Below are 123,020 nucleotides of genomic sequence, written 5' to 3'. Positions count from 1 at the left end.
AAATGAAGACCATTTGGCCCTGGAGAGCAGCTGCTTTGATTCTTGAGTGCTTTCCAGTCTCTCGCGGGACTCCTGGGTAGGAAAGATCTTGCACAACTTGAAACCACAGGATCATGGAGCTCACAGTCTGGCAAAGTGTGGGAGCGGGTCCACACATACACACACACACACACACACACGTGCACACGCGGGAAGTGAGGGGAAAACAAGGAAACATGAAACGTAATGAGAAAGCTCGGGAGCCTATGGGAAGGGCACCAAACCATCTCACAGCCTCAGGGAAGGCTTCCTAAGGCAGTGATATCTGTGACATCTGGGTCATGAGGATGAAGAGGAAACGGCCAGGCAAAGAATAGTGCAGGGAAAAGTAAGAGCCAGAGCGTGAGCAGAGAGGTGGCGGTCTGCTGGCCTTAGGAATTGGGCAGAGGTCAGTTTGCTTCTCCTGAAAGAGAGGATTGAAGAAGCAGATGTGGCTAGAGGGGAAGGCGCTTGTGGTCTTGCAAAAGAGTGCAGACTTGATCTTGAGGCGGGGGGCGGGGGGGAGTCCTTTTGCATCCATTTTCCCTCGGCAATCCTCATTTTCACTTCTGGTCTTTGGTCTCATCTCATCCCACGACATGCAATGTGAATTCTCTACTGCCTGGAGCTCAGCCTCGAATCTTCAGAAGGTAGATTGTAGAGCAGTAGAAGAAACAGGGATTTTGACATTAGATAAACCTGGATTCTAATCCTGTCCCTGCCACTCTCTGGTGTAATTTTGGGCATCAGTAAACAGGAATAATAACACCTACTGAATCCAGCAAATATTTACTGCATGCCTACTATGGACCAGATGTGGGGACAATAGTTAACATTGCCAAATCCTTTCCATCCAGCACCTCATTTAATCATTTCTATAACATTATGAGGGAGATACCATTATTCCCCCATATTACAGATGAGGAAACTGAGGCCCACAGAGGTTAAACAATTTACCCAAGGTAGATAGCAAAGCCAGGATTCAAACCCAGGCAGTCTGGTTCCAAAGCCTGGGTACATAACCAAGCCCTAATAAGGAAAGGAAGTCCCTCCTTTCAGAGAACTTATATTCTAATGGAGGGAGCAAACAATAAACAAATAAGACAAATAAGAAAAGCAGCATGTTAAAAGGTGTAAATGCTAAATAGGAAAAAATAGAGCAGGGTAAGGGTGACGGAGAGTATGGCAAGAGACAGGTGGTTGCAGTTTTAGATGAGATGATCAGGATAAGCATCATCAAGGTGGTGACAGTTGAGCTAAGACTGGAAAAAAGTGAAGGAGTTGACCACGTGCATATCTGTGGAAAGAGCATTCTAGGCAGGGGGAGCAGCCAGTGCAAAGGTCCTGTGGCAAAAGTGTGCCTAGTATATTCAAAGAACAAGGAAGTCAGTGTGCCTGGAACAGAGGTGGAGAACAAGGGGAAGAGTAAGCGTAGATGGAGTCAGAGTGAGACAGGCTTATACAGGGACTTGCAGGCCATGTGGAAACTTGGCTTTTAGTCTGAGTGAAATGGGGAGCCATTAGAGGGTTTTAAGCAGTGAAATTACATGACATTTTGTATTCTGACATGATATTTTAAAGGATCACTTGTTTCTCTGTTGAGAGTAGACTATAGAGGAGCAAGGGTGGAAGCTGAGAGACCAATCAGAAGGTTCCTGAAGTAATCCAGGCATGAGATGATATGGCTTAAATCAGGCTGGTAGCAGTGAAGTGATGAGGAGTGGTGGATTTGGAATCGATTTTGGGTATAGATCCAACAGATGTCTCGATGTGGGGAAGGAGGTTTGGGGAGGGAAATCTAAAGTTCAGCTTTAGATACGTTAAGTTCAAGATGCCCCATCTGACTTCCAGGATCCTCAAGGAGGCAGATGGACAGAAGAGGCTGAAGTTCAGGAGAGAGGCCCAGGCTGGCGTTACAAGTTTGGGAATCATCAGCTAAATGGTATTTAAAGTCATGGGACGAGGTGGGATCATCAAGGGCCTAAGCACACATAGGAGAGGAGGTGACCAAGGACCAGGGTCCTCAGTGTTAAGAAACCAGAAAGAACAGGAAGAACTGACATACATAGGAGATCAAGAAGAAGTCACCAGTGAGGGAGGAAGAAAATCAAGACAGTTGTGGTGTCCTGAAGGCCAAAGGAAGAAAGTAGCATAAGAAGGCACAAGGAAGCTGCTGGAGGCCACGCAGGGTGAGAACTGAGCATTGACCACTGGGCTCAGCAATATAAGGGGTGTAGCAGTGACCTTAATGAGAGCAGCTGCAGTGGCTGGTGGGGGCAAGATTCTGATCAGAGGGAACGTAAGAGAATATTGAAGTTCAGGCCTCTTTCCAGAACTCCTACCTCTGTCCCCTGTGGCTCCGCGGCGCATGCTTCTGGGCCTCCCTGAGCTCGTCTCTCACCCTCCCCACCACTCAATCCCAGCAATATCCTGGGTTCTCCCGTTGATAGATGCAGTTTGCCTGCGACCCGAAATCGATCGAAGTTATTTTACCGGAAAGAAAAATATTGGAGGAGAGGAATTGGATACGGTGAATACAGCAGTGACTTTCAATGACTTCAGCTGCAAAGGGGAGCAGAGAAATGGGGCAGTGGCTGGAGGGAGAAGTCAAGAGGAAACGTTTTATCATGTGAGCTGTTGAGGCAAGTGTCTGTGCTGATGGGAGTGGATTTTCTGTATTGTCTTCCTTCCCTGTCTTTGCTCATTCTGTCCCCAGCTCCCTCAGATCCTTCGGGGCTCAGCTCAGGTGCCCTTTCTTCTCTGAAGCCTCCCCAGCTTCCCTGAGCCACACGTGGAAAGTCTCTCTTTTCCCCTCCCCCACCCCTAATTCTCAGAGCACCTCTTCAAGGGCCTTTACAAGGTGCATCTTCTGATTATTTGAGTACAAGTTCCTTGAGAACTGCTCCATATCTTGCCCATCATTGTAGCCACAGCTTCGCCATTCCTCATTTTCCACTCAGGAATACACCTAGAATTGCTTGATGAATGTTGAATGAACGAGTACATTCCGGAGAGTCAGATTTGCACAGGCTGGTCCAGGAACCTTGAGACAGCTATTTCATAAGGAGTGTGCCTCAAACGCTTCCCTTGAATAGTCCTAGTAAAGTGAGTGTTTATGTAGGGTGGTCTGGTAAACAACTTGAAGCAACTGGAAATTTCCTTGAAGGCACGTGTTTTCTCTGGAAATTCCCCCAAATTGTGTAATTTATGCTGACACGGCCCTGGGTTTGTCTTATTTCCCCCCAAATGCTGTAATTTACTTAATGTTTGCTATTTCGTTTTCTCCCCAAAGTCTTGAAATAAAACTTATGCTTCAGAAAGGGGGCCACCATAGTAGCACGTGTCTCTCAGTTTGAGTATCTGACAGAGGGTTTGACATTTGAAGTAGTTGCTTCACAAAACAGGAAGGAATTTGTTAGCCTGAAAGATATTACGACAGTATTCCGTCGTATATTTTTAAGTTTTATTTATTTATTTTGAGATAGCGCGAGAGAGCGCATGAGCATGGGAGGGACAGAGAGAGAGGGAGAGAGAGCAACCCAAGCAGGCTCCATGCTGTCGGCATGGAGCCCCATGTAGGGCTCCATCTCACCAACCATGAGATCATGACCTGAGTCAAAACCAAGAGTTGGGCGCTTAATCGACTGAGCCACCCAAGCACCCCCAAGAGGCAATGTTTTCAAGTGAGGTAACATAGTTTGGTGATTAATAATAAAACAAAACAAAAAACAAACTCATGCAGACCTGGGTTGGGTTGGAATCTTGGTTACATTACTTGTTCATTCTGATTTTATACCAATTAACCTCTCTAAGCTTTAGCTTTCCCACCTGTAACACAGAGACAGCAAGAATAATGTTACCTGCCTCACTGGGTTGTTGGGAGTATTGAGTTAACTATTACTTGTATAGTCCTTGGCATTGTGACCGGTACATAGGAAGTTCTGGATAAATAAATAGGTAGGCCAGAGGCCCAGATCAGCAAACAGGTGGTTACAGTCCACAGTGGGAACCGCTGTAGCAGGGGATACCAGGGTCTGTAGGAGTGCCTAGAAGGACATTGGGGAAGGCTTCCTGAAGGAAGTGACATTGAATTTGGGCTGTTGAAAGGAGGTCAGGGGGTGTTATGGGTCAGCAGGAAGAATATCAAGAGGGCTCAGCTCATATCAGGGATGGGGTGGTGAGAGATAAGGCAGGAGCAGCTAGCCATGCAAAAAAAAAGCTGGACTTCATCCAGACAGCAATGGGACCATTGAAGAGCTCTAAGCAGGGCAGTATCACATCAGACCTGTAAGACTGGGGGCAGGCAGACCCGTGAGGAGATAAGAGGTGGTATGGACTGGACTGGGGTTAGCCCAGAGAAGGTGGCCACATGTGTGAGACATTACGAGGCAGTGATAAGACTTGATTGAGTGGAAATTGGTGGAAGGAGACAGGGAGGATGACCCCGAGGGGATGCATAGTGGTACCTTCCACTAAGACAGGGACAGAGAAGAAGCCAGATCTGAGGGCAGGTTACAAGATGGCAAGTTCAGTTTTAGACATGTAGAGTTTGAGAGGTCTGCCTGTGATATAAGCATGTGAAACCATCCCATAGGCAGTTGGATGCATAGATCTTAAGCCAGAAAAGGGTCCAACATGGAGAGAGAGCCTTGGAAGATGTGGTGGGCTCAATAATAGCCCCCAAAGATATCCAGGTCCTAATTCCTGGAACCTGTAAATGTTATCTCCTATGCCGGAAGGAATTTTGCAGACGTGATTAATTTAACGATCCTGAGCTGGAGAAATCATCCTGGATTATCTGGACGGGCCCTAAATATAATCACAAATGTGCTTATGAAATGGAGACTGAGGGAGATCTGACCATAGAAAAGAAAGCAATAGGATATGACACAGAGACAAGATGCCCTTGAAGATGGAGGAAGTCCGCTAGAGGCCAAAGGATATGAGAAACGCAGTTCTAGAAACTGGGAAACACAAAGAAATGGATGCCCACCTAGAGCCTCCGGAGGGAGAGCGGCCTTGCTGTACTTTGGTTTCAGCGCAACGAAACTCATTTCAGAGTTTTGACCTCCTGAACTGTAAGAGAATAAATGTGTGTTGTTTGCAGCGATTTGTTACAGCAGCAGCAATAGGAAACTAACACAGAAGGCGTCAACATTAATGGTGTGAAGGAAGCTGGTAGGGATGGACAAAAGTGTCCAGGAAGCCTGGGTAGAGTGAGAAGAACAAAGGGTCTAGCAGAGAGCTCCCAAAGATCCCAGCAGTTAAGATACATGCAGAGGAAGACCATCTTAGAAAGGGCCCTGAGATGGAACAGCCAGAGAGGGAGAAAGACCACCATGGAAAATAATTGTCTCAGAATTCAAAAGAAAAAAGTGTTTCAAGAAGGACAGCGTGGCTAACGGTACAAAATGCTCCTAGAAGTTAAGAAAAGGGCCTGTTGCATTTTAAGAGAGAGATCCTAGTTGACCTTGAAATAACTCTGTAGGAGTTCTGGCTGAAAACTGACTGGAGTGAGTTGAAAGGTGACTGGGGGTGAATAAGAGTTGTATTTCACAGCATATTTGTCCTATCTCCTCCACCAGACTGTACACATTGTTTCAACTTTAAATTCTATTACGCAAGTAGCATATGCTTCTTACAGAAAAGTTAGGATATACAGATTAGCCAAAGAAGAAAAATTACTCATAATGTCCTCAGCAGGTAATATCTTAGTGTATATCTTTGTAGTCCCCCCTCCCCCCAGGTAAAGCATGTAATACTTTCACTCGCCTTGTGGAGTAAAATATTATTAGACCATTTGAAGAGTAGAAAATTCAGGTTTAGAGAAGCAAGCCATTTGCTCAGCTGCACACAGCTGGTCAACAGCAGCACCAGGATTGGAACTTAGATCTATCACATTCCAAAGCCAATATTGCTTCCCCGATTTTTTACCTGAAGAAATCTTTCCCGTGGGACTTCAGGCTCCAGAACGAAACCTAAGTAGATTTCTGAACCTCATCTCTCATCCACCCAAGGACATAGATGGTTTCTAACAGGCAAGGGTTAATAGTGGGGGAGGAGTGGCAGTCTTCAGCCTGGTCAGGACAGTGAGCTGGGTTCCGGAGTGGAAGGCACCATACTGAGCCCAGGAAGAATGAGGGTGCAGCGAGAGGATCGGGAAAGGGGGAGCGGGTTGCAGAGCGCTTACTGGGTACACGCAAGGGTTGGGCTCTTTCCTCGCAACATCACCGTTAAGTGGGCAGCAGGCTTCTCCCTTGCAGACAAGGAAACTGAGGTTCCAAGAAGGAATGTACTTTCCCCCAAATCACACAGCTACCCAAAGGCACCGAGCCACACAGACTCCGCAGGGGCCAAAAGCCAAGGCGGGAGGGGGGGAAGGGGGGGAGGGAGGTGCGGCCTCAGAGCCGAGGCTGAGAGCTGAGTGTACGAAGCAAGGGAGGGATGGTGCAATTGGGAGCGGAAGGGGGGCGCCGAGACCGGGTGGGCCTGGGGGGAGAGATGGGGGCCTGAGTCGGGGTAAGGCTGAAGGGGCGAGGTCAAGGGGGCTGGGAACGAACCCATAGGAGAGGAGAGGTAGATGAAAGGCTCACGAAGGGGGGGGCGCGGAGGGGGTGGGAGGGAGGCAACTTGGGAGGCCCAAGAGAGGGATGAAAGGGGGAGTAGCTGCAGAGGGGCCGGGAGACAGATGCGGCTGAGCTTCCAGGGAGGCTGGGGCGGGGTTAGTGAGTTAGGGGCGGAGCTATAGGCCTGGGTGGCCTGGGGGCGGGGCCGAGGAGCCGGGCGAGGGGCGGAGCTCCTGGGCCAGGCGGCCTGGAGGCGGGGCTGGGGAGCCCGGCTGGGGGCCGGGGGCGGGGCAGTGAGTCAGGAACCGAGCTCTCAGGGGCTGTGAGGCCTGGGGGAGGGGCTAGGGAGGCCGGCAAGAGGCGGAGCTCTAGGGCTAATAGGTCTGGAGGCGGGGCTGTGGAGCCCGGCCAGGGGCCGGGGGCGGGGCAGTGAGCCAGGGGCGGAGCTCTGGATCTAGGAGGCCTGGGAGAGGGATTGGGGAGGCTAGTGAGGGGCCGGGGTAGGGGCTGGGGAGCCCAGCGAGGGGCTAGGGCCGCGCTGTCCTGGTTAAGGTCGGTGGGGAGAGGCTGGAAGGCCGGGGGCGGAGCCGAAAGGCGGGAGGGGTGGGGAAGCTCCGGGCTCCCAGGACGCGAGGCGAACCGGCGGTGCCGGTCAGAGGCAGTCGGGGGCGGGGCGGTGCGGGGCGGTGCGGAGGGGGCGGGGCGTGCGGAGGCCCCGACGGTGCTCGCGGCTGGCTGTGAGGTCGGCCCAGCGCGGTGCAGCGAGCGCCCCCCGCGCCCCGCTCCGGCAGTCCCGGCGCCCCCACCCCGCGCCCGCCATGCCCGAGCAGCTCAGCGTCGCGGAGTTCTTGGCCGTCACCGCGGAGGACCTCAGCTCCCCGGCCGGGGCCGCCGCCTTTACCGCCAAGATGCTCCGGTGCCGGGGGGCTGCACTGGCGCGGGAGGAGGTGAGGGGGCCCTGGGCGGGCGGAGTCGGGGGTCCTGGCAGGGCCTCTGCTTGACCTTAACCGGCGTGACCGGCGCTTCGATGGCCCTTACCCCTCCCCGGAAACCTGACCCCTCTCTAGATCTGTGAGAATCGAGTGCATCTCAAACATCTGCGCCCTCCCCGTTGAGTCCGCGGGAGGGCCCGAGGGACCGTTTGGGGGGGGGGGGGGGCTTGAGTTCAACTCGATGAAGGACTTCACAGGTCAGGGTCATAACCCCAGTGCTCTTGTTGGTCGGTCCCGTCTCGTGTTTGCTCAGCGCCTCACTGCATCTGTTTGCGTTTTCATCTTTGGAGCCCCACAGATTTGTTCCCCCAGTCACTCCCCTTCTGGGAAAGAGGCCTTCCCGCCTCAGTCCTGAACTTCTCCCCGGCTGCACGGAGGCCACCTCCTCCTGGCTGCTGGTTCTGAGATTTGGCCGGCGCTTGTGGAATGAATGCGAATGAGAAGGCGCCAGGAGCCGGGGTTCACCTTGGCCAGGCTGTTGGCAAGTTTGTAGTCTCCCCTCCCCTCCCCTTTCCTCTTTGTCTTTCCCAGCAATGCGTCCCAGGCCTTTTCTTTCGCCCTTGCAGGCTGCCCCACCCCATTCCCGTCCTTCTGGAGTTCCTTCCTCTTTCTGGACCTGCTTGCTGCACTTTCCTGGGCCTCCTCTGCAGGGACTATTCTAGGGCAGACACCCTGTGGCTTTGGGCCAAGGGAGAATAATGTAGTTTTGCAGTTCCCTTTCAGAGGATGCCCCAAACTGGATGGCATTTTGGACCTCAGCAGGGGCTCTCATCTCCCATCCTTCACATTAAGAGTATTGAGCACCTACTGTGTGGCAGATACAAAGCTCAATAGTTCATAATACCCTGGGCCAATGTCTTGAGGAGTATCTCCTTCTCCTCCTCTCACTGGCAGGCTGAACTCCTATCCCAGAATCTGCGTGCATCTCTTTGCAGGGGTGATAGAGGATTGTGGAAAGGGCATTGATTTTGCAGGAGGCAGACCTGCAAATTCTGGCCCTGCAGTTTGCCAGTTGTGCGAGCTTGGGTATGTGACCTGATCTCTTTGAGTCTCACTTTTGGCATCTATAAAATGGGATAATAATGTTTACCTCACAGGGCTCTGGTATTACATGAGTCAGTGTGTATAAAGCATGCGTCTCGATGAATGGAATGGCTATCAGGTTAATTGATGGACCTTTTTAGACAGTGACTGGGTCCCTTTTGTCCTCATTTCTCTCGCAGAGCCTCACCTAGTGCTCTGTACCTAGTAGGGTCACAGGCTTTAATTAAAATAAGAAGAAGCCAGTGACTTTTTGGCTTCTTTCCTTGGGCAGAACCAGTAACTTAGAATCCACTGCCTATGAATGTGGATTCTGTTTTTCTGGGAAGTTCACAGGGAAACTGTCATCTCGAGGGGAGAGACCTTCCTGAAGTTTGTCTTCACAGCCTCCCGTGTCAAGACTTGGAAGACTTAAGTGCCATTGGTACCCTTAGGTCTTTCACAGCTCTCCCTCCTCTCTGGGTTCTTCATTAAAATGTTAAATCTGAGCTGGAGCAGGAGAAGGGGCTGTACTATGAACCTTTCTCCAGGGACAGAAATGCCCATTTATCCCTGTGCATCTGGCCTTGCCTGGCTCGGTGTGTGTCAGCACTTGTGTGTGCTGGGCCGGAGGTCGTGAGGGGTTGGGGGGAAACTCTTGGAAGGGGTCTGGAGGCTGTAATGGGCTCTGGTCAGAGCTCAGCTTTGCCCCGGTTCAGGCCGGACAAAAATCTGGCCTCCTTTGCCTTCAGGACTTTGGTTTGATGCATGCAAGCATTTTTGTTTTGTTTGTTTTTATTATTTATTTATTTATTATTATTTTTTAACTATATAATTTATTGTCAAATTGGTTTCCTGCAAGCATTTGTTTTTGCAGCAGGGAGGCTGGGGCACCCAAACACAGCTTTTCTCTTCAGCATTTCGGTGTCCAAAAAGGTTAGAATCTGACCTTTGGATTGGACTCTGCTGAGGTTTCCTGTTTGATTTTGCATTCATGTTTATAGTTACATGCAGTTTGATGCGGGCATCTGCCCACCTCCACCCTCCACTCCATCCCCCCCCCCCCATTCCACCCCTACCCCCATCCTGGGCATGACTAACCCACACCCAGGCTTGAGGTTCCCTTTGGCTGAATTAAAATGCAACAGATTCTTAAAGCAAGGCTTCCAGTCCCCGCTGGTTTCCTGAGAGTAACTGGAGACTCTTTCCTGAGACTTGCAGCCCCTTTTTTTGCAGTCCAACTAGGAAGGACCCTGGGCAGGCCACTGAAAACTGGAATGTCAGCATTGAGCAACCCTTTAAGATAGAAATCGCCTAGGAACTCTCATTGAAGTTGGGGAAACTGATGTCCAGAGGGTACAAGAGACTCGTCTAAGCTCCCATATCTAGGTAATGAAAGAATTGGCATTGGCACCCAAATATTCTAACCCCTGCTCCGATTCTATTTCCTTCTAAAGCCCAACTGCCTGTCCTCCCTATGTAACTTCTCTGAGCCTCAGTTATCCCACCCTTAAAATGGGTTAATAATCCCTCCTTGTTTACCTCTCTAGGTTGTTAAAGTTTTGTTTTGTTTTTTAACGTTCATTTCTTTTTGAGAGCGAGAGCTCGAGCAGGAGCAGGGCAGAGAGAGAGGGGGACAGAGGATCCAAAGTGAGCTCTGCGCTGACCGTAGTGAGCCCAATACAGGGCTTGAACTCATGAACCGTTAGATCATGACCTGAGCTGAAGTCAGATGTTCAACCGACTGAGCCACCCCGGCGCCCCAAAAGTTTTTTGTTTTTAATTGTGAAACACTATACAAATGTGAGGGAGTGTTAAGACAGATGATCATTCTGTCAACCACTTTCCTGTTCTGGGCCCCTTTACAGCCATCATCTTATTGGTGGTCACAATACCACAGGTGAAAGTGGGCCCGAGAAGGTTAAGGCAGTTGTCTCGTGTCACATGGTGGGTCTGTCTGACTCTGAGTCTGTTCTCTGTCCGGTTCCCCGTGCCATCTCTGGGCTAGGCACCCAGGGACATAAAGATGCTACCCTGGTTTGCTGGCTGATTGGGGAGATGTAGCCTATCTTAGGGAGATCAGTAGGAATCCCAGGAGTCTATCCTGAATGCCCAGAGAAAGGTACAGAGGCCAGTGGGGTGGGGAGCTAGAGAACAGTGAGGTGTCGTCAGGGAGAGCTTCCTGGAGGAGGTGACTTCCAGATGGGTCTTGAAGGATGGAAGAACTCCATCATTCAGTGGAGAGCATAAATGAGTGAATTTGGAGACTGGTGGAAAGAAAGCATATTCAGGAACCAAGTAAACTGTTTTGACCAGTGCTGAGAACTCATGCTATATTGTGCATCTCAAACTACTAGTGAACTTATTTTTCCTATTAGATCTTAGATAAAGCACTCTTCCACAAATAGATCTGCCAAGACTTGTGTTTCATGTGTTTATTTGAAGGTTAAGGGAGTTTCAGTTACACAAAGGACATCATTTTTATGAAGTTAAAATTTTTAATTCCAGTATAGTTAACATATAGTGTTATAAGAACATAATCATTTTTAATTAAAAAATTTAAAAAGATAACAGAAAAGGCAAAAGTCACCTCTGCCCACGCCTCACAATCCTTATACCCTCCCCGGAGGTAATTGCTGTGGAAATGTGTGTGCTTCCCAACGTACGTCCTCAGAGAAAACACATTATTGTAAGGGGATGGTGGTTACGAGGAATGTTTACCTCAATTAGTATCATGTCTTTTGTTTTGTTTTTTTTTTTTTTTTTTTTTGAGAGAGAGAGAGAGAGAGAGAGAGAGAGAGGCAGAGCGTGAGTGGGGGAGAGAGAGGGAGACACAGAATCCGAAGCAGGTTCCAAGTATCATGTCTTATATTACATAGTTTTCAGTTTTATTGGAGTCAGATCTGTCTTTTCCTTTGTGACTTTTGCTTTTTTGGAATCTTGTTCTAGAAAGAGCATTGCTGATTTCTTTTTTTTTTCTTTTAATTTTTTTTTTCATTTTATTTATTTGAGAGAGAGAGAGGATGGGGCGGGGGGGGGGAGAGAGAGAGAGACAGACAGACAGACAGACAAAGAGAAAGAGAGTCTTAAGCAGGCTCCATGATCAGTGCAGAGCCCGAAGCAGGGCTCGATCCCACAACCCTGGGATCATGACCTGAGCTGAAACCAAGTTGTACACTCAACCGACTGAGCCACCCAGGAGCCCCCTCATTGCTGATTCTTAATACCCTTGTGACTTTTACATGGTGCTCCATCGCGTGTCTTTATTTGTTTGACAAAAAATAATTAAAATTATGCAATCTTAGCGATTGTTTGCAGGAAACATAAGGCCTCTCAAGCTGTTTCTGTTGAAGGGAAATTTGTTTTAAGGACTCAGAGGTGCCTCATGGGACTGAAGAGGTATAAGTAAACATGGACCTCGCCAGGGCCTCACTGGAGGCCGGGAAGCTGTCAGAACATCATTTTGGTTCTCTTGCCTCTCTTTCTTTCTGCACATCTGAACACTGCTTTTGCTCACATGTCATCACACAGACCCCGAAGGGTATCACACAATCTTCTGGGGAAGACAGGTGGCTTCGGCCCCCACACCCATGTGACCTCAGTGGTCTAGCCTCTGAAGGTGACCAAGCCAGTCTTGTGTCCCACTTCCCCGTTCCTGGTGGAGAGCTTGACGGCCCAGCTCAGCTTCTGGATTGGTTCTAGAAGTGGGTTTCCACCCCTGGTTTCATCAGCAGAGGTCATGGGAGGATAGACTCAGGCCGTGTATGCGTGTCTACAGAGACTTGTACTGTGGAAGGAACACTTCTCAGAGAAGAGGGGCAGAGCCTGGAGAGTCCCCACCGCCCATGTATCCATGGCAATGGTGCTTCGTTTGGCACAATCGAAGATCCAGGGAGAGGCACTGTGCTCATCTTGTTTTCTGCCTACTTGGTTATCCAGGGGCAGATGAACCCCAGTTTGGAAAGCTCAGGGTTAGTGGACTTAAAAAGACAGAGGGCTAAAGGGTGTAGTATGACTCAGAAGGCCGTGAAGGCCAGTTCGTCACTTGGGCTTTTTGTTGGACAGTGGCGACCAATGGACCCAATCATGTTGTCCAGGGAATGGATGAGGCCAGCCCTGCTGAGGGACACAGCGGCCAGTGAAGTACCTGGGGACTGCTCCATCGCGGGCCCCGTATTAGGCACTGGGTAGACACGTTGCTTATGAAAAGAGATGTAGGTCTTTGCCCTGTTGAGCTTACGGTCTTCTGGGGAAGACAGGTAGTCAACGGATTAACAAACAAATAAATAATTGCACATTGTGATAAGTGGCATGACAGCTCAGGTCCGAGGTCCTAGCCCCTCCCTAGCCCATCTCATCCACATCCATGGCTTCAGCCCTCTCTCATCTTTAGGTGACTCACACATCTGTATATCCAGCCCAGACCCTCATGTTCAGGTGCCCACTTGGCTGTTTCACTTAGACATCTCAGTATGTCCAAAACCACACTCGTGACTTTCCCCACAGGCTGGCCCTTCCGGTATCCCCTCCTCTGTGAGTGGTACCTCCCTCTATTCTGTTATGCCGGCCAGAAACCTTGTACCTCCACATACATCCTTCATCACCAAGGATCACAAGTTCCATAAGCATCTCTGGAGCCCACCCACTTCCCTACATCCCCACCCTAGTCCAGACCACCGCCTCCTCTCCCCTGGCGTGCTGCAGTGGCCTCCTAATTTGTTTCTCTGCTTTTACTCAAGCTCAATTCTCCTGATAGCACTGGATCTCTCTCCTTTGCAGCACACCTCATAGGTATATTTTGTATTTATTTGTATAATCATTTATTAAAATTTGGTTTCTTGGGGCACCTGGGTGGCTCAGTTGGTTAAGTGTCCAACTCTGATCTTGGCTCAGGTCATGATCTCACGGTTTCATGAGTTCAAGCCCCACATCAGGCTCTGTGCTGACAGCGTGGAGCCTGCTTGGGATTCTCTCTCTCCCTCTCCCTGCCCCTCCTACCCCTCTCTCTCTCTCTCAAAATAAACAAATAAACATTAAACTTTTTTAATAAAAAAATAAAATCTGGTTTCTCACTGGATTTTGACTTCCATGAGAATAGAATTTAATCTCACCACTATACCCCTAGTATTTACCATAACACCATAGTAGGTGCTCAGAAAATATTGGTTGGCTAACAAATAAGTCAAAGAAGAAAACTAAAAAGGAGCATTAATAGAGAATAGTGGTGTGAGGGTGCTCCAGATGGAGGGAAGAGCTTAAGCAAAGGCCCTGAGGCAGGAAGGAACCTAAAGTATCTGTGACACTGAAGGAGGTCAGAGGGTAGAAGCATAGCGATGGGCAGATGGGAAGGGCAAGACCAGATGGGTCTGGGAAGGCAGGCAGGGGCTAGATCATACTCAAGCTTGTAGGCCCTGATAGCAGGTGTGGATTTTATCTCTTTTGCAGGCCAGCAGCATGATCCAATTTCTGTTCTACAAAGATCATATCAGCTGCTGTGTAGAGTCTAGACTGGAGGGAGCAGGGGAAGACCCAAGGAGGCTGTTGCGGCTGTTTGGGGAAGAGATGACGGCGGTGTGGATAGTGTCACGATTGGTGGAGGAAAAAAGTGGATAGATTTTAGAAGTATTTTATAAGTAGTAACACCAAGATTTGCTGATAGAGTGCATGTAGGGGGTGGTCAAGAAAGGTTCCCGGGGTGCCTGGGTGGCTCAGTCAGTTGAGCGTCTGGCTTCGGCTCAGGGCATGATCTCATGGTTCGTGAGTTCGAGCTCCACAATGGGCTCTGTGCTGACAGCTCAGAGCCTGGAACCTGCTTCAGATTCTGTGTCTTTCTCTCTCTCTGACCCTCCCCTGCTCGCGCGCTCTCTCTCTCTCTCAAAAAATGAATAAACATTAAGAAAAATAGAAAAAAAATAATAAAAAAAGAAAGGTTCCCAGATTCCCAATGGAAGAGTGCCATTTACTTTTTCCTAGGAAGGGGAGCTCTGGGAGAGAAACTGTTTTGGGGGGAAAGTCAGGAATTCTGTTTGTACATCTTACAGGTCTTTGAGACATCCAAGTGGAGATGTCAAGAAGGCGTTTTAGATATACGAGTTTGGAGATGAAAGGAGTGGGCTGGAGATACACACTGGAGATTGTCAGGGTTGAGAGAGCGAGTTTCAAGCTTGCATCTATGTGAGAATCACCCGATACCATTCCCAGAGGGTCCAATTCAGTAGCTGTGTCTTTCTTAGGCTTCTTATTGCAAGTAACAGAAACCAACCTGAGCTGATTCACATAAAAAAGTTGTTCCCTGAAAGGGAATGCTCAGTAGTTCGCAGAATTTCTGGGAAGCTGGGGTGAGGCAGCAGGCAGGATCTCCGCCAAAATCATTCCAATGAGCCAGTTTGGCGAGGACACTGTTGCCATGTGCTAAGTGCCACAGCTTGTTACTGCCACTGTCCCTGGAGACGGGGCTCCTTTGTTGCTGTTGCCACCAGCATAAGCGCGGATCTTCCACTCTCTCCTCCTGACTGGGATCCCAGTGCCTGCTTGGCCAAGACTAACTCATACACCTGTACCCTAGCTGCAAGGGAGTCTGGAAAAGCAAGAATTTCATCCGGTCAGCTTTTGTAGGACACAAGCTCTACCAAGACTTGCACAGCAAGTCGTTTTTTAGGTGGAGGAAGGAAATTCAGATGCCTTACTGGCAAAAACATGGCAAATGCCCTCAGCAGGTTTGCCAAGCATGCAGGAGGGTGCCTGGGAATCTGCATTTTAACCAGCACCCCAGGAGATGCTCGCACAGGCAGTCCACGGATGCTTACGTTACATTCGCTGGTGTTTAAAGCTGAGCAGTGGATAAAGTCACCCACGGAGAGGGATGAAGAGGGCCCAGGTCCAAGCTCTGGGGAGCTCTACGGCCCTAGTTAACGAAGGGGGCTGAAAAGGAACTGCCAGTGGGGAAGCAGGGAACTCAGGGCCCCAGAAGCCAGGAAAGGAAGATTTCAAGGAGGGACCAATGCTCAGCTCAGTCAGACGCTGCCTAGATGTCCAGAGGCAAAATAAGAAAATGCAGATGCAACCCAAGGTTAGCAACACCGAGGTTGTTGATGAACAGGTTCCAAACAGGATTAGTGCTGTTTTCACCTCGACGCTGGCGTGGACTGATTTGAGGAGGGGGCAGATGAGAAGTTCTCCTGAGCTGGGGAACAGAGACATGGGATGATGGCTAGGGACCTGCATCAAGAGGGTCTTTCAGGATGGGCTTGGAACCCAACCTCTTGGTTGAACCCCACCTGAACCCAACCTCTTTCTGTATCTGCCTCTGCACAAGAGCAGAAGGTCTTTCTCGGGGTGTCAGCCTCACGCCCAGCTTTGTGGAGTCTCCTCCCCTCTCTAAATTTCCGTCTTCAGTGTTCACTCCCTTGCCTGGTGTTCAGCTGTTTTTGGCCACTGAGGTGACACAAGTAGGTTTGAGGACAGAAACTGGAACCGCAGATCATGGCAGAAGGAAAATTCTTTCCCTGGAGGCAACTTGGTAGTCTAGACCTCAGACAGGCATTGTTGCTAGAAGATCCTTTTTTTTCCCCTCAACTTTTTAAACGCTTATTTATTTTTGAGAGAGAGAGAGCATGTGTGTGCGAGCGGGGGAAGGGCAGAGAAGGAGACAGAGGATTCGAAATGGGCTCCACGCCAGCAGCAGAGAGCCCAATGTAGGGCTCGAACACATGGGACCACAAGATCATGACCTGAGCTGGAGTCGGACGCATAACCAACTAAGCCACTCAGGTGCCTGGCTAGAAAATCCTTTTGATGGGCCTAGTGCCTGGGCTCAGAGCACCTGAGGCAGTGAGGCCCGTGGAGGCACAGTGAATGCCCCAGACTCAGAGGCAGGGCCCTGGGCTCCCTCTACCATGGGAACACTGTGCCTGGGCCTCGCTGGGGTCAGGGACGGGGCCTCACGGTGGAGGGTATAGGAGGCTGAGCTGGGAACAGCCGCTAAAGGTTCTCTAACTCAGCTGGCTTTTGACCTTAACTGAGCTTTTAAGAAATTTGGATGCTGTAGCCTCTACCCAGATGTATTTTTTTTAATTTTTTTTAACGTTTATTTATTTTTGAGACAGAGACAGAGCATGAACGGGGGAGGGTCAGAGAGAGGGAGACACAGAATCTGAAACAGGCTCCAGGCTCTGAGCGGTCAGCCCAGAGCCCGACGCGGGGCTCGAACTCACGGACCGTGAAATCATGACCTGAGCCGAAGTCGGCCGCTTAACCGACTGAGCCACCCAGGCGCCCCTCTATCCAGATGTACTTTATGAAAATCTCCTCCCGGGGGGTGGGGCCTGGGCAAGTGAGCCGTTCAGAAATTCCCCGGGAGACTGATGAGCACTGGGCAAAAACTGTTGTGGTAAGCTGTGACCTGCCCACTTAAGGTTATTGAACTTATCCAACACCTCCTGTGAGCATAGGTGGGATGGCAGGTTCTAGGGGCATGGAGATGACAAGACAAGGGCCCTGTCTGGAAAGGAGAAGGACTTACACCCATAAAAGGATGACTGACAACCCACGGCATACAGAGATGTGGCTGAGGTCTATGGAGAGAGTCCAGTGACTGAGGTCAGACAATCCTGGGTTTGAATTCCTGTTGGTTGTGTGACCTCAGGCAAATGAATTAACCTTTCTGAATCTCAGTTTCCCCCTCTGTAAATCATGCATGATAATAACTATCTTGTGGGGTTCTTTGAGGAGATTACATATAAAGCATCTAGCATATCCCGGGTACATAACAGATACTTAACCTTTGAAAATTCTCTTTTACTAAAAACACAATATCACCTGCACATGGGATAGCTAAGGAGATCAGGAACCACATGGAGAAAATGGGATCATAGCAACAGGGGTGAAGCCATTACTATGAGTGAGTGTTAAAATTGTGCTGTCCTGACACCAGGATAAAAAGAGGAATCTCACGTCCCCTGCAGGTGTCCAGGAGTAAAGAGCTGAGCCCAGTTCTGGACAAGGCAGGTTCTCCCCTTAGCTCTGCCCTTTGCTGTCTCCCATCCGTTCATTTCATCATGAAATGTTTATCAAGAGCCTACCTGAGTCTCAGTCCTAACTGTACATTACAACCTGGGTTGCTTTTAGGTAGATTTCTTTTTTTTTTTAATCTTTTGTTTTTATTTTTTTTTAACATTTATTTATTTTTGAGAGAGAGAGGCAGAGCATGAGCAGTGGAGGGGGAGAGAGAGACACACACAGAATCCGAAGCAGGCTCCAGGCTCCGAGCTGTTTGTCAGCACGGAGCCCGACGCGGGGCTCGAACCCACGAACCGCGAGACCATGACCTGAGCCGAAGTCGGACGCTCAACCGACTGAGCCACCCAGGCGCCCCTAGGTAGATCTCTTGAAGTCGAGATGAAATTCACCATATGAACCATTTTAAAGCACTCAGGTTGGGACACCTGGGTGGCTCGGTTGGTTAAGTATCTGACTTCGGCTCAGGTCATGATCTCGAGGTTTGTTGAGTTCAGGCTCTGTGCTGTCAGCACGGAGCCCGCTTCGGATCCTCTCTCGCTCTCTGCTCCTCCCTTACTCGTGCTCTCTCTCTCTATATCAGTGGAATCCTACAACATATGGCCCCGTGTCTGGCTTCTTTCAGCGTAATGTTTGCAAGGTTCTTCTGTGTCATCTGGGTTGCTTTAAAAGTTATGGAAATAGAAACAGACACCAGGCAGTGCTATAAGCATTTCCCGTGTATAATTTGTGTAATCCCCATAAGGAAACAAAGGCACAGGGAGGAAATAGCTTAGTAAACAGGATTGCCAAATAACATACAGGATCCCCGCGCAATATCTGGGACACACTTGTGCTAAAAAGTTATTCACTGATTATCTGAAATTCAAATATAACTGCATGTCCTGTATGTTTGCTGAGTCTGTTAACTCTACTAGCAGTAAGTGGCAAAGCCAGGATTTGGGCTCGGCACTTGGGAGTGCTTGACCTCTTACTCCACGGGTCATGCCTGACTCTGATTTAACTGTTCTGAAGTGAGGCTCTGGGAGCCTTCTTTTTTTTTTAGGTTTATTTATTTTGAGAGAGAGAGAGAGAGAGAGAGAGAGAGAGAGAGAGCGAGCAGGGGAGGGGTAAAGAGAGAGAGAGGGGGAAGAGAATCCCAAGCAGGCTTCTGCTGTCAGCACAGAGCCTGATGCGGGGCTCGAACCTACCAACCGTGAGATCGAGACCTGAGCTGAAATCAGAAGCCGGATGCTTAATGGACTGAGCTGCCCAGGTGCCCCTGGTACCCTTATTTTTTAAGTGCTGCAGAAGACTCCCCTGGCCAGCCTGGGGATTTGGGTCACAGGGCCCAGGAGCACAGAGAAGGTGTTCGCTGGGTCAGGATAGCTACCCTGCAGCCCTCCCTATATGCAGGGTGCTGGGCTAGGTGCTGGAATGCCTGACTGCATTCAATCCTGTGGAATAGATGCTGTTCTTATCCCATTTGACAGATGGAGAAATAGAGGCTCTGAGAAACTAAGTCACTTGCTCTAGGTCACACAGCTAAGACTATTGGAAACAGAATTTGGACCTCAGAACAGTGTGCTGTAAAAGCTGGAGTCCTTAACCCCTGCTGCTTTTTCTGCATTCCCATAGGGCCTTGCTAATAGTCACTCATTCACTCATTCATTCTTTCCACAAACGTTTGTTGCTACTCCTGTGCCGGGTCCTGTGCTGGGTGCTGTGGATGCAAAGGCAGATGAGCCAGTCCCTGCCCTTTTATAGAGTTTTGAGCCCCACAGGGAAGTCAGATGTGCGTGGTACATAAGGGCCATGAATGTCCTGATAAACACATGTAGTGGGCATAGCGTGGCATAAAGGCAGGAGGGATGCGTTCTGGAAGGGCCGGTTCTGTTGAGGTAGGGAGGTGGTGAACTGTAAGTGGAGTCAGGAAGGACTAAGTGTTTACTCGATAGAATGGATTGGGGGTGGGGGACTCTCCAGGCGGCTGGAACAGCATGAGCAGAGGCCTGGGGGCTGGGAACAGCCTGGCGTGTTGAGGACGGCGCAGAGCTGGGTAGGACTGGGGTTTACGGGATTAGTGATGGACATCCAGTCGGGCACAGGGAGGGATTCATCCAGGCCAGTAAGGGAACCCAGAGAATGGGAGGCAGGGGACCCTCTCCTCCTCTATCCAGGAGGGCAGGCCAGGCTGTCCGCAGAGTTGGGTGGAATTCAGGGCTTGGAGCCAGGAGCCAGACGGGAATCTAAGGCGGTCGGTCCGGCCGAGTTCTTGATCTCTTAGCTCATCACTGCCGAGCAGTCTCCCGAGGAAAATCCCAGCCAGGAAACTTGGGGTTTTCAGGGGCCTCGGCTTACATCGAGGGTGCGGCTCCCTTCCTGCAACCCCCCCTCCCCACTTCCCAACACCCTGCAAGGGGCAGCCAGTGAGGCCTAGCAGCTTCCCTGGCTGGGGAGACATCTGCAGGGGCCCAATTGAGGGGGCCCACGGCTGGTCATGGGCTCCAGCAGCGCAGGAAGGAAAGCAGTAAGAGGCCGAGGGACCCTGAAATAATAAATGTCAGAGCTGGCAGGAGCCTTACGCATCCCGCCCAACCCCTTCATTCCAGACTCCAGATGACAGTTGAGGAGTCAGCCTGGGAGGAAAGGAGACTGAACAAGGTCACACCAGGGGCAGGGGTAGACCGGGGGCTGGCCCCAGACTTTGCAGCTTAGCCAGTGCAGGAGCGCAGGCAGGCAGGGCTGGGGCCCCTCCACATGGGTGTTGCAGGGGGAAGCTGGGAAGAGCCCTGCCCTGCTCTCTGGCACCTCCTTCTGACTGCCCCCCCCCCCCCCCCGCCCCACCGACTCTTGGGCCCTGGGGGGCGGCGGCCTTGCCTATCCAGATGAAAACCATTTGGAGATGTGCTCTTGCTGGTGGCTGAGGTTGGAGCGGCCTCTTGAGGTATGATTAGCAGGACTCTGAGTCCCAGAGCACTGACCTGGAAGGGGATTTAGCAGCCGAATCCGCCAGCTGTAAGGTGTACAGATGGGGAGACTGAGGCACAAGAGGAAGAAACTTGCTCAGAGGGGCTAGTGGCAGAGGCACACCTAAAATTCAGTCCCTCTGCCTTCCCTCAGCATGTTTCTGTATCGCCTCTCAAGATGCCTGGCATCCACCATTAGACAAAATATGGCCGCAGTACTCCTTACAGAGAGAACAGGTTCCGCCAGCTGGGACTTCCCTCGTGGTTGGCTGTAGTGTGGGATAGTGGGAGAAGATTCTGGAAGCTAAAGGCTCTACGCTTCCTAGAGCTACCTACGTGAACTTGAGCCAGCTGACCAACCTACCCCAGCCTCTGTTGCCTCATCTGTAAAATGGGAAGGATAATAGCTACCTCACAGTGTTGCTGGGAGGGATACATGAGGTAAAAATAAAGTGTGTGCCCTGAAGTGCTCGCTCAGTAAGCAGGGGGGTGGTTGGATTCATGTTAATAAGTAGACTCATTCTGGGACCTTGGAATCCAAGTCCTTCCCGTTGTGTGATCTGCTTTGCGCTGGGTCAGGCCGTGTTCCCCATCACCATGTCGTGCCTGGGGGATGCGTCTGTACCCCTTTCTTGCGCTTGGGCACTGGTCTGCAGCCAAGTCCTAGAGCTGATCTTTCTACCGTGAGAATTTACCAAGTCCCTCCTCTCTTGTCCAGAGCCCTGCAGGCGCTCCCCATTACTTGTGGGATAAAACCGAGGGCTTTGGTTAAAAGTTCGGACTCTGGAGGCTCCTGGGTGGCTCATTCGGTTGAGCGTCCGACTTCGGCTCAGGTCATGATCTCGCGGTTTGTGAGTTCGAGCCCCAGGTCGGGCTCTGTGCCGACAGCTCAGAGCCTGGAGCCCGCTTCGGATTCCGTGTCTCCCTCTCTCTCTGCTCCTCCCCGGCTCGCACTGTGTCTCTCTCTCAAAAATGAATAAATGTTAAAAAAAAAAGTTTGGACTCTGGAGCCTGACGCCCTTGGTGTACGTCTAGGTTCCTCTACTCACTAGTTGCGCGAGCCTGGGCAAAAGCCAGAACTTCCCGGGGCCTCACTTTTTCCTCATCCGTAAAACCTCCTGGGTTGTTGAGAGGATTACGTGAACTGGTACAAAGTATGTCATGGAGTAGATCGTGCAACACGTGAGCTCGGGGTCGTGAGTTTGAACCCCACGCTGGGGGTAGAGATTACTTAGTAAATAAAGTTAAAAAAAAACCCAAAGTCTGTCACAACAAGCCTGGCGTGCAGTAGTGATAGGAGCATCTGCTCCACTCTCACTGCAAGCGTGGCCTCCCAGTGGGTCACTCTGGGCCCTGCCCGGCCGTGGGCCTCACTGCTCACCCCATCCCGGCCTGGTAAGTGCTGCTTCGGGAAGCTCCTGGCTGGTCCCCAAATGTGGGAAGCGTGCCTTCCAGGGACTTTGCCAGGTACCTCCCGTCTGTTAGAATCGTCTTCCCCCCGCCTCTCTGTTCCACTGACGTCTCCTTGTTTTCGAGGCCCTGGTGAAGCATCACTTCATCTCAGTGTAGGGTGGCTGTGGCTGCTCCGTTCTGTGTCCCCACACGGACTCCTCTTCTGCTCTGCGTTCGCCAAGCGCCTCTTCAGCTGTTAGCGATCGTGGCGTATCTCCCACACCGGGGACCTCGAGGGCAGGGCCTGAGCTGATGTCCCTCTCTCCCCAGCACCCACACAGGGCTTTGGGTACAGGCAGGTAGGTGCTCGGTGTGTGCGAACGAGCTCCTTCTATGTGCCAGTGACCGTGAGAGACCTCATCGCAGCTGCTCCCTCTGCCCCGCTGGGTGGAGAGGGCGGGTTTGTAGATTTGAGCGTCCAGAGCGTGGAGCTGAGCGGGGCTTGCCCCTGAGGTGGGGACGCTGCAAATACTTCTCAACCCCACCCTTTCCCTTCCTTGCAGACCACCCAGGAAGGGCCCAGTGGGGCTCCCCTCCTTTCTCTGGATCTGGTGGTTGGGCAGGTGGATGAGAAAAAGCAAACCATCGGAGCCTGACATGAAGAGGACCGCTCCCGTTTGCATGGGCTATAAACTTCCCCAGTCTTTACGACTCCATTCTCAGTGGGAGGGGACTGGAGCAGCAGTGACTGTCACTCCCGCTTTGCAGGTGGAGAGCCTACTCCCGAAGACGCTGGGGACTTGCTCAGGGTCTCGGAGCGGGTGAGAAATTGGGTCTGGAATAGAACCCAGGCCTCCTCCCTTCACATCATGTGCTTTTTCCACTGTGTGCCCTTTTGTAATCAGGCCATGAAGTGTGGAGGCTGCCTCGAGCCAGAAGGTCAGCCTTTACCCCTTCCTGCCTGCCTCTCAAAGACCCTTCTGCCTGATCCTTGCCCTCCATTGGCCCTGGGCCCCAGGCCCCTGGCCTCCCTCAGGCCAACGTCTCCAAACCCACTCTCACATCCCATCCCCCTTGTCGAAAGCTGTGCCCAGACAGCTGTCCATTGAAAGGGGTCAGTTCTGCGCACCTAGGGTGTCAAAGGCTAGTTTCAGTAACTTAGTGCAGTGGTCCCCTACCTTTCTGAATATAAGAACCCCTTGTCTTTTTTTTTTTTTAATGGTTATTTATTTTGAGAGAGAGAGGGAGAGAGAGTGCGTGTGCACGCTCAGGAGAGCACGGGAGGGGCAGAGAAAGATGGAGAGAGAGAATCCCAAGCAGGCTCAGTGCTGTCTGTGCAGAGTCTGATGTGGGGCTTGAACTCACGAACCCTAAGATCATAGACTGAGCCATTCAGGCGCCTCGAACCCCTTGTCTTCTTGTATTAACTCAGTACTGTAGAAATCTTCAAACATAACCCAAAAGTAGACTCGCCCAGTTTCAACAACTATGAATATTTTGCCGATCTTGTTTTTTCATCTACTAGCTCTCACTTTTTCCTGATTATGGAGAACTTAGAATTGTCACGGAGGCAGAACACGATGGTGAACGGCCTCCATTTACCTGTGACCCGGTCCTGCCCCGACCTCATCCCCACCTGCTTCCCCGACTCTCAGTTTTGAAGCAAATGCCAAGCATTTGCTGAAATTCTAAAAAAGTTTAAAAAGCAAAGTAAGGTCCAAGTATTGCCTTTGGTCAGTGTGTGTTTTGCATCTCTTATGATTTGTCCTCCATCATTTGTGGTTTCGTTTTCTACGATCCCCTTGTTAGAGAAACCAGCGGCTTGTTCTGTAGTTTCATGCGCTCTGTGCTCACTGCTGCATTCCCCAGGTGTGGGGTCATGTATGTCTCCATCTGTGTTTCCTGTACATTGGTAGTTGGATGTAGAAATGAGAAGCCCTAAGGCCTTTTCTGGGTTTTTTGGTGGCTTTTGTTTTTTTGCATCTTATTTATCATTTCATAAATATTATAAGTGTAACTTGGCTTGCTCATTAAAACATAGTATTTTCATTTTCACGTTTAATATGTAGCACATATAATTTAATCTTATTTGTGGACATCAAGGCTTAAAGGAGCCAAGATTCTGCCCCCTCACAGGGGGACCCCTTTTTTAAGACATTTTTTTTTATTAAGTTTATTTATTTACTTAGAACAAGCAGAGTAGGGCAGAGAGAGAGGGAGAGAGAGAATCCCAAGCGGGCTCCACACTGTCAGCGCAGAGCCTGACATGGGGCTCAATCCCGCCAGCCGTGAGATCATGACCTGAGCTGAAACCAAGAGTCGGATGCTTAACTGTTGATTTGAGTGATCCCTTTTTAATGTCAAAGTTTCATTGACCTTCCCACAAAGTCATACTTTTAGTATTGCTTGAGAAATTTGGAAAAGGACTGAAAGTTACCATGAATTCAAGAATGCTGTTATGTTATGTTATGTTATGTTATGTTATGTTATGTTAATGTTTTATTTATTTATTTAGAGAGAGAGAGCAGGGATGGGGCAGAGAGAGAGGGAGAGAGAGAATCCCAAGCAGGCTCTGTGCTGCCAGTGCGGCCCAATGCAGGGCTCCGACTCACCAACTGTGAGATCGCGACCTGAGTTGAAATCAAGAGTTGGACCCTTAACCAACTGAGCTGTCCAGCTGACCCTCAAGAGTGCTTTTAAAGCTTTTTTGTGTCCTATTGATCATAACAGCTGCATGCAGGTGTGGAATGTGGTCGCGCTAATCTGTGAGACTGTTTTTATTGGTCTAGGGTGCTTCTTGGACGTGTGGCTTCGTAGGGCCCCGGTACTGACTCTGTGGATGTCACGGGTCTGGGGTTCAGAGACTAGACATGAACAAGGGGGTTAGAGTCTAATGATTTGGGTGCCAGCTTCATTTCTTCCACTTTGTGGCTGTGTGAGCCCAGGCCACTTCCTTCACCTCCCTGAGCTTCACTGACTCTTCAGCCAGATGGGAACAATGCAACAACTGCCCCGCTGGGAAGCTGGGAATCGTAGAGGATGGATGTCAAACTGCTTTATAAACTGTAAAGCCCCGTGAAAGTGTTGGTTTGCGTGCTTTCCTTAGTTTGTTTGCATTTCTGGTGAGACCCGGGGCAAGAAACTCATCCGAGTCTTCGCTGTGCAGTCTGTAAGATGAGAAGGTAATGTTAGATTATCTCTAATATTCCACGACTTAGTCCTCTGGGGGACAAGGTCATGGCCCAAAGCAAAGATGGAAAATGGTTTTCATCTCCTGTGCTAACTCTAGTTTCATTGTTACCTAAAGAGCCGTCTTAAAACAAAGCAAAACAAACAAACAAAAAAAAGAGCAGTCTTAACAGAATGATAAACTGAATCCAGGTTTTCCAGTGGGAAAAACACTGTGATTGATTAATGGTGCCACAAAAGTGGTGCCTATGTCCCATATTATAATAGTCCAAAAGAGTGAATGTCTAATGGTGAAATTTAATCGGCAGCTCCCAAGGCCTGAGCTTTTGCTGCTCTGCTCCCTTGGCTGAGTTGTCATGGTTACCACAGCTGGCTCTGGGAAATCACAGGAATGAAGAATGGGTCCTATTGATGAATCCTGACCCAGGAGGGGGGCAAGCAGAAGGCCCTTCCAAGCAGGGCAGCTGGGCATGGCCCTAGTGCTGCCATCTGTGGTCTTTTGCCTGCAGAGAACACGGATCAGCGAGCCAGAGCACTGTGTGCGTGTGTGTGTGTGTGTGTGTGTGTGTGTGCGCACGCGCATGGTGGGGGCAGTGGCACTGGGGAAAGTAGGGGCACAAAGGGCAGGGCCACCAGCTGGAATTCAGGCTTTGTCTCGGGCCAGCCAGGCAAGGCTGACCAAAGGACTCTAGTCGGTTTTCCAAGTTTAGTCACGTCCCTGATGGTCTTGTGTCTCGTCTCCCCTGCCCCTGCCCGATGCCTGCCCAGGCTTTGGAGCCATTTCAGAGAAATCTAAATAGCCATCACTACTGATCCCAAATCCAGTGCCCGAGTCATGCTCTGCCACCTGAAGTCCTTGAATACTTCAAGTGGTGGGGAGCTCACCGCTTAGTCTTCCTTAGGAACGCCTTCCTCTGTTTGAGCTGAAATTTGTTTCTGTCTCCTTAAATTCCACCGCTCAGTCCTGGGAACCCTCAGGTCCAATTTGAACAAGTCTATATTCTCTTCAGTAGGATAGCCCTTGGGATATTTGTAGTTGGAGCACCACCGTCAACCTTATTTTCTTGGCACAGGTCTCTCCTGCCCCATCCCTGTTTGGGGAATGGTGAGAGGATATGGCAGAGGTTCTTGAGTTGGGGTTCAGATTCAGAGGCAGATCCGGTCTTGATATCAAAGGAGCCATGTCCCTTAACCTCTGCGGGGCAGCTTGGTGGTATGGAAGGAACATGAGCCCTGGATTTGGCCAGACCCGGTTTTAAATTACAGCTCTACCACTGTTCAGAATTATGGGACCAGAACATACCTGGACTTGTTCCTTCCTCCAGCAGCTTCATCTATAAAATGCCAGTGGCGATGCCTACCTCAAAGGGTGGCTGGGAAGGTGACAAGAAATGTGTATTCAGAACATGTGGCATCTTGTATATGACTGCCTCGTGGCAGAGGCTCCACTGTGGCCCCTCTGCACCTGTCATTCCCACATCTTGTTGAGCAGGATCATGGCAGGGTGGGGAGAAGACCTTTAATTAGCTCGAGGAAGATTGAGAAATTCCAAACCAATTCAGGTTCATTTTGGAATAAGTAACATTATTAGCTATGAAGTAATAGGTTCTGAGCACTTTACTATGCGGATTCATTTCATCTCTCCAACTACCTTATGCAGGAGAAACTATTATCAACCTCATTTCATGAATGGGGACACGGAGGCATGGAGAAGTCACACAGCAGGTGCCTAGTGGAGCTGGAATTCAAAGCTAGATAGTTTGGGGCCAGCCTCATACTTTTAGCAGTGATGATTTACTGTGTCTCTGATAGAATCTGATTCCCAAACTTTAGCATGCGTCAGATTCACCTGGAGGGCTTGTTAAAGCATAAATCGCTGAGCCCCTCCCCTAGATTTCCTGATTCAGCCGAAGAATTTGCATCTCTACCAAGGTCCCAGGTGGTGCTGATGCTGCTGGTTCAGAGACCCCACTTTGAGGATTAAATGGACCCACCTGAATCCAGAGGCTGATTTTTGTTTTTTCTAACCTAGCCAGTCTTTGACACGGAGAAGGAGGGCTGATCTCATACAGAGGCAGAAAGCAAACCACAGTATTTTCCAGATGCCTCAGGGCTTGGCACGTGCTGCCATGTCTGCGATCTCATACAAGCCTCACCAGAGACTCTGTGAGTGAAGGAGAGGATGGATTTTCTCCCCGTATGATGTCATTTTCCTACTTTAAAGAAGAGGACGTTTGGCGCCCTGTGGTTCTAGTATTGCCCAGGGAGATAGCTTTAAGGAGAATGGGGTTAGAATCTCAGCTTGCGACTCATTGTGCTATGGTAGGGTCATTACAGGAGGTCTGCAAACCTCTGTGCCTTTCCCCAGATATCTTCCCATCCCCAGGCTATGATCAGAATTTCCTCCTTAAAACTATAGTTCTAGGGGTGCCTGAGTGGCCCAGTCGGTTAAGTGTCCAACTCTTGATTTAGGCTTAGGTCATGATCTCAGGAGCAAGAGACTGAGCCCCGTGTTGGGCTCTGTGCTGAGTGTGGAGCACGCTTGGGATACTCTCTCTCTCTCTCTCTCTCTGCCTCTCCACCCGTTCTCCCTCTCAAAAAAATAAACACAACTGTATTTCTTTAGCTTAAGTCTTTGCCCCATTATATCATAGAAGGTAGTTGTTAATCAGCCGTTGATACCCTAGTATGAGTGGTGTGCCAATATTTTCTTGGGAAAAGGGTGATCAGAACTCTCCCGTCTTTGTGCCCATTTCAGGCACTTGTGTAGTTATGTGTCTGGGAGCCTCTTGAAGGAAAGGGCCATGCCTGGCTAAAATAGGCACCAGTAGGTGCTTGTTGGAATGAACGAATGAATGAATGAACAATGTTCCTCTCCTTTCCCATTCTTCCCAGGGCAAGCCTTCCTCCTCCAATAATCCTACCATTTGTATCACGCACTCCCCACAGCACCTCACCGTGCAGTCTTAGTCTCTTTCCTGCCTGTCCCGGGCCCATAGTCAAGCATCACCGAATAAGACTTTCTCTGTTCTTCCTAAGCAGACACGGCTGTCCTTCTCCTGGGCTCCCGAGTGCCTTGTCCACCTTACATTATAGCCATAGTCACATTGCAGGTGTCTGTTTCCTTGGCTCTTTGCCCCTTAGATGGTGATGTCCCTGAGAGCTGAGTCTGTCTTTTTTTTTTTTTAATGTTGATTTATTTTTGAGAGAGAGACAGAGCATGACAGGTGGAGGGGCAGAGAGAGAAGGAGTCACAGAATCCGAAGCAGGCTCCAGGCTCTGAGCTGTGAGCACGGAGCCCGACACAGGGCTTGAACTCACGGACTGTGAGATCATGACCTGAGCTGAAGTCGGACGCTTAACCAACTGACCCACCCAGGTGCCCCAAAGTCTGTGTCTTTTACACAGAGTGTGAATGCAGGCACACAGTAACTAGTGAGTGAGTGAGTGAATGAATGAATGAATGAATGAATAGCTATGTGAACCTGCGTTGCTAAGAGCAGTAGGGGCAGAAATGGTATCTTGCCAGGAAGCCATTTCCTGAGATATGTCTGACAAGGGCATCAAGTGATAGTTTATTGGTCATTAGGGTGGCTTGCCTACCCGTAGGCAAGTGGGAGCTAGCTTCAGTCGCAAATGACAACATACCCCGCATAACGTGGCTAAAATAAGATAGACATTTATTTCTTTTATAAATGTTTACAAATAAGTGGCCCAGGGCTGATAGGGTGGTTCCTCAATCACCAGGACAAGGTTACCACTTTCTTGCTCCACCGTCCATAACAGGTGGCTTCTACGTCATGGTCCAAGATGGCTGCCTGAGCTCTAGACATCACAAATGCATTCCAGCCAAGAGAAAGTTATGACAGAGGGTACCCCTCCCTCTCTTCCTTTTATCCTTTTCTTTTTTTCCCCCTCTTTGTTTAAAAAAACACTTTATTTTTTAGAGCACTGTTAGCTTCCCAGCAAAATTGAGTGGAAAGTACAGAGTTCCTATAAACCTTCTACTCCACAAATAACCTCCCACACTATCACTATCCCACACCAGAGTGGCATATTTGTTATAATCAGTGAGCCTACACTGACACGTCGTTATCACCCCAAATCCATAGTTTATGTTAAGGTTCACTCTCAGTATTGTACATTTTATGAGTTTTGACAAATGCATAGTGACCGTATCCATGAGCAGGCCCATGCAGAATCGTTTCACTGCTCCAAAAGTCCCTTGTGCTCCACCTGTTTATCCCTTCTTCCCCTGGCAACGACTGATCTTTTGATCGTTTCCACACTTTGGCCTATTCCAGAACGTCCCATAGTTGGAATCACTATGCAATTTTTTCAGATTAGCTTTTTTCACTCAGTAATATATATATATACATCTTTTAAAAAAAATTTAGTTTTAAGTCATCTCTACACCCATCATGGGACTCGAACTCACAACCCTGAGATCCATAGTCACGTGCTCCACCAACTGAGCCAGCCAGAAATATATATTTAAGGTTCTTTTGTGTCCTTTGTGACTTGGGAGCTCCTTTTTAGTGCTAAACAATATGCCATTGTCTGCAAGTTTTAGCAGTTATGGATAAAGCTGCTGTAAACATCCATGTGCAAGTTTTTATGTGGCAATAGACTTTCAGTTCATTTGGGTAAATACCAAGGAGTGCAGTTGCTGGGTTGTATGGTAAGAATATGTTTAGTTTGGTAACAAACTGCCAAGCTGTCTACCAAAGTAGCTGTAACGTTTTGCCTTCCCACCAGCAGTGAAAGAGAGTTCTGTTTCTCCACATCCTCATCAGCATTTGGTGTTGTCATTGTTTTGGGTTTGGGCCATTTTAATAGGTGTGTAGTCCTTCCCTTCCTTTTTTTAATCTATTCGTTTTGAGGGGGCGAGGCGCAGAGAGAGGGGGAGAGAGAGAATCATAAGTAGGCGCTGTGCTGTCACCACAGAGTCCGATGTGGGACTCGATCCCACAACCCTGGGATCATGACCTGAGCCGAAATCAAGAGTCAGACACTCAACCAACTGAGCCACCCAGGGGCTCCCCCTTCCTTTTAAGAATACTTTCTGAAAGCTAACAAATGAAATCTCCGTTGTATTACATAGGTCAGCACTTCGTCATATGACCATATTCACCTGCAAGGTAGGCTGGGAAATGTCTCTATTGCGAGTGGCCGAGTGGCCGTCGGAAAAGTCAGGGTTCTTTTTGCTAAGGAAGATGAGAGAATGGACGCTGGGAGCCAACCAGCAGTCTCTGTAGGGAAGAGAGATCCTCTCAAACCAGCTTAAGCACTTAGGGGAATTTGTTGGATGGATTCGGGGATATTTCATGAAGACCCAAGGACAGGAAGTGTAGAGGAGCCTCTCAGGGTGCGGGATCGGGAGAGGTGCCAGAAACCAGAGCAGCATTTTTCTAGTGCTTTTCTGTGGCCGCATGGGTCTCGTTTGCTTCTTTTGTACGTCTGCTTTGTTCTTTTCTCTTTGCACACGGTGGGAAAGATGTCCCAGCTTCAGTACTTCAGATCAGTTAGCTAACTTCCCAGAGCCTGATTCCGAATTCCTTGGAGAGAGAAGCTGGTTGGGCCAGCTTGGGTCAAGTGTCCACCCTAGTCCAGTCAACTGTGGCTAAAACAAACAAGGTGACAAGGGCCCACCGCTAGAGGGGAGGAGGGCAGTTTTCAGAGAATCTGTGTCGCGGGATGGGGAGACTCTCTGAAAAGTATCACGGACACAGACTTCTCAGGTGCATGTCCCAGGACTTTGCAAAACGTCATTCATTTAGGTAAACAGTTATTGGGTATTTTCTGTATGCTAAGCACACGGATCTGCCTTCTAGGGAGTTTTCTAAATCTCTTTGGAACTTGTTCATATCTTTAACCTATGCTGTCTTTTGGAGTAAAGTCACAGCTCCTTAAATTAATCATCTCTTAGCTTTCCCTTTCAGGTCTCGAGGTGGGGATCGAGGGCTTTGGCGAATGCATATTCCCTCACCTAGGTCTTTGGGAACTGTAGTGATGTCCCTGTCCTCCCCCTCGTCTTTGTTTCTCCAGTAGAATGTCTTAGTTCTTTAGCTGATTCAAATATGGCCTCCTCTGGGGCGCCTGGGTGGCGCAGTCGGTGAAGCGTCCGACTTCAGCCAGGTCACGATCTCGCGGTTCGTGAGTTCGAGCCCCGCGTCGGGCTCTGGGCTGACGGCTCGGAGCCTGGAGCCTGTTTCCGATTCTGTGTCTCCCTCTCTCCCTGCCCCTCCCCCGTTCATGCTCGGTCTCTCTCTGTCCCAAAAATAAATAATAAACGTTGAAAAAAAATTAAAAAAAAAAAAAACAAATATGGCCTCCTCTCCCCCCATCTCCCTAAATCCTTGACTCTTTTCTTCATCCCTGGGATGAGCCTCCATTGGTCCCACACATGATGTTCATACTCAGGATTTCCTCCATTTCCCAGATAGTTAATCAGGAAGCTCAGAGCAAATAGGCAACTTGCTCGAGGTCACACAGCACCTGGGCAGGGGAGCTGAGCTTCAAACCCAGACCCCCCTCCCTCTAGAGGCTCCCTACATGCCAGAGGCTTCGGGGAACACCCCACATTGCCCCTGAGGTCGGCCCTGTGCATGTCCTCCTGTGAGTATCACTTAGAATCTTTGGAGATACTATGCCAAATGTGTTTGCTAACCCTGGTCACGTTGAAGGTAACTCTTTGAAAATAAACTCTGATCCCTTTTTTGGTCACGGGACAAAAGAGGTGGGGCTGGGGTCAGGGTGGGGCTGCGGCGTGTGGTTGCGTGTGTGGGTGAACCATGGTGCTGGAGCAGCCCCTGGAAACCCAGCTCTGCTCCTGTCCCACTGCTTGACTCCAGGCAAGGCGCTCCCCTCTCTTGGCCTCAGTTTCCTCATCTGTGGTTCTATCAGCCCTTCTCAGCCCTAACATTCTATAATTTCCAGCTTAACGAAGCATTTCATAAGGGCTCCATGGGGTTGGGGCTTCTGTACCCCAACTGAAAGAGGAGTGTGTCTGGGAGGTTTTGATCTGAGCTGAGCCGAGCCCCCCCTGCCCAAGGCACGCGAGTCCTGCTTCTCACCATCACATCTCCTGGCCTTCCCCACAGTCTGCTGTCTGTTCTGCAACCCACAGAGATGGTTGTCCCACCAGTTCTTTCCAGTTGGGGTCGAGTGCGGCCCCTTCTGCTTCCTGAGCCTGGGATTTGTCTTCGAGAATACAGAGATGTCCACATTCTCTCCTCTGGTCTTTTGCTAAGCGTTTTGCGTGTACAACACAGAGCCCGATGTGGGACTCCATCCCACGAACCACGAGATCCTGACCTGAGCCGAAATCAAGAGTCAGATGCTAAGCCAACTGAGCCACCCAGGCGCCCCAAGCGTTTTGTATATATCTGTAAAACCAATCCATTTGCCCAGCACCTCCAGGAGTCTATAGTATCATCTCCATTTTGCAGACAAGGTACCCAAGGCTCAGAGAAGTTAACAGGTTTGTTTAGATTGACGCAGTAGGTAGTGCCAGAGTCAGGGTTCCAATCCAGGTCTGGCTGTCCCCACTGTGCCACATGCCTTGCAATCGCTGTGTTTAGCTGGCCTGCACTGGAGTTGGGGAGAAGAGTCTGTGGTCTTCTGGAGTGGTGTGACCGATCTCTGTTTCCCATGTGGTCTGGGTGGAAGAGGGTGGTCTATTTATGTTTGGTGGGGGGCGCAGGGGGACCCCGGGGAAGAAACGTTATACGTGTGTTTCGAGGGTAGGATCATGGAGTCTGGCACTCCTCCCAGCTGGGCATCCCTGAGCTCTATCCACATTTGCTTCCAGATCCTAGAAGGAGACCAGGCCATCCTGCAGAGAATAAAGAAAGCTGTGCGGGCGATCCACAGCTCCGGCCTTGGTGAGTGAGCCTGCTTGACGCCCAGCCTGGCCAAGGAGCCCCTTCCCCAGCCCCAGCCCTAGCATGGAACGAACTCTGCCTTTCTCTCTACCTCCACAGGCCACGTGGAGAATGAGGAGCAGTACCGAGAGGCTGTAGAGTCCTTGGGCAACAGCCACTTGTCCCAAAACAGTCATGAGCTGTCCACCGGCTTCCTGAACTTGGCCGTGTTCACCCGCGAGGTGGCTGCACTTTTCAAGAACCTGGTGAGGCCCTGTTCCTTTCTCACCCAGCCCTTAGCCTAGGCTCAGGGTACATCAAGTGGGCTTAAGAACCTGACTGAGAAAGGTTCCACCCTTCTCTGGGGTTGCCCTTGACCTCCAGTCTCCCCTGACCTTGACCAGAGACCCAGTTCCCTTTCCGGTTCTGACCTACCATTTGCGTTCCTCTTCTCCTCTGACTTTCCCCCCATGTCTTCTCTTTCCCGCCTTCCCTCTGACCCTGCCCTCCTCTTTCTCTTCTGTGCGAGTACCCAGCAGCAGATGGGCCTCACAGAGGGGAAGAGCCCCACGAAGAGAGGGCTTCCTGGAGGAGGTTCGGGAGAAGGGAGGGTAGAGCCTGGGGTTCCTGCCTTTGTACCACTGCCTCCCCTTAACCCTCTTTGCCCTCTGCTTTCCCAACTGCATCTGCTGTGTCCACAAAGCCTGGGAACGACCTCCCCTCAACAAGCCTCTCGGCTCCTGCACGTGGTCCAAGATAGAAACTGTTCCCCTGAAAGGCACTGTTCTCGGTGCCTCACGTGGGTTAACTCATCCAATCCTGGAGCACAGCTCCGTGGGTTTGGTTTTACTGTCTTCCCCGCTTTACGGGCTAGGAAACTAGGGCACAAGGTTAAGCACCTGGCCCGAGTTCACGCTGCCGGAGTTGAACCCAGGTTGTCCGGCTCCAGTGTCTGAACTCAAGCCTGGCTGTAGCACCTCAGGAAAGCCCGTCGCTCCCCAGGCCCCATGGCTTTGGGACTGGCTGTCATGGCTCCAGTCCCTCCCTTGCCCAGGCCCTGGCTGCATCATCTCTGAGACGCAGTTTGCTCGGTGGTTGAGCCCCCAGACCTCAGGCTTAGACTCGGACCCTGCTCTGCGGCTCTCTGGGTGGGTGTCCCTGGCCAAGTCACTCACTCTGCCTGGGCCCCGTCTGTAAAATTGTGCTCATAATGGTACCCACCTCACAGAGTTATAATGAGGTTACGCAAGTTAAGTGCCTACCCCAGAGTAAGCGCGCAGTTAGTGATAGATAATATTGCCACCTGTCATGATTGTACCTCTCTGCGTAGCACTGCCTCACACACTGTCCCGTATGTAGGGCTTCAGTGTTTGAGTTCAACTGAATTAGTGACCTCTTTTGTCTTGACCTCTCCTCCTGCTGTTTTCAGTCAAACTAAGCTTTGCTGAGGGTCTACTCTGTGCTGGGCATCGTACGAGGGGCTGGTGACACAGGGAAGAGGCTAATGCCTTAGAGAGCCATAGTCTAGTGGGAGAGACAGGAGCTGAGATGTGGGACGACACCAAGCATTACCAGTAGCTTGGCACAAACTCGAGGACCCAGCGAGTTGGGTCAGAGGCTGCCATGGTTCAGAAAGGGGAAGGTCAGCGTAGACCATGAGGAGGAGCAATCAGGAAGGCTTCCTGGAGGAGGGGAGACCCAAGCTATACTTTGAAAGGTGAACTAAAATATCAGACAGGCAATTTGGGTTGCCAAATGATAGAAACTCAATTCAAACCAGGATTTTTTAGGGGCGCCTGGGTGGCTCAGTCGGCTAAGTGTCTGACTTCGGCTCAGGTCATGATCTCGCAGTTCGTGAGTTCGAGTCCCGTGTCGGGCTCTGTGCTGACAGTTCAGAGCCTGGAGCCTGCTTCAGAGTCTGTGTCTCCCTCTCTTTCTGCCCCTCCCCTGCTCATACTTTGTCTTTCCCTCTCTCTCTCAAAAATAAAAAATAAAAAAATAAACATTAAAAAATGTTTTTCAAACTAGGATTTGTTATAAAGAGAATTCATTGGCTCCTGTAATGGGAAATCCAGGTATGCAACTGGCTTTAGGCTTCTTCTCTTTCTCTTAGATAGTTTCTCTCTGTGTCTGCTCAGTGGGCAGGATGGCCCAGCAGACCCAGATTCACAGTCTCACCAGAAGAAAGACCCAGTGTTTCTCCCAGGACTCTGGCAGAAAGTTCCAGGAAGGATCCTGATTGGCCAGCTCAAATTGCGCACCTGAGCCAATCCCTATTGCCCAAGGATGGGGTGCTCTGGTCAGCTCTGACTCCTGTGTTTACCTCACGTGACCACAGGGGAAAGGGTTCCCCACATGATAGGGGGAGAGGAGCTGGCCAGACACAAACAGCAGATGGCCATTTCAGAGTCAGAGGGGCGAGGGGAGGGTGCTCGTGGCAAAGGAATGGAGATGGGCTGACCGTGGATATTCCTGGAGCTGTGAGGCGATGAGGCCGGGGTTAGTCAGGAGAAGGGGAAACAGCGCTTTCAGGGGCTGGCTCTGCCACCCCTTCTGCCCCCCACCCTCACCCCAGGGCCCTCCTTTGCCCTCTGACCCTTCCTTGTGCCCTGTAGCCCCTTGGAGCTCGACAGATGGTCACCCAAGATGGGGGATGGGGGTCTCTGCTTTTTCCAGGTTCAGAATCTGAACAACATTGTCTCATTCCCCCTGGACAGTCTATTGAAGGGGCAACTGAGGGACGGGCGACAGGTGAGTTTCCATTCGGGGAGTGGAGGTGCCCAGAGGTGATGGGATGGAGTAAGAAAGAGGTGGGCAGGGGACCGAAGGGCAGACAGGGCTGGGCTGAAGCCGGAGGTCAGGTGAGGCTGTCACAGTGGGAGTGCTGACCCTCAGAGGGGCAGGAAGACCTGGCTTTGGGGTCAGTCTGGGATGGCTGAACTGTTGTCTGCCGGGGCCCTTACGGGAAACTGGTCAGGCAATTCTTACAACAACCCTACAAGGTGGGTTCTGTGGGTACTGCCGTCCCTGTTCTGCAGTTGAGGAGATCGAGGCCCAGGGAGTTTGGTAACCTGTTGACAGGTCACCTGGCTCGTCCGAGGAGCCAGGGTGGGATCTGGGGCTGCTGACTCCAGAGTTGGCTGCTCTCTGCACCTGGCAGCGCTAGCCTCCAGGCAGAGCAGAACTCAAAGAAAGCGACAGAATAATCTCCCTGAGAAGTCTGCCCCAGAAGGCCCGGGGGAGAAACTGTCCTCCTTCCAGAGACTTCCCTCTTGCCTTAGGCCGGCCACCAGCCTGGGAACCGCCCAAACCAGCCAGGCAGCTTTTTTACTTGGCTGACGGGGACAGTTCTGGAGGGTGTGAGCACTCCAGCTGGATGAGGCCCAGGCAAAACAGGCCAGAGATCAGCCAGGTCTCACGGGCTTGCTGTGTGGCCCTGAGTAGACTCCTCAGCCTCTCTGTGCGTGTGTCCCTCTACGTGTACCCTTCCTGTGGAGAGGATGATCTGGTTCCAGGCACAAGAAAGGGTGGGATAAAGTTAGGGGAGGAGTCTGACTTCCAACTTCCTCATTCTCATGGCGATCTCTGCCTTCTGAGAAAGAGGACTCAAAATTCTTCCCGTACCTCAGACCAAGGCCCGCCAAACCCAACTGATTCTTAGCAGCTATAGGAAAAGGTCAGGTGGGAGAAGGGGCTCAGTCCTGACAAATGGTGCTAGTCGGGTCTCGTTTTGGGGGGTGAGGTTTACAGTAAGGGCTATGGGGGCAAGGGTTGGTTGGAGTATGGCTCTGAGCAGCATAGGGGAGCATGAAAGCACAGGGTCCTCCTAAAGGTAGCAAAGCGTACTGTTGATTCCAGCCCCCAAGTGCCCCTTTGGGCAAATTGTTCTTTTTTTTTTTTTTTTTTAGTTTAGTTTTTTATTTTGAGAGAGAGAGAGTGTGTGTGTGTGTGTGTGTGTGTGTGCGTGCACGCACACTCCCATGTGTAAGTGGGGGAGGGTCAGTGAGAGAGCATTCCAAGCAGGCTCCCCCACACGGGGCTCCAAACTCACAAACCGTGAGATTGTGACCTGAGCTGAAATCGAGAAGAGTCAGTCGCCTAACTGACTGCGCCACCCAGGCGCCCCTGGGCAAATTGTTCTTTTTAAACCACAGGATTCCAAAAAGCAGCTGGAGAAGGCGTGGAAGGACTACGAAGCCAAAATGTAAGTGGCTGCGGTCAGGGTGGTTTGCCCAGGGGAGCGAATCTTGTGTTGCAGAAGGAGGCTGGACAGGGGGAGAACCTCAGTGCTGCCAGGACATGTCACCCAAAAGCGCATGGCATCTCACTCTCTAACATTTTTTTTTTTTAATGTTTATTTATTTTTGAGATAGAGGGAGTGTGAGCCAGGGAGGGTCAGAGAGAGAGGGAGACACAGAATCTGCAGCAGGCCCCAGGCTCTGAGCCTGGACACACGAGGCCCGACGCGGGGTTCGAACTCACGAACTGTGAGATCGTGACCTGAACCGAAGTTGGTTCAGCTTAACTGACTGAGCCACCCAGGCACCCGCCATCTCACTCTCTGGAGGCATTTACAGGAGGTGATCTATGCCCAGGCCTGACAGGAGTCTGGGGGCTGGACTGCAGGACCACCAAAGGGGGGCAGTTGTGAAGGGTCCTCGAGATCCTGCTCTCAGAGACCCATCTGCTCAGTGGTGCCAGAAGTGGGCAGAGAGAGGGAAAGGCTGCATGCCAGTAAGTCTCCACAACCACCCAGCCTGTGCGGGAGGTGTTAGCATCCCAAGCGTCAGGAGGAATTGGAAGCTCAGACAGGTTAAGTCGCCTGCCTAAGGCCACACGGTGAGGCGGAGGCGGAGCTGGGGTTCCCGCCCCTTCATCCTCTTTCTGCAACACCAGGTGGTTATTTGTAAGCATTTAGTCGGACATAGAGGAGGAAAGGGAGTCAGTGTCAGACCCACGCCTCTTGTGCGCACCTCACGATGCTCCAGACCTCTCACTGGCTACTGGCCCATCATGGGGACAGAAGGAGCCAATCCCCCCAGAGCAGAGACTCCTCGGGCCCTGTCTATAGGACTCTGCCAGGGCCCGGCCAGGCCCACCGTACCTCAGAGCTCTGTTTACTATTTGTAAACTGTTGTCTTCTCTTGCATTTTGCAAAAGCAGTATGTGTCCATTGTGAATAACTCAGGAAATGAGGAGGAAAGAAGAAAAAACTTTAATTATCCTTAGGAGAGGATGAGGGCCCTGTGGGGAACAGCTAGTACTTCTGTTATTTGAGTGTTGGGTTTTTTTTAAATTTTTTTTTAACGTTTATTTATTTTTGAGACAGAGAGACAGAGCATGAATGGGGGAGGGTCAGAGAGAGGGAGACACAGAATCTGAAACAGGCTCCAGGCTCTGAGCTGTCAGCACAGAGCCCGACGCGGGGCTCAAACTCACGGACCGCGAGATCATGACCTGAGCCGAAGTCGGTCGCCCAACAGACTGAGCCACCCAGGCGCCCCTGTTATTTGAGTGTTTTTACATAGTATGGGCGGATGCTCTGGTTTTGTCACTTAAAAAAGTGGGAGGAGGGGAAACTACCAAAGACCAAGAGGAAAATTCTTTAAAAAAAAAAAAGCTTATTTATTTTGAGAGAGAGAGAGAAAGAGAAAGAGGGAGAGAGAATCCTAAGCAGGTTCTGTGCTGTCAGCACAGAGCCAGACAAGGGGGTCAGACTCACAAACCATGAGATCATGACCTGACGGAAATCAGGAGTTGGATGCTTAACGGACTGAGCCACCAGGAGCCCCGGAAAAGCTTAATTTCCAAGACCAGAGTATTAACAACTTTCTAGTCATTTTCCTATATATAAAGAAATATTTTTTTACAAGACTGAGAACATAATAATCATATTGAGTTTTCTTTACTTAAAAATACATTGTGACCCGGGCGCCTGGGTAGCTCAGTCGTTAAGCCTCTGACTTCCGCTCAGATCATGATCTCACGGCCTATGAGTTCGGTCCCGCATCAGGCTCTGTCTGCACCGACGGTGCGGAGCCTGCTTGGGATTCTCTCTCGCTTCCTCTCTCTTTGCCCCACCCCTACTCATGCTTTCTCTCTCTCTCTCTCTCTCAAAATAAATAAGAAAATAAAAATAAAACTTAAAATACATCATGACTGTCTTTCCACATCATTGCATATTCATATACATCGTCACTTAAATGGGCACACTGTGTTTCAACATACGCATGATCCGTAATGTATTTCTTCCGCCCCTGTCTTTGGGGAAGCATCCTTGGAACTAAATGTTTGCTCTCTCCCAGAATCATTACTTCTGTAGGTTCAATTCTAATAAGGAGATCCTGGAGCTTTATTGTTCCTCCAGCCCCAGAGAGGCGGAAGGAAGGCCAGGACTCCCCACTCCAGCAGCGCTCAGGTCTCTACTGCTGTTGTGCCTGTAGACCCTCCCCCCCCACCGCCACCCCGTGGGGGGGGGGTGGGGGGGGTGGGAGCTGTGGTGGGCGTGGCCATCTGCTCTCTTTAGAGGCCCAGAGAGGGGTGTGGCCACGCAGGCAGTCTTCCTAGCAATTTGGTGTGGGGCCACCACATGGTCTGCGTCTTCCTGAGTTCCCTTGACTAAGCCCTCAGCCTTGCAGGGCATCACCTACCAAGTGGAAGGAATAAGCCCCACCCTGCTGACCATCTCCAACCAGCTCTGCTTTTACCAGATTTACATATACATACATATACATATGTTTTTGTATATGATTTTGTTTGTAAGTAATGTCTACACCTCACATGGGGCTCAAACTCACAACCCTGAGATCAAGAGTCGCATGCTCCACTGACTGAGCCACAGTCAGGCGCCCCGTACCAGATTTACGTATTGGTCTTGCCTGCAAGGTTTCGTTTAAAGAAAAGACTGTGTAATTGATAGGGAGAGGGGCTTGGTGAGGGTTGTTCAGTGAGTAATCAACAGGGCCTGGACTAGAACCCAGTGCTCCTTCTGCCCTGCTCCGCGGTCTCCTGGCTGAGCTACCTGTCCTGGCACAGGCGTCTGTGACGCTCCTTTTTATGAGGGCTTCAGGTATAGCTAGATATCGGTGCGCTGTGAGTTACTGTAATTTCCACCTCATGCTTACCAAACCAGTCTGGGCAGCAGCTGGAAGGGCCCAGAATGGTGCCTGTTGGATACCACCAGGAGCCTCACTTCCTGGTTGTTCATATAGGAGGAGGGCTCCCCTGTCCACCTGGAGCTGTGAAGAAAGGCATCCCTTGGGCAGGAACCTAGTTTTTCTAGGGTGTTCCCTGTGCAAGTCTCTTTCCTCATCTGAGAAATGGGGCCAGTGACACCCTTGCAGGGTTGGTGTGGAGATGAAATAAACACAGTGCATATGAAGCACCTGGTGCTGTGGTTCCACATGTATGTATCTGAGCCAGATAAATCTTTCTGAGCCAGAACTGCGATCAGAGTGACACAGCAAGGGGCTGACAGGCAGGATCCCAGGCCTCTGCTCCTAGCATTTCCCCTGGCCAGCTTGGGCTCTTGGACAGTCCCTTCCCTCCTCTGGGTCTCAGCTTCATCTTCTGCGAAACAGTCTCTGACTGTGGCCTATCAGAAAAGACACCGTGGGCGTGGGTGAACTAGGTGATGGGGCTTAATGAGTGCATTTACCGTGATGAGCAGAGAGTAATGTCTAGAACTGTCGAACACTGTATTACACACCTGAAACTAATAGAACACCATGCGTTAACCATACTGGAATTAAAATTTTAAAATTAATAAAATAAATACAATTTTTTTTAAAGAAGAAAAAAAAAAAGAGAGAGACACTGTGCCTGTCACCAGCAGAGGGAACCAGACAGGGAAGGAGGGATGGGGCAAATCTGGGACACAGCATTGGTTACCAGTGCCGTCCCCAAGCCTCGAGCATCCGACAGACTGGATGGTGGCTTGAATCCAGATGCTGCATTCAAATCCTAGCTCCAGCAGTTACTAGCTGAGAGATTTGGACATGTGACTTGTCTCGGCCTCAGGCTCCTCACCTATAAAATGGGGTGATGATTCCTGCCTCCTGGGGTTATCACTTTAGCATGTGAAGAGTCTAGCAGAGTGCCCAACACAATATCAGTGCTTAAAAATAATAATTAGTAGTAATAGAAGCTGGTACTTATACTTACTTATAAGCTTCTTTTACCTTAGGTACCATGATAAGCTCTTTACATCTGTTATCTGATGTATTTATTCCCCTTGGCAGGGAAAGGGGCTGTTATTATCCCCAATTTATAGGTAAGAAATAAGGAAGAGAGTGCCACCCCAATCCCTGCCCTAGTGGATCCCACTGGTTCGTAAGTGAGAGGTGGGTGGATAAATAATGAAGATACAAAGCGACGGTGCCACAAGAATAGTGTCGGCATTGAGGCGGCCGACGAGACAGGTGGTTTCGATCGGGTGGAGGGAAGGGTGGTAGGGGGAGGCATCACAGGAGAGGCGATTCCAAGGCATCAGGTCAGCGGGTGCATGGTTCGTTTTGATTCCTTTCCTCTCCTCCATCCTCCTCACTGACCCCCTCACTCCACCGGGAGTGCCTGCTCCCCGTCTGAATGCTACACTGCTCCCCGAAGTCCCCTTCTCCAGTTCCCTTGGTCTTCTCAGTAACTAGCATTTCGCTGCTTTTCACTCAATATTCATTTCACTCCTTCCGCTGCAACTCCATTCAAAGGAAATAAAATATTCCCAGCATGGGAAATGTTTCTACAACATTGGTGATCCTTTGAGGACAGGGAGGGAATAGGAGTTGCTCTTTTCTGGGAAGGGTGTGGTGGAAGTCCACCAGCAAGTCCACCAGCAAGTAGTCCACCAGCAAGTCCCCAGCTAGTAGTCTGAGGTCATCTCAGACCTGGTAGGGTATGGCTCTGTAGATTACCTTAGCTGAGGCAGGGACAGAGCTGTGGTAATTCATGAAGCCATTTACACTTTACAGCTTGTCTCTATCCTGAGCTAACTAGCCTCTGTCCTTTAATCTCCACTAGAGCCTGTACGAAAAATATTAAATAAATAAGGAAGTACCCCATGCTAAAAACAAACAAATAAAGCTTAGATTTATAAAGGTTAAGTGAGAGAGCTGCTATTCAAATCTAGAACACACATTTCTAGCCACTGTCCCATGTTGTGCTTCCTTTTCGCCCATTTACCCTTGAGCAGACGTCTTTCCATGCCAGTACGAATAGATCTTCCTTATCCTTTTTAACGGCCGCATAGTATTCCTACAGATGGCCAGAGCGTAATGTATCTATTTCCCACTGATAGCCATCTAGCTTATTTTTCACTTTTACTAGTGAAAGATGAGGTTAGCAGTGTGCATGGGAGATGCCCCCCCCCCCTCCCAGCCGCTCTGCCTGCTTTGTCTCCTGCTCTCTTAGCAAGCTGCCAGGCTCACTGCGGGCACACCACAGCCTTAGCCATTGCCCCTCCCTGCTGCTCATCTTCTGATCCCCTGAAATAGCATCTGCCATGACCGCCCCCCCTCCCCGGCCCAGTTCACAGGGTCAGTCCCCACCCTAACTCCACCAGCCTGCCACAGACTCCCTCTCGGGGTATCATAAAGCTTTAGGGGAGGGAAAAATAACCACTCCCGAGAAAAAAAATTTTTAAACCTACAGACCCCCACTCTGGAGTAGTGGGGCTCACTCAGGGGCACCCCCCCCAGTAGACATTTCTGGCTGTCACAACTGGGAGGTGCTACTGGCATCTAGTGGGTAGAGGTCAGGGGTGCCGCTAAACATCCTGCATCTACGGAATGGCTCCATATCAAGGAATTATCTGGTCAGAACATCCGTAGTTCCACGGTTGAGGAATGGCTCAACAGGTCTCCAGGGACAGATCCTGCATGTAAACACTGACCTCAGTAGGGCCTGGAACTTTAAGGCCAGAATGGACCTGAGGACTCTGCCTAGGCCTTTGCTTCCCTAGTTTACAGACAGGAAAACCGAGGCCTGGAGGGACCTATGATAATAATAGCTGTAGGGTCGTCTGTGTGCTAAGTCTTCTGCATACTTTGTCTCCTCTGGGTACAGATAAGGATCCCCATTTCCCAGCTGAGGAGACTGAGGCTTGGGGAGGGGTAGTGATACTTGTAATGTATCCCACAGTTGTCATCTTTGCTCAGGGCTGGTACCTACTTGGAAGCAAAACTGATAAGCAAGACATCTCCTTTACAGAGGATTTGTGGTTACATGTGCCCAGCCCCAGATGTGGAAACACTCTCCCGGCTGAGAGTGGGTGGTCTGATGGGCGTGGGATTTCCAGGAAATCATTTACAAACAGATCCAGCCACCCCCAAAGAGGGAAAACAGCCAACCCTTGAGATCTGTAGGGGGAAGGCCCAGGTTACTCTTAGCTACAAGCTGTCTTTGCTCACAAAGAAAAGGACAAAGGTTTTCTAAGCTTTAGATGGGAAGCTCCATGGTTCAGAAGTATGAAGGTACCTACTGATCCTCTGAGCACTGATCCTTCCAGCAAAATCAGACTGGTCACCCCAAACCCCACCTGGCCCTAATCTAAGCCTGTCGCCTTCCTGCATAAAAGCCTTCAGCTCCTTCCCATCGCTCTTGGGAGCAATGATCTGAATTAGGCCCCGCGTGATCTGGCCCCTCTGTGCCTCACCTGGAGCCCCTTCCTCTCCATCTCCGTCCCTGAGCCCTGATGCCCCCTGCCTCCGGCTACCACGTGGTCTGATGCTCCTAGCTTCCTCCAAGGCAACCTCTCAGCCTTTCAGATCTCACCTCAAACAGCACTCCCTGAGCAGCCGGGCGAGGTCGGATCCCCCATTTTAGTCTTCGCGGCTGCGATTTGATTCACGTCTTTCTCCCCCACCTGGATCCTCCTTGTTCACCATTGTACCCCAGCCCTACCACACAGCTGGCACCCAGGAGGGCCCCCTCACTCTCGTGTGCCCGTGGCAGAGAGGGGCATGTGGAGGTGGTGGGTCGTGAAAGGGGCTATGGCAAGAGTTGTTCGGGCCTCTCTTTCCTTGGGGCCTAGGGCCAGGCTGGAGAAGGAAAGGGACCGGGCCAGAGTGACAGGAGGGAGCCCTGGGGAGGTGGCCCAGGACACACAGAGAGAACGGCGCGTCTTCCAGCTGCACATGTGTGAGGTAAGGGGCGCTGCAGGGGTGAGGGGAGGTTGGGATGTGTGTCTCTTCGCCTCCTGAACCCCCGGGGTCCTATCAGATGGCACTTGAGATATCACCGAGGTTCAGTCATGGCCAAGGTTAGCCCGGGGTGGGGACAGCAGCCCCTTGCCCCCAGGATTCAGCTTCTGCACACGCTGCACACTTAGCCCTGCTCTTTCCCCAGTATCTGCTGAGAGCCGGGGAGAGCCAGATGAAGCAGGGTCCTGATTTCCTGCAGAGCCTCATCAAGTTCTTCCACGCCCAGCACAAGTAGGTTTCTTCTCCCTTGTCCCCACCCCCACTCCCACCCCGTGGCCCTCACCATTAACCCTTCAGACAGCACAAAACAAGGCCCATCCCCAGGATCTGGCAGGCCCTCGAGGACTCCGCCTGTGCCTTTCTAGGGAATGCTTTCTAGGGCTCCTCTTTACTGGGGGCTCCCCATGTATCAGGCACTAGGTACTTTTACACGTTTGCGCTCACTCAGTCCCCCAACAGCCCCGTGAGCCAGGAGAAACCCCCATTCGTCCTCAGAAAACTGCAGCTCAGATTTACTAACGTCACGCAGCTGGGACGCGGGATCTGGACCCAGACAACTTTGACTCCAGAGAGCTTGCTCCTGACAGGCAGGCTGTACTGCCCCCAGGGGCCCTGTGATCCTTGGAGCACCTTCTCTCACCCTTCCTGCCTCCCTCATTCTCCCCCCCCTTTCTTGTCCCCCATTTGGCCTCACGCCTCTTAGCTTTTTCCAAGATGGCTGGAAGGCCGCTCAGAGCCTGTCCCCCTTCATCGAGAAGCTGGCAGCCTCTGTACATGCAGTAAGTCGGGCCTCACCCTTGGGCACACGGTCAAGTCCTCTGTCTTCCCGGGAGAATCTGGGGGTGTGGAAGAGCTGGCCCCTGCCCAGAGAGCAAGGCTGCTGCCCTGCAAGTCTTGGTCCGGGCTGTGCACCCGGCACATCTGTGGGCTGACAGCGGGGTCCTGCCTTCTGTCCCATAGCTGCGTCAAGCCCAGGAGGAGGAGCTACAGAAGCTGACCCAGCTCCGGGACTCCCTCCGAGGGACACTGCAGCTTGAGAGCAGAGAGGTCAGCCCCTCAGTCATGCCCACATGAATGCCTTCTCCCAAGGCCGGCTGTGGAGGGAGGGAGAGAAGGAAGACCCCACTTCAAGGGGCCCTTGAGAAGTCTCCCTGAGTGAGACCCCTGCGCAGTGAGGCTCTTCCCAGACGCCCTAAGGTGTCCTTTGCGTGTCCGAGGGACAGGAGAATCTGAGCCGGAAGAACTCAGGAGGTGGCTACAGCATCCATCAGCACCAAGGCAACAAGCAGTTTGGGACGGAGAAGGTGGGCTTTCTGTACAAGAAAAGTGACGGGTAAGTCACTCAGAGAGCTCAAGTAACTTGCCCAAAGCCACACGGCCAGTAAACAATGGTTGGGGGAGCCGCCCCGGGGGACTGTTCTCATCATTTGCATAGACTCTGAGGGTTCCAGCACCCTCCGCTCTAGCAGTGCAATATCTTCAGAATCCTAGGCACATGAACTCCTGCTGGAACTTACTGGTTGTTCTTAACTTGAAAAAGAATAATAGTAGCAGCTAGCCCTTACTGAACACTTATTAGGCCCTATGCTGTCCCCGTGCCTTCACCCTTAACCTCTCTAATATACGGAATATGCCTGGAAATGAAAGCGTTGACTGTGCCTTGCTCCCTGGTGTAAAAAAAAAAAAAAAAAAAAAAAATCAGTCTGTGAAAGGCAAAGGCTCCGGGGGATGTATTCATGTTTCTGTTTACTAATCAGCTTTTATCAGAGAAGAATAGCTTTGTTATACCAATTAATATTCACCTCTTAAAGAAGTACTAAGTAGCTTTGGATTGTGGGTTTGCTAATTTCTGTTTTGGGGGTCTCAATATCTATCTTGCTTTATCCTTAATCATAATGCATCGGTGTGGTCAAGGGCCTGATGCTCCTGTCAGACTAGGAGCTCCCTAAGGGTTGGGAGCAGTGTCTCCTTCATCAGACTAGAAGCTCTCAGAGGGCCAGGGTCACATATTCCCCTTTAGAATAAGGATTCCCAGAGAATGGGGGCTGTGTTTCCCCCATCAGACTGGGAGCTTCCTCAGGGCAGGACTAGGTCTCCTCCATCAGAAGGGAGCCCCAGAAAGTGAGGGGTGTAGGAGTCAGGGGATGGAAGAGGTGAAGAGGTGTGGCTGGAGGTCATACAGGTGGGGCTGGAGACCTGGTCCAGGGCTGTGTTTTCTGATACGGGGGAGTTGGGCGTGAGCCTTGGGTCAGTGTCTCTCTGTCCCTCTGGGCTCTAGAATTCGAAGAGTCTGGCAGAAAAGGAAGTGTGGAGTCAAGTACGGCTGCCTGACCATCTCACACAGCACGGTGAGGCCTGGAGGAGAGGGGGTCTCAGGGCTCAATAGGTCCTCTCTTCACTGGTCAGAACAAGCCCTCCCTCTAGCACTGGCCCCCAAACCTGGATCCAGGTGGCTGGAGACCCCCTGTGGGAGGAAGGATGGGATTGAAAGCTCCCAACGTAGTCTTGGCCCACACTCCACAATCCATGAGGTGCTGGGAGAGAGGAGATGTGAACTGGAACAGGACTATTATAGCCATTTAACAGATTGGGAAATAGAGGCCTAAGGATTTGGGAGGCCCAGAGGGTAACATGTAAAGCCTCTGTCCCCCAATTCCCACAGATAAACAGGCCCCCCGTGAAGCTGACCCTGCTGACGTGCCAAGTGAGGCCAAATGCTGAGGAGAAAAAGTGCTTTGACCTGGTGACTCGTGAGTAGTCCCTGTCTCCTCTCCAACAACTGCCTAGGGCTTCTCGAAGAGACCTGTCAGCTCCCAGGAGGCTTCAGTTTGGGGTCTCTGTCCAATCCCACGTGTGTTTATCAAATAGCTGCTGCTGCGGCCATCAGACTCCTTAGGCCCTGGATGCTCTTTTTAGAGGGTACACCCCACATCCCATTAAACATTAAAATGTACCCATATCCCACATTAAATACGATTATTTCTGTAAAGTATATTTGAATGGATTGGGGTAATTGGGCTTTCAAAATTATCATTTCTTTAGAAGTTTCAGTCTCCATCCTTTGGAGGCTTTGATGCCAGGCTTTACATGGGGACAGTGCAGGCTGAGAAAGACCCAGATCTCATCCTAGGGAGCTCTCTCTGGCAGGGATGTATCCAGAAGAGAGGTGCAGATACAGCACTGTCAAAGATTAGGGAGTGGAAGCCCTGCCCTGCTGTGAGGAATCAGGAAAGGCTGTTTGGGCCAGAGAGCATTTGAGTGCAGCCTTGAAGAACACACAACGCAGAGTTTGGGGGCAGACATTTCAGGGGACGGGACTGGCATGATGAAAGACATGGGGGCAGGACAATGGGTCTGACCAGTCTGGCCAGAGTGTAGGGTTCGCAGAGGAGAGCGATGGGAGATGAGACCCGGGAAATGCCTCTTAAAGGTTTTGGCCTGATTTCCTGGTAATAGGGAGCCACGGGGTATCCTGGAGCAGGGGGTGTCATGATTAGATTGGAACCTTGGGCACAACAATCTGGCAGCCGGTACAGGTTGGGGGAAGGGGGAGTTGGGGAGCAAGGAGACCAGACAGGAGGAGGCTGAGGGCCCAAGTGGGGTGATGGCAGTAGGTTCGGAGGATACTCTGCCTCTGAGCTGGGTGGGGTCCTGTTCTCTGGACCCTGTAACTGGGGTTTCACACAGAGGCTTCTTATTGGGCTCCTCCTTTGGAGGTGACTTCTGAGAAACTGCCTGTGCTACTGGCCACTGTCATTACCCTCCCCACCCCAGCTCTGCAGAGCCTGGCTCCTCAGGGACAAAAGCGCCCCCCCCCCGTCCCCCCACCCGGGCCCAGCTGTTTGGTTGAGGGCTCCCTGGGCCCAGGGAAGGTCCACAGGATTTCTGTGGACCAGACACACGTCGGTCTCCCCACAGACAACAGGACATACCACTTCCAGGCAGAGGATGAACATGAGTGTGAGGCGTGAGTGACTCCCCACGGCCAGCCTGGGGGTGGGGTCAGGGGAGCCCTAGCTACCTCCCAGCCTCTGGGGATCCCACCCCCGCGGGTGTCACTCCCGGGCCCCCCGGCATGCTCTCCGCAGGTGGGTGTCAGTGCTACAGAACAGCAAGGACGAGGCCTTGAGCAGTGCCTTCCTCGGGGAGCCCAGCGGCGGCCCGGGGCCCTGGGGGGGCGCTGGGCTGGATGGGGAGCCCCAGGACCTCACGAAGCTGCTCATCGCGGAGGTGAAGAGCAGGCCCGGAAATGGCCAGTGCTGCGACTGCGGAGCTGCAGGTCAGCCAGTGGACGGGGCGGGGAGGGAGGTGGCAGGGGAGGGGAGGGGGGAGAGGGGGAAGGGGGGAGGGGCCCCCATCCCCCCACCCCCAGGCTCAAGCTTCTCCACCTTGCAGACCCCACGTGGCTCAGCACCAACCTGGGCGTGCTCACCTGCATCCAGTGCTCCGGCGTCCACCGCGAGCTGGGTGTGCGCTTCTCGCGCATGCAGTCCCTCACCTTGGACCTGCTGGGCCCCTCCGAGCTGCTGGTGAGGGTGGGGCGGGGCCAGCGGTGACATTGGGGGCGGGGCCTGGTCGGAGGCTGGACTGGGTCCACTGGCTCAACCTGACATTGTGGGCCCTGGAGAGGTGGGGCAGGATCCTGACGGGCTGGGAAGGGGGTGATGTGGGGCGGGGCTTCCGGAGGCTCAGTCCTCCAGGCGGCGCTGTCCTAACCACCGGTCTTACCCCCACCACTTTCCTGCGACCCCAGCTGGCCTTGAACATCGGAAACACTCGCTTCAATGAGGTTATGGAGGCCCAGCTGCCCTCACATGGAGGCCCTAAGCCCTCCGCTGAGAGTGACATGTAAGGGGATTATCCGGTGGAGGGGGGACGTCCTGGCTGGGGATTCTGCTTTTCCAGCTCCCGTGGTCTCAGGAGGATCTTGGACCAGAAGTCTGGGGAGAAGGGAGCCTCAGATCTGGAAGGTCTAGGACGTGGTTCTGGGGAAAAGGAGATCCGTATCTCCTGTGGGAGGGTTCCAGGGGTCAGCTGGGTGGAAACGGCCCTTGCTCTGAGATTGTGGTTGACTTCGGCAGGAGCTCGCGCAGGGACTATATTGTGGCCAAGTACGTGGAACACAGGTTTGCCCGCCGGTCCGCACCCGAGCCTCAGAGACTGCGGACGGCCATTTGCAACCGGGACCTCCTGTCAGTACTGGAGGCCTTCGCTAACGGGCAGGACTTTGGACAGCTGCTGCCTGGGCCTGAGAGCCAGGTGAGAACCACCTCCAAGGGCCACTTAGACCCCACCCGCTCTCTCATACTCCCCAGCCTTTCTCCAGGATCAGCTATTCCCCTCACCCCCTGCCCAGCCTCTGACATCTGCTCAAATCCCACCCGGCAGAGGGGTAAATGGGACCGAGCACTTCAGTCGAGCAGACCTGGGCCAGACTCCTGGCTGTCTGGCTTTTCCAAGCTGTGTGATCTAGATCAGGTTACTTAACTTCTCTGAGTCTCGTTTTCTCATTTGTAAAATGAGTTGATGATAGCACCCACAGGGTAGAAGTGAGAATTAAGTTATGTGTATATAAAGGGCCAGGCATATAATATGTGTGCAGTGAATATTAGTATCTTTCTGTTTCCTCGACTAGCCTTGGAAATGGGTAAGGGTGCGTCAGAGTAGATCAGGGAAGGCTATTGCATTGGCGACTCCAGTGAGCCGGGAGGGGGTGAGTCAGAGGGGAAGGGTATCAGAGACATGTGAATGGATAAATTGACAGGAGTTGCTGACTGTACAGGAAAAAAATCGAATGTCATGTCTTTGTGGGCGGGGCTTCCCAGTGGGCATCGAGGGTGCAGCACTTAGGTGAGGTAAGAATTTGGAACAGCCTACACATGAGTGATATGGCTGAAAGTATGAGGTTAGCTGAGGTCTCAAGGGGCCAGTGAGAGAGGAGCAGAGAGAGCCCAGGGCTAAGAACCAAGGCTGGGAAGCACCTGCTATTGGGGGTAAGAGGAGGCAGAGACAATGAAGGAAGCAGTGAACGAATGGTCTCTCACCTCCCTCCCAAGCACGTTCCATCCCTGTGGTCTCCTCTCTCAGGGTCCTGGCAGCTTTATGTCGGGAGGTGTCCAGGGCAGCGAGAGTTCAGGAGGGTGATACTGGATTGGGGGCAGGTGAACTGGGGGAAACTCAGAGGTGTGGCTGTGTACCCAGGCACCTGGAGAACTTGCCCTGCACTTGGCTATCAGAGTCGCCACCCAGGCCTCCCTGCCCCTGGTGGATTTCATCATCCAAAATGGGTGAGAACCTCCCTGCCCATCTGCCCACCTCCTCATACTCCCCCTTGTTCCTTTCTCTTCTCCGTTCCCCTTCCCCCTTCCCTCTTTTTCCCCCCTGACTTTGACCCCTTTGCCTGTCTGTTCCCCTTCCTTCCTCCCTGGCCCCCCACCCCCAGAGGTCACCTGGACACCAAGGCTGCTGACGGGAACAGTCCCCTGCACTGCGCTGCTCTCTACAATCAGCCCGACTGCCTCAAGCTGCTGCTGAAAGGGAGAGCTTCGGTTGGCACAGGTGGGGCCCCGACGCCTCCTCTACCAGACTCCCGGTTCCTTACTAACCCTCGTGTGGCACTTCCTGCCTTCTTCCCAGATGGAGAGCACTGGTAACAAGCATGGGCTTTGCAGACAGACTTGGGTCCTAATCCCAGCTTGCCTCTGACCACCTCTGTGACCTTGGGATCTGTCTGTTCATCTGTTGAACCTCAGCTTCCTCATGTGCAAAATGGGTATAATACCACAGACCAAGTAGAACTGCTAAGAAGATAAAGAGAATGTGTCTGAAAGTATTTAAGCAAATGAATATTAGCTGAGTTCAAATAATAGTGATTATAGTAGTCACTATTTACTGTTTAACATGTGCCTGGTAAGGTGCCAAGTGCTCTTGGCACAAGAGCCTCACAACAACCTCATCAGAAAGGTATGAGTATTATACTCATTTTGTAGATGAGCAAATCAAGGCCCAGAGAGGCTAAGTGACTTGCCCAAGATCACACAGCCAGGAAGTAGCAGAGCCGAGATTCAAACGCAGTCTGATTCCAGAGGCCCATCTTAACCTCTAATCTATAATGTCTTTTGACCCTGACCCCTAACTTTACCCCTCACAGTGAACGAGGCAGGAGAGACAGCTCTGGACATAGCCAGGAAGAAGCAGCACAAGGAGTGTGAGGAGCTGGTGAGGTCTAGGAAAGGAGGGGAAGCCCCTGACCCTTCCTCTTTCTCTGCTGAGCCCCTGACCCTCTGAACTGCCAAGGCTTTGTTTTTGGCAGCTGGAGAAGGCCCAGGCGGGGACTCTCGCCTTCCCTCTGCACGTGGACTACTCCTGGGGACTCTCCACAGAGCCTGGCTCCGACAGTGACGAGGAGGAAGAAGAGAAGGTGGGTCCTCCCCCCATCTCTCGGGCCTTCGTGAGAGAGCAGATGGAAAGAGCCAGATCGGACCTGCTGTGGGGAGGGGCAGGGCTGAACTGGAGGAACCACACCATCCTTTCTCCCATACCTTTGCCCCTGCAGCGCTGCCCTCTGAAGCCCCCAGCCCAGACCCGCTGGGCCAGTGGGAGGGTCGACCTCAGCAACAAGACGTACGAGGCCATCGCCACCCTGGGACCAGCTGCCCCTCAGAGCGAGAGTGAGGCCTGCCCCCCGCCCTTGCCGGTCAAAAACCCTTCTCGGACCATGGTCCAAGGGCGTGTGGGGCATACCAGTGGAGGTATGACTGGCTGCCCAGGAAAATGCTCATCATACCATTCACTGTCACCAGCGCATTGAGTTAAGGGTGCGTGTGTGAGCTCATATCACCCTCACAGTCTCTCGTCAGGCAGAGGTCATCACGTCCCCCTTACAGGTAAAGGGGCAGAGATGTGGAGTAGCATCCCCCAAATCCCACAGCTAATACGTCCCCGATGTGGGATTCAAACCCAGGTCTGTCTTATTCCAAATTCTTCAATGCTTTCCTTAAATAAAAAGAGAGAGAAGCATTTATTGACCATCCACTGTGTCTCCAGTATTTGGGGAGCTACTGAGACACAGTCTAGTGGGGGAGATAGAAGCTGGAATGCAGTTCATTACAATAATAGACACAATGGTATAGAACGTAAATCCCCGCCCCCCCCCACCCCCCACAAAGAATGTAAATCTCAAGACGACAGGAGTGTTCCGTTGACTAGTATTTCTCCTGCGCCTAGCACAGCACCTGGCTCTTCTCAAGAACTGTTTGTTGAAAGAACGAACAGCCTTGTTCTGGGAGCTCAGGGGAGGGAGGCAGCGTGTCCTGTTGGGACTGGGGAGTGGTTGAGGAAGGCATCCTGTCTGGGTAGCATCTGCGTTGAGCCTGGGGAATGAGCAGAAGAGTCCAGACTGAGGGGCAGGAGGGGTAGAAGCCAAAACTGCATCAGTGTGGCCTGGCCATCATAGCAAATGAGACTGGGCATGGGGGGGAGGAGCTGAAGGGGACCACCGGGGAGGTGGGTGGCATCCGGGAGTGGGGACAGCCATAGATCCTTGAGGCCAAGGACTGCTTTGAATTGAGAACAGAGTAAGTGATAAAGAAAGGCTTTATCATTTCTGATTCTAGATCGTTCTGAAGTCCCCAGCCTGAGCTTAGAGCCTTCTGGGGCCCCTGAGAGCCTGGGCAGTCCAGCCTCCACCCCTTCCAGCCTCACAAGCCCTGGGGAAGCTGGAGGTCCCAGCCAAACCCCCCCACCGAGCTCTGAGGAGGGCCTCTGGGAGCCCCTGGGCCCCTCCCGCCCCAGCCTGACATCTGGAACCACCCCCACGGAGATGTATCCCCCGGTCAAGTTCAGGTGAGGGCCCCGCTGGGCAAGTCTCCCCCATCCCTCTGCACATCATGTATTTCCCCACCTGTCAGTGGTGCCTACCTAAGGCCTGGGATACCTCCCTGCTCTGAGGCCCATGACTGACACAGAATGCTAGCCCTTGAGTGGAGGGTGAGTGGGCCCCCTGCCCCTCACACACCTGCTCCTGAGTCTGGGAAGGAGCCTGAGACCCAGACTGCTGGAGGCCAAGTGAAGGCTTAGTCCCTCCTGTCTAGAGGCCGGAGTCTAGAGGCTCTCAGTGGGATCTCTGCTGTGTTCCCACCTCCAGCGCAGGATCCAGTCCTCCCTTCCCTGGAAACAAGCCCTTTCAGTTTGCAGTCTGGGGGGTAGGTACGGGGAAATCTCCAGAGCCCTCGGGAGTCAGTTCTAAGCCTGGGGGCCTCGAGGGGTTCTCTACCCACCTGCTTAGGCCCCAGCCTATACCTGAGCTCTTTTCCCCCACACAAAGGGGCTCTCAGTGTGAGGTCACATTGGCCTTTCCCTGCCTTCCAGCTCCGAGAGCACCCGCTCCTACCGGCGGGGTGGGCCGGAGCCTGGAAGACTGTCCCTCAGCCAGACAGCCTCTGTGCAGAAGGAACACGCTGGTATGAGCTCTGGGACCATGGTTTGAGGGGCGGTGGCAGGACACGTGGGAGGCCAAGGGGGTCAACGGGAGGTGGTTGGGGTGGGGGACCTCTCCCCATGACTGGGGTACATATGAGAGCAGGTGGCCGCAGTTTGGTCAGTGCCTGCCCTTCCCACCACAGCCCAGGACACATGCAGCTGGGGAGAGCCCAGGCCTTGAGGGATGGCAGAGGTGGTGATGCCCAAGCCCTGGCTTCTCTCCGGGGAGGCTGAGCGAACCCCTGTCACCCAGGCTGGAGGCTCAGAGAAGGTCTCACCTCCCTGCAGATGAGGCAGGATTAGGGTGGCTGTGTACCAGTCTTTAGTGTGCCCGACTGTCCCCTTGTAGGAATCTGCTGAGACTGCCAACTCCCAGGCACAGAGGCATGTGACAGGGACCAGGCAAGGGCTCTCATCCTTAATCCGACTTCTCTCTGCTGGATCACGAAGCCTCTCACAGCTACCCATAGTTAGTTGAGGAACTGGGAGTGGGCACAGGACAGAGCCAGTTGGGCTGAGAATAAAACTGCTTGTTCCTTGTTCCCCTGGGGATTCCTCAGGGGTGGTCGTGGGTGTCAGTGCTGGGAGCGGGAGGCAGCAGGGGCAGGAACCGGGTCTCTCTGAGGAATTGCCACCCTCACTGTATCAAAGTCAGGCACCAGACACAAATCTGTGTCCACAACCAGGTATCTGTCACCCAGCATTTAGCCGATACTTGTCGTTGAAACATGCATGCTAAGAAGAGGCCAGGCTTCAGAGTGTGGAGGCCTTGGAAAAGTGGCTTCACTTCTTTAAGCCTCAGTTTCATTGTCTGTTAAATGGGGATAATTTCATCTATCCATGACAGGACGGTGGTGAAACTGAGTGAGATAAACAGCTGGTATATAATAAAAGTACTTAGATGGGGCGCCTGGGCGACTCAGTTGGTTAAGTGTCCAACTTCAGCAAAGGTCATGATCTTGCGGTTCATGAGTTCGAGCCCTGCGTCAGGCTCTGTGCTGATACTCAGAGCCCGGAGCCTGCCTAGGATTCTGTGTCTCCCTCTGCCCCTGCCGCTGCCCCACTTGCACGCTCTCTCGCTCTCTGTCTCTCAAAAATAAATAAACATTAAAAATTTTTAAAAATATATAGGTACTTAGAAACTATCAATTTTCATTCTTCTATCCCCAGGTTGGCTTCACTGAAGGAGAGGGCTCAAGAAGGGGGGTTCTCCTGGAAACTCTGCGCAGCTTTTGCAAGACTAGCTCCTTGCTGGCCTTTGCATGCCTGAACTACCCCTATGTTTGGGCCCCAATGTTCAGAGCTAGGACTTGAACCCGCAAGACTGGGGAACTGAGGCGTCCATTCCCTTGGGTCTTGCTGTCTCTGTCCCTTGTGCCTCCGTGGCTGGCCTTCCTCCCTGCCGTGGACCCATACCCCTTGCCCAGGACACTGGGCCCTTCCATGTTAGGGCTAATGGTGGCTCCTTCCCCTCTATCCCACCACTGCCCAGAGGCCAGGGAGCCAGAGGGCTGGGTCTGAGATTCTTGAGCTACTCTCCATCTTGAGAATTCTCAGTCTCTCATCAGACCAGAACTCTGCTTCTTCTATCAGTCTGGGGGTTCCGTAAGAGTAAGACTGGCCTACCCTCATGCTTCATGTCCAGACCAGGGATTCTGCCAGACAAAGGGCTGCCTTCTTGGACATTCATTAGTCTAGGACTCCTTTCCTGAGTTTCTCTCTATGTCCAGATGTCACACAAGTAAGACAAGGGTCTTGCAGATGTGGTCCCTTGCTAGGAAGCTGGTCCCCAAGGCTGGGCTTGGGAATGGGCAGGGCTAGATCCCAGGGGATGGTCCTCGGCCCAGGGGCAGACAGTCGGCTGGCTTACACCGATGAGACCCTGCAGTTGTCTATAGCTTGTGTGCCTTCTGCTTGGCCAGTGCTCATGCTGAACTGGCTGTTAAGTAAATACTCTGAAGAGTACTCCTTTCAAGGGACAGCGCAGCCTTCCCGGGCACCTCTGTTATATTCCCCAGCCAGGAGGTAGACTAGGAGTAACCCCCATTTGCCTACTCTCCTTGATTTAGCAGGAAGAAAAGGAATGGTCGGAGATGATCGATCTTCACTTCTCTCCTTTTTCTTCGGTCAACTCAGGAGCCTTCCAGTCTTGGGGGAGGAAAGAGCTAAGAAAGGAGGAAGGAAAATAATAGGAAGGGAGAGCAGGAAATAAAGTTTCTCCTTCCCCTTGCCAGAAATTCCACCATGACTTTCAGCCCCATGTTAGAAAACAGGTACACTTAAGCCATCATCAATCTCTAACAGCTTTATGGGCACTGGGCATGAGGCCCTGGCAAGGATGGGCCAGGCCAAACAGAAGAGGCTGGAGGGTGCCAATGGCCAACGAAGCAGTCTGGCCCAGGAGGCTGAACTGTTTACCCTGGATGGAGACCTGACTGGTCTGGGATCCCACAGGAACAGGGTTGTCTTCTGAGCCTCCAGTGTCTGGTTTTGTTCATCTCAGACTTGTTATTTCACTCATCTCTAATAAAAGATTTTTGTTTTATTAAATTCCGGTGGTTTCATTTATGTGATCTGAAGAGCATTAGGGAAGGGGGTGGGAATTCTAGGGCCTGGAACTCTTTCTCTGGACCTGCTAAGGGAGCTGGCCCTGGTGTAGAACAGGGATGATTTTGCCCCAAGGGACGTTTGGCAATGCAGAGGCTTTTTTTTTTTTTTTTTTGACTGTTCCCAACTGGAAGGCGCTGCTGGCATCTAGTGGCTAGAGGTCAGAGATACTGGTCACCATCCTGCAATATACAGGTCAGCCCCACAACAATGCATTATCCCATCCAGAATGCTAGTGGTGCCCAGGTTAAGAAACACTTGTGCAGAGAAAGCCTGTTGGACGGGGAGTCAGGAGACTCGTAGTTGAGGTCTGCCACAGCCCTTGTCTCAATCTGACCTTCCCTGAGACAAAAGCTTTGGGGACCAATAGTTTATTGTAAGGTGACCCTAGGAAACATAATAAGGAAGTAGGGAGTAGAACCGTAGGTCAAATGCAGTAGAAGTTGTATTAATGAGGGGCTACCACCGGGAACAACTAGGACTTATCTTGGGGACTGTATTGATTAGAACATATCTTCAGGCGCCTGGCTGGCTCGATCAGTGGAGTGTGTGACTCTTGATCTCAGGGCCGAGAGTTCGAGGCCCGTGTTGGGCATAGAGATTCCTTAAAAAGTAAATAAATATATAAGAACATGTCTTCAAGTTGTCCCACTGAAAGTGAAAAAATTGGTGTGTTCACCACCAAGTCTGGTCTCTCACTGGTTGCGGGGTCCTTCCTGGGGGGTGTCCATTCCCAAGCCTGCTCTGAACCCTCATTCAGGGCACGTGGGAAAGTGTTGGATGTGCGTCCAGGAATTGCCTGCTGCGACCTCCAAGTGAGGATAGGTAGACAGAGGGAATATGGTGGGTACTGACAGTGTCTAATATGGCTGAGCAGTGCAACCCTGGGCTCCTCTAAGCCTCAGGCTTCCCACCCATACAATGAAAAGGTTGCACTTGATGTTTTCTTAGGGTCCTTTGAGTCCCGATGATGTAGGAATCTTGGCTTCTTTTGATGTCATACAACTCAGGGTGGGAACTGTGTGGAAGTTTGAGGAAAATCAAATGTTGTTTTTAGAAAGGCAATCCTGGGGCGCCTGGGTGGCGCAGTTGGTTAAGCGTCCGACTTCAGCCAGGTCACGATCTCGTGGTCCGTGAGTTCGAGCCCCGCGTCAGGCTCTGGGCTGATGGCTCGGAGCCTGGAGCCTGTTTCCGATTCTGTGTCTCCCTCTCTCTCTGCCCCTCCCCCGTTCATGCTCTGTCTCTCTCTGTCCCAAAAATAAATAAAAAACGTTGAAAAAAAAAGTTTTAAAAAGGCAATCCTGGGGCGCCTGGGTGGCTCAGTCCGTTAAGCGTCAGACTTGGGCTCAGGTCATGACCTCGCGGTTCATGAGGTCAAGCCCTGCATAGGGCTCTGTGCTGGCTCTCTGCTGTCATCACGGAACCCGCTTCCGATCCTCTGTCTGCCCTTCTGCTTGTTCTCTCTCTCGATAAATAAATAAACTTAAAAAAAAAAAAAGGGTAATCCTAAATAACTAGATGGCTGTCCCTTCAACCCAGAGGTTGGTTGAGAATTGGCCAAGAGACTGTCCCACATACCAAACTGATAAAAGTCTAACCTCAAAGTGGTCCACATTGCTAATGTAGTCAGACCCCACCCACCTCTGGCTTCCTGCCCCGTTTGCCCCCACCCTACCTCTGTGCTACAGCCCCAGCAATTTTTCAGTTCCTCCAACCCTGACATGCCAAGCACACCCCCATCGCTAAGCTTTGCACGTTCAGAACTCCAGGAGGACTGTTTTGTTCCTCTCTGGATGCTCAGGGCTAGAACTGCCTGGCACATAGCAGGTGCTCAATAAATACACGTTGAATGAATGAATGTCTCTCCATCTCTTACACAAACACTCCCTTCCTCCTCCCCTCAACTCCCACCCTGCACTTCTGCCCAAAGTTTAAACTTCACTGCTTCAGAGCAGATGACACCTCAACTGGTGCAGGTACCCTCAAATGTGTTCTTCAAGTATCCTCCCCTTCTTCCTGACCCTCGCCCCAGTTGTGATCATATGGAATTGATTGTGTCCAAATGTGCTTAGGCTTTCTCTTGCCCATAGACTCAATCTCAAACTTGCTGGGACTAGTCTGTCTTGTTTGTTGCTTGGACACTCAAAAAGCATTTGTTGAATGAAAGAAAAACCTGCCCGTTCCTACCGAAGTCCCAGGCCACACAGCAGCAGTCAGAAGCCCATGAGTTGTGACCGAGGCTGGGTCAGGGTTCTCTAGAGTTTTCTCAAGAAAGTCTGGAGATGTCACTGAACACCCCATGCCACAGTGCCCTACTCTGTACACACTATGAACCACTTTTCATGCTTCCCTCTCAGGTCCCTTAAAGCCTCTCTCCCGCACAGGGATCACTTTGTGTCAACTAAGCTCACTAGTTTAGGACTTTTCCTGGGTCTGCTGGGGATACTTGGAAGGTCCTTCCACTGGAATCCAGATGTGTGCACAGCTGTGGGGGCACAATTCTGCTTCCTTCCCTTCACCGGAGATGACCCTTCCAGACCCAATCCCAGTAGGGAGGCAGTGGCCTGACCCTGAATAAAGGGCACCCACGCCCCTGGGTCAGGATTTCTCAAAGCCGGGTGTATCTTAAGTATCTCCCAAACCCTCGCTACTCAGAGAGCAGTCCTGGAGGCCGCTCCGCCCGTTGCGCTCCAGGGAGCTTGTTAGAAATGCAAAAACCTCACTGCAACAAACAAAATAGAAACAGAGGGCCTGGATACACGCGTGTCCCCAGGCCATGTGCACGAATGAGTGAGCAGGGGGTACAGCAGAGTTGGATTTAACGATCGTGCACGAAATATAATCCGAGGACACCAAGATGCTTGCACCTGGGCATAGGCGCGGAGCTAGGTCCCGCTTTGAGCTGCGATTGTGCACCGACGCGGGAGCCAGGACTCCTCCTAGAGCGCCCGGGGCACCCTCAGGCGCCCTCCGCGCCGCGACTGCCTCCTGGGTCCGGGGACCACGGCCTCCCCACTTGCCAGAGAGCACTCCTTCCCAAATCTCCCTTCGGCAGAAGGGCCCAGGTGGCGGGCGCTCTCTCGAAGCCTCGTCCCTCTCCGCAGGCCAGGCCCGCCGGCGCGGGCAAACTTTGCCCGGGCGAGTCCTTGAAGTCTATATTTAGTGCACGTCACCCCTCCCCCTGCGGTCGAGAGGCGGGCGGGCCGAGAGGGGTGTGGGGGAGAGCCCCGCCCCCGCAGGCGTGTGTGTTGTGTGGGTTTGGGGCCCCGCGCGGTTGCGCGCGCCCTCGGCCTTTGCGCCTCCCGCAGCCCCGGGCGCCCCTCGCCCCGCCGGGCGTCGTGCGCCAGCATGGGCCAGGAAGAGGAGCTGCTGAGGATCGCCAGAAAGCTGGAGAAGATGGTGGCCAGGAAGAACACGGTGAGGCTGCAGAGTTTGGGCCACAGCCCCCGCCCCCAGGAGGCGCGGCGCGTGCGAGCCTGGTGTCCCGGGGGCGCGTGTTGGCTGCGCGCCCGGGAGGCGCGTGCGGGACTCGAGGGAGGCGCGGCTGACGCAGGGCTCAGCGCCCCTTGGGGACTGCTGGGGACCCCAGGGTGGGTGTGTGCACGGCCCAGGGAGCTGGGCAGGATCTTGCGGGACCGCAAAGACGAGACTTGTGCATGCCCCTCTGGACAAGTGGGGTTCGGGGGCGCTGGGTAGCTTCTGCAGGGCCCGGGAAAGCGAGCGAAGAGACCAGGACCTGGAAAAGGACTTTCAGAGTCCGGGGACTCACGGCGGGCGGCGTGTGCAAAGCCAGGGGAGCGGCGGCGACAGCGGGGCGGGGGAGAAAGGGGAACGGGGGAGGGAGGATGGTTTACAAAATCCTGGATGGCCCGAGAAGGGGCAAAGAAACTTGAGCTGATGTGGGGTGCTGAGCCGCCTCTATCCCTCACCCCGGTAGCGGATCTGGAGGAGAGCAGTAAGGGACCTCCGATCCCACAACCTCACAGCTTGGGGCGCCAGGAGCGGTTCTATTTGCAACTTTCCCTTAACTTGGCCGCAGGGTGGGGCCCCGGGCAGGCGGGGGCCGAACAGGTGCTGGGCAGCCGCTGTGCCCTGGGGGGGGGGGGGGGGAAGGGGGGACGGGCTGGAGGCCTGGGCTGTCGGGGCCGGGGGAGGGGGAGCCGGACCCAGAGGGGAATCAGGACTGAGGGCCCTACCTGCGGGTACCTGGACTCTCAGGCCGACTTGAAGTTAATGTTTGATCCTCTCCCTGATCTTTGCCTCAAGCTGGAGGCCACCGGGTTGCCTGGCCAGAGCAAACTTGGCCTTGGGTCTGCGAGGGTCTGGGCACACCCAGAGAGGGAAGAGAGGAGAGGGTAGCCCATGGGACTGTCCCCCCACCTCACCCTGTACCAGGGCCCTCCCAGTCCCATCTTCCATAGCCAGGTGCTGGAACAGGACCTGCCTTTCCAGCCCATTCTAGATGTGACTCTAGGAGCTTGGGGGAAGGGATGGACCTAAGAGAAGTTTTAGAGCAGGGAAGATGGAAGAGTCCCATGGAGCGTCAAGCTACCCTGGTGTAGACAATGAGTTGGTGTCCATACAAAGGCCAGAGTTACCAGTTTCCTCATCTGTAAGAAAGATATGAGATTATCTGTCTCCTGGGCAGGAGTGCCTCTGCTGGCAGTGGTGAGGGTGGAGAGATGTAAAACCTCCTGGAGTACTTGAACTAGTGCTGGGTAAGAGTTAGAGAATGACGCCTGCTTTTGCACAGCCAGGACGGACACAGAAACCTGCCGGAACCCCCTCACCCACACATTCCCAGCCTCCACCCGCCCCCCCCATGCCGGGATCCTCCAAAACCAGTGCAACTGAGCCTCAAGTCAGAGGGCACTTTCCCAACTGGGGGTGACGGAGCTCAGCCCGAGTCTTCTGAGCTCAATTCCACATCACAGTCCTGTCCCTTGCTGACTCCAGACTTGAGCCATGAGATTCTGGGCTCCGGGGCGGGGTGGGGGAGGCCGGGACACCTGAGGAAAGGCAGTTTTGGGGAGTAGAGCTCTGGCTGAGGAGGAAGCCAACCTGCCCTGAGTTCCCTCTCGCTCCTTCTATGGACCTATGCTCACCACTCTTGCTTCCCTCTCTGGGCCTCGATTCCCTCTTCTGTGAAATGGGAAGAGGAAACTGTGTCCCTGGGGGATGGATTCCTGAGGAAGTACCCAGAGCTGTCTCCCGGAAAGAGGCAAGCCTGGCCACAGGGTCTCTGTAGCACAGAGCTCGTCTGCAGCCACGTCTGCGCCTGGGCTCTTGGCAGCATCTGGGTGGGCACAGAGCTCTGGGCCTGTGGCCGACGGAGGTGGAGACTGCTCTGGGAGCAAAAGTGGGCCCGCCCAGCAGTGGTTAGGGAGAGGAGGACACACTTCCTGTAAGAAGACGGATCCTCCACGTTGCAGCTCAGGCCTGGGGTTCACTGCCAATTACTGAAGTCCCAGCAACTTTCTCAGGGCTTTTGTCAGACGCTGTGCGTGTGCACCAACTGGAGCAGCTTCAGACATACACCAAACAGTCACAGCTACGCATAGACATAATTACACGCAACAAACATAGCCACACACACGCACAGCCACACACAGCAATAGCTAGACAAGCATCTATACACATAACTGCATGTGAGTCGCGGCACTGGTACTGACATGATAGATACACGGACCCGTATGTTTACAGAAAGACACGCACGCGTGCACAGCACAGCTACCCCCATACTTGCAAAGTTACGGACTTAGCAAACAGCCACAGTTTCACACCACAGGCATCTCCCACAGAGACAAACAGACACACGGTGCTTCGAGCTGCATTTACACAGCTCCACACACGGACTAAAGATACTGCTGGCTGCACGTCCCATCCCTGTACACAGACAGACACCCAAGTCAGCTCTTGCACACGGCTTCGCAAGCCCGGCTGCACTGAGGCTCCTGGCTATTCTCCAACAGGACCCAGTTGTACAGCGTGACATTCAGAGATGCACACCCCATGGTGAGCTGGAATCCGCTTAATGTCCATTGTTGATTTTTTCAGGAATTTTGCAAGCTGGTTGTTAAATACGGCCATTATTTTATTTTATTTTTTTAGTTGACTAGCGTTGATGCGCATTGCCACTTTGGTTTCAGGTGTACAACATAGTGATTCATCAACTCTATACGCTATGCTGTGCTTACCACGGGTGTGGCTACCTACCATCTGTCACCATACAAATGCTGTTAAAATACCATTGACTAGGGGCACCTGGTGGCTTAGGCGTCAGGCACCTTAGGCAAAGGTGATCCAACTTTGGCTCACGTCATGATCTCACTGCTCGTGAGTTTGAGCCCCACGTCGGGCTCTGTGCTGATAGCTTGGAGCCTGGAGCCTGCTTCAGATTCTGTCTTTGTCTCTGTCTCTCTGTCTCTGCCCCTCCCCTGCTCATGCTCTGTCTCTCTCTCTCTCTCAAATAGAAAATAAAACATAAAAAAATTTAAAAATACCATTGACTATGTTCCCTGTGTAGAGCCATTATTTTAAAAATTAAATGATATGCTTCCAATTAAATAAATCGTATTAAAAACAAAGGACATTTAAAAATTAAAAAAATAAAAACAAAGGTAATACACACTCCAAAGTCATCACTTCTAATTATTTTACTACATTTCACTAATTATTTTACTACATTTCACTCTCCATGGTCTAGAGGTTCTGTTATATCAATATGGTGGAAATCCTAGTATAACGGCATGATAGTGTACATTTCTTCCCAGTGCCTCCTTTTAGTTCAGTGACAGCATATTGGTAACTTGAAATTGACCTACAAATCAGGCGGGTTTTTTTTTTTTTTTTTCCTTTGAGAGCTGGGTGTTGAATGTTGACCAACATGGCACCACACTTACGTTGATATTCCATAACTACACACGTCTAGACAGCTTTTCGTCCATACCTACACAGGTTAGAGCTGAAAGGCCTGAGTTTGAATCCCAGCTCGATGCCTTGTAACTTTGGGCAAATTATTTAATCTCCCTGTTTCTTGGGTGGCTCCTCTGTGAAAATGGGGTAATAATTCAGTAAGAATGAGAGTAGTAACAGTACCTACCTCGCAGGGCCAGTGTGAGAGTTAAAGGAACTAATGCAGGTGAGATACTTGGAGCGGTGCCCAGCACAGAGCAAGCCTTTCATTGGTGGTCCATGCCTGCAGGGTTACACGCAGGCGTGCACATCCACAGGTCACGCCTCCAGAAACATACTGCTAACCCACGTTCCAAGGGAGGCTGAGGGCTGACAGAGGGCACCCCTTGGGATGTGGTCCTGGCAAGGAAGCCTGGCAGGGCGGGCGTTGGCTGCTGGAACCACACAGTGAGACCAGGGCAAGGGGCATACAGGACACAGTCAGCTGGTGCTCCCCAGGGAACCCATCTCAGGCCAGGGGGCGGGGCTGGCCTCTAGGAAGGGGGTGCAGGAAAGAGAAGGCTGAAATGGGGCATGGGTGGCCCAGGGCCTGGCAGCCAGCAGATTTTCAGATCTGAGGCTCCTTTCCTCCTGTCACCCCCTCCCTTCCCACCTTCCGCTCTCTGCTTTATTCATTCACTCAGGAAACACTGGGCTGTGTGCTAAACCCTGACGTTTCAGAGATTAAAACAGTCCTCCTTACCCAAGAGAAATGAAATGAGAGCGTATGTCCACACAAGGACTTGTACATGAATGTTCCTGGCAGCTTTATTTGTGGTAGGCCCAACTGGAGGCTAGCCCAAGTCCCATCAACAGGTGGATGGATGGCGGAGCCTGGCTGACTCAGTCGAAGGAGTGTGCGATTCTTGATCTCAGGGCTGTGAGTTCGAGCCCCATGTTGGGTGTAGAGATCACTTAGATAAATAAACTTTAAAAAATCGTTTTAAGTTAAAACAAACAGGTGAATGGATAAGCAAATTGTGGTGCGTCTCTCTACAATGGAAAACAACTCAGTAATAAAAAGAACTATCGATCTACACAGCAACGTGGGTAAATCTCAGTTACCCTGAGTGGAGGAAGCCAGATGGGAAGGCCCATTGCAGTACTCTTTATATGAAATTCTTTAAAATGCAAGTGCTTCTAGGTGACAGAAAACAGAATCATGGTGGCCTGGGCCTGGGTTGGGGTACAGGGAGGGTAGGTTACAAGGGGGCACAAGGAAACTGGGGGGTGATGGTTATGTTCTTATCTTGATTGTGGTGGTGGTTCCCTGGGCATACACAAACGGCAAACGTGCGGTTCGTTGCATGTCACTTACACCTCAATAAAGCTGTAAAAAAAAAAAAAAAAAAAAAAAAAAAAGCCATGGCCCTCACTGTACAGAAGCTCCCAGTTAGGAAGCGGGAGGATGAGGAGGCAGACACAGAAGCAGTAACAAGTAGCCACAAAGTGATTAATCTTAGAGGCGAGATGGGCATGCATGGCCAGTAGGAGGAACAGCAGAACGAGTGGCAGGGGTCAGGGTGAGCGCTTAGGGCTGGGCCCCATTCCGAAGGGCGAGAGGCCAGCTGGGTGGTGGGAGGTGACGTTAGAGAGCTGGTCTGGGGCAGAATCTTTTGCCTCTGTCTCTCTGTCTCTTTCTGTCCCTTGCCTGGCCTTCAGCCACTTGTCTCCCTATATCCTGTTGCTGGGGCAATCTCCCCCTACCTCCTGCACCCCTCTTTCCCACCGACACCACACAATGTCAGAAAGGGGCCCGGCGCAGAACCTATGTCCTCCGTCCTCACCTTGTGGCCTCCCACAGGAAGGGGCCCTCGACCTTCTGAAGAAGCTGAACAGCTGTCAGATGTCCATCCAGCTACTCCAGGTGGGGCGGGGGTGGGAAGCCTCCGGGGCAGTGCCTGGGGATGGGGAAGTAAAAGACGGGGCGGGGGGAAGACCTCCAAGGTGGAGTCTGGGAGGAATTTCTAAGGAGAGGACCAGGGGCAGCGGAGGTCTTGAGCTCTGAGGGTGGAGACTCTGGCATTTAGATGGGGGCAGGGCACCTTTCACGCAGAGGGGGTCCTCTGGGTCTGTGAGAAAGATCGGTTTGCTTTCCTTGAATACCCCAATTCCTCAGGCCCTGGGGCTGTGGGATCCAAGGGGCCAGTGATGCAGGGAGAAGGAAAAGTCACCCAGTTTTAGATCCTCCCCGTGTCACCCCCACAGCCCCCAAGCATTACCAGAAGCTCTTGGCCCTGAAAAAAATCAACACAGATCCAAGCTGTAGTAGCCAGAGCTGTGTCTTAAGTTGAAGCTTAAACTCAAAGACACCAGGAGGTGGAAATGGTGAGGGGTCATCAGCAGCAGCCCAAACCACCACCGCCGCAGCTTTTCACCGAAGCTGCAGTCATCCGTCAGTGCACAGGGCTGGTCCTTGGGCACCGGACCTCACGGAGGGCCACAGGTCAGGGCCTCAGGTACAGGACCAGGGCTGTGACCTCAGCCACGGGTTAGGGCTGAGGCCCCGGAGAGGCTGGGGCTGGGGCTGGGGAAAGAGGGTGCGGAGCCAGGGCAGGACTTGCCAGCTAGGGCAGCCCATCCTGTGTGTCCGTGCCAAGACCAGCCCCTGACCCTCTCGCTTTGCAGACAACCAGGATTGGAGTCGCCGTTAACGGGGTCCGCAAGCACTGCTCAGACAAGGAGGTGGTGTCTTTGGCCAAAGTCCTCATCAAAAACTGGAAGCGGCTGCTGGGTGAGAGGGGACAAGTTTGACTCTGGCTGTGTTTTGCTCCCAGTCCCTGGGAGGGGACCATGCCTGGCGTATAGCAGGCACTCTATGTTTGTTGAATGACTTGACAAATGACAGGTGACCTTGTAAGTGGGGAATGCCCGTGTTTGTCTACACAAATGCAACATTTGTAGACGTGTGAGTTTTTGTGTACATGTGCCTATCTGTGTATGTATTTCTGTGTGCTTGGGTGTGGATGTATACAGCACATATCTACATACACACATTTGTGTGCAGACCTCTTTCTGTCTCACTGTGTGAGCGTGGATTTGCACACAGATGGAATGTGGTATAAATGTATTCTTGCGTGTGTGCATGTGTGTTGGAGGCATGAGCGACTGTTCCTGTCCCTGCCCTTTGCTCCTCCCTCCCCCAAATCCCGCGGGGATCTGCTGAGGCAGAGGTGACTTTGAGAACAATGTCGTGCTTTCATTTCCAGACTCCCCTGGAACCCCCAAAGGAGAAAAAAGAGAGGAGAGAGACAAAGCGAAGAAAAAAAAAGGGCTTAACTGTTCTGATTGGAAGCCAGAGGCAGGCCTTTCTCCACCAAGGAAAAAACGGGAAGATCCCAAAGACAGGTATTTTTTCCTGGGGTGGAGAGAAGGGGGCCGGCATGTGTCACGTTCTCTGCCAGCATCTCTGTGTATATAACTCATTTAATCCTCACGCTCCTGGGAGGTGGCTGTTGTTCTCATCTCCTGCAGTGCCCCTCCGTGGGTCTTGTTTGGCTCGATCAGACAGACTCAGAAGACCCAAACGGGCCATCCCTGGCACTGGCCTCACCTAGAGGGCTGCAGGGGCAGGAGACGCAGTGTGCCAGCAGGGTCGGCCCAGGCGTTTCTCGTCTACTAGGGAACCAACCACACAGTGTCCAGACCTAGACTCGCCTCCCCAGGTACAGGGTGATGACGCACACCACAATGTTGGGGGGTCTTTGTTAGAAGACAAAGCTGCCAGGATCCCAGCAAGGGCAATGACCAGCTCCAAGATTCACCGTACTTGGGGCAGCCCAAAAGCTATGCTTTTCTACCTATTATTTATATTTCATTCAGAGCCCTTCCTGTCTAGATGCCACTTACCAACCAGGGCTCACTTGCTAGAAACAGTGTTGCCTAGAAACACAGCTGCCATCCCACCCTTGTCAGAGTTCCAGGGAAATGGGGCTAGGAGCTTACTTAACCATAGAGAAAGAAAGGTGTTTTGTTGGCTCTTTGTTCAACATTTCCATCTCGGGACAAGGAAGCTGAAGGTTGGGGAGCAGAGACTTCCCCAAGTTCACACAGCTGTTATGTGGCTCAGTGGGAGTCCGGTCTTTGTCAGACCTCCCCAGACCTCTGCTGAGAGGAATAGCTGTTTTTCTCCACTCTGTGCCCCTTCCCCCTTGCCCACCTAGCCAGGGTCCCCCAAACTGCATGACTTTCAGATAGACCCAGATGCCTTACCCGTGACAGTAGATAAAAGCCTTCATCAATGTAGAAATAAATCCTACCTGTTCCCTGTCTGACCGGACCACTTAATTCCTTGGGTGGGGTGGGGGGTCTACCTGTGTTCACCTAAGAGATGAGAAGGCAATATTAGATGATACTGAACAGTCTCTGGTAGTACTAGATAATAGTAGGTAATATGGATAACACCATCTGTGATTTATCAACATCTTTAATGAACACACCTTTGACCCAGGCTAGCCACTATAAGGAATCATTTTAAGGAATTAACCAGATTAGGGGCTCCTAGCTGGCTCAGTCGAAGAGCATGCAATTCTTGATCTTGGGTGGTGAGTTCAAGCCCCACACTGGGTGTAGACATTACTAAAAAAAAAAAAGGAACCAGATCAAAGCATAAACACTATATATATGTAATATTTTTTACTGTCCTTTCTGAAACATCTTTAATCTCTGAACCCCTTTTAAATGAATGTTTATTATAATCCTATAAAACAAGTGTTTTACAGAAAACACTTTAGGGAATGATGCTATGGAAGGAAGATCTCACCCAGAGGGAGACATACCACCTCCAGGTTACGCCCAGTTTGGGTTGCGAAAATAGCTGTGGGGCAAGATGTCCTTCCGTGCACAGAAGAATCCCACAGACTGAAAAACCACCTACTATGTTCAAAAAGCCCATGGAGAGGCAGTGCTGGATAGAAAAATATTTAATGACGTGGGAAAATGTTCACTAAGTATTACGAGAATCTGTGTGTATGACATAGTATATATAGTATGATCCCATTTTTATAAAAATTAAGAAAGTGAGAGGCACCTGGCTGGCTCAGTCAGAAGAGCATGTGACTCTTGATCTTGGGGTCGTGACTTTGAGCCCTACGTTGGGTGTAGAGTTTACTTAAAAAAAAAAGTTAAAAAAATTAAGTGAATTTTGTGTGCATGTATAGGAACAAAGACGGGAAGGATATATACTAGGATGCTAATAGTGATTATATCTGGGTGGTAGGATTGAGAGGTTTTTTTTCCTTCTTGTTAATTGCTGTCTTTCTCATTTTTTCCAATAAATACGTACTAATTTTTACAGAAGAAAAAAAATGAAACTTAAAAAAATTTTTTAAGATTTTTTTATTTACTTTTGAAAGAGAGAGACAGAACAAGCGAGAGAGAAGCTGAGAGAGAGAGACAGAGAATCCCAAGCACACTCCATGGCGCCAGTGCAGAGCCCGATGTGGACCTCGGCCTCACGAGTTGTGAGGTTATGACCTGAGCCGAAACCAAGAGTCAGACGCTTAACCGACTGAGCCACTCAGGTACCCGAAACTATTTTTTAAACAACAAAAATATATCAGGGTGCCTGGGTGGCTCAGTCGGCTAAGTGTCTGACTCATGATTTTGGCTCAGGTCATGATCTCACAGTTTGTGGGTTCAAGGCCCGCAATGGGTGCTGCGGACATTGCAGAACCTGCCTACGATACTTTATCTCCCTCTGTCTCTGCCCCTCCCCTGCTTGTGTGCACTCTTTATCTCCTCTCCCTCTCTCAAATAAGTAAGCATTTAAAAAAAAATTTTTAGGGGTGCCGGGGTGGCTCAGTCGGTTGAGCATCCGACTTTGGCTCAGGTCATGATCTCACAGTCCGTGAGTTTGAGCCCCGCGTCGGGCTCTGTGTTGACAGCTCAGAGCCTGGAGCCTGCTTTGGAATTTGTGACTCCTTCTCTCTCTGCCCCTCCCCCGCTCATGCTCTGTCTCTCTCTGTCTCAAAAATAAATAAAAACATTAAAAAAAATTTTTAAACACAAAAATATATCTGTGATTATAATTAAGAAGAGCCTCATAGTCTACTTTGTACAATAAAATTGTAAAATCTGTATTGTTGGGTTTCTTTTCACAATGATCCCATATCGCTTTTGAGATCAAAACAGATAATAGCATTTAAAAAAGTAAACAAGTAAGAGTGATAAAAATCTGTCGTGGAAATAATGGAAAATATAGAGAAGTAAGGGAAAAATCACCCACATTCCCCCCACCTAAAGATAATTGCTCGATATTTTGGTGTATGGGTTTAAAAAAATTTTTTTGTGTGTGTTTTTATTTTTGAGAGACAGAGAGACAGAGCAAGTGGGGGAGGGGCAGAGACACACACACACACACACACACACACACACAGAATCCGAAGCAGGCTCCAGGCTCTGAGCCGTCAGCGCAGAGCCTGACAGGGGGCTTAAACTCCTGAGCTGTGAGATCATGACCTGAGCCGAAGTCGGATGCTTAACCAACTAGGCCACCCAAGCGCCCCTCTGGTCTTTCTAAAGTGAAATACTTGTCAGATGTTTCTGTAAACTTTTTTATGTTTGTTACTTTCATTTTGCTCATTTTGCAATTTTGTGCCACTTGGAGAAATCCTGACATTTAACTTTTCATATGGCGTGTTCTGTTTTTGCAAAGGGGCTACAAGTTTGGCTGGCAGGGACCCCCTGAGCCCCACAGTGCCCAGTGCGGAGTTAACGCTGACTGCATATTGCTAGGCCAACTGTATCAGCACTTCCTGTGTTCATGCTCGGGCTGGTCTGGTCACATGTGGTTCTTAGCACCTTAGCTAATGAAGGACCAGGATGGAGAGGGGTCTTATGGGATGAAATTGAACGACTAGGGGCTGGACCATTGGGAAAGGATACCAAATGGGATATGGGACTAACCTGTAGAATAGGCCATGAAAACATCTGGGTAAAGATAGCAGCCTGAGCACATGTGTTTCCTTTGCTCTATCCCTGAATCCCACTAAAGATCATTACATCGATCTTTTTTAAAGACCAAGTGGACTTGGTCACTTACACCCCTCCCCCCCACCCAGTCTCTGAGACGGAGTAGTGTGACCTGAAAAATAGGCATTATTTTCTCAGGTCTTTTTTCTTCTTAACAATAAAATGTTTTATTTGTAATACATTCTAATTATATTTAATGTTTTAATTTAACTATTTTGTATTATGTTTATTTTATTATACAGGTTTTTACTTGCTCACTGTAGAAAGTTTTAAAAATACAAGTAAGAAAGTAAAAAATCCATCGTCTAGAGACAAGCACATATAATTATGTATAATCATCATGTGTTAAAATACAAATATCATTTATGTAATCATTTGTATCCTTCCAGACTTAAAAAGTTTTTTTTTAATGTTTATTTTTTTTTGACAGCGAGAGAGAGAGAGAGAGAGAGAGAGAGAGCGAGCATGAGCGGGGCAGGGGCAGAGAGAGAGGGAGACACAGAATCCGAAGCAGGCTCCAGGCTCTGAGCTGTCAGCACAAGAGCCTGACGTGGGGCCCAAACTCACGGACCGTGAGATCATGACCTGAGCCGAAGTTGGACGCTCAACCGACTGAGCCACCAGACTTTTTTGTATGGGTCATCACTACCCATAAAAGACTTATTATATCAATAACATGGAAGTATGCTCTGTATATTATTTTGTAACCTTTCTGCCTACATATATTTATTTCAACAGGAAGGCATGTGTACTGTAAAAAGTTTAGAAACTAGGGTGGCTCAGTTGGTTGAACATCTGACTTCAGCTCAGGTCATGATCTCATGGCTTGTGAGTTCAAGCTTCGCGTCAGGCTCTGTGGGGACAGCTCAGAGCCTGAACCTGCTTTGGATTCTGTGTCTCCCTCTCTCTCTGCCCCTTCCCCACTTGCTCTCTCTTTCTCTCTCAAAAATAAACAGTAAAAAAAAAAAAAAAGTTTAGAAACTCAAACACAAAAGAACAGAAATAAACACCATTAACATTTTGATGTGTATCTTTCTCATCTTTTGAACCTATAAATGTACATTGGAAGGGCACTACATAGACAGTTTTGTAACCAGCATTTTCCATTTGACAACATCTTGACCACTTTCCTGGGACGTTAAGCTGTTAATGCTGGTTCACTTTTCGCTGTGAATGAAGCCGCCGCTGAGGCTGAGCGGGAAATGGGGAGGTGGTCTCCCCACCTTGTGGGGAAAATTAAGTCGGCAGGGGTCCAATTTCAACTCTATTGGTGAACTTTTTTGTTTTAGTTTCCTTAATGAGGATTCATTCTGATTATTATGTAAACACTAACCACATTGGTGACGTTTAAAAGAAAAATGGAAAATATTTGTCCACAGTGGGCCTCTTCCATCAACCAAAACATCTTCTCTCCCGGTCCCGAGCTATTTGCACGCATTGTTTTTCCGTTCCTGTAGGGAAAGTGTACAAACTATGACCTCCCTGTTTATTTCCCTTCCTATTGTATCCTAAGCATTTTTCTTGTTCCTGAATACTTTTCATAACGCTCATTTGCCATAACTGCAGAATGTTTCTCTAAAAAAGAAGCAATTTCGAGCATTTGCTCTCAAAATGAAGCGATGAAGAAGGGCCAGAATGGGAGGAGTCTTGGAGGTTGAGGCTCATGGCTTCCCTTCTTTCGAATTCCAGCTTCCCGGTCTGGCCTGCACCTGTCCATCCCCGTGGGCATTCGGGGAGGAACGCCAGAGAGGAACTTCCGGGGCTCAGTGAGGGACCGGAGGGGCGTGTGAAGAAGGGTCTCTCCTCTCTCTCTCTACCTCTTCCCCCCATGTTTAAGCAGGGGTGAAGGTCTGGAGCTGGATGGGTCTTGTCCACGGGATAATCAGACCCAGCCCCTGAAGCTGCCTCATACACTGTCTCCCACACCACCTGGAGGACGAGGAGGAAGCTGTAAATCCATGCAGGAACATTGCACCCTCTGGAAAACGAGAAATCAGACAGCCTAGGACTATGGAGCATGGAGGGCTTCTTTGTTCCTCTTCTTCTTTATGTTTATTTATTTCTTTTGAGAGAGAGAGAGAGAGACGGTGCAAGCAAGGGGAGGGGCAGAGAGAGAGAGGGAGGGAGAGAGAGAATCCCAAGCAGGCTCCATGCTGTCAGCACGGAGCCCAGTGCAGGGCTCGAACTCATAAACCATGAGATCATGACCTGAACCAAAACCAAGAGTCGTGCACTTAACCAACTGAGCCACTCAGGTGCCCCAGGACTTCTTTGTTCTGGAAGCTGCTGTCGGGACATAAATGTCCTCTTCCCAGCCAGCCCCGGGGCGCAGATGCTTTCCTCCCCGTTTGACAGGGGAGGGAACCTATACTCAGAGAAGATTGGGATTGCAACTCATGTCATTGCCTCCCTTTTCAGAACGATAACTGTTGTATAGGCTTTATGCACATGGAAAATGAACTGCAAGGAATGACGCTAAACTTAATACTTGTTACCTCGGGGGAGCTTTCTTTTCCCACTTTTAGTTTTTATATTTCTGTATTGTTTGACTTCACGTTATCTGGCAACAAATATTGATAGAGCACCCACTCTGTGCTAGGCACTCTCTTATTCGCTTGGGATAACCCAGTGAATAGATGAGATTGGATTCCCCAGGAGCAGAGCCTGAGACAGATTCAAGTGCAAGGGGCTTACTTGGGAAGTGATTTCAGGAAATGCAGACCAAGGAATGAGGGAGTGAGACAAGGAAGGGAAGGACACTGGCCCAGGGTCTGTTGGTGGGCAGGTTACTGCTGTGGGCAGCCAGGGCTTGAATCCTGCTGGGAGCTCTGGGTGATGGTGGGCAACAGACCCAATGGAGGGCTGAGGTTGCTAGGGCTTTTATCCACCAGTTCCTACGTGTCTGGTTGAAGGTTGCTCCTGGCACTGGCTGGCACAGAGAACTCCCTCGGCAGACACCCAGCAGGAAGCTCTGGGGTCCCAGTGCACTGGGAGAGTGAGTGCCTGAGGGGACGTGGGCTGGGCACCAACAGTGTCCCCCACAGTGAACAAACTCCCCTGCCAACTTTGTGCTTGCAGAACTTACATGGGAGCTGGTGAGATACTCTACGTGATAAGCAAGCCAATTACATAGTATGTTAGAAGGGGATGTGTGCATTGGACCTACAAGGAAGAGGCTGGAGAGGGGTCACCTGGCTGGCTCAGTCAGAAGAGCATGTGACTCTTGATCTGTGGGTGGAGAGTTGCAGCCCCACGTTGGGTGTAGATATTACTTTTAAAAAAAAAAAAGGAAGTGTGGGTAAGTGAAATGGGCAGTGGGAGTTCCAATTTCAGACAGATTAATTTTATAAAACCAATAAAAGCAGGGCACCTGGGTGGCTCAGTTGGTTAAGCAGCCAACTTCGTCTCAGGGCATGATCTCGCAGTTCGTGAGTTCAAGCCCCACATCGGGCCCTGTGCTGACAGCTCGGAGGCCCGGAACCTGCTTTGGGTTCTGTGTCTCCCTCTCTCTCTGCCCCTCCCCCACTCACTCTCTGTCTCTCTCTCTCTCTCTCAAAAATAAATAAATGTTAAAATTTTTTATATGAAACCAATATAAGGGGGAAATATATTAGACATCATAAAAAGAATGTAGCTACATGCATTTTGGAAAATAGGAACAAATTTTCACCTCTGGTCCCATCAGCCTAACATAACCCTGGTTGTATTTTCTTTCTTTTTTTAAAGACGTGTTTTTATCTTTATTTATTTTTGAGAGAAAGGGAGAAAGAGGATGCGAGCGGGGGGGAGGAACAGAGAGAAGAGACACAGAATCCGAAGCAGGCTCCAGGCTCCGAGCTGTCAGCACAGAGCCCGATGCAGGGCTCGAACGCACAAACCGTGAGATCGTGACCTGAGCGGAAGTTAACCCCTTAACCGACTGAGCCACCCAGGCACCCTGATATTTATTTATTTTTTAAGTAATCTCTACACCCAACGAGGGGCTTGAACTCACAGCCCCGAGGTCGAGTCGCATGCTGTACCCACTGGGCCAGCCAAAGTTGTATTTTCTTTTAATTTTTTTTTTCTCCTAGGCATTGGTTTTCCTGTGTGACTTTAGAAACAGTATACACCTAATTTTGTGCCCTTTTTCACTTGCCATTTTAACACAGCTCTTCTGTCTCCAAGGCCCATGTGCCCCTCCTCTCCTTCTCCTAAGTAAGGTGCCCACAGGGGAGTCTGAAGCTGATCCAGCTCCTCGTGAGAATAGGCAATCCCGGGAATTCCAGTGTCCGTGGACTGCAGCCAGCCAAGGCCTGCCTGCCTGATAGCAAGAAGGAAGGGAGCCTGCTGAGAATTACTTATTAATAATTAGTAATACCAAAAAAGGGGGGTGGGGCACCTGGGCGGCTCAGTCTGTAGAACATGGGACTGTAGACCTCGGGGTTGTGAGTTCAGACTCCACTTTGGATATAGAGATTGCTTAAAACTAAAAAGTGTTTACTTATTTATTTTTTTAGAGAGAGCGCGCACGCGAATGGGGGGGAGGGGAAGAGGGAGAGAGAATCTCAAGCGGGGCTTGATCCCGTGGCCCTGGGATCACAACTTGAGCCAAAACCAAGAGTCAGACGCTCAACCGACTAAGCCACCCAGACACCCCTAAAATCTTTTTAATTATTAGTAATACATGGCATAACACAGTAACGTATCTGGTACATACTAGGCTTCCTTCGCTTCGTTTGATGGAGGGTAGGTGCAGGTCACCAACCCACACCACCTGGAGCTTCCTCTCCAGGCAGCTGGGGTCCAGGTGTGTTCCATCATCCTCATCCCAGCAGGCCTGGCTTCCGGAAGCTTTCTCCCCAGCCTCTGAGCTCTCTAGCTCAGTAGTGGGGCTAGCCTTCAAGAGAATCTCATCTCCAATTTCTGTTCTTTCAGGAGAGACTCTGTGGACTCCAAGTCATCAGCCACCTCCTCTCCAAAGAGGCCATCGATGGAAAGGTAAAGGAAGCCATGGGTTTCTCCATCCCAGAGGTTCTGTTCAGCATGTGTCCCTCTCTCTGCTTCCATGGAGGAAGCCCAGGGCAGGAGAAAGGAGGAAACTTCATACATTATGTTGCTTCCAAATTCTAGGACCCACGCAGCAAGTGGGCCCCTGAATCAGAGATAGGGCTCCTTCACTGGGGTGGCTGACCAGTCACTGTTGCCCCATCACTGCCTGGGGAACATTCTCAAGGTCAAATTGAACCTAGTGAGGACAGGGGTCTTGAAAGTCTATAACTGGAGTGTGATCTCTGGGTTTGGTTACCCAAAATAGCATAAATCATCCAGTTTTTTATTCATCAAATATTTATTGAGGGGTGACTATGTACCAGGAACTGTTCTAGGTTCCTGTCCATGGATATGGCTGTGAGCAAAAGGAAAATCACTGTGGTCATGAGGCCTATGTTCTAATAAGGAGTGACAGGTAATACATAAATAAATATGTGACCGGCGCTATGGAAAACAGCAGAGTGAGGGAGGTTGAGAAGGATGGTCATCAAGGTGGTCAGGAGAGTCCTCACGAGCAAACCCTTCAAAGAGATGAAGGAATTAGCCATGCAGATATCAGGGCCATTCCAAGCTGAGGACCCTGTGTGGCAGGGGCAAGAAGCAGTGAGGGGGCCAGGGCTGGAGCAAGTAAGCGAGGTGGGAGAAGTGGGGGACAGAGTGGCACAGGAGCCACAGGAGGGAACTTACCGGCAGCCTTTGGCTGCTGTACTGAGTGTGCATTGTCAGGGCCAAGGGCAGGAGCAGAGACCAGCCAGGGGGCCATTCAGTAAATCAGGCAAGATATGATGGTGGCTTGGACCAGCACGGCAGCAGTGAGAAGTAAAGGACTCCGGATATATTTTGAAGAGAGAGCTGGCAGGATTCTCTGACAGACTGGGGAGGGGTACAAGAGAATATGAAGAGTCAAGATGACTCCAAGACTTTTCGCTTGAGCACCTGCGAGGACGGAGTTGCCCTTAGCTGGAACGGGGAAGACGGTGTGTAAATCAGGCTACGGCGGGAGATGCAGGGCTCAGGTTTGGATGCGCTGGGTTTGAGGGGTGTCCTAGTCATTCAGGTGGAGAAGTTGAATGGGCAGTTAGGTTATACTAAGCTAGAATTCAGGAAGAATGTCTTGGGCTAGAAATCTAAGTTTCAGAGTAATTAGCATGTATCTAGTATCTGAAGCCACAAACCTGAATGAGATTGCTAAGGAGAGACCGGCTAAAAGAGGGAGTGTGAGCTGTGTTCCGGGGAGAGGTGCGGGGTCAGAGCAGGGAGAGGTGGCTTAGAGGTGGATCAAAGCAAATGATTAGTGTCCAGGGGCCATACTGGATGCTGGGGCAGCCGGGTTAGGATGGTAAGGGTGTTGGCTCCTAGGAGGCTATGGGGAGCCGCTCCGTTATTTTAGACCTAATGGACCAGTGAGACTGACACTGGAAAGAAAAGAGGCACAAAAATTAGGTCATTTAAGGCTTTCTGAAGATTAAACAGACCCGAGATGTTGATGGGGCTGCTGTTTGCTCTGTTCCAAAATGGCTGCCGGGGGCCAGCTGATGAGTGGAGGCTCTGGTGAGTGCTGCTTGGGAGTGTGTCTGAGGCCCCATCCTGCCTCTGAAGAGAAGAGTCGTGTGGTCCCCTGGCATTGTCTTCCATGAGTGAGGTCTAAGAACGGAGGCTCCGGCGCCATCCTGGTTCTACACCAGTGGTTCTCGATGGAGAGTCATTTAGAAACTTGTGGAACACTTTTGTCACTCTGACTTGGAGGGGGTCTCAGTTCAGGGTGCTGTAACAGGACGTCATGGACTAGGTGGCTTAAGCAACAGACATGTATCCCTCACAATTCTGGAGGAAGGGAAGACCAAGATCAAGGTGTGGGCCAACTCAGTTACTGATGAGGGCCCTGTTCCTGGCTTGCAGACGGCCACCTTCTCACTGCCTCTGCACCACACACACACACACACACACACACACACAGGGAGCTCTGATTTCCCTCCTTCTTGTAAGGACAGTGATCCTATCGTGGGGCCCCCACCCTCATCTAAACCTAATTACTTCTCAAAGGCCTCCCCTCCAAATTCTATCACGTTGGGGGTTAGGGCATCAACATGCGAATTTATGGAGGACGCAAACATTCAGTCTGCAATGGGAGAGAGGGAGGAGTGCCGCGGCATTTTGTAGGCAGGAGCCAAAGATGTTAAGTGTCCTAGAACACGAAGGACAGCCTTGCATAATGAAGGATTGATTGTTCTATCCCCAAAGGAAACACTGATCATTAGTCTAGCTCTGGGTGTGATGTTATAATAAAAACAGTTCATGTTTGTGTAAGGATTTATACCTCCATATTCCTCCCCTGACTTTGTCTGGTGACCTTGAAGTTTCCTGACTCCCTCCCATAATGCACTCTTTTTCTGAAGGTCAGTCAAGCAGACCATGTTTGTCTTTAGAGCAGTTGCACTATTTCCTGCTGGTTCCGTATTGGGGGTGGGGAATCCAGAGGGACAGAAGCGAGTCTTGTAAATCCACCTTGTCCACTACCAGGACTGTTTTCTGCACTCTCTTCCTCTCTATTTCGTCTTTCCCTTTAATCCATCCATCGATCCATCCATCCAGCACGTTTGTTGAGCACTTCCTTGCAAAGTTAGCATCCTCCGGGAGTCAAGGTCGTGTTCACCCAGTGGGTGACTAGTGGAGACCATGGCAGACTGGAAAGCACCTGCCTGTCTGAAGGGGGCGCTCACTGCCCAGCCCAGCTATTTGTTGCTTTATGGAAACGCAGGCTCTGTGTGCCATGTCTTCTGATTTTTTAAGGAAAGCGGGACATCTCAATTTTCATATGAAACTCCCAATTTTAAATATTGACAACATATTCCTGTTTTTCTAAGACACAGTAGGGCAAAGAAAACACATCTGGAGCCCACCAGTTGTGGCCTCTAAGCCCAGGCAAAGATTTAAACTCATGACCTCTGCCTTTATAGAGCTAATCACTTAGCATGGAGGCAGACACTAAAATACTTTGTTTTTATTTTCCAAGTGCTTTTTTTTTTTTTTCAAAAAATGTTTTTCGAAGCTATAACATTCGATGGGAACATAGGAAGAGTGTCTCAATATGACTTGAGAAGTCAAAGAAGACCTCATGGAAGAAAGTGTATTTGTGCTCAGAACTGAAAAATAAAAAGGAGTTTGCCTGGTAGACAAGCCAAGTATCCCGGGCAGTGGGAATGGAACATGCGAAGGTGTGGTAACGTAAGTGAGCATGGTGCTCTGGGAACTGTAGCTGGGGAATCAGGGGGCACAAAGGGCACCACTGTGACAGTGAGGAAGGTTGCACTTTACTAGCTGCCCTTAGAACCCGGGTGTCTGGATTGACTTTTCGCGGAACAGTCGGGCTTGCCTGGCGGTGTAGTAACGGCAGTGCCCTCGAGGTGGCGCGCAGGAGCAATGAGCAGGCCTCCCGGTGCCTCTGCTCCTACCTGGGGCGGGAGAATTTTTCTAAGGGCTTGGTGATGTCAGATCACAGACTGGGTCTGGCGCTGGCACATCCGGGGAGCAGAAGGAAGCTGTTGATAAATCCGACGCCCCACCCCCACCTCCGCCAGTGATGCCTTCTCTGCAGTTTGTCGCAGTTCCCACTCGTGTGCGCTGAAAGCAAAATGAGCCTGGCTGCCTGAAATGCCACCGACGCGTGAATTCCAGCCAGCCAGCCGGCTCCTAGCCGAGGGGAGGGACGCGGGCTGGGAGCGCCCTGCCAGGAAGGGGCAGTGGGTATGCAACAAGCAGCCTAATCTAACCTGAGTAAGGGAGTCGACTCTGGAAAACTCTCTGCCTTTTAGGGACACAGTGAGATGTGTTGAAAAGAATTTGGAAGGCAGGCAGATCTAGGTTTGTGGTGTAATTCTACCACTTGCTAGTTGGATGACCTTGCGCAAGTCAGTTCAGCTCTCTGAACCTCAATCTGTTGATCTGTAAGATGGGGATAATTATGACCCCCTTTCAAGGTCCTTATAAGAATTAAATGGGGTAATAAGGGGCGCCTGGATGGCTGAGTCAGTTAAGTGTCCAACTCTTGATTTCGGCTCAGGTCATGATCCCATGGTTCGTGAGTTCGAGCCAGGCTGCAGGCTCAGTACTGACAGCACGGAGCCTGCTTGAGATTCTCTCTCTCCCTCTGTCTCTGCCCCTCCCCTGTTCTCTCTCCAAAGAAACTTTTAAACATAAATGTGGTAACAAAATGCTTAACGCTGTTCCTAACCCATATAAATGCACAATAAATGCATAATGCTTGGTGATAATTCTGACACTTACTGTGCAAGCTATGTAAATTACCTAACACTGCATTACTAGAATTCTCTTAGGTGCTTTAATCCTCTCAGAAACTTTCTGAGATGGGTACTGTCGCCATCCCTATTACTAGCCCAAGGTCACATAGCTACAGAGGGGTGGTGTCAGGCCTTGACCCCGGAGTGTGGCTCTGGAGCAGCTTGTTCTTAATAAGTATGCCACTCAGTGTGGGCATCCCCAAGTGAAAACTGTTGTTATCGTGACTCCTTCCACGGAGCATGCGCCAGGCTCCCCTGTGTCGGTTCCCTACTAATGAGTCCTATAGACACCGAGGATGTGGTGGTGGGGTTTGCAGGTTACTGAGGGGCACCAGGAAGAATCTGGGGCTCCATCATGACTGGAGGTGAGTTGGCCTGGGTTGTGGGAGTTGACAGGCACTGACTCAGCTCCCTCTCTCGATCTCAGGGGGCAGGGTCACCAGCCTTCCAAAGAGGACCTGTCGCCCACCCAATTCAGCTCTATCTAGGCCCTGTGGGTGTGCCTTTCATCTCTTTGTGGGCGACTCCCTCAACTCACATTCATTCATTCAACAAAGGTTCATCAAGTGTTGGCCCAGAGCACTGTTCCAGGTGCTGGAAAACAGTGGTGAACCGGCCAGAGGGGTCCCTATACTCTGAAATCTATCGTCTGGAGATGGAGGCAGACAGTGTTTATAAACACACAAACAAGTTAATTATAGACTTGGATAAGTGCTATGAATGAAAGAAATCAGGTCATGCGCCAGAGAGTTACAGGGCAGGGACAAGCTGCTGGGCTGGGCTGGTCAGGGGAGGCCTTCCTGAGGATGTGATATGTGAGCCGGGCCTGACTGGTGGGGAAAAGGACCAGTTGTAAGACAATCTGGAGGAGGAAGAGCCTTCCAGGAGGAGGGAGCGGCCAGTGCAAAGGCACTGTGGTGGGAGTGACAGGTGTATTTAAGGAAGAGAAAGAAGCTGTGCAGTGGGGGGCTTCAGTGAACTGGAGTGTGGCATGATATTAGGTCAGAAGGAAGGCAGGGGCCGATGTGGCAGGGTGGGGGGCTGGGAGGCCAGAGTGAGGAGTTTGGCTTTATACTGAAAGTGATTGGAAGCCATTAGAGGGTCAGAAGCGGGGAGCTATGATATCAGCTGTGAGTTTCTGAAAGGGTTCCCCTGGGCTTCTGTGTGGCAAATGGGTTGTAAGGGGGGCAAGAGGATGTCGAGAGACCAGCTTCAGGGCTACTGTGGCTGCGCAGGTGAGAGCCCCGTGGCCAGGACTAGGGTTGGGCGTGGGGAGATTCGTTCTGGTTGCAGGCAGCCCCTTAAGCTCTAGAGTTTACACCCTTCCCAGCCTTCCCTCCCCCACACCTTTCCCTCCCACTGAAATCTGACCCCAACAGACAGCAGGTTGGGGCTCACGTTCCCCATCCCCTGTGCCCACTGCCAGGCCACTCAGTTGTCAGGCAGGGTTGGGTCGAATCCAGGGTAAGTTGACCTGGAACAGAAAGGTTCAAACTGCATTTAAAAAATAAAGGCCAGGAAATCCCTTTGGACCAAATTTTTGGGAATTCCAAATATAAACCTTAGAAGAGCAGAGGCTTCCCTTCCCAGCCCACCTCACTCCTGAGGCAGCACTGAGGCACCTTTGAGGAACCTCAAGGCTCCAGAGAACACAAGAATCCCAGTGGTCCAACGGTGTCTGTGGTGACAGAGGGCATCCAAGGTCAAGGCAAACAGCAAGGGTTGAGGAACGAAGAGGTCTCCGGCAGAATCTACGTGGAAGAGGGCTCAGCAGGATGTCGGATGTAGGATCTCGTAACCCCATATTTTTAACACGGCAAAGCCTAGGCTACTTGGTCAGCCTCACTCTCAGGCACAATTCCTTGGGCCTGGCTTTTCAGAAGCCCAGCATCGTCTTCCTGAAGGTAAGAAGTGCATCCATACCTCCAGAGCTGCCTGGTGCAGCTGCCCAGGCTGTGCTCTGTACAACTCCGGGAGGTACCCAGCTGACCGTGTGAATGGAACTCCCTGGAATTAAGAAATGCAGCAGCCCTTGAGGACCTTCCACAAGAGTTCAGTGTGGTAAGACCCTGGAGCGGAGGAAGGGACTCAAATTTCTTCAACTCTCATGAGTCCGGTTTTCCTCGGAGGCCTGAGGGCGGTCGGAGGCGTCTCGACTGCCTGGCCCCACCCCAAGGGTAGTGCGGAAGCAGCTCTGAAAGGGAGGAATTCGTGCAACTATCGCTCTAGCCTCTCACCTGTACCTGTGTCAGCACTTTGTTCTTTTTGTCTAACTTTCTTTTATTGTGAGAATATAGTGTGTAACAACATGTGCCATTTTAGCCTTTTTTTCAGCATAAGAGAAAAGATGTTTCATCAGGCTGAGTGGAGTAAGATTTACCAAATACGTAAGACAGATGAGTGATCGTTGTGTATTTCACATTTGATGGTTATTCTTATTCAGTGAAGTTCCTATATAGATTTATTTTATTATTTAAAAAAAATTCTTAACGTGTATTCATTTTCGAAAGACAGAAAGAGACAGAATGGGAGCAGGGGAGGGGCAGAGAGAGAGAGGGAGACACAGAATCCGAATCAGGCTCCAGGCTCTGAGCTGTCAGCACAGAGCCCGATGTGGGGCTTGAACCCACAAATCGTGAGATCATGACCTGAGCCAAAGTCAGAGACTTAACTGAGTCACCCAGGCGCCCCAGATTTTTTATTGTGTCAAAATAAACATACCATAAAATGTAGCCATTTTAACCATTAAACATTTTTTTTAATGTTTATTTATTTTTGAGAGAGAGAGCGAGCAGGAGAGGGGCAGAGAGAGAGGGAGACACAGAATCTGAAGCAGACCCCAGGCTCCGAGCTGTCAGCACAGAGCCCAATTGAGGGGCTCAAACCCACGAACTGTGAGCTCATCACCTGATCCGAAGTTGGACATTTAACCAACGGAGCCACCCAGGCACCCCTCGTTTTAACCATTTTTTAAGTGTATAGTGGTATTAAGTACATTCACATTGTTGTGCAGCCATCACCAGAACATTCTCATCTTCCCAAACTGAAACTGTGTTCCCATTAAACATTATCGCCCCATTTCCCCCTCCTCCAGCCCCTGCATCCACCATTCCCCTTTCTGTCTCTATGCATTTAACTATTCCAGGTACTTCACGTAAGTGGAATCATACAAAATTTGTCCTTTTTTTTTTTTTTTAAAGATTTTATTTTTATTTGAGAGAGAGAGAGAGAGCATGCAAGCAAGGGAGGGGCAGAGGGCGGGGGGTGGGTGGTGGGGGACAGAAGATCCAAAGCAGGCTCCGTGCTGACAGCAGTGAGCTCAGTGCGGGGCTTGAACTCACAAGCCCTGAGATCATGACTGAGCCGAAGTCACATGCTCAACCGACTGAGCCACCCAGGCGCCCCCAATATTTTTGTCCTTTTGTATCTGGCTTATTTCACTTATAATGTCTTCCATTCATGGACATTCATCCACGTTGTACCAGGTGTTGGAATTTCATTCTTTTATATGGATTCCACTCCTTTCTGTGGCTGAGTAATATTCCATTGTGTTATATACTACATTCTGCTTATCCATCCATCCGTCACTGGGCACATGGTTTGCTTCCTCCTTTGTTGGCAGCTCCTTGAGAGCAGGAAGACAGGAAGCCTGTCTGAGCCATCCGGTTAGAGTGACCACTCATGATTCTCAAATGTTTTCCTTTTAATGCTTATTTATTTGAGAGAAAAGAGCAAACAGGAGAGGTGCAGAGAAAGAATCTGCACTGTCAGCACAGAGCCCAACACGGGGCTCGAACTCACGACCCATGAGATCATGACCTGAGCTGAAGTTGGGCGCTAAACCGACTGAGCCACCCAGGTGCCCCCTGTATATATATTTGTGGGTTTTTAAGCCCAAACCAAAATGAGATCATTCTTAGGCAGTGAGTGAATCTTAGGAGTTAAGAGTGGAGACTTTGCAATCAGACGGACTTGGGTTCAGGTCGCAATGATGTAACCGGTTCCTCATCTGCAAACGAGGAAGAGAAGAGTATCTGATTCCTAGAGCTGCTGTGAAGGTTAAATTAGAAAATATCCCGAAAGTTGCCTGGCACCTGGTAAGGCCAGCCCTCTTCAATGGTGGTAAATTCACCATTCAAGAGGCTGCCGGCTCCTTGAGGAAGGGAGCTCTCCTAACTTGTCTGCTTTCTTCAGGCCTGTGGAATAAGTGTCTAGTAAGTATTTACTGGATGAGTGAGTAAATGGTTCAGTAAGAAGATAGAGCACCTCGCATGGTATCGAATGGACTGTAGTATGATTTCCAACCCTGTTAAGCTTCCCTGTAACCAGCAGAGCAGAGTGGTTGGTTAGGAGCCTAGGCACCGGATTTCAACTCCGGTGGGTTTTAGTTCTGGTCCCCCCACGTGTGTGACCAGAGTCAAATTATTTCAAATGCAGCCACCTCTGCAATTCACTTTAAAGTGCAACTCGAAAATGGAGATAAGAATAGCACCAGCCTCATGGGGGTGTCGTGAGGATTAAATGAGATGATCCATGTCAAGCGCCTAAAAATAGCACCTACCTCAGAGGGCTGTCATGAGGAGTAAGGGAGATCGCCCCCAGAAACATCCAGAGTGTGCTCAGTGGATGCTTTATTCGCTTAATGTCAAAATGTCTATTACTGTTTGTCATCCTCAGATCAAACAGCAGCAAATCGAAAGCAGAGACCCCCAAAACACCCACCAGCCCCTCGACCCCCACCTTTGCCCCCTCCATCTGCCTCCTGGCACCCTGCTATCTCACAGGGGACTCGGTGCGGGACAAGTGTGTGGAGATGCTCTCAGCAGCCTTGAAGGCCGAAGGTGAGAGGGCCTGGGCCAGGGGCAGGGGAGGGAAGGGCCTCCCAAGGGCAAATGAGATGCAGTCTTTCTCAGTGCCATGGGAGTGGAACAGGATGCTACAGTCCCCTGTATGGGCAGGCTCCACTGCCAAGGTCATGTCTGGCTAATGCCTGTGCTTCCTGAATCTCTTTTAGATGATTACAAGGATTATGGAGTCAATTGTGACAAGATGGCATCAGAAATCGAAGATCATATCCTTGAGCTGTGCCAGGGCTGTGGGTGCCCGGACGCCAGGAGCAGGTCTCCCAAGTGCAAGGGACCCAGGACAGTGAGGGGGAGGGGAAGGGCTCGGGGCCAGCCCCCTGCTCTGCCTCTGAACTGGAGTTCTTCATTCTAGCTACCATTTATTAAGTCTTGCACCTGCCAGCCTCTTGCTAAGCTGTGTATGAGCAGTACCTCGTTCAAGGTTGAGAACAATCCCGCAAGGTAGGTTCACCGATTAATCCCATTTTACAAGTGTGAGGTAACAGGCTCAGAGAGGTTAAGTCACTTGCCAAAGCTCCTACAGCTAATAGTAGTGGTAGACTTGGGATTTGAACCCAGAGAGTGTGACTCTAGAAGCGGAGGGTTCAACTGCTGTGCTAAACAGGTTGTGTCATCATATGGCTGGGTTGCAATGTCAAGTGTCAGAGCAGGTGGGGAGGACAGCGTTTCTCATGCTCAGCCTTCTCCCCTCTTCCGTCCTCTGAAGATAACAGCTCCCATTTTTGATTCCCTACTATATACCAGGCACTGTGATGGGCAGTTGATACTTCCTACTTCTGCCAATTGTCACAATCTCTGTGAGGCAGGGGCTGTTGTTCCCATTTTACGGATGAGGAAACCGAGGCTCGAGAACTACTGGGTGTCACAGCTTGACTAAAAACCTTGGCCTTTGGATTCCATGTCCTGAGTTCTTTACACACGGCCCGTTCTCCCCCTTTTTGAGGGGGGGGGCGGTATAGACAGAGGAGGTGACCATTGGAGGGATGTGGGCTCATTGCACCGAAAGATTGTTGTCTTGGGAAAGAAAATCCTACAATGTGCCCCAATGAATGCATGGGCTATCTTTTACTGGAGAGACAAAGCTTTGCCTATCAAAAAGGGAAGGGGACAGAATCCCCAGGGGAGAGGAGTTCTCACTGTGACTGGGCTACCTAGGGAGCTCAGTCTGTTGGGGAGGGTCCCTGGTCAGTCTGGGCTGACCATGGTCAACAAGCTTGCCTGTTGCCACTTCCTGCCTGAGTCCTACCTTTATATCCTCTGACATATTTTCTGGGAGTTCCCCTCCACCATGATTTAATTATGAATGGGCATGTCCCAAGCTGTCCGGCACCTCACCAGATACATTGTCATAAATCCCAGTTGATCCAGGAGCATAGAGCATCAGGTATCAGAACTCTGAGCTTTGTCTTTGTTTCCTCCAAACGGCTGTCCCTTCAGACAGGTCCCTTCTACCTTCAGGCTCAGTTTGAAACAAAGGTGGGTTGGGGCACCTGGGTGACTCAGCCGGTTAAGCGGCCGTCTTCAGCTCAGGTCGTGATTTCGCGGTCTGTGAGTTCGAGCCCCGCTTCGGGCTCTGTGCTGACAGCTCAGAGCTTGAAGCCTGCTTTCAATTCTGTAGACGCCCTCTCTCTGCCCCTCTACTGCTTGCTGTCTGTCTGTCTTTCTCTCTCTCTCAAAAATAATAAACGTTAAAAAAATTGAAACCAAGGTGGGTGATCCGGTTCATAGTTCCACACCTGGCTTTTCCTCCTCCTCTTCCTTCACTGAATGTCCCTCTCCTGAAGGATAGGAAATCAGAGCTGCATCGAGCCCTTTGTTCTTAGAAGATGGGAGGTAAGGGGGCGCCTGGGTGGCTCAGTTGGTTAAGCGACCGACATCGCCTCAGGTCATGATCTCGCGGTCCGTGAGTTCGAGCCCCACGTTGCACTCTGTGCTGATGGCTCAAAGCCTGGAGCCCGCTTCGGATTCTGTGTCTCCCCCTCTCTCTGCCCCTCCCCCACTCATGCTCTGTCTCTCTCTTTCTCAATAATAAATAAACGTTAAAAAATTAAAAAAAAAAAAAGAAGATGGGAGGTAAGGAGGAGGATAAGTTCGGGGGCTCGAATGCTCTGTGTCCTAAAAAGGTCTGTTCTCTTTGGAGTGACCTTGCACTGACACGGCAGTGTAGGGCCGTGCTCCTCTGAAGGGGTCAGTGACCCCCAGGCCCGTGCTCCACCTCATCCTGCTGCCCTGTGATCTCAGGAAACGGAGACAGAGTCAGGGAGAGGCTGATGACAGTGCTGCCGGCCCTCCTGTCCCCCCATATCAAGCAGATGCACGCCTCCAGGAATCCCAAACGCACATTTTTAAACAAATCTTTCGACTTTCAAATGCATTATGGCACGTTCTTTCTTTTCAGGCTGTTACTGTACAAGCAGCATGAACACAGCAGGAACAGGAAAAAATAGATAACAGCACCTTTCCTCCCACTGCTTGTAGCAAGTCAGCTGTTTGCATGTGTCCGTAGTCCCACAGTCTCTTTCTCGTATGTGGCTCTTCCCAGCAGAGGGCTTGCCTTCCTGACTCTGCTTGGCGTGGGAGACGGAGAACACGCGGCTGTGTTCCCTGCGCTCCTCCAGAGGATGGAGAAGGGAGGAGGGGGCGGGCGGCCTGTCTGGGAGGCAGCGTCTGGACAGAGAACTCACCGTGGTCGGTGGTCAGGGGCGACTTCCTGCTGAGTGAGGGGAGAGAGCATTACCGTCAGGAGGGGGTCTGGCTTCCAGCCCTGTCTCTGCCGGGAATTTGCCACGTGACCTTGAGCAAGGGCCCACATCCTTTCTAAGCCTTTAGCTTCCTTATCTGTTCATGAGAGAAGTAACTCTGACCAGCAATTCCCAAAGTGGGTCCCATGGCATGGTGGTCGGTATTCCTAGAAAGAAAGGGGGGAAGCGGGGAGGTGTCTCTATCCTGTAATATGTTGGAAACACCAGGTTAAACACAATGATGTGTTTATTGCAATACCTCTTAGAGCCTTCAACCTGTGCCTCCCAATCTTACGTTTTCCTCCGGTAGCCGGACTCATAACATCCAGAGGCCCTTCGAAACGGGGGGATATCTTTATCAGTGTCCTCATCTTCACAGCCCCTACGTGTTGAGCACTTGATGTCCGAGACACCAGGCTGGTGCATCACGCGGTACGGCTTGCTGAATGCTCGGCACAGCCCTGTATTTTATAAATTAGGAAACAGAGACACAAAGAAGTCACGTGACTCACCTGAGTCACACAAAAGGCTCGACAAACGCAGGATGCCCATCCCTGGGGTCCCGACACCACAGTGCTTGCTGTGGCCTGATCTCACCAGAGAGACCGTCTCTCGTTCGGGATGCGTAGCTGACCCCAAATGCCCTAAGCGATATCGCCACTGTGGGAGTCAGAGGCCACACGGGTGCCCAACCCCTGTACTAGTCCAAGGAGAGGAACCGACGGTCCTGGGGCTCCTCGGGCTTTGGGGAGTGGCTCCCCAACCTTCTGTGCCCCTCCACGAGTGGCTCGCTGGCCCTTGACTGTGTCACATATCTACCAGGAGCTCAAGAGCACGGACATGAAGTACCGGAACCGGGTGCGCAGCCGGATCAGCAACCTCAAGGACCCTAGGAACCCCAGCCTGAGGAGGAATGTGCTCAGCGGGGCCATCTCTGCTGGGCTCATTGCCAAGATGACGGCAGAGGTGAGAGTGGGGCTGGGGCCTCTGCATGGTGGGGCAGGAGGCCAGGCCCCGCTGGCTTGGCCCACGCCTGAGAGGCAGCGGCTTGTGACTCAGTGGAGATGAGCCGGGGGGCTTTTTCAGCCAGACCACTGCAGACTCCCCTTCCTTCCAGGCTTCTGGGCCATCAGGATAGCGAACACAGCTCATATGAATTAAGCACTGCGCTCAGTGCTTTGGGCTCATCGGCTGATTGTATCTTCACACTAGGTAGAAGTTGTTTATTGTCCTCATTTTACAGAGGAGGACACGGAGGCTCCGAGGAGTTCGCTGAGTTGGCCATGCACACGGCTAGAACATGTCAAAGCCAGGGGCACCTGACTGTCTCTGTCGGTAGAGCAAGCGACTCTTGATCTCAGGGTTGTGAGTTCGAGCCCCGCGTTGGGCGTAGGGTTTTCTTTGAAAAAAAAATTAAATCTTTAAGAAAAAGAAAATGTCCAAGCTACCTGGCCCCAGAGCACCCACTCTTTACTGCTTTGTTATCTACCTCCTTCTTCTGCCTCGTTCAGTTCTATATCCCATTATGCAGCTCTGGGCGCAAGCCAGAATAGCAGTCCCTATCCCCATGGAGCACAGCCCTAGGTGGGGAGACAGATGTATTTTCAAATTTATACATACGGAGGTGGTAAGAGCCGCGATAGAGCCACCAGGGGAACTTACAGGAGGGAAGGATTGACCCAGCTTAAAGGGGTCATTAAGGGAAGGAAAAGGAAACAAGCCTGTTCGAGGAAGTCTGTGCAGTGTTTAGCAGCTTCAGAACTGTGCCAAAGTGCATGAGTTTGAGTTCTTCTCGAACTTAGCTGGGTGGTCTTAGACAAGCTACTTAACCCCTCTGTGCCTCAGTTTTCTCATTTGCGAAACAGGAATAATAAGAAGAATCGCTATCTCAGGAAGGACTGAGGAGTTAATATATGTGAAGTGTTCAAGTTAATATGTGTAGAGTGCTCCCCAGAATTTGTATACGATAAGCTCATTCATCGACCATTTCGTGTAACCCCCAGCACCATGCTGTGGAAGAGGAAATATTATGCCCACTGTATGGCTGAGAAAACTGAGGCCACACACAACTTTACTAGTGACAGATGAGAGTTTGAGCCCAGATCTGTTTATTTCAGAGCCCACGCCTTGGGAACACCTTTTGTACACCCTTAGGTATGAGCAGCTCCCTGTTGCTAGCGTTGATAGAGGGGCTTTCCCGCAAGCACTCGGATTGCACTGCTGAAGCACCTCTCAATCCAAATGGCCTAGACAAGGGGAGGGGAAATGCACTGGGATCCTGGCGTTCCGGGTGCGCCTCAGGATGTCTGGGAAGCTTCTGAAACTGGTGGCAAGGGTGTGCCTCTGTGTGTGTGTGAAATGTAGTGGGCGCGTGTACATTTTTCTGTTCGTTGGCTTCCTCAAATATCTCAAATAAGAGAGGGCCCTGGTTTTACGATAAAATGGGGAGCTTGGCACAGGTAGACCAGGATTATCTCTCTGCTTAATTCAAAATATCTGATCTTTTTAGGCAAACAGCAACACATGCCCAGAGTTACAAATCGCAACTTGGCTTTACGGTGTATTCTCTTTCCTTGCGAGGAGGAGCTGGGACTTTTCGTGAAAGCCGAGCCTTGTGTTTCCTCCTCCCTGGCCCTCACTCTATGCCTCTGGGGTCCCTCTTCTTCTTTGTGTACACATTGTAGGAATGCTATCAAGAGACTCTTCCGGGCAATCCAAGGCATTGGGAAATCAGGCCGAGGAGAACCAAGAGCAAGGTGTAGACACAGGTTTGAGCCAAACCCAGCAAGATCGCAGAAGCTAGAGGTCAGAATGGAGCTGTGTCTGGATTAAGGCCAAGGCAGGCTCCAGAAGTCCCAGCACAGCAACTGACCAAGCCAGACATGTGGATGGTCTAGCCCCACCCAAGGACTGTTCACTAGAACAGAGCAAGAGAATCAGGTGGTCAACCCGGGCCCAAGAAGAGGCTGACCAGACCAAGAGGAGCAAGCCAAGAACTTAGCAGGCCCTCCACAGGGCCAGCCACCAAGGACCCTGTCCCCTGCCAGTAACCCAAGTGCTGAATCAGAGGAGACCTTCATCTTGGGGTCATCTTTTGCCCCAGGCAGGAAGTTTCTATAAGAAATAGAAGACCATTTTTGCTCCAATAAGAAAAATAACGGTTCCGGGTTGGGCTATCCGTTGTGCTGTGGCTCGGGGGACAGGGAGTTGCCATCAGGAAGAGCCTGGGACAGTGGATGCCTGCTGCACGGGTGTCCCTCACGGCATCCTGTGTCTCCCTGATTCTTCCTCATTCTTCCTTTTCTCTTCTCCCCTCTACCCAGACACATCACAGAATGGGGTCAATTCTGAGATGTTCTTTAGAGCTGGCGAGTGGATCTACTGTCAGCACCATGAGGAGACGGGTTTTGTCTGTTCTCTGCTCAGCCGGCACTGAGACCCATGCCTGACCCGTCATAGCTGCGCCACACGTTGGGTTCATATTCAGGGTCCTTCTCTAACGATGCATACACGTGAGGATCAGTGTCCTCTCCCACCGTACTTTCCTCATTTCCTACCTTATTTTCCGTAGCGCTGTACTTCCTGTGGCCTTGACGTTGCCTCCTCCTAGGCGAGGCAGGGCAGAGATAGGCCAATGGACTGGTGAGTGGGTGTTTCTCTGTTCTCTCTCACACAAGACCCTCTTTCCACAGTCTGCCCCCCCAGCCACATCTGCCACACTCCTCACCTTGAACACACCCAGACACCCTTCCCCAGATGTGTTATTCCGGTCTGATCTTTTGCGTCTGCTGTTCTCTTTCTCTATAGCTGCCATCTCCCTTGGGTACTCCTGCTTATCTTTCAAGACTGGTTAAGGTGTCTTCTTTAGTGAGCCTCCCCTGCCCCCAAGCAGTCAGCCACCGTACTCTGGGCTCCTCCCGCCCCCCTACTTTGTATACCTTGGCTTTAAGTACTTCATATGCTGTCCTACAATCCTGTCTAAACACTTGGCTACACTACCAGATTAGCATTGCCTGGGGACAGGAACCAGACCTTGGTATCTGAATCCTTAGGGCTCAGGGGCAGTGGTCTGCTGGGGCCAGCGTTTATCAGCTCAAGAGAGGTGATTATGCGTAGCTATTCCCAGCTCTGCGCTCAGTCACATCGCATTAGCAGCTGCTAATCGGCCATGGTAGGAGTATTTACACTATGGAAATTGGTCACCCCTCTGGCTAAGGCCCGTTCATGAGCACACAAAATGGCAGCTAAAGGCATTCAATAAATTGACATCCAATACATTTTGAACGAATGCATGCATTGAGCTCTGGATGTCCCTCCAAATTAAAGTCAGCTGCTTTTTGCTTGTATCGCCCCGGGTTGACTTGTTTTCCTGTATACCCCTGCCAATGGTTAGGACCTGGTCCTTGAACTTAATACGGTGGGTCTTAAACATTTGCACCCACCAGAATAACTTGAGGGCACTAGTAAAATTCCCAGGCCTGCCCTTAGAATTTTGGATTCATAGGAATGTGCATTTCATCAGGAGGCCCAAGTGGTGATAACGCAGTGGTCGGCACACCAAAATCACTTGACCTTTGGGCCGGCTCTGTTTTCCGTGGTTTAAGGAGTCAGGATAGACAGCAACAATGACAATGTTTAGCCAGTACCAAGGCCTCATTTTAACGTTAGCTCCGGCTGCCCTCCCTCCCCCCAAACCAAACTTACCTAGAGCTCTCTCCACTTTGAGTGGAGGAGTCAGAATGGCCAGGCAAGTGGATCAAGGCAGGATAATGCAAACACTGAGTGTCTGCAGTAAGCTGATGGGAGATAGGAGACTCTGTTCTATGGGAGCTTAAAGACAAAGATGTTCTGTGATGCAGGTGAGCAGTTAAGCTCGTGCACCCAGGAGCTTCAGGTCCCACTTGGGTCAGGGTAGCAGCAGCAAGTCGTGGATAGTTGAGGTCAAGGTCCCCAGCAGGCAGAATGGACTAGGCAGTGATCACAGTTTGGATCAAGGGCCCTGGGTCAAGTCCAAACTGGAAGGATAAGGGGAACATGACAGATCAGGTGGTCACGGTCCAGCCAGTTCAAGCAGGAAGGTTTAGGCAGGTACCCGAGGTCCTGGCCGGCAGGGTGAGCGTCAGATCTGAGGAAATGTATACAAGATGTTGACCCCGGGCTGGAAGCTATTTGCCTTCTGCTCTCCGGCACACGCCCTACCGCTCGTGGCCCGCTCAAAGCCCGCTCAGGTTTGCCCGTCCACCCGAAGCAGAATGGGGGCTCTTTGGGAATGGCCTTTCCTCAGCTGGGCCAAGGCCAGTACTCCAGGCCTCCCTCCAGCTCCTTGTCCTCAAGCCAGCATGTTCCCCTCTCCTCTGTTCAGGCTCCCTAGAAACTGGATGGGGGGAAGGGCTCCTGGGACTCTTTATCCCTGAAGGGCAGACTCATTTCTTTCCAGGAAATGGCCAGTGATGAGCTGAGGGAATTGAGGAATGCCATGACCCAGGAGGCTATCCGTGAGCACCAGATGGCCAAGACTGGCGGCACCACCACTGACCTCTTCCAGTGCAGCAAGTGCAAGAAGAAGAACTGTACCTACAACCAGGTGCGGGAGAGGAGGCTGTGGGGGGCACAGGGAGGGGGGTTGTGGGGGGGAGCCAGAGGGAGCCTCGGGGAGAGCCCGGGGGAGAAAGGGCTAACACCCCAGGCTGCAGAGAGAAGGGCACCTCTCAGTACATCAACATGATGCGCCGTGGCTTCTAGAAAATGTTCTGCTGCACGGAGACTCACCTAGATTCGTGTTTATGAGGCTCTGGCCTGCCCTGAAGCCAGAAGAGGAGGAAGCAGACTCACCAGGCGTAGACTCGTGTAGAGTCACAGATGGGATGGTTGGAAAGAAACTGAGCAATTGAAAACTTAGCTCCCTCTTTATACATGGGGAAACGGAGGCCCGACAGGGGTCAAGCTCCGCAGCTCTGTCCAAGATGGCCAACGTGGTCCTAAGTGGCAGACATGGTGTTAAACCCAGATCCAGACTTTTCTGCCTTCGATACGGCCAACTTGGCCAGTAAAGCTTAAGGGATTCGGCCCCAAGCCCTAAGGGTGAAGACCCCTATCCTGGCACAGGGAATTTAGAGAACCCCCTTCTCTGAAAGACTTAATGCCCAAAAACTGCCTTCCGTTTCTGGGTTGTACGTGTTCTGTTCTTGGGACACCAATATTCCTGGATTCTAACTTGTACCTAGTCATGTTAGAACTCCACTCATCCCTCCGTCTGCTGGACATGCCAAGATTTAGCAAGAACGCCTTGCCCGCGGGAATCTTTGGCTGCAGCAGAAATACAGCCGGCCTTGCCATTCGGGAGAAGTCTCTCAAAGAATTCACGTTCAGGAATTCAGAGGTGTTTTTGTAAGCCTCCTGCTTCCTTCCAAGCACATTTCCACGCGGAGTGATGTGCTTCCTGTGGAGTGATCACTTCCCTACCAGAAAGAAGTAAACGGCCCATCAGCAGAGCTCTCCCTGCACAGAGAAACCCCAGTGTTACCCTCCTTCAGGTGTCACCGCTCTCTAGTAACGAGGCTGGGCTAAGCCAGGTCCTCCTGGCCCGCTGCTGGGCTCCCTCGTGAGCCGGGCAACCACCTCCCACCGCACAGACTCCCAGCTGACATCACATTCACAGGCGAGTGTTGGCAGAGGGACATGTCGTGGTCATCCAGGGTCAGCTGTAGAAAATCAGAACAGCAATTGTTAAATCTGGAAATTCAACAGATTTGCTGAGAAGCCCGGTGCCTGCATCTGCATGGTTTGGGTAAGGGGATGAGAAACTAGAAAACATGGTATTAACTAGTCCCCGTGATCCAATGATCTTCAAATTCCTCTTCCTCTCTGGGCCTCAATTCTTGCAACTCTAAAATGAGGAACGAACTCGATAGTCTTTAAGGGTGCTCCCAGCTCACTCAAGTTCTGATCAGTGGAGCACAGCCACGAGGGTGTGTCCAGAGGTGAGTCAGGGAATCATTCCTGTAGGAGCTGAGCCTTGAGGCAAGAGAAGAGAGGTCAGTTCAGAAGGATCGAGGCCAAAAGTAAAAGTGCAGAGGGCTGGGTGAGCCAGAGAGGCACTAGAGGTGAACTGATGGACCTGAGAGAGGAGAGACAAGGATATGCTGCTCTCAGTGATGAGGGAATTGCCAAAGTAGGGCGGGAATAACAGTGCCAAGCTCTGGGATTTGGACCTTCTGCTACTGACAGTGGGAGCTACGGCAGGTCCTAGAGCACAGGAGTGAATTCCTGAGCGGCTCTGTTCTCTCTCAGGTGCAGACACGCAGTGCTGATGAGCCCATGACTACCTTTGTCTTATGCAATGAATGTGGCAATCGCTGGAAGGTCTGTATGTCTGTAACTTTCTCCCTCCCCTGTCATCCACAGCTGCTGCCCCACATAAGGAGTAGTATACCCACAGCCAAGGAGGGGGGCTTCCCAGCCTGCAGAGCTGGAGATAGTGGCGGGTGGTTGCTGGGGAGGCGGGGAGAGAGTGCATGTGCATGTTTTTGTTGGGGAAGCCACCCGGCTGGAGTGGGAGCAGCCGCCCACATTTTATCACAGGATGGGCAAGTCTGTCATTTGAGCACAGATGCAATCAGCCTCCTGAGATCCACAGAGGGGAGGAAAAACAATAGCACTCTGCATTTGGGCCACACCTCTTTGCAGAGTTCTTTCGCAGATGCAATTTCCTTTGAACCCTGCCCAGCACAGCCAGGGGTGAGCGCAAGGCTGAGCCCTGTCAGGGGGCGTTGCCACCAAGTGCTCCCAGGTCATCTGCCCTTCATACGGCAGCTCTGGAAAAGCCCTAAATTACCCAAGACTGTAATCTGGGCTGCTCCAGTCCCTGCAAAGGCAGAGGTTTTGTTTTAGGGCATGGGAACCAAGCAAAGACTCCTACCAGAGTGCTCCTTCCTGCCACGTCTTCTGAAAAGACTCAGTGTGGTCATGTGATTCATGTCAGTTTCCAGTACCGTCTGACTTGCACGTGCACTGTGTGCAGCCTGGGCCACCAGGCAGGCTGCAGGTGCCCTGAAAGTTCTCAGGTACTTGGCAAGGAGCCCAAGACTGACTGGGAGTTGGGAGCCCTGGTTTTAGGTCCCCGTCTGCCCTACCCACTGTGTGGCCCTGCGCATGCCATGCACCTCCCTGAGCAAAAGGGTGATGGTGATGCGTTTCTCCCATGGTTGATGCGAAGATCATCACGTATGCATACACGCTTTGCAAACAACTATGAGAAATATTCCTCTCACTCTCAGGCGAGGAAATTGAGCCACTGAAAAATACTTAGCGAGCATAAAGCCGGCACAGTTTGGAGCACTGAAAGACAGTATTCCAAATTCCTGATCGATTGAGTTTTCTGCAACCTTACTAAAGGCCTTGATAGCCCTGGGGCCTCATTAGAACCGCTATTATTTTTTAAGGTGAAAGTCAGATGATTATGTATTTTTCCTTTATTCACTTATTGAACACTTAGGGATGGGGCCAGTGTAGTGGCCTTGGGGTTTAGAGCATGGGCTTTGATATCAGTTTCGGATTCTAGGTTTATCACTTACAAAGCGACTTTGCTAAGTGACCTGAACTTGCCAGGCCTGAATTTCATCATTTATAAAATGCGGGTATTAATATCTAGTCCACAGAGCTGTTTTGAGGATTAGAGAAGGTAATACAAATACAACATTAACAGAGCTTCCGATAGCACATATGGTATCTTTGTCAAATCAGAAAAGGGTCTCCCTGCCTCCAAGTGAACCCAGCCTTGCACCAGGATACAGAACTAGGCAGACGGGGCAGGAGCTAAGTTTCAGCCCCAATTTGCCCTGTGGCCAGGCTCTCTTGTGCAGTGAACAACCTGTACAACTATACCAAAAAAAAAAAAAAAAAAAGCCCTGAGCACATATGTGCTGACACATAGAAACCACCACTCTTATTATGGTCCGTTTGTTACCTACTGGTACTATGGGAGTTTGAGTAAGTCACTTAACCTGTCTGAATTGCTCCTTTACCTACAAAAATGGGAGTGATATATAGTGTCTACCTCATACAGTGATGGTGAGGATGTAATATTGCCTATCCCAGAGGAAGTGCTCAACAAATGGTAGCTCTTGTAATTTTTACAGTTGGGAAAAGGACATTCTGCATGCTGTGAATCCAGCTCCCCGCCCTCATCTCTTAGTTGGAGAGGCAGGGCTCACTAGAGGTAGTAGCTACATGACTTCTAATTTTCAGGTAGTGTCCATTGCCATGTGGGAGGCTTAATAGTAATCACAGCGATGTTTTTGACCATGAATTAAAAGCCCACCACATACCTGGCATCAGATTTCCACTCATTTATTACCTGCTATCTTCTTGCATTGGCCAGCGCTCTGATCCCATTTTACAGATGAGTGATTTGTTCAAGGCCACACAGCTAATAATGGCAGAGCTGGGATTTGGATTCTGGTCTGTGCGGCTCCAGATACTACCTTCTTTTTCATGTCCCCTCCGTCTGCCCCCTGGCCTCCTTGGGTGACGCAGGGAAAGCTCTAAAATGTTACTGCCTTTTTGATTTTGTAGTTCTGCTGATGGAACCGCCAGCCAGGATTTCAGTGAACAAGGTGAGGAAGAACAAAGAGAAAGCACTAAGCCAATCTAGCTGGAGAAAAAAATAAAAATTAAGATGAAGAAAAATGCCGAACTCTGAATGGGGTCTTAGGGATCAGAGGGAGAAGTCTTTTGCATGTTAATAATCAGTTATTAATATACGCTAATGGGGTAGCATAATTGGGGTGCGATGCTAAGAGTCTGTGTTGACAAACCTCTTGCAGGAGCTTAGAGGCTTCATGCCCGAGGTGTCCTGTCTTAGAATGTGGGCTGGCAGTCCTTTGCTGTGAGTCGCCTCCCTCACATCCCAACCTCTCAGCTTTTTCCAAATTGAAAAATACCAACCGGACACAAATCTTACCACCCGAGGGGAACAAACGTGTGGAACAGCACGCACACAGTTTGGCGTAGGCAGATGGGACTCCCGTGCCGTGTAGAAAGATTTTTACTTCTCATCTCTTCCCAGACTCTCTGCGATGCCCTGTTTATGCTGGCTTTGGGCACCTCTAAGGACTCCAGACCCAGTCCCTCTAGGCAGGGAGCAGATCATCTTGAGCTCAGGCTTTCTGAGAGAAAGGTACAGCAATGCCTTTGAGTTCTGCAGTCCCTGGGAGATCCGGAGGCTTGGAGCCTGCCTGGGCCCTGGCAATGCACTCTTCACAGCTTACAGGGCACAAGGCACCTTGGAGTGCTCCTCCTGCAATGATATTGGCTTGCATTTTATGCTGATAGGAACTTTAGGCAAAGCTGGAACCTTCTGGAAGAACCTTGTGAGCAGGTCTGGTGAGCACGTCCAGGGTCTCAGTCTCTGGCTATCTCTGGCCTTCTGACAGCCCCAGGCTGAGCCTCCTAGACCCTGTGTTTCCTCAAATAGCCAAAGTACAGGGGTCTGCGAATTCATGAGAGCTTGGGAAGGTCACTTAGCCTCTCTGGGCCTCTTTCTTACCTGTGAAAGTAGGAGTGGCATGAGTGCCTACTTCACAGGGTCATTGTGCAGAGGCCACTGGTTTCCATCCGCCTGGGTTCACTGGTAGAGCCGCTGTTGGGAGTCACTTCAGCCCAAGCTCCTTATACGCCCTGGCATCATCCGGGGATTGGTCATTGCCTTCCTCCTTCCATCCATCAAGCGCCTCCTTGTATAGATGAGCCCTGTAAATAAACCGTGCGTGGAAATCTGCCACCACCTTCAGCTTTGCAACAGCCAGATTTGGGGTAGGTCCTTTGGAGGGACTGAAAGTCTTCTCACGGAAGAGGAAAGACAGAGCTTGTAAGTGGCAGAACCAGGACCGAAACCCTGGTCTTCTGCTTCCTGTCACTGTGCTCAATGCTATGCAAACCCCAGAGTCCTACACAGTGCTCAGCCCCTACCTGCCAGGAATTCCAGGCCTGGCAGGGAAAGAAACCATAAGCAGTCTTCCATGCCCGACAGGATGTGATAAGAGCTGTACCTGAGGGAGGCGTATTACCCATGGAAGTATGGGCTGGTGTTGCCTCCAGAGCCAGGTGCTTCTGAAAGTTCCGTGTGGATGGGACCCCCCTGGGGATCATGTTAAAAATGCAGATTCTGATTCAGTCGGTCTGGGGGCAGGGTGAGATTTTTTATTTATTTATTTATTTTTTTTAGTTAAAAATTTTTAAAAACGTTTATTGTTGAGGGACAGAGAGAGAGACAGAGCGTGAGCGGGGGAGGGGCAGAGAGAGAGAGGGAGACGCAGAAACCGAAAAAAGGGCTCCAGGCTCCGAGCCGTCAGCACAGAGCCTGATGCGGGGCACGAACTCACGAACCACAAGATCATGGCCTGAGCCGAAGTCGGATGCTCAACCGACTGAGCCCCCCCGGCGCCCCCAGATTCTTCATTTCTAACAACGTCCCGGGTGATGTTGTTGCTGCTGGTCTATAGAACACAGTTTGAGTAGTAAAGGTTTAGATATCCAGATTTTTCTTTGCATGATCTAATCCTCCATCCAAATGCCTAGAAACCAGAAGCAACAATTATCAATACATTCAGGTCAATAAATGTTACTTTGGGCTGTTTAAAGTGGCACTGGGGGGGGGGGTTGTCAGTAGTCACGGTGTCCGTATCCATTGTGCTCCCAGTGTCCCAGGGAGTTACAGCACAGGAAAAAATACAAAAAACCGAATCTCCACCCTCAATGACCTTACTGTTTACAAAGGAGATGAATCAGATTAAACAGCAAAAAAACAAGTCAGCTCCAGTCTGCACATCTATACAGTACACATCTACATTCACAAAAGGACCCAGAAAAGCATGAATAGGCCTCAGACTGTGTTCATCACCAGACATCAGTACCCTCCCAACTGGTCTTCCTGTGTCTGCTCTGGACCCGCTCCAATTCAGGCTCTCCACTGCGCTGACCAGAATGGGCTTTTCAGAATCGCAACTCTGGTCATGTTAGAGTCCCCCCACTCCCCCACCCCCATTCCAGGCCTTCCATTTTCCCCCACTGCGTTTGGCAGGGTCCACAAGGCCCTGCGGGGCTGGCCTCTGCCCTGCCCCTACACTTTGTGCTCCAGCCACATTGGCCGTGCTGTGTTCCTCCTTGTCATGCTGTCTTCGCGCAGACTGTTGGCTGGGACTCGTGATTTAACCCCATTTCCTCCTTCATGTCAGAGACAAAGAGGGGGCGAGCGGCAAGGGAGTTAGCATGAACTTCTGCTACCAGGAAGTCTTCCTGGGGGTGTGTGTCGGGGGGGGGGGGGCGGTGGAGATTGCTACCTTACAGGAGGAAGAAGACCAGGTCAGGTAAGGTGGAACACTGAGGCGACACGCTTGGGATGGGGGAGAGAGGGTCTCACCAGTGATGTTATGGCCCAGAGACCTTGAAAACAAAGTACTTTCAAGATCTTATGACCAAGTTAGAAGATATTTTCAGAAGGTTACAGGATCCTCAAAGACTATATCCGGTGAGAAGTCTTTCGTAGACTATATCCAGACTACCAAATCTCCGTCTTTAGCCCTGGATTCCTGGAGCTTAAAACTTAATGTCACTAAGTATTTATCTAGATTTCTCCTCTCAATACACTGGCCCTCTCAATACAATTAATCTGAAACTGAACTCACATATTCACGTTCTTAAACGCCTTCTTCTGTCTTGTGTATTTGTCGGCTGGTTCACTACCTAGAAGCATCTCTGACGCTTTCCCCTTGCTCTCTTTACTTGTCAGTTACGGATCCTATAGTCCCTCCCTTGTCCAACCCTTGTCTCCATTGCCATCGCTTGCAACACTGTCTTTCAGGTTTTCTCTTTCTTGCACCGATGCAAAGACCTTTTACTGATCTCCCGACTCAAAGCATCCTTCCCTTACCTGCATGTGCCTCGCATGGCTCTGAGCATTGTTTTCCCAGTCACCTCCACTGGACTTCCACCAGCCGTCAAACTCAAACTCCTTGGTTTCACTTTCAGAGCTCCTCTCCTGTCTTGGGTGGCTTATCTTCCACCTCCGCTGCCCCTTTGCTCCAGCCTAAGGGACGTATTTGCCCTTGAAAACCTGATGGACCTTCCAAACTATGCCTGTTCTGATTACTGCTCCCCCCCCACCACCTTCACCCTAATCTTACCAATCTTCAGCGGCTCACTTGAGATGCGTGTTTTTTTTTTTTAAGTTTATGTATTTTGACAGAGACAGAGACAGCGTAAGTGGGGGAGGGGCAGAGAGACCGAGAGAGAGAATCCTAAGCAGGCTCCATCCACACTGCCAGAGCAGACCCCGATGAGGGGCTCGAACCCATGAAGCTGTGAGATCATGACCTGAGTTGAAACTGAGTCGGACACTTAGCCGACTGAGCCACCCAAGGCACCCGTCTCTCCACACTGGGTGTGGAGCCTGACACGAGGCTTGAACTCACAACCCTGAGATCAAGACCTGAGCTGAGATTGAGAGCCGGATGCTTGACCGACTGAGCCACCAGGTGCCCCCATCTTTTTTTTTTTTTTTTTAAGTACAGTTGACACGCAGCGTTATGTTAGTTTCAGGTGTATAGCATAGTGATTTGACAATTCCATACATTACTCAGTGCTCATCACAGTGAGAGAAGTATGTACCCACCGTCTGTCACCATACAGCATTATGTTATTGACTATAATCCCGACGCTGTACTTCTCATCACTGTGACATTTTATAACTGGAAGTTTGTACCTCTTAATCCTATTCACCCACTTCACCCCTCCCCAGATGCACATCTTCTGTGAAGTCTTCTCTAACCCCTGGCCACAAGGGATATTCCTCAGAACTTGCACAGTGCTGTGAGACTGTCATAATTACACTGCATTCTACCATGAAGATGATGGTGATGATTTCTTTGTATCACAGTATCAATAATATCTAATAATTACTGAGCATTTGCTAACTGGGTATCTTGGACACATTATGTATGCCTCCATTTTTCATCTGTAAAATGGTGATGATCACGGCACCTGGTTCAGAGGGTTTTGAGGACTCATTAGGATCATACCTGACACAAAGTACTTGGTTAGGAAACATTAGCTAGTGTAATAGGGGCGTAATTTACATTGTCTCAACTCACCCTCGGACCCATGAACTGCTTACTGTTATTATACTCTCTTTTTTAAAATTGGGATAACATATATATAACATCAAATTTACAATTTTAACCTTTTGGGGGATTTTTTTGCATTTTTTCAAGTTTTTATTTAAATTCTAGTTAACATACATGGTAAAACTGGTTTCAGGTGTCGAATTTAGTGATTTATCACTTACACATAACACCCAGTGCTCATCACAAGTTAATGCCCATCACCCATTTAGCCCATCCCTCGCCCACCTCCCTCCGTCAACCCTCTGTTTGTTCTCTATAGTTAAGAGTCTCTTGTGGTTTGTTTCCCTCTCTCTTTTTTCCTCCTTTCCCCTATGGTCATCTATTTTGTTTCTTAAATTCCACATATGGGTGAAATCATATGGTGTTTGTCTTTCCCTGACTTACTTCGCTTAGCATAATACACTATAGTTCTATCCACGTCATTGCAAATGGCAAGATTTCATTCTTTTTGACGGCTGAGTAATATTCCATATATATATATATACCACATCTTTGTCCATTCTTCAGTCGATGGACATCTGGGCTCTTTCCATAATTTGGCCATTGTGGATAATGCTGCTGTAAATATTGGGGTGCATGTGCCCCTTCGAATCAGTATTTTTGTATCCTTTGGGTAACTACCTAGCAATGCAGTCACTGGTCGCTGGTCGTAGGGTCGTTCCATTTTTAACGCCTTGCGGAGCCTCCATACTGTTTTCCAGAATGGCTGCACCAGTGTGCCTTCCCACCCACAGTGTAAAAGGCTTCCCCTTTCTCCACATCCTTGCCAACATCTGTTGTTTCCTGTGTTGCCGATTTTAGCCATTCTGACAAGTGTGAGGTGGGTTGTTTTTCTTTTTTTTCTAATGGACTGCTTCACGGAGTTGTGTGTCACCCTTGCACAGGGCCATGCTAATCTCCGTATTGTTCCAATTTTCGTATATGTGCTGCCAAAGTGAGCCCCCGTCTGAACCATTTTTAAGTACGTACAGTTCAGTAGTGTTAAGTACATCCACATCGTTGTGCAGCCAATCTCCAGACCGTTTTTCATCTTGCAAAACTGAACCTCTATACCTGTTGAACGGTTCCCCATTCCCTCCTCCTTGAGGCCCTGGCAAGCACTGTTCTACTTTCTGTCTCTCTGAATTGTTATTACTACACTCTTTTTACAAAACTGAGGATACCAAAGTCCAGAGAGCAATTTGCTTCTAGGGGACAGAATCTGGACTTGAACCCGGGTCCTTGTTCACGCGCTAAGCTGCTTTGAAATACGGCTTCATCTCACAGAGCATCTGTGATGTGTTTTACTTCCCTCATAACAGTCATGGCCGCCGTGTGGCCAGGCCCTCTCTGTGCCCATGTTTTGTAGCCATTGTCAAATGTAATCCTCACGACAGCCCTGCAGTCACCGTGAGGGCGGTGTCCTATCTCCCCGCGGTGTCTGGTACAGAATAGAGACATGTTCAGTGACTGTGGGCCTCGCAATGCCTTTAAGTAGGCTCAACAATGCTAAGTAAGCTTGTTGTACATTTTTTAATGCAATTGTTTACATTTTTGGAAAATGTTGATCCTCTCGGGAGAAAACTAGCTGAAATGCATGGGTTCCTAAAGAACTTCCCTATCCTTTCCACCCCCCACTCCTTCTGCAGAGTCAATCTGCTCTTCTCACCCCAGGCCAGCCCCCAGGCCGCACCCCCCCCCCCATCTGTACCTCATCACCGGCTCTGCTGATCCACAGCCAAAGGCAGAGACAGGCAGGCAAGGGGACACAAGAGACTGTCCCTGCTCGGCTTCCTCCTCCTGCCATTCCACCTCCACACCCTTCCTTCTAGCCATGCACAGTCCTGGCTATCCTGGAACAAGCTTTGTCCTTTCACGCCTCCGTGACTTCGCACATGCTGTTCTGCAAGACTGGAATGCTTTCCCTCCCCTCTCTTCTCCACCTCCGAGACGCCTACAGTCTTTGCAAGCCAGCTCAGATGTCACCTCCTCTCTGAAGCCTCCTCCCCTGCCCTCTGCTCTCAGTCCGCCCCCTCCTCGGCACAGACTTGGACTGCAGGGACTCCTAGTCACTACAAGTGTCCCCGTGTCCCCAGCTCCTTGTGCTGTGATGAGGCTTCCTCTCTGCTCCTGGTGGGGGTGGGGGGCGGGTCAAGAGGAGCCCGGGGCACTTTGATTTTTTGATGTGCCTGGTATTTTTGAAAATGACGAGATGGCAAAACAAGTTCGCAAATACTGAGGCAAGTTTTTCCATGTTTAATAAATTAATGCTTCTAAGAATACAAAAAAAATACAACATAATTGTGCTGCTCACAAGATAATGATAGGATTTATTGAAATATAATAATTTATAATGCACCACAGGCCTAGCGGTCTGTTAATGAGAAACAAGTTTAGGGACACAGACGGAGGGTCTTTGATCAAACCGGTCAGTGGATCTGCCATAATGTGAAACCCCGTTTGGAGATTGTGTCAAAAGCCTGATTTGGAGACCCTGGCCAGAAGGTTCTTCTGGCCCCTTTCTGTGCTGATAGGCTGTGCTGCCACCTCTGTACGCAGTAGGTGCTCACTGTTTGCTGAATGATTGGCACACGTACAGCTTTGCAAGTTAATTATTGAAAACTCACGCACAGTAAGTATTCCTGAGAAACAATGAAGTCCTGAACAATGGGGCAGGAAGCCACCTCCTTCTCCAGTAACCCCAACCTGAGTCCAGCTGAAGACTGCAGCAGGAAACCCCTCACCCACTGTCTTTCCTACCCTTCCTCCTCAAGGGCACCAAACGCAGCTCCTGTTCTTGCCTCTCTTCTCCTCTACCCTCTTGAGGGTCCCAGGTGAAGAGAGAGAAAAGCACTCAGAAGGAGGCAAGCAGCCAAGCTGGGCTGGGAGAGGAAAGTTGTCCTGCCCCCAGGCAGGCCTGAGGAATAAAAGAAACAGAGGGAGGACAAAGAAGGACTTAAAGCACCGGAGCAAGGGGGAGAGAGGCCTAAGGAAGTTTACAAAGCAATCTGTCAGAGAAGGGCTGAAAAGGGAGCCCTGCTGGGCTGAGTGGCGCAGGCGCTCTACTCACCTTAGGCCCAGTTAGAGATGTGCGTTTACCCAGCCCAAGTCGTCCCAGGAGCTTCCCAGAACACGAGCGAGGCCTCCACTGGCCGGGTTCTGGCAACCTCAAACACCTCTGCTCTAATAGGCTCAATACACCAGTTTGCTTGAACCCACCAAACTGGCCGAACTTCCAATTCCCTCTGGATTTCCGACAGAAACACTATGTGGGTGAAGGTCACCAGCAGTCTGACTTCCCAGATTTTCTGAGCCGGTGAAAATATCCACAAGGCCTTTCTGGAAGTCTCCCCTGCCACCAAAGGCAGGATTAATAATAATAACGGCTACCATCTGAGTGTTCATTCTGTGTGGAGGGCTTTACCCCATCTCACTTAGTGCCCACCACCGCCTTAGGTATGATTGCCCTGTTTTACATAAAGGGAAATGGGCCTGGAGAGATTGAATGACTATCTAGAGGATAGACAGCCTGGATTCCAACTCAGGTCTGTTTGACCTCGATGCCCACCCTCTTCGCTCTATGGATATTGTCTCTTGGGAATCCTCTACAATTCTTTCTTTCTTTCTTTCTTTCTTTCTTTCTTTCTTTCTTTCTTTCTTTTTCTTTTTTTTTTTTGTGGTACCCAAATAAATTTCAGATGGGGTAGGATGGTACAATTCTGAGCTATCTAAAGAATTCCTAACCTCACAGCTGGGGATGGGAAGAGCAGTGGGAGTGGGAGTCTGCCTCATGGCTGGGTAGGGTCCTAGTTCTTTTTAGACACTTGAGTAATTTAACCATAATAAGTGGGCACTGGGAACAGGACACTCACTAATAAAAGCATAGCCTGGAGTCATGTTGGGGGGGGGGTAGAATTCAAGTCACTCAGTGGGTGGATGTATCTGCAAAACAAAAGAAAAGCCCCTTTCCCAGCCCAGGCAGAGAAATCTCCTGTAAAGTTAGAGACAACAGGCTTCTGGGCACGTAGCCAAGGTTCTGGGGATATTTATAACTTGAAGAGGGTGGGAGTCCCTAATAAGCTGCTATATTCTTTTTCCATCACTTCCCTCTCCAAGGCTACAGCGAGCTCAGAGCTCTTCCCCACGCAGAATGCCTGCTTTCCCCAATGTTCGGCTTCCATTGTCTAATTTTCTCATCCTGGCTGGGGAAAGGAAAGGCTGCAAGTCCTTCCGTTCGGAAGAACTCCAGTTGAATGCAGCTTAGCCGCTGCTGGTGTTTCTTGGCTAGCTGCTGTGGTCTCGGGGATCTGCCTATGAGTGTGTGGTTTCCCTAAGCTGCTTGAGAGTCTGTGAGTCTTTGGGATCCGCCTACGATCTCTGGGCTTTGCCTGCAAGTCTACGGGTTTGAGATCTACCTGCGGGTCTGAGATATCCGGGATCTGCCAGTGATTTCTAGAATCCTTCCAAACACTCGAAGTCTCAGAGAACTCTGCGGATTTGGAATCTGTTTGAGGCCTCTCAGATCTTGGAGCCGGCGATCTAGTGGATCTTCGGGGCAGGCGGTAAGTCTGTTCTTTCCCAGCTTGGTTTTTCGGTTTCCCACCTTCAGCGGGTCAGGGACTACTAGCATCCTGAGGGCCCGCCCAGCTCAGGCCCTCAGAGGCCCAAGAGCCCATCCGTGCAGGAAACCGTCAGAAATCCTCTTAGTAGACAAGCCCCCAGGGATGATCAGGACGGGTTTTTTCAGCCCTGGGGCTTGACTTGCTCCTTCTTATGCGCCCTATCCTCCACCCTCGCTTTTGATTTCCCTCGGGTTTTCTCTTCTCTGCTGGACGCAGCTCAGCCCGCCCATCAAGCGGCGCCCTCTTTAGAAGGACAAGGTTGGATGCCCGTACAGGGTTAATAGCAAAAGGGCCGGGACACCGCCTGGCCGAGCCGCGGACTCCACTAGCCAGCGCACTGGAGGCGCGGGGCCTCCTGGGAGTTGTAGTCTGAGTAGCCGGGTGAGAGTGCCGCAGGCACTGCTGGGAGACGTAGTGCGTGGGCGGAGCTCAAAGTTCCAGCGCGGCCGCCGAGTCTCCCCTGGGGAGTGGGCGGCTGCCGCTTTTCTCTCAGGCCCCGGCTGTCAAATTAGGGCTAATCCCAGCAGAACTCAACACAAGCCAGCGCCTATATTAGGCCCGACGTCGACGTTAAGGCCTGACTCAAGACAAGCATAAGGTCGTGAGGAGATGCAGGGCAATCCCTCTGGCTTAATCGGGCCGTGGTCTCCAAGAGACGAAAGCGGAAGATACTCCTCCCTGGCTAGGAGGACGCCCTTCCTTCTTCACCCTTTTGTTCTTTTCCCTCCTTGGTTTTTGGCCTCTGACTGGCCTTTGTACGCGGGAATGGAACTCCAACTCCCGACAGGCCACGGGAGCAGGCGCAGGCGTGATCGAGGTGCTCAGCCACGCTACAAGAGGCGGGCCTAGTGTTCAGCATCTAATTGGCAAAGCGTTTTGCAACCTTCGCTCGCTGATTGGCTGAGATAGCTGCCGGAAAGGGCCAGCCTCGAGATGGGAGAGCGGAGGCGTTCTGTGGGCTGGGCTGAGAGCCTCCTCCCCGAGACAGCATCGACTTGACCCCCGGCCCCGGAGGGCCCGAGCTAGGGGGCTGTCTTAGTAAATTCCGGCAGTGCCTCCACCCTCCGGTGGCGGAGACACAGAGGGCGGGTCGCACTCGAGGGTCAGGAAGGAGAGTGACCCGGCCCGGCTCCCGGGCCCTCCCCACCCGCCTGGCGGCCAGAACTCCAGCCCTGGGGAGTGGGCAGGGCCTATCTTCTGTGCCTCACGCCCTGCTTTTCGCCTCCTTTAGCGCTGTCTGCTAGCTGCTTTTCCTGCTCTCTCTTCTGGGAGGCGAATCCTTGAGCCCGAGATGGCAGCCACCCTGCTCATGGCTGGGTCCCAGGTAAGCCGGGGGTGGCTTCTCGGACCCTGCCTCTGCTTACCCACCTTGTCCCGGCGTTTCTTCGCTGTGCAAATCCCTGTTGGAAATTCCCTGGGATTAGTAATTCGCTCGCTTCGGTATTCTGCCTCGAGAAACCTCAGTACCAGGCCAGTACAGCCACGAACAAGCATTTATTGAACACCTGCTGTATGCCTTTAAATCCTAGGAAGGCCAAAGATGGATGGAACGGTCCCTCCCCGCCTGCTCACAATCTGTAGGGAGACAGACGCATTCGTTGAACTGTGATACAACGTGATAACAGCTTTATTTGTCGTAGAAACAAAGTGCTGTGGTGTGGGAACCAAGAAGTTGGGGTGATTAATTCTAAGGAGCCTAAGGGAGGAGTGGAGCGGAGCAGGGGGCCAGGGGACACTGAAGAACTGTCTGTACTGGAACAGGGCCTTAAAGAATTGTAAATTTTCACTAGTCTGAGACATACTACAGGAATAGAGGAACAGCGAGTAAAAGGTATGTAGGGATGTAGGTGCTACGTGTGTTCTGAGAAAAGTACCGCTAGAAGATAAAGTTCTGGAATGGACAGGACTATCTGGCCATAGGACCAGAGCAGTCAGCTGGTAAATGGATCCCTTCTCTCCCACATCTCTCTTTTTTTTTTTTTTTTTTTTTTGCCTGTTTATTTCTTCTTTGGACTCTTCAGATCAGACTTGATACCTTTTGCCTTCGCAACAGTTCTATCCATGTCTCTAATTTCAAAAGGAGGAATTAGTATTAACCTTCTGGATACCCAGTAATGAGGAAGCATTGTGTGATTTCAGGCACCTGTGACATTTGAAGATATGGCCATGTACCTCACTCGGGAAGAATGGAGACCTCTGGATCCTACACAGAGGGACCTTTACAGGGATGTCATGCAGGAGAATTACGGAAACGTTGTCTCACTAGGTAAGTAAGGATTCTCTGCCTTTCTTCGCTCCCACGTTTTTGAGACTCAAAAATGGCTTAGCTCTTTCAACACAACCAAGTTGTGTGATTTTTAAAGCATTGAATCAGATATTGGTTTGAGTTCAGTTCTTAGGCAGATCTTGGAGTGTGGGAACATCAAGGTCATATTGTCTAAAAGGAAAGACCGTTTCTGCCCATTTTAGAAACATTCAGATTTCTTGTGCCCTGAGTCATCTACCATTCTCCAGCCTGTTTGTACAGATCACTGACCAAACAGGTCTGACATAATGGTGCTTGCCAGGATATAAATGCCCATGTAAATGGTCGTTTTACTAGAAGATGAGGAGGGTTCTGACTCAGGTTCATGGGAGGGCAAAAGCCACATTTTTGTGTTTGTTTTGTCTTCAGAGCCTTAGCTTTGCCAGAGCTCCTTTATTTATCTGGAGCAGGTACCTGTCTAGAGATGTTTCAGAGTTGATCGTAAATTTTGAGTGTGTCAAATGTTCCAGAAAAATCCTGAACTCAACGAGATCACAAATTCTATTAGGAAGAGAAGTAATTGTTTTGATGGTTTGTAAACCTGTCTTCTCTTAGCTATCTTTTGGTCTGGGCGTAACTAGAATTAACAGTATATTCTTGAGCTGAACAGTCTTTTGACTCACTTTGCCTCCTAGTAAGACTTGATAGAACTTAGCAATCATATATGGTTCACTAGGTCATCTGCCCTTCATTAGGACTAATTCTTATTTTGAAATCTTTATTTCTATAGCCTTTTCCAGGACAAAAGGCAAATAGGAGGGGTTTCCTTTTTACCTTGGGCTCTCCCTGATGTTCCAAGATTCTTGGATCTTTCCTTTAGAAAAGCAACTAAAATTTATTTACCTAGATGTAGTGCAGTCTCTCATCCAAATGTTCACCCCAATCCAACAAAAGCAAGCAGTGAGAGTCTTAAAGAAATGTGAATTTGTATGGCTCTGCCAGCCCAAGGAGTACTTGTTAGAAGGACGGAAGCATGGAAGGACGGACACACACACACACACACACACATACACACACACACACACACACACACACACAGAAAAATAAGTTCTTTTCTCAAATAAGTTTGATACTGGTAAATACCAGTATTATTGGTAAATAATATCTACAGGGCACCTGGGTGGCTCAGTCAGTTGAGTGTCCAGCTTCGGCTCAGCTCATGATCTCATGGTTCGCTAGTTTGAGCCCCACATCAGGCTGTCTGCTGACAGCACAGAGTCTGCTTCAGATCCTCTGTCTCCCTCTCTCTCTGCTCCTTGCCCACTCATGTATGTGCCCTCTTTTTCTCTCTCTCTGAAAAATTAAAAAAAAATTTAGTAAATAATTAAAATTTACAAGGCTTCTTAACCTCAGGACTCTTCAGAACCTTTAATGTGTTAAATGGCGTGCCCATTTCTAAGAAGAGGTGTTGAATGCACCATTTACCAAAGTAGTTTATCCATAGACCCTTTTCTCCCAGCATACATAGTAACCTCTAGGTTGATGAGTGTGCTAAGTAACACAACTTGGAAAAACAGTGTCTGGTAGAAAGTTGCTTATAGATAGTGGTTGTATATTTTCTTTTTCATTTTCATTTGAAGGCTGTGTTTAGGTAATGTCAGGGATGTTCTGAGCCAGGCATCATTTGTGCATTCTCCAACCTTCCCTCCTCTATTCACATTTAAAGGCCGCTTGGGGTGCCTGGGTGGCTCAGTCGGTTGAGCGTCAAACTTTGGCTCAGGTCATGATCTCTTGGTCTGTGAGTTCGAACCCCGCGTTGGGCTCTGTGCTGACAGCTCAGAGCCTGGAGCCGGCTTCGGATTCTGTCTCTCTCTCTCTGTGCCCCTCCCCCTCTCATGCTCTGTCTGTCTGTCTCTCTCTCTCTGTCAAAAATAAATAAAAATTAAAAAAAAATTTTTTAAAGGCCACTGGAAGGAAGCAAGTAACATTTGGCAGTCACTTTTCCTGTCAACTAAGACTTGATATAGCTAGACAAAAATGTTTTTTCCATCCTAACCCAGTAGATTCATAGTAAATATCATCTAATGATAATGATGAAGGCTTGGAAAGTTTAAGAACGTACACACAATGCGATCACATGTAAAACATCTAGGTTCTTGGCTTCTAGGCATTCTAATATACAGTCTTTTATGTTTTCTGTTCTGGTTCTTTGAAAACACCAGGAGCATATACAATTTTCATAAAGAACCATTAACGGTAATGGTTCAGAGCATGAACTGTTATCAGACAAACCTGGATTTGAATCTTAGTCCCACCACTTACTACTCTGTGAACTTTTTGCAAGTCACTTCTCGGGGTCTAGAATTTACTATCCATAGGGTAGAAATCATAATGCCTGACTCTCAGGGTGATTGAAGTAATTTGGGGAAAGAACTTAGCACAATGCCTGGTACACAGGAGACAAATTTTGTGTATTTGCCAGGATTATTATTATTATTTACCCTTTATTACAGATTTTGAGATCAGGAGTGAGAATGAAGTGAATCCAAAGCAAGAGATTAGTGAAGATGTGGAATTTGGCACTGCATCTGAAAGACCTGTGGGGAACACTGAGGAAAATCCTGAAAATGAAGAAGCCTTTGAAAGCAGGGAGAGACCCGAAAGACAGTGGGGAGATTTAACAGCAGAAGAGTGGGTAAGCTATCCTCTTCAACAAGTCACTGACCTGCTCGTTCACAAAGAAGTCCACACGGGCATCCGGTATCATATATGTTCTCATTGTGGAAAGGCCTTCAGTCAGATCTCAGACCTTAATCGACATCAGAAAACCCACACTGGAGACAGACCCTATAAGTGCTACGAATGTGGAAAGGGCTTCAGTCGGAGCTCACACCTTATTCAGCATCAGAGAACACACACCGGGGAAAGGCCTTATGACTGTAATGAGTGTGGGAAAAGTTTTGGAAGAAGCTCTCACCTCATTCAGCACCAGACAATCCACACTGGAGAAAAACCCCACAAATGTAACGAGTGTGGGAAAAGTTTCTGCCGGCTGTCTCACCTCATCCAGCACCAAAGGACCCATAGTGGGGAAAAGCCCTATGAGTGTGAGGAGTGTGGGAAAAGCTTCAGCCGGAGCTCTCACCTAGCTCAGCACCAGAGGACCCACACAGGTGAGAAGCCTTACGAGTGTAATGAATGTGGGCGAGGCTTCAGTGAGAGATCTGATCTCATCAAACACTATCGGGTGCACACGGGGGAGAGGCCCTACAAGTGTGATGAGTGTGGGAAGAATTTCAGTCAGAACTCCGACCTGGTGCGCCATCGCAGAGCCCACACGGGAGAAAAGCCGTACCACTGTAACGAATGTGGGGAGAATTTCAGCCGCATCTCGCACTTGGTTCAGCACCAGAGAACGCACACAGGGGAAAAGCCGTACGAATGTAACGCTTGTGGGAAAAGCTTCAGCCGGAGCTCTCATCTCATCACACACCAGAAAATTCACACCGGAGAGAAGCCCTACGAGTGCAATGAGTGTTGGCGAAGCTTCGGAGAAAGGTCAGATCTCATTAAACACCAGAGAACCCACACCGGAGAGAAGCCCTATGAGTGTGTACAGTGTGGAAAAGGTTTCACTCAGAGCTCCAACCTCATCACCCATCAAAGAGTTCATACGGGAGAGAAGCCTTACGAGTGTACTGAGTGCGAGAAGAGTTTCAGCCGGAGCTCGGCACTTATTAAACATAAGAGGGTACATACTGACTAAGTCCTGTAATTATAAGAAATGATTCACTTGAAGGTACAATTTTATTTGATAGCAAAGAGCTCTCTCAAGACAGAGCTGCTTTTACCGTAGTGAAGTTCCTTGCCGGCCATCGTTTGAAACATCAAAGAAGATAAGCCATTTGAAATTCTGACCCACAACTTTGGGAACGTTCCCCCCTTCTCCCAAGGAGTGATTTTTTTTTTTATTCACTGAATATTAATGAAGTACTTCATCAGAATCAGCTCCACAAGTAACTGGGAATCTGAAGACCAGGGGATGCATGCTGGTAAAGCCTCAGGATTGGAAATGGAGTAAATCTTTAAAAGTTCTCTCTCTCATCCGTGGCCCAAAGAACTATGCTAGGGGAAATGTTGGACTGTAATAGGGTGGTCACAGCTGCTTCGGAAAAAGACAACCAGAGACTGCCTGAATTGCCACACCTGTTCACTCTCCATAATTGTTGGGCACGCACATCTTCCCCTTTGAAAGGCGTTTTCCTTGAGTTGCGTATGCATTTGTATCTTTCCATCTTCCTGAGAGCAGGATTCTGCACGATGAAGGCAATGATCATAACTGTGTCCCTCATTGTTCCTAATTACCTTTACTCAAGCTTGCATCTTTGCAAAAGCTAACTACAGATGCAGATTAAAAGGAAACATGAGACACAGGTTTGGGGACCAAGGACTCATCAATGGTGGTGACTTTAGCAAGAGCTGGTTACTGTTGTTATTGCCACTAATCAAAATGTATTCCTTTTCTTTGGGGGATCACTGTAGGGGACAATGTAGGGAGGGTATCTTCAAGGAAAGATAGGACCGTACTGGTGGTGGAGTGTAAGGAGCAAGTGGAATTGGCCACTCCCGGGAAGGAAACACAGAGTTCCTCCCCAAGGACCACCACCATTCCTTTCTGTGTTCTTCCCCTTCTGCCTTGAGAGATCAATTCTACTACTAACTCTAGGATTTGATAAGGGCCACATCCCAGTGTTTCTCTTGGCTTGCATAAGGGCATGTGTATGTACAGTAAAACGTGTATTCCTGTAATTTTTCCAGTAGCGGAAACTGAATTCACACAGAATTAGCATGTTCCTGGGTGATGTTGATCATGTGACAGAACTACAGACAACTCCAGTGTGAGAAATGTCCTTTCATTTTCTTTTTTTTTTTTTTTTTATAAAGGAAAAATGTTAAACACTAGTGCTCTAGTGTGCACGCTCCTTTAAGATCTGTCTTTGTACAGAACTAAGCACTTGTTTATGTGTATCAGCCAATTGTGGGAGATGATAACTGGACAGATAGGTTGAGTGTCCTGTTCTCAGACTGAATACTCTTCTCTTTGGCCTACTCACAAGGAATGAATAAACCCAGATAGGAATGTGTTTCTATCCTGTCAGTCTACAGATACATGTGGTTAAGATGAAAGTTGACCCAAATGAAACCTGTTCTCCTCATCTCAGCCCACATAGGAGTTAAGAAATACCCCAGGCATTGGTGCTTATCCAGGCCTTTGGGGGTGGAAGTGTGAGGGGGAGTGGAGTAAGGAATAGATCTTTTTCGAGAGTGCCCCAAGCTATTTCTACTGTGCTTTATTGTGAATGCTGTGACATTTGCAAAATATTTCGCCATAGCTCATTGGGACTTGGTGTGTTAAAGGAGCCAGTGGTCTCTCTCGGGTAGTATACTACGTCGAGTCATTAGGAGCCACAACTGTGTGGGACTGCATCCTTTGCAGGGACACAACCTTGAAAGGAACAAAATGAAACACCACTCCATCAAGGAGGTTTCTTCATGTTGCCACTCCTGTTTAAATACAAACTCAACTCGGGCAGGGAGCATGTTTTGTGTCCTGTACAAAATCTAGCCGATCGTGGGTATCCATATTTTAATCGGTGAATGACTCACATGTTCTTGATGACTGAACTCGAATATGTCCTTTCCTGTATCAGTGTTGCTAATGGTTTTAACAAATATCAGAGTTCTCCTGTTGTTTCTGTGAGGCACTCTGGGCATCAGCTTTGGAGTGGCCACAGAAGACAGCATCCTCATGACCCAAGGGTATTTCACTCCCTCTTTCTTCCCTACTCTCCTGCCCCATCCCAACCTGTTCCTGCTGCTGCTTTTGGCTTCTTAGAGGTGAGTGGCTCAAGAAGAGGCTTCTTGGTGCCCCAGCCATCTCTCCATACATGTACACTCCAGCTGGGAAGTTCAAAGGGCAAGGGCCAGACCAGCTGTCTCCTGTCTTTTTCTGCCAACTGCTGCCCATTTGCTGTGTTGAACTTTTGTGTAGAACTTCTGCATCAGACTCTCTTTGCTAATGCTTTCTGCATGTTTCCTGCTCCCAAGTCTCTGGCCGCTTCTGCACATACCCTGAACACTTTGTGCCTGTTTTCTATGGTTGTGGAGAGTGAGTGAACAAGTAAGTATGTAGAGCAGTTTTTCGTAGGGTATTGGTCGCAGTTATGCTAGTGTCTATCTACATCTGTATTCTAACAATATTCTATAATTAAAAGTATACTTTTTAAAAATCAAAAAGCTGAGAATTTTTTTAGTAACCCAGCACCGATTCATAAACTGGTTTCTCGTCAGATTCACTAAGAGTGGACACAATTGTCTTTACATTGATGCATTTGTACAGATGTTCTGGTAGAAATTTGGGCGCACATTGTTTCACACACTGGTGGGCCCTCTGGATATTGCCATTATTGTAGGAAGATGCAAAAATCTGGAGAGTTTCCTGTGAAGATTGGGTTGGAGGCAAAGCAGCGTGGAAGTATTTGGTATGAGTGTCTCGTTAACTTTGGAGAAGGTGAAACACAAACACATCCAAAAGCAAAAATGAAAGGAGGCCTTGTTGCTTTAAGGAGATATTTTTGGATATCTGTTAAGAACACCAAAACAATTTCTTCTGAACTAGTATTGGAATCCCAGAACAGATCCCTCTTAGAAATAGTCAAAGGCTCTCTATTCATGACACAGTTTGCCTAAGGCAGTGATTATGTATTACTAAGGTGTGGCCACAATTTTCAAATTACTTACAAGTAATTTTCTCTTATGAAACCTTTCTTTAAATGGCGGGCCAGTCTAGGCAGAGGTAGGGAGTCGAAGTGCTTTAAATTGGGGAAAACTACAAAGATGAAAGAAAAACTTCAACTAAACCTATACCCAAGACTTGGAAAGAAAAGAGATTTTATTAAAACATCGTTTAAAGCTCTCTTTTTCCGTGCTACATGTTCAACAATTTTTATTTCTGGGAGGAAACGTTAAAGGAAAATGCTGGCTCACCTGGAGCCCCCCCTCTAAGGGTATTTGATATGTTAATATTTTGCCATTATTATAATGGAAGCAGATTTCCTTCTGTGTGAGCTGTTCTCTAAAAGGCCAGGTTAGGGCTTTGCTTCCAGGCCGTTAGGACACCAATGAATGCACTGAAATGATAATTTGTTAAGTGGTTCCCTACTGTTTCAAAAGTTAGTATTGTTTGAAAAGGAGTTCCTATGCCCTGGGAGGAATGGACTTTTTGAAGCATTGGTTAGTGGCGTAGCCTGGGCCCTGTGTATCTGTAGGAGACTTCAAGATAAAAGGGCATTAGTGAAACACAACTGAGGAGGAAAACGAATAGAAGAAAATTACCTTGTCGTGCCCTAAAATTGTTTCATAGTTAATCCCATTTTTTAAATATTTTATTTATTTTTTAATGAGTTTTCCATGTTTTTTTTTTTTTAATTTTTAATGTTTATTTACTTTTGAGAGGCGGGGAGAGACAGAGAGACAGAGACGAGCAGGGGAGGGGCAGAGTGAGAGGGAGACACAGAATCTGAAGCAGGCTCCAGGCCCTGAGCTGTCAGCAGAGCCCGACGCAGGGCTCGAACTCATGGACTGTGAGATCATGACTTGAGCTGAAGTCGGACGCTCAACCAACTGAACCACCCAGGCACCCCAAGATTTTATTTTTAGGTAATCTCTACACCTAACATGGGGCTCAAACTTCAATCCCAAGATCAAGAGTCGCATGCTCTTCCGACTGAGCCACTCAGGCGCCTCAAGCTAATCTCCTTTTTTAATGTTTTCCTAAATGCTTTGTGTTCAAAGTTTTTATCATTTTCAGCTTCTCCAAAGGTGGTTTTGTTTTTCCTTCAGGGAGAGACCGAGGCTGATGACCTCAAAATCCCACTCTGAATTTCACAACAGCTCCTGTGCCTAGCTGATTTATGGACATCCCCGTTTGGAAATTACCAGGCACCTTAAAATCAACCCCAAACTGACCTTACCGCTTTCTTCCACCCCCCCCAGCTGCTTTCTCCTGTATTTAACTCAGCCATTGCCTAGTTACCCAAGCTGGAAACTTGGATATCACACTCAACAGCTCCTGTTCCTTTCAGCCCCTTCCCCAAGACAATAAATATTAGTTGAACAGTCATCCAGTCATGACCAACCTTGCTCTTTCTACTTGCTTTCTCACCACTTACCATGCAACCTTAGGCAAGTTCATTAATTTTCTGTTCCTTGGATTTCCCATCCATAAATGGGGGTAATTATATCTACCTCCTAGAGTTGCAAAGATTTAAGTGAGATAATGGGCTTGAAATATTAGCTGCAGTTATTGAGACCATCACCAGGCCACATCCTGCTGACTTTTTAAAAAAAAATTTTAATTTTATTTTTAAGTAATCCTACACCCAATGTGGGTTCAAACTCACAACCCTGAGATTAAGAGCCACACGCTCCTCTGACTGACCAGCCAGGTGTCCCCACCCACATCTTGTTTACTGAAACCACCTCCCAATGAGTCTCTCTCTCTCTCTCTCTCTCTCTCTTTACAGTTCATCCATTTGTTTTTGAGAGAGAGAGAGCATGCGTGAGTAAGGGAGGGGTGGAGACGGAGAGAAAGAGAATCCCAAGTAGGCTCTGCACTGTCAGTATGGAGCCTGATGCAGGGCTCAAACCCATGAACCATGAGATCATGACCTGAGCTGAAATCGAGAGCCAGCCGCTCAACCGACTGAGCCACCCAGGCATCCCATGCATCTCTTTTCCATTTGCAATCCCCTCTGGTCTATTCTGCCTAGCTGGAGCTAGATCTTTCTAAAGGGCAAATCCTTTCTTTGCCACTGTTCTGTGTAAAATCTTCTCATGCTTCCCATCGCCCCTTGCATATGGTGAAACTCTTTTGGTGTAATTTTTGAGGAGGTCATCCGTGCTCTGGCCTCTGCCACCCTCCACTGCCCTCAGCTTCAGTTCTCTGTGCTATCAACGCTACAAGCTGAATCTCTTTCTCTCCACTCCTGGCCAACTCCTTGTCCTTCAAGTCTCATTCCTAACTTGTTCTAAGAACCCTTTCCTGATCCCACAAGATGAACAGGTGTCCCGTTTCTGTGTTCCATGTGTTTGTGCCAATCAAAGCACTTTATCCCTGCTTCATAATTGCCTGCTTACTTTTTCATCTCCTCCATTAGACTTTGGCACCCTTGAAGAAGTCATTGTGTCTTGCTCACTATTGTATCTTCAGCTATTAGCAAATGTTTGACTTAAGATATAGAGTAGGCAGGCAACAGATATTTGTTGGATAAGAGAGAGGACATTATGTGTAAACTTCATTCCCCTCAGCAGAGCTGGTGACTTCAGTTCCAATTTGTCACCACACAAGCTACTCACCAAAGAACGTTAGAAGTTCTGTCATTGGATATCTAGTGGGGCCTTATGCAAGATGAAGAAGGCTCCCAGAGCCAATATGACCTATCAAAGACACCTCCCAGCCTGTCCCCCAGATAAAGCTGGGATAATAAAGGTACCCACCCCTGGTGGTTCCTGTATTTGATGGGTCATTGTCATCTTCTCTCTAGGAATAGATTCTTTATGGCAACTTTGGAGCTGTGTTGCAAGGTAGGCTGTCAACACAGGAAACTTGGGCAGGATTTTAAGCTCCCTGTTCTAAGTTTGGTATTTGATCAGCCTCTGAATTCTTCAAACAGAACACATAAACAAATAAATGGTGGGTAATCTTTTGCAGGAAGAATCCAGATTCCTATGAGAATCTAATGAAAAGTTTCAGATCATTTGCTTTTATTGAGTTTTCAGAATTCTTTATATGTTTTGGACACAAGTCCTTTATCAAACATACGACTTACAAGTATTTCTCCCAGTCTTTGGCCTTGCCTTTCATGCTCTTAATAGTGTCTTTCAAAGAACCAAAGTTTTAAATTTTGATCACCTGCAGTTTTCTGATAGGATTTTTACCCCAGGTTTCCTTTTCTAGATCTTCACATTGGTATCTTGAATCATAGCACTTAAATCTTTGTTTTTTTAGCAAAGGAAGGGAGAAAGCACGCTTTCTGGACTTCATTCTTGTTTAATTACATCCACTCTACTGGAGTTTGAGTTTTAGCCTAGGTAGTACTGCCATTAGATCAGGGCAGCAGGGCCACCACCCTGAGCCCTGCTCTTTAAAGTTCCCTGATCTGGCTTTGCTCTAGTTGCACCTTCGCTCATGGGGCTAAGGGTGTGCCCATCTAGAGCTCATACCTCCTCCTTCCCTTTCTAGATCACAAACTCTAGGTATCCAGGATCTTGGAATTCTTTGCCCAAATAGCTCCCTTTCAAGTGTCTTCCCCAGGTTTGTGTTCTTGAAGGTAAACCAATCTGCACGTGTGTACCCCCAGGTCTTAGGTTTGGGAGGATAGACTGAGATTACACCTGCACGTTGAGTAGCCTCACGCATGTGGATGTTAGGGCCCACCTAGAACGGGACAGATACAGAGTAGGGAAAGAAGGGGACAGGCCTCTATTTGTACTCTTCTTCAGTCCTGGTTCCAGCTGTCCCATCGAAAATTTCCAAAAAAAAAAAAAAAAAAAAAAAATTCCCGGGCACCTGGCTGACTGAGTAGGAAGAGCATTGGACTCTTGATCTCGGGGTCATGAGTTCGAGCCCCACATTGGGTATAGAGATTACTTAAAAAAATAAATAAACTTAAAAAACTTGAGTGCCTGGCTGCCTCAGTCAGTACAGCATGCAACTCTTGATCTTGGGGTTGTTGAGTTTAAGCCCCGCATTGGGTGTCGAGCATACTTTATATTTTTTTTAATTTCATGTTTTATTTTTAAAAATTTACATCCAAATGAGTTAGCATATAGTGCAACAATGATTTCGGGAGTAGATTCCTTAGTGCCCCTTAGCCATTTAGCCCATCCCCCCTCCCACAACCCCTCCAGTAACCCTCAGTTTGTTCTCCATATTTATGAGTCTCTTCTGTTCTGTCCCCCTCCCTGTTTTTATATTATTTTTGCTTCCCTTCCCTTATGTTCATCTGTTTTGTCTCTTAAACTCCTCATATGAGTGAAGTCATATGATTTTTGTCTTTCTCTAATTTCACTTAGCATAATACCCTCCAGTTCCATCCATGTAGCTGCAAATGGCAAGATTTCATTCTTTTTGATTGCCGAGTAATACTCCATTGTATATACATACCACATCCTCTTTATCCATTCATCCTTCGATGGACATTTGGGCTCTTTCCATACTTTGGCTATTGTTGATAGTGCTGCTATAAACATGGGGGTGCGTGTGTCCCTTCGAAACAGCACACCTGTATCCCTTGGATAAATGCCTAGTAGTGCAATTCCTGGGTCATAGGGTAGTTCTATTTTTAGTTTTTTGAGGAAACTCTGTACTGTTTTCCAGAGTGGCTACACCAGCTTGTATTCCCACAAACAACGCAAAAGAGACCCTCTTTCTCCGCATCCTCACCAACATCTGTTGTTGCCTGAGTTGTTAATGTTAGCCATTCTGATAGGTGTAAGGTGGTATCTCATTGTGGTTTTGATTGAGCTTACTTTAAAAAAATGTATGGGCCTGGGTGGCTCTGTCAGTTAAGCACCCAGCTGACAGCGCAGAGCCTACTTGGGATTCTCTCTCCCAATTTCTCTCTCAAAATAAATAAATAAACTTTTTTTTTATTTTCCACAAGTGGCTTATCGTGGGGGAGTCAGAACCTATGAAATCCAGATTTCTGAGGTAAGTTATTTGTTGGATGGATGAATATACTATGAATGGAACCAGAACACCGAAAGAGGAGGAGTCTGGGACGGGTATGAAGATTACAAGTTAAGTCATTTAACAAACATTTGTTGAGTACCAGTTTAGGTACCTGGCATAAGACTGAATGAGATGAAGACTCTGCCCTTGTAGAACTTATATGCTGGTGGGGGAGATGGACAATAAACAAAGACATATATATCATCAGGTGATAACAAGAAAAACAGACATAAGGGAAGGAGAGTGAAGGGGACCGCTATTTTGGAGAGAGTGCTCAAGGAAAGCCCCTCTAAAGAGGTGACATTAGAGCACAGCCCTAAATGAGCCACCAGAATATCTGGGGGAAGTGTTCTGAATACTTAATTTACTGAAGAGCAAACGTTAAGTGGTGAGGCAGTGGTTGGCATACTAGAGGAACAACCACCAGGTTGGTGGGGGTGGAGTTCATTGAGCAAGGGGTCAAAAGGTGGGAGATGAAAACCATCTTTAGAGACTGGCTGTTGAGTCTGAAGAACCTACTGCATCCAAACATATAGTCATATGCCCATCAGGTAGTTGCAAATGTGAGTCCAGAACTCAGGGCCAAAAGTGGGGCTGTACATAAAGAAATGGGAATAGCTGGTATGGAGATGATAGTGTAAAGGACGCATATGAATGGGCGACCCTGATAGAGCGTAAGAACAGTGTGAAGGGTGGAATCCTGGGAACACCAGTAGATAACAATGGGCAGAGGAGAGGACCTAGAGGTAATACCTAGAAGTATTACAGAGCCCAGAAAATCAGGAGACGAGAGTCACAGGGCCAAGGGATGGGGCATATTTCAAGCTGTCCAAACATAGCAAAGATGTCTAGTGAGATACTGTATTTGAAACCCTTTGTAAGTGGGAAAACTCTATGTGAGTACAAGGTATGACGGTCTTGTTATTATTAATGATAATTAGAGAACACTTCCTCCTTCTAAAGGATATTTCAATTTAAGGGTAATGAGAATTTAGTTACATACACATAGTCTATTTATAATCAATTCTTACTGTCTTATTGAATTTTAAAATCAAATCATAGGTAAGTTTAACTGAAGGAGCAGGTTTCACAGTCCCTGTTGAATCTGATTTGGGTAACCATGTATTTAACTTGTATACTTGAATATGGGTAAGAATATCTTAAAATTCTCCTGGATTTGGGTTAAGAGCTTACAGTAACACTTCCGTGAACAATTTGCAGACTATAGCTCTTCTTCCCTTTAAGGGAAGCCTTAAAATAACTAGAATTCAATGGACCAAATGTTATGTTCAATAGTCTCCTGGAATTTGATTTCTGGAATTTAGATAGCAGGTGTCACCACCGCCTGTGCCTCTCTCTTTAAATGGCTGCAGAGTTCAGTGTCAATGGATAGATGGATCAAGGTTCTCGTTGTGGGTTGCCAGGGAATCTTGTTGCCAAGTATGTCAAATTCTTCCATGAGACCACGTGTTCGTCGCTCTTAAACTGGGTCTAACAATCCTAATTAGACTTGAAAGTTGATTCTTGCCTTTCTTGAGTGTGGAGGAATGGAAGGTTAGAAAGGAGCACTCACTTTTCTCGCGTTTTCCATATTCCCTCAACAGAACTCAAGGAGAACAGAGAACTCGTGAGAAAAAGTAATAAGGACAAAAAGAACTTCAAAATCAGAGACTTCCAACATAAGCTTTGGGAATATGAAGGCTTTTTTTTTTTAATGTTTATTTATTTTTGAGAGGGGGAGCAGCAGGGGAGGGGCAGCAGGGGAGGGACAGAGAGAGAGGGAGACACAGAATCCAAAGCAGGCCCCAGGCTTTGAGCTTTAAGCACAGAGCCCAACGCGGGGCTCCAACTCACAAACCACGAGATCCTGACCCGAGCTGAAGTCAGTTGCTTAACCAACTGAGCCACCCAGGTGCCCAGGTAATATGAAGTCTTAAAAAGAGGGAGGTTTAACTTTATTGGTTTTGATTCATCTCTTCTGGCTGTGTAGCATAATGATTAAGAGACTAGAATCTGGAGTTACACCAGAGTTTGAGTCTCAGCTATAGCTCAGGCCTTAGTTTCCTTTCTTTTCTTTTTTTCTTTTAATTTGTTTTTCTTTTTTAAAATTTTTTTGTTTGTTTTTATCTATTTTTGAGAGACAGAGGATAATTAGGAGAGGGGGAGAGAGAGGGAGACAGAATCTGAAGCAAGCTCCAGGTTCTGAGCTGTCAGTACAGAGCCTGACACAGGACTTGAACTCATGAACAGAGAGATCATGACCTGAGCTGAAGTTGGATACTTAACCGATTGAGCCACCCAGGCACCCCCCTTCTTTTTTTTTTAAGTTTATTTATTTTGAGAGAGAAAGCAAGGGGCAGAGAGAGACGGAGAGAGAGAATCCCAATCAGGCTCCATACTGGCAGAGCGGAGTCTGACATGGAGCTTGAAACCACCACAACCTGAGCCAATATCAAGAGTCAGAGGCTTAACTGAGACATGCAGGCGCCCCGTGGGCCTTAGTTTTTTCATCGGCAAAAGGGAGTTGATACATTTTTGTACTTGCCTCACATACTTTGAGCATTAAATGAGCATTAAATGAGACAACGTGGTTATGTGCTTAACACATGTTAATAAGTATTATGAAATCCATATAGGTTTAGTCTTCATGAGTCATTTTCTTTTTTTTTTTAATTTTTTTTAACGTTTATTTATTTTTGAGACAGAGAGAGACAGAGCATGAACGGGGGAGGGTCAGAGAGAGGGAGACCCAGAATCCGAAGCAGGTTCCGGGCTCTGAGCTGTCACAACACAGCCCCACGCGGGGCTCAAACCCACAAACCACGAGGTCATGACCCGAGCCGAAGTCGGACACTTAACTGACTGAGGCACCCAGGCACCCCAAGGAGGGTTGTTCATTTTAAACATTCTCTGTTAACTTTAGTTTGTAAGTAGTAAAAGTCAAAGCTTCAATTTGAATATTCTGGTGCCCTGTAATTGTTTTGAGAAGCAAAAGCACGTTCGTTAACATATCAGCTCAGACCACACATCTGGTCTGTGACAGGTAAGGGTT

General features: G+C 50.0%; 3 protein-coding genes, 1 long non-coding RNA gene and 1 other non-coding gene across 12 annotated transcripts; 3 read left to right on the top strand and 2 right to left on the bottom strand.

The window, feature by feature from the left end:
- Positions 1–7,161: 7,161 nt before the first annotated feature.
- On the top strand, positions 7,162–56,230 carry ASAP3 (ArfGAP with SH3 domain, ankyrin repeat and PH domain 3). The gene is given in 27 exon segments (XM_027060109.2): positions 7,162–7,531; positions 32,954–33,026; positions 33,126–33,271; positions 35,682–35,756; positions 37,160–37,209; positions 44,032–44,143; positions 44,346–44,431; positions 44,904–44,979; positions 45,161–45,247; positions 45,424–45,533; positions 46,479–46,548; positions 46,863–46,950; positions 48,119–48,167; positions 48,289–48,479; positions 48,596–48,729; positions 48,954–49,048; positions 49,282–49,459; positions 50,402–50,487; positions 50,643–50,758; positions 51,351–51,418; positions 51,513–51,620; positions 51,756–51,951; positions 52,816–53,044; positions 53,570–53,600; positions 53,602–53,661; positions 54,851–54,878; positions 54,881–56,230. Coding segments are annotated over 27 exon segments (2,715 nt in total). The 5' UTR covers positions 7,162–7,402; the 3' UTR covers positions 54,925–56,230.
- A 3,273-nt stretch (positions 56,231–59,503) lies between these two features.
- TCEA3 (transcription elongation factor A3) lies at positions 59,504–96,835 on the top strand. Of its 2 annotated transcripts, XM_053208791.1 has the most exons (11): positions 59,505–59,704; positions 65,046–65,108; positions 65,870–65,975; positions 66,451–66,589; positions 75,131–75,193; positions 84,220–84,383; positions 84,557–84,618; positions 87,965–88,114; positions 92,586–92,732; positions 94,439–94,510; positions 96,722–96,835. In XM_053208791.1, exons 1-11 carry the CDS (start codon positions 59,636–59,638, stop codon positions 96,728–96,730), a joined length of 1,044 nt encoding a protein of 347 aa, XP_053064766.1. In that variant the 5' UTR covers positions 59,505–59,635; the 3' UTR covers positions 96,731–96,835. The 2 variants fall into 2 exon arrangements, with proteins under 2 accessions (XP_053064771.1, XP_053064766.1); XM_053208796.1 differs by lacking the exon at positions 65,046–65,108 and having other exon boundaries at positions 59,504–59,704.
- Positions 82,274–105,166, bottom strand: LOC113599489 (uncharacterized). 7 transcript variants are annotated; one of them, XR_008292904.1, is made up of 6 exons: positions 103,019–103,365; positions 91,853–93,849; positions 90,706–90,754; positions 87,444–87,609; positions 86,865–87,315; positions 82,274–83,167 (listed from the first exon to the last, which is right to left on the bottom strand). It is a non-coding gene; the product is annotated as an uncharacterized LOC113599489 (long non-coding RNA). The 7 variants fall into 7 exon arrangements; XR_008292894.1 differs by lacking the exon at positions 82,274–83,167 and adding an exon at positions 97,695–97,897 and having other exon boundaries at positions 84,381–87,315; XR_008292906.1 differs by lacking the exon at positions 82,274–83,167 and having other exon boundaries at positions 84,381–87,315; positions 91,853–92,273; positions 93,689–93,849.
- On the bottom strand, positions 102,168–102,270 carry LOC113599658 (U6 spliceosomal RNA). Its single transcript, XR_003420575.1, has one exon. It is a non-coding gene; the product is annotated as a U6 spliceosomal RNA (small nuclear RNA).
- Positions 105,167–106,895: 1,729 nt separating the features above from the next.
- Positions 106,896–119,888, top strand: ZNF436 (zinc finger protein 436). The gene is made up of 3 exons (XM_027060112.2): positions 106,896–107,253; positions 108,069–108,195; positions 110,688–119,888. Exons 1-3 carry the CDS (start codon positions 107,221–107,223, stop codon positions 111,938–111,940), a joined length of 1,413 nt encoding a protein of 470 aa, XP_026915913.1. The 5' UTR covers positions 106,896–107,220; the 3' UTR covers positions 111,941–119,888.
- The last annotated feature ends 3,132 nt before the right edge of the window (positions 119,889–123,020 follow it).

The sequence above is a fragment of the Acinonyx jubatus genome, chromosome C1 (genome assembly GCF_027475565.1).
Source record: "Acinonyx jubatus isolate Ajub_Pintada_27869175 chromosome C1, VMU_Ajub_asm_v1.0, whole genome shotgun sequence".
In the NCBI taxonomy this organism is placed as follows: domain Eukaryota; kingdom Metazoa; phylum Chordata; class Mammalia; order Carnivora; family Felidae; genus Acinonyx; species Acinonyx jubatus.
The sequence above is the reverse complement of the archived record's forward strand: the minus strand, read 5'-3'. Positions and strand labels throughout refer to the sequence as shown.

Bases quoted from the DNA above. Each gene is read 5' to 3' on its own strand.
- TCEA3 (XM_053208791.1), top strand. From the start codon at position 59,636: ATGGGCCAGGAAGAGGAGCTGCTGAGGATCGCCAGAAAGCTGGAGAAG. The intron at 59,705-65,045 runs GTGAGGCTGCAG...GGCCTCCCACAG, and splicing joins TGGTGGCCAGGAAGAACACG to GAAGGGGCCCTCGACCTTCT. The intron at 65,976-66,450 runs GTGAGAGGGGAC...TTTCATTTCCAG, and splicing joins AAACTGGAAGCGGCTGCTGG to ACTCCCCTGGAACCCCCAAA.
- ZNF436 (XM_027060112.2), top strand. From the start codon at position 107,221: ATGGCAGCCACCCTGCTCATGGCTGGGTCCCAG. The intron at 107,254-108,068 runs GTAAGCCGGGGG...GTGTGATTTCAG, and splicing joins TGCTCATGGCTGGGTCCCAG to GCACCTGTGACATTTGAAGA. The intron at 108,196-110,687 runs GTAAGTAAGGAT...CCTTTATTACAG, and splicing joins CGGAAACGTTGTCTCACTAG to ATTTTGAGATCAGGAGTGAG.